Raw genomic sequence first — 121,896 nt, 5'->3', positions numbered from 1 at the left:
AGACTAGAATAGATATCAAAATCAGCCATATCCCTCATATTCTTTTTCAAACCAAGGAGCAGCACACTCCATTTTTCTCAGTACTTGATAGTATGATGAAAGCCAAAAAAAATATTTATTCTCATAAATTGTTTGGCAGAAATTTTTATAAATTCAACAAGTTTGAAATGAATATCTACGACATTTTTTGAGAAAATAATTCAAAATTTTGTTTAAAATGGGAGATACGGTAATTGAGAGGGTTATATAAGAAATTAATCTTAACAAAAAAGGTTATTCGGGGGGGGGGGGGGGGGGGGGGGGGGGGGGGGGGGGGGGGGGGGGGGGGGGGGGGGGGAAATCTTAGTAGATGGCATTTTGTGAACAATGCTATGCAACCGCATTACATTAAATACTTTTTTCTATACAATTGAACTTTGCAATAATGCAGTAGTGTCTAGTGAATTTAGGGGTCAAGGTCATATTTCAGCTTGTCACAGCTGTATTAAACTTTGAAATGCAGGTACAGTTACATTTTCTTAAATACTGAAATAAGCATTACCAATTTCTTAAAACATAAAAAACATTTACTATTTAAAACCATCATTATATAATGTGCTCAGATTGTTTCATTAAATATCCCTGCAAAGCTCACATCTCTCTTGCTAGAGTTCATGACCTCTGGTCATTTCATAAACATCCCTGAAAAGCAAACATTTCTCTTGCCAGAGGTCATGACCATTAGACTTACTTCCAGCTACTAAATCTTTTTATAGAGACATTGCATAACATGTATAAAAGAAATTCCATTATAAGTTGTTTCCCTTCAGACAAGAAGCTTTTTATGGTTTGTACATAATGAAAATCAAAGTCCCCACGAGGCGGGGATAATTTTGACCCCAAGTCTATAAAATGAACAATCTTGGTATAAGTGCAGTACACAATGTTTCATGCCAAATATCTAACCTCTAGCCTTTGTCCATTCAGAGAAGAAACTTTTTTTAAAGTTTTTACTATATACATACTATAACTCTGCGAGTTGGATGTGTCGCCTTGTGAAAAGTATAGCTGTCACTTAGGCATTTCTTCTTAAATATAGATTATTTATAAACACCGCTCTTACAATGTACATGTACCTTGAACTTTAGTGACAGTTAAACTGATTGTAACAATGTTACATCATGATTAAAAAAAGCTGTTATATTATCAAATATAAAAATAACATGGAAAAGTTTTACACTGACAGATCAAATGGAGGACTCTGTGATGGATTCATAACCACTGCACTTCAGGTCAATGAAAAAAGCTTACATACCAAATTTGGAGTCAATCAAACTTATAGTGACCAAGTTATGCTCTGGACAAGCCTATTAAGTAAGAAAATTAACAAAGGGCAATAACTCAAAAATCATGAAGTGCAGAGAACAAGTTCTTGTGCACTGTACTTCTTCTCAATGAGATCTATCATCCTATGAAGTTTCAAGTCAATAGCTTTTATTGTGTAGGAGAATTGGCCCAGACAAAAATAAAGTATTATAATTAACAAAGGGCAATAACTCTAAAATCATGAAGTACAGAGTACGGTTTCTTGTGCACTGCACTTCTTCTCAATGAGATCTATCATCCTATGAAGTTTCAAGTCCATAGCTTTCCCAGTTTAGGTGAAATTAACAAAGGGCAATAACTCTAAAATCATGAACTACCAGTTTTTCGCCACAGCACTTCATCTCAATGAGATCTATCATTCTATAAAGTTTCATGTTCATAGCTTTTATAGTTTATGAGAAATGGCCCGGACAAAAATGAAATATGAAAATTAATAAAGGCAATAACTAAAAAAAAAAAAAGTGCAGAGTACCACTTTTGTGCACTGCATTTCTTCTCAATAAGATCTTTCATCCTATAAAGTTTCAAGTCCATAGCTTTTATAGTTTATGAGAAATGGCCCGAACAAAAATAAAGTATGAAAATTAACAAAGGGCAATAACTCGAACAAGAGCCGGTTGAACCGGGTGATGCTCTCCCTTTTGAACACAGAAAAGTATATCTTTTGTAGTTTCAGAGTAAGTTCAAAGTGTGATAATTCCAAATTTAGGCAAGGCAGAGTATCTGTTCTTTCCACTGCATTTTTACTCAATGAGATCTATCTACCTACTTGCGCGCGACACATCGTCTCAAAATGGTGATCATTTCTGTGAAATAGTTGTAAAATCCGACTTCAAATAACAAAGTTATGGGCCGGACGCGATTTTGCTGCAAGGTCATGCTGTGACCTTGACCTTCAAGGTAGCGAGCAAAATGTTGCGCACGACATGTCGTTTCAATATGGTGATCATTTCTGTGAAATAGTTGTAAAATCCGACTTCAAATAACGAAGTTACGGGCAGGAGGCGATTTTGCTTCAAGGTCATGCTGTGACCTTGACCTTCAAGGTAGCGACCAAAATGTTGCACGTGACACATCGTCTTAATATGGTGATCATTTCTGTGAAATAGTTGTAAAAACCGACTTCAAATAACGAAGTTATTTGCCAGACCCAATTTTGCTTCAAGGTCATGCTGTGATCTTGACCTTCAAGGTAGCGACCCAAATGTTGCGCGACTAATAGTGACTGAGTTATGCTTCGGGCAAGGCTAATGGCCGCTACAAAAGTAACCCCTACATGTCTGCTTTTTTTAATGCAACACAATAAGGAAAGACCTATGATCCCCGGGGCGGGGGCAATTTCGACACTAGGGGCAAAATTTTAACAACTTTAGTAGAGGACCTATGGATGATATTATATACCAAATATTAAAGCTCCAAGCAAGCCTTGTACCTTCAGACAAGAAGATTTTTAAATTTGCATTATTGAAACTCCTTTTCTGGCCCTCATGACCTACTTATGCAACAGACTGGAACCATTTGAACAACTTTGTAAAGGGACCATCCAAGGATAATTCCTGTAAAGTTTGGTTTCTTCCCAGTCATTGGTTTTTACAATATATACATAATGAAAACCAGTGGTTGCTGAGGAGGGGCCAATTTCCACCCCTAGGGCTATAGTTTGAACAATCTTGGTAGAATTTCACTACACAATGTTTCATGCCGAAGATTTTTACTATGTACATATAAGAAAAACCTTAGACCACAGGGCCGAGCCAATTATGACACTAGTGGCAAAATTTGAACAACTTTGGTAGAGGACCTATAATGAAAATCAATGACACATATCTTTGTGTCTCCTTGTAAATGTCTTACATAGATGTTCCCATAATAAATGTGCTTTATAATATAACTTATTAAAATTTAAACGTAACTTTGTGTATTCAAAAAATTCTTTCAAAGCAAATATATATCCTAACTCTATGCTTTTTTGTAAATACCTTTTATGGTACATGTGTATTTATTTGATTATTAAAGAACATGTGTTGACCTAACTTTATTTTTCTTAGTTAATATCTATTAAAGCACATGTGTTGTGCTAATGTCTTTATTTTCTTGTAAATGTCTTTTATAGCACATGTGGTGTTGTGACTGTCAGGTAAGTGCACTTTTTAAAACATCAATACCCTCCTTAACTGAAGAATCTAATTCAACATCAGATGTACCATCCAATTTGATCAAGATTTCAGTGTTATTTGTTTTGTCACACGATTTGCATATGATTTCTTTCATTATTTGATCATTATTTTCTATATCGTAACTTTCCTTTATTGTTCCATCAATAGAAAACTTGTGTCCATTCGTAAAATGAATATCATCTTTTTCATATGGTAATGTCTCATCAATGTTTGGTCCAGTATTTTCAGGCATTTTAACATCACTGTCTATTTCACAAGAATCCAGTTTTGTTATATTTTCATTATTACCACCTTCCACTGAGTCTGAAACAATATCTGCTTTATTCTCATTGTTTTCTTCAATGTCAACTGAGCAACTATCCCTAATGTAAATGTTCTGTGCACACCTGTTTCCACGCTTTTCTTCACACACATCTTCCAAAGCCTCTGTGTTAATAGAAACACTCTCAGTGTCATTTCTGTTGGTATTTTCATCATTGGTCTCATCCTCAAGAATGACAGTAGTGTGATTAGGGAATGCTGTCTGCACTTTATCTTTTACTTTAAAATTTGTTTTTAAATTCTGAACGATTTCATCCTTTGTGTCTTCAGTTTTTGATGTTGGTGTATTTTCCTGTTTTATTGACCTCACATCACTTATAAGAATGTTAGATTTTGCACTATTTGTGTCGCGCTTTAGATTTTCTCCTGACTTTTTGCTTATTTCCTGATTGTCTCTTACATTACTGAGATTGTCAATTGTTTTATCTGTGATAATGGTTGCACCCTCTTTTGATAAAGCGTTCTCAATCTTTCTGTCAAGAGTCTTAACTTTAGCAATAGGTTCTAAAGGTTTTTTGAATTCTGTTTTGTCCTCGTCTAACTTAACAACACTGTGACTACTAGAATTTGATTTATGAAATCGTTTACTGTGAGGAAATAGAGATGCAAGGTTAAGTTTGGAAACACCTGCCATTCTTAAATCTTGTTCAAACTTTGTACCTTTCCAGTCATCTACACCCAAATCAATATTATCTTGTCTTAAAGCTGTTTCGGGTTTTGGAGCTGGTTCAATAATATTTATAACCTTTTCAGAATGTTTCTTCGAACAATGCATTTTAACTTTAACCCTTAAATCAGCTGAAAAGGGGCAATAGCCACACTTAAACTTTGAATCCTTGGCAGGATTTGATTTAATTGCTTCATTACTTTCAGGTGTAGTCATTTGTACAATTTCCATTGACACGCCTGGGCCTACTTCCGTATTAATGCTTTCAAGGCGAACCTGGCTAGGTCCACAATCATTTTTTGTCGCAGTATCACATTCCGTATGTATATCAACTTTTAGCTGTTTGCTGGCACATAAGTTTGAAAGCTGCTCAGTTGTGTATTCTACGTAACCTTGTTGATAATCACCTATTGACGAACCTTCACTAGACCAACACTCACTGCCTAAATCATCATCATCATCATCATCATCATCATCATCATCATCATGGTTGTCATCATCATCTTCTTCATCATCCAGGAATTGACTTGGATTGTAATTGGAAGTGCATGAACTTGCAACATCTGTCCCAAAAGCAGTTTCTATTAACATAAGAAGTAAAATTATAATTGGATGCATTAATAGTAACCTATATAATCTTAATTGGTCTGCATAATAAAGCTGTAAATTGAATGGACAATAATGGTAACAATACATTTTTGCATTAAATCAAGACTTAATCCTACACTATAATTATTTTTTTACGTATTTTGATTATCTCTACATTTCTGAATGAATAATAAATTTTGACTGTCACAACTTTTTATAAAGGACTGACTGAGCATATAAATATTTTACTCAGGGCATTGTTACATTCTAAGCAGGTAAATATAAATGACATAATGGAACCAAATAAGTCCTAGAATATTTCTTACCATTTCTTTCTTTGTAACCTTCCATAGCCTGAGCAAGATCTAGTTCTTGTGTTTTAAATTCATGATCCGCATGGCTCTTCTCCTTCCGGTGATGTTTCCTGACCTCTGACCGATAGAAGGCTCTGTAATCACACCAGTGACATTTGAAACGAGGCTGCATATGTTTCATTTTTATGTGATCTGTCATGCCTCCACTCTTTGTTCTATAACTACAGTAAGGACAGAGTAAATTCCCTTCTTCATCCCGCTCAAATATTGGTTGCTTTGAAGATTTTGTATTACCTTTCATATCCATTATAGCTCGATACTCATTAACTGGCACAGTAAAAAGACCTTTATTTAAGAAGCCCTCTATATGTTTTTCCAAATAATTATGCCGTTTATATTTAAATGACGTGTCTGCAACACCCGGATGTTCAGTTCTCACGTGATTCTTAATGTGGGATGATTGGCTTGCAGTCATGTCGCAAAAGTCACATGTCCAGGGCTTATATTCCACATGCATAAACAGATGCTGCTTCATTTTAGATTTGTCTTTTGAAATGTGGTTGCATGTCTCAGGATCAAAAACACACTTGTACATTGTTTTAAATGTTGTGCGATTTCTTTCAACAAAACGCAAAGCGTTGCTAGACACTGACATAGATAACAAAGGATTTGTTACCATTGCTGGGACTAATTCTGGAACATTGTCCTTCACATCTTTGTGCAGTATATTTGTTTGAGTGAGCTGCACAATAGAAGGTGACAACTGTGGAATGTTTGTAATAGTGGAGTTATCTGTTATTACATTCAGTACTGGGGATACTTGAAAATGTGGTTTGGTAACATTGAGGTGAGACACAGGTTTTGGTGCCGGCCACTTTGCAGGTATTTTAGTTGTAGAACTTTCCTCATCTTTTTTAACCTGAGAGGATGGTGTTGCATCTTGATGTGGATCTTTACGCTTAAGAGTGACGCACTGGCGAGGAGATCCTGAAATTATGTTTAACACAATTATGATAAAAATAATGCATGTGTTTCATACATGTTTAAAAATAAATACATCATGTACATGTATTTATAGCATGTAGTTGGTCAAAATCATATCAATTTACATTATTATAAGAGTAAAATATTCAGAATGTGAGCAATGATAGTTAATACTTAACATGCAATGCAATATCTTAAATTGCACAAAATTTATTAAGAGCAACTTGCTAAGCGGGTACCATGCACAACTTTTTCTTACTTCTAAGGTCAAAAACATTGAAGAAAGAATATTGCAGTAATACTCCTAGAAACATTATGTCTTGAGCAAAATATAATTCCAATTTCATATATGACCTTGACGGTCAAGGTCAATCAAAAGTCAAGGCCACATTTGAATTAATCATCACTGTCAGTTTTGTTTTATTAAGTGTTCTTTTGTCGAAGAATTAACCAAATCCATAAATAAATAACAAAGATATGGCCAATTGTTGCCAAATTCACTAAATTGCCCTTAAGTGTGAGGTCAAATTAAGGTCAATGTTAAGATCAATAATTAAGTATTCTTTTATGTCTTGTCCCATAGATTTATCTGCCCAAGTATGAAAACAATCCATTTAACATTAGCAAAGCTATAGCCTATTACAGCAAAAGAACTGAAATTACAATAATTTGACCTTCAAGGTCAAGGTCATTTACATGTCAATGTCCAATTGGGTTTGATCTGTTTTAAGACATTGCCCTTAAGGTAGATGTGCTCAAGTATGAAGACATTCCATTTTTTTAATAAAAAGTTATAACCCATTATAGCAAAAATCATGCAAAATTCAATGTGTCCTTTAAGGTCAATGTCAATGAGGAGTGAATCTTATAAAAAAATTGGGTTTTCATGAAAGTATTGTCCTTAAGATTGTTGTATTCAAGTTTGAAGACAATCCATTATTAAATAACAAACTTATAGCCAATCATAGAAAAAGCAAGCAAAACTCAATAATTTGATCTTCAAGGTCAAAGTCATTGATAAGTGAAGATTATAATTAATTGAGCCTTCATAAAGGCCTTTTCTAAGATTTATTGTGTCCAAGTTTGAAGGCAATCTATTCATAAATAAACATGAAACATGGCAATGCCATGAAACCAGGTTTTTAATTATCACCATTGTAGATAAATATGTTGTAGTTGAAATACAAATACAAGCAACAAACAATGTAACTATGAGCAATGTAAATCATGAATAATGTTGGAGGAATTGCGAACAGAAGAAGTGTTCACTAAACAAGAGGGCCATGATGGCCCTGAAGTCGCTCACCTGTATATAAGCCCCCGGAGCTGGGCCAGTTTAAACCCCAGGGCTTTTATTTGAACAAACTTGGTAGACACCCATTAGAAGATGTTTCATGCTAAACATCTAAGGTCTAGCTCGTTGGGTTTTTTAAAAGAAGATTTTTTCAAGTTTTTTCTTTACACATATAGTTAAAAACAATGACACACCTGGGGCAGGGCAAGTTTTGGCCCCAGGGCTTTTATTTGAACAAACTTGGTAGACACTCACTAGAAGATGTTTCATGCTTAGTATCTAAACTCTAGCTATTTGTTTATTTTTTTAAAAAAATATTTTTTAAGTTTTTGCTATACACATATAAGGAAAATCAATGACCCCCGGGCAGGGCCAATTTTGACCCCAGGGCTCTTATTTGAACAAACTTGGTAGACATCCATTAGAACATGTTTCATGCTAAATATCTTAGCTCTAGCTCTTTGGGTTCTTTAAAAGAAGATTTTTTAGGTTTTTACTATATGCATATAGGAAAAAATCAATGACCCCCTGGGGTGGGGCCAATTTTGACCCCAGGGCTTTTATTTGAACAAACTTGGTAGACACCTATTAGAAAATGTTTCATGCTAAATATCTTAGCTCTAGCTCTTTGGGTTCTTTAAAAGAAGATTTTTTAAGTTTTTACTATATGCATATAAGGAAAATCAATGATCCCCTGGGGCGGGGCCAATTTTGACCCCAGGGCTTTTATTTGAACAAACTTGGTAGACACCTTTTAGAAGATGTTTCATGCTAAATATCTTAGCTCTAGCTCTTTGGGTTCTTTAAAAGATTTTTTAAGTTTTTACTATATGCATATAGGGAAAATCAATGACCCCCTGGGGCGGGGCCAATTTTGACCCTATGGCATTTATTTGAACAAACTTGGTAGACACTCACTAGAAGATGTTTCATGCCAAATATCTAAGCTCTAGCTCTTTGGGTTTTTTAGAAGAAGATATTTAAAGTTTTTTCTTTTGGTTGCCATGGCAACCAGAGTTCTGCATGGAATGGAATTCTTTGAACAACTTTGTTAAGGCTTCACACAAGGAACATCCCTGTGAAGTTTCATTATGATCTGCCTTATGGTTTCAGAGGAGATGTCGTTTTAAAAGTGTGAACGGACAACGGACGACGTACGACGGACGACGGACAAAGAGTGATCCTAATAGCTCACCCTGAGCATATGCTCAGGTGAGCTAAAAAAACAAAGGGCCATAATTAGGTAAAAATTCTCAACAATCACAAAACCCCGAAAATATGCGCCAGGGCACTTGACGACAACTTAGCTTCTGTGAAAGTTTGAACAAAATCCGTTGAAATATTTAGGAGGAGTTCAGCACAGAAGAATTTGTTCACTATATAATAATAATAATAATAATAATAATATCTTTATTTAAAGAAGGTTACACATTAAGAACATACAATAACAATCATATATATCTTATTTCCAATGTGGCCTTCTGAAATAGAAAACAACAACAACAACAACAGGACATGCATAGGTAGAAAATTGAATGTATAATATGTAATATTTTGAATATTACAACTCATATACTTTCGACAGACACTCAACAATTTGTTTTAACATATACGTATATTGCATCATTCGTTCGTTCATTCGTTCGTTCGTTCATTTATTAATTAATTAATTCATTCATTCACTCATTCATTCATATGAACATCAAGATATGCTTTGTATTTTTCTTTAAAACATTTAAGGTTATTAACATTACGAATATTTAAAGGTATATTGTTCCAAATGTTCATGCCATAATAAGAAAATGTGTCTTTAATATAGTTTGTTTTAGGTCTTGTCCATAATACAATATCTTTTCGTGACCTAGATCTTAAGTTATATATTTTGTTGTCGGATAAAGTCATCAGTTCTGTCATATAAGTCGGTGCCATGTTATTTAAAGTTTTAAAAACAAGCACCGCCGTGTGGTATTTACATCTGTCAAGGAACGGTAACCAGTTAAGAGTTTCGAATAGATTTATTGACGGAGATCTTTGTGGTTGCTGTAAAATGATTTTAGCAATTCGTTTTTGTAATTTACAAACATTATTTATGTAGTTTGTGTTTCCTTTACCCCATATAATACAACAATAGTCCATAATGGGCAATATATATGCATTGTAAAACAATAATTTCATATCAAAGTGCAAAAAATATGATATCTTTTTCAATAAGGCAATTTTTCCGTTAAGTTTTTTACAAACATTGTCAATTTGCAAGTGCCATTTTAAGTTGTTATCTATACAGATACCCAAGACTTTGTGATCAGTTACATTTTCAAGAGCTATTTCATTTATCTTAAGATACAATTTTTTCATAATATTTACTTTTTGTCTTGTTCCTATTACCATACATTTTGATTTATCTGGATTTAAGGCCATATTATTTATTTTGCACCATTTGTCAATGTTATTTAAATGATCTTGAAGTTTTATTTCTACTTTTGATATATTTTCTCCGGACTCATAAAGGGTAGAATCGTCTGCGTATAAATCAATTTTTATATCATTACCAATGAAAGCTATGTCATTTATGTATATTAGAAATAATAAAGGTCCTAATATTGAGCCTTGTGGAACACCGGAAATTATTTTCATTGTCTGAGATTGAAGATTACCTATCTTAACCAGTTGTATTCTGTTAGAAAGATATGACTTAAAAAACTTAACGGCATTTTCAGAAAAATGATAAAGTTTAAGTTTATGCAAAAGTATTTCATGGTCAACCAAATCAAAGGCTTTCTTTAAGTCTAAGAATACAGTCCCGATAATTTTTCCACTGTCAACATCTTTTAACCAAGTATCTATTAAACTAATGAGTGCAGTATTACATGAATGATTTTTTACGAAATCCTGATTGTTTATTATGAATTATGTTCGTTTTTTCAAAGAATGAGTGTATTTGTTTGGCAATATGGCGCTCAAATATTTTGGATATAGTTGACAAAATTGATATCGGTCGATAGTTATTTGCTTCATTCTTATCCCCCGATTTAAAAATAGGTATAACTCTAGCTCTTTTTAAATCATCTGGGAAAATATTATATTTAATACTATTATTGATAATTGATGCAATTATTGGTGTAATATAATCTCCACAATATTTAATGATGTTTGGTCCAATTCCATCTAATCCTGTAGATTTTTTAATATTCAGTTTTTCAATAATAAGTTTTACTTCAAACGGTGTAATTAATTCAATATTAAATTCATGATATATTAGCTTTTGGTCTAAAGTTTCTTTCAAGTTTGAAAAATTTGTATTTGAAAACTTTGTTTTATGTATGACATTCGAGATATTGACAAAATACTTGTTTAATTCATTTATAATATTTACATTTCTGTAAATTTCTTTATTACCTGTCACTAGTCTGTCTGGCATTGTAATACAACCTTTTTTATTTAGATTTGAAACGTCCTTTAAATTTTTCCATAAAAATGCCGGGTCTTTGTTATTTTTAATAGCATTGTTAAAAAAATCTCTTTTACTTTTTTTAATCATTGATGATATTTTATTTCTGAGCATTTTGTATTGTTCATGTTTCCCTACTTTAAGATAGTAATCGCGTTCATGTATTAGATATTTTTATCTCATCAGTAAACCATTCCGGCCGGTGTTCACGTTTGATACGTTTTTCTTTTTTTTGGTGCATGCTTTTTCAATATTGTATTTAAAATGGAGTAAAATAAGCTAAGAGATTCATTCGGATTAATTATGTGCTCGACTAATTCAAGATCGGATAAAGCAAGGTCTACCTGAAAATCAATTTCATTGAAGTTTTTAAAACATCTATATTTAATCGAATTAGGTTCATTTATCAATCGGGTACATGCTTTCGTTGATCTTGAAATACATATCGGATAATGATCACTTAATGAGGTATCAGAAACAAACGATTCAATAATATATCTGCTACTGTTTGTATAAACATGATCTATAATTTTTTGGGTATGTTTTGTTTATCCTAGTAGGATCTGTGATAAGTTGTTTTCAAACCATATTTCGTTATCAAATCACCCCCATTTTGTATTGTCATACTTTTTCTTTTTATTCATTGGATAAAAGTTTATATTGACATCTCCTAGAATATGATATTCTATATTTGATATATCTATTATACTTAGTTGTTTTTCATAATCGTCAATCCAAGATTGGTGAACATTTGGTGGGCGATATATAAAATTTAAAAGAAAAGGTTTGCAATTTGGGTAAATAATTTCCAACCAAACAGATTCTAATTCGTCCGTTTCTATATCGTAACGGCGCCGATATGGCACCTTGTCAGCAATATATATTACAATTCCCCCGCCTTTATGACAACTTTTACGGTCCTTTCTTTCGTGTGTGAACTTGTTTATATTTAATTCATCATCTGTTGTATCTTCTATATTTATTCTGTATCAGAAAAAAACAAACAAAGGGCCATAATTAGGTAAAATATTATCCAATCATAAAACCCCGACAATATGCACCAGGACACTTGATGACAAAGATTCTGTGAAAGTTTAGTCAAAATCCGTTGAGAAATGTAGGAGGAGTTGCGCACAGAAGAAATTGTTTACGCCCGCCTGCCCGCCCGCCGACATACCTCAATCTAATAACCAGTTTTTTCCTTCGGAAAACCTGGTTAAAAATTTATAGCCAATTAAAGAAAAAGCAAGCAAAACCTGGAAGTGGAAGTTATATTAAATTGTGTCTTCATAAAGGTCTTACACAACAGATTGTTGTGTCATTATTAAAGACAAACCATGATTAATAAATAACAAATTTATAACCAATCATAGAAACAAAAGGGCTATGATGGCCCTGAAATTGCTAATCTGAATATGAAAACTCTCAATGACAATGAACAAGTATAATTGTAAACTATAAACAAAAGCAGATATAACATTTAAACCTTTATCTGAAAATTTAATAGTGTATGTGCAAAACATTACTGGTTTCTACTGCTAAGGGAAAACAACAGTTTCAAAAGATGTGTAAATATAGGGAAAATCAATGACCCCCTTGGGCGGGCCAATTTTGACTTTGATGTTTCATGCGAAATATCTAAGCTCTAGCTCTTTGGGTTTTAAAAAAGAAGATTTTTAAGTTTTTTTTCTGAGTTCTGCATTGGAATTAAATTCTTTAAACAATTTTTAAAGGTGACTACCAAAGGAATATTCTGTGAAGTTTGGATGGCATTGGATTAGCAGTTTATGAGGAGATGTCGTTTACAGTAAAAGTTTACGGACGGACAAATTACGATTACAAAATCTCACTTTGTCATTTTGTGACAGCTTTATTTTTCTTCAAAAAAGTTGAGATTAAGAGAATTGCTGATTGATTATATGCTTCAGTATGAACAGTTTTAAGCTTCTTTTTAACACCAAATAATATAAACAAGAGCCACAGCCGGGGGAGAAGCAATGCTCGACCTTTTTACTTTTTCTAAAAGCAAACACATAAAAAAGTTTTAAACAAATCTTTAAAAAGGTAGGTCAAGTCGATTTGTTGTTTTATCCGAGTAGCAATATTTTTAATAATGTTCCATGTTCAATTTTACATCTGAAACTGTGCACATGTTTCAAATTTCATAGATGTATATCAAAGGTCAAGAAAGAAGGTTACTTCTTAAATCTAGGTCAGCTGATATTAAAGCTAAATTTTGTGTTTATGTTCCTTTCAAATATGAAAAACTTCAGTCTATAAATAAAGGCTGTATAAGCTTATGTATAAAAAGCTATTTTTGGCACCCTTTATTGACTCTGACCCACTTGACCCCTTACTCAATCCAAAAACTATGCAAGATATCTTCGTATCAAATATTGAAAGACATCTGTCAATAAATAAAGGCTATATGGACAAAAGTGTAAAAATCTATTTTTAGCACTGGTGACCTTGACCCAACTGACTCCTAAATCCATCCAAAGGAAGAATACCCTGCAAGTTATCTTCCTACCAGATATGTAAAACATTTTTCAATAAATAAAGGCTATATGGGCAAAAGTGTAAAAAAAAATTATTTTTAGCACTGGTGACCTTTAGCACTGGTGACCTTGACCCACTGACCCCTACCTCCATCCGAAGAAAAAGACCCCAATTTTATGTTTCTACCAAATACAAGAGACATCTGTCAAAAGAATAAGGTTCAATTACTATATGGCCAGGGGTATAAAAATATGTCACTTCAATCTAGGTCAGCTGATATTACATCTAAAACTGTGCACACAGGGCATGGTCCAAATCTCATTGCTATAGGTGAAATAAGATAATTTTATTAATTTTACCTCAATAATCAAGGTCAATTAAAGGTCAAGGTCACATCTGAATTATTTAATATGTTTGTTTGATAGGAAGTCTTGTTTTGTCAAAGTACAAATCAAATATGTACATAAATAATAAAATTATGACAATTTAACCAAAATTCAATAATTTGACCTTGACAATCAAGATCATTTAAAGCTCAATGTCAAAGTAAGTTCAACCTCCTAGAAAGTCTTGTCCAAAATGCTGTTTTGTATGAAGTATGAAGACAATCCATTTATTAATTATAAATTTACAGTTATTGCAAAAATCAGTTACAATTCAATAATTTAATCTTCAAGGTCATTTAAAGTCATAAATGAGCCATTTTGAGTTGATAGTCCCTAGATGCATGACAGAGTTATGGTCGCACAATATTTTCTAATTGCTGACCTGTGACCTCTAAGTGTGACTTTAACAGGAGGGCTAGGGTCTAAATTTTGCACATAATATTACCATCTCATCATGCTTAACATTTGTGCCAAATCATTTAAAAATACCTTGAAGCATGAGGGAGTTATGTGCCAGACAATATTTAACTGCCGACCACTATGTGTGACTTTGACCTTAGAGCTAGGGTTCTATGTCTTTTGCATGACACATGGTCTGTTAATGTTCAGCATTTCTGTCAAAATTTTTCAAAAACTCTTAATGCACAACAGTTATGCACCATACAAAGTTTTCAAACACACATACTTATGCACAAATGGACAGACAGGGGTTACAAAATATGCCCCACTGACATTATCAAGGTTGGGAACATAAAAGTTATTGGAATTATTATTTTGTTTTTTAAATTTCTATGTACCATGAAATGTACAAGTTGACCTTACATTTAACATATACTGTATAACTGGTTATTTCTGCGGATAGCTAATTTCTGCCATATTTTGCGAGTCCCTTCCGACCGCAAAAATTAAATTCGCAAATATTTCATAGTTTTATATGTAATTTACCCCGTTTGTCACCTCAATTTACCTGTTAAATTAATCAATATACACACCAATCTGGATTTTACATGTAGTTTATTGTGTAATAAGTTGAGCAAGTTTGAAGGCTGTATACATGCTAAGTAGAAATTAAATTTATAAACGTTTTTAATGAAAAACTCAGAAATTAAATTCGCAAAAATTAATATACCCATTTTATGTCCCAAAACGCAAAAAATTGCACCCGCAGAATTAACGAGTTATATGGTAGTCAGTGCAATGTCGAACGACACATATGCCCCCCTTTCTAGCCATTGACTCACATTTTTGATAATTTTGTTATAGAAACTTGCCATAAATGGATACAAGTGTTCAATTATGGAAAAAAGAAAAATACTTTGAGACTTAGAGATAAATTATGAATTTAAAGATAATGAGACATTAAAGGCCCCTGTGACCTAGACTTTTGAACTAGTGACCATAAATCAATAGGGGTCATCTAATAGTTATGACCAATCAATATTAGAAATATGAAGACTTAGATAAATTGAGCTTGACCTTTGACCTAGGGACCCCAAAATCAATAGGGGTAACTTACTAGTTTATAATGACCAATCAGTATGTGAAATATGAAGACTTTGTGATAAATAGTTTTCAAGATAATAAGCGGAAACCATTGTGACATTTAAGGCCCCTGTGACCTTGACCTTTGATCTAGTGACCCCAAAAGCAATACGGATCATCTGTTGATTATGACCAATAACTCTGTGAAATATGAAGATTTTGTGATGATTATCTTTCCAGATAATGATCTGATATCATACTATCATTCAAAGACCCTGTGACCTTGACCTTTGACCTCAAAATCAATCGGGGTCATCTACTAGTTATGACCAAACAATATATGAAATATGAAAACTTTTAGATAAATAGTAACCAAGATAATAAGCAGAAATCATATGACCATTCAAGGCCCCTGTGACCTTGACACCTAGTGACCCCAAAATCATTAGGGGTCATCTTCTAGTTATGACCAATCAATATGTGATAAATGAAGACTTTCAGATGAACTGTAACCAAGATAATGAGCGGAAACCATTCTGACATTTGAGGCCCCTGTGACCTTGACCTTTGACCTATTGACCCCAAAATCAATAGGGGTCATCTACTAGTTATGATCAATCAATATGTGAAATATATAGACTTTGTGATGAATACTTTTCAAGATAATCAGCGGACACCCTTCTGACATTTATGGCCCTGTGACCTTGACCTTTGACCTAGTGAACCCAAAATCAATAGGGGTCATCAACTAGTTATGACAAATCAATATGTGAAATATGAAGACTTTGTGATGAATACTTTTCAAGATAATCAGGGGAAACCCTTCTGAGATTTAAGGCCCCTGTGACCTTGAGCTAGCAACCCCAAAATCAATAGGGGTCATCTACTAGTTATGACCAATCACTATGTGAAATAGGACAACTTTGTGATGAATACTTTTCAAAGTAATCAGCAGAAACCATTTTGACATTTAAGGCCCCTGTGACCTTGACCTTTAACCTAGTGATCCCAAAATCATTACAGGTCATCTACTAGTTATGACCAATCACTATGTGAAATATGAAGACTTTGTAATAAATAGTTTTCAAGATAATCAGCAGAAACCATGTGGTCTACCGACGGACAGACCAACATTAGCAAAACAATAGACCCCCAGCTCTTCTTCGAAGGGGGGCATAATAACTTTCTTTAACTACCTTGGTATACCATAAAATTGTCTTGGGAATCGAAATCTTAAAATATGATTTTACATAGTTTTAAATAAACGGTGTACAAACATTGATCTGTAAAACAGTTAAGTTACAGTACCTATAGGAGCATCTGTCATTTCTTGATCTATTGTTAACTCTGTTACTATAACAGGATGACCTTTGTGTACTTCTCTTATATGATTCTCAACAAATGATCTGAAATTAAAGGATATTTAAAGTGTTAGCAATAAAAATACTTGAATTTATCATTTTCAGCCTTTTTTATCATATCAAGCATACATATATAGAGGATATTGAATGAGTGTAGGTTTTATACTAAATTTATTGAATGAGTTGAATAAAATCATATTATTTGAGCCTCTGGCAAGCATAATATTGTTTTATTCAATGAGTTCAATAGCTTAAGTATTGAATCTACACTAATATAATATTCTATTAATCACATATTAAATCAGAACGGTAAACTGTCAAAAAGAGTTCAAGTCACACTGATGGATGATGGAGGCTGGACAAATTAGGATCACAATAGCTCACCTTAAGCACTATGTGCTCTGGTGAGCTAAAAAGTGGGGCATTCTTTAATATATTTTAAGCAGATTAAAATTTTGTATAATTCATTTCCAATATGAGCTGTTTGTCAATGACCATTACAGGCTGTCAAGTTGTCTCACACCAGAAAGTAGGAACATTTTTTGCCAAAAAGTAGGAAAATAGTAGAAAAGAGAGGAACACCACAAAAGTAAGAATATTTATTTAGCTGTCTTAGATCATTAAAGGGAGACACAGGCAAAATTTTCATTTCTTCGATTTAATTTTTCTTTCAATATTCTATAGATTTCCTCGAAATAAATGAATATCCTTTTGTTTAGGTTTATCTGCTATAAGGACAAATTGTTTCGGATTCAACGCTGTTTTGTAAAGCACGATAAGCAACTGAAACATTTTAACAACACAGATATGTGACAGAAACAAGACAAAGCCTGAAATTCCTGTAAACTTAAATCTTAATGCATTATATACTCTAAATAGTTGTAACGCAATATGTTTTAGTACCATTCTATACAAGAATTTATTTCTGGCCTCAATATTGTATGATTTCGTTTTACATGCATAATATATCCTAAAAACCAACATAATTGAAGATTCATTCTTATAATTGAGACAGAACTAGAAATTTGTAATTCTAGATTTCAGTTTCTAGTAATATAAAGTACAAAACTAGCAAATGCATTTATGTACAACAATGTCTAAATAAATGAACAAAAGTGCATACTTTTGAAAATTTGAAATAAATATCATTTGATAGTATTATTGATTTTGTTGATACTAATATCAAACAGACATATGTATTTACACACGTTGCCAGGCAACTTACCGCGTACATGGTTGAGCTGGGTTATGATTGTCGCCTACAGTGTTTGATTTTGGCGGGGATGTGCACGTGAAAAGTATGATACATTTACATGACTGTACTATAGGCAGGCCCCAACATTAGCAGTGGTCCGTTGGTCCGAGACCACTTGATTTTGGCAAGGACTACCTAATTTTAAAACCCACTGGTCCATCGGACCACATAAATTTTCTGGTTGATGCAAGACTCATTTGGGAGAATGGCGATTTGGTCAAAAAAATGTTATATAATTTTGTTTAAAATCATGTGTCTGATGTACATGGTTCATTAATCTCTGATTAGTTAAAGAAGTTCTTAAGTCATCAATAACTTTCATTTGAAGTCGCTAAAATTTTGTTTATGAAAGTTGAAAGAGTTGAGAATTTGTGATGTTAATTTAGGTATAAAATTCATTCAAATGGTGCTAGTACATTATGCATCGTCGGATACCCACAGCAGAACCATTAACATTTATGTTATGTTACAATTGTTAATCAACCGTGAGTATCCGATCATGGTAATTATATGATATCAGATAAACTTTAATTTCAGATACTTGAATAATGGCAGCAAACGAAAGGAACTGGAAAAAATACATCTAGTAGTTCTTTGCTATCTATCTTTATTTTAACTGTATAACGATAAGAGATCTATTTCTTCTAGAGTAAAAATAACTTTAAATGGTTAAAAATACTCAATGTCAAAAATGAATATCAACCAACAAGCAACAGGGAGGTAAAAATATCTGTGAGAAAAATAAACTAAACTATAGTTATATATAACATTGTTATTTTTTTAACAAGCAATTATCATAGTATTGCAAGCAATCCATAAGTCGGCCTACCGGTTAGAACCCCAGCAACATTCTGATGGGCCATTGGCCATTCAATTATACCATTGAATGAATGACTGACATGAATGAACTTAAATATTTTGAGTTCAAAGTTTGTCTATATCACAGTAATGTGTTAAGTTTCCCTGCCTAGTAAGGAAATTATGTTTATACAACCTTGTCATATTATTACGATGTGGGATTTTAAAGTAAATCCTATAAGGAATGAAGAAGTTGGAGTAAAAAATACCAATTTCTCAAAAAAATCTAAGTTCAAGGGGGACATAATTCTGGAAATAGTCTTGCTACAGTATTTAACCTTCTCAAAATTGTTGAGTGATAATAAGAAACATATATATGAAGTTTGAAGTAGATACATTAGGAAATAAAGAAGTTATTTAAAAAAGACAACTTTTATTTTTCATAAAAATTCTAAGTTCAAGGGAGGTAATACTGATAATTTTTGTGCTAGAGTTGTAAACCTTGTCACATATGATGTTGTTAATGACCAGAAACTTATATTTAAAGTTTGAAGTAAACACCTTAAGAAATAAAGAACTTATAGTGAAAAAGCTGAAAAATTTAAATCGGAAATCTTGAAATTTAGGCTATTTGTTGCCATAGCAACCAGAATTTTCAACATAGGAAGTAAAAAAAAAAATGTGCATAACCTCAAGACTGCCATCTACCCATATTTAAAGTTTCTTAATAATATTTTCAGTACTTTTTACGTTACAAACAAACAAATAACTCTACCATAGAATACCTACTGTCACTTGCTCTCCCTTTTCTGATTAGATGAAAAATATATAATCTAAAAATATCTGTTTTCTTTAATGGTTAATAATACATCTTTGTCATCAAGTTTAAACATTTTTTTCTACATCTGCAGTAAAATGATATAATAATGATAATTGACCACCTGACTTCTGGAAGGACCACTTAACTTTCAAATCTAGTGGTCAGGCGTACCACCTGCTAAAAAAGTTAGTGTCGAGGCATGAAAGGTGTGTAAAAAAATCATTTGAGGATTTGCTTATTGGCTGTTCAGACAAGTTTTATCTTAACTTTACATTATTTAGAAAATTACGGTAATTTATGTAGATTATAACGTCGTAAGATGCACTGTTTTTTCAATCAATGTGTAGAAATATAGTATTTAAAAAAACAAGAACCGGTTGAACCGAGTGATGATCCCTGAGAAGGTTTTGGACACAGGAAAGTATAAAAAAATGAACAAAGGGCAATAACTCAAAAAATAAGAAATGCAGAGTACCAGTTCTTGTGCACTGCACTTCTTTTTAATGAGATCTATCATCCTATGAAGTTTCAAGTCCATAGCTTTTATACATTAGGAGAAATGGCCCGGACAAAAATAAAGTATGAAAACTAACAAAGGGCAATAAATCAAAAATTAAGAAGTACAGAGTACCGGTTCTTGTGCACTGCACTTCGGGTCATTATAAGAAGTATGCATACCAAGTTTGAAGTCAATCCGACTTATAATGACTGACTTATGCTCTGGACAAGCTTATTAAGGGGATGCCGACAACGACACCGGCGACAAAAGTAACCCCTATATGTCGCCCTTTTTAAAGGCGACACAAAAACTAGAATCAGAAATCTTGAAGAGGTTAAAGACGTTTGTTAAGTATGACAGCTCTCAATATACTCCCTATAGTCAAGATTAAAATGATGTGTATAATTTCCATACTGCTATCTATCCATATTTTAAGTTTCATAAAATTTTTCAGCTCTTTTTGACTAATCACAAATATTGTTATATTTGCCATGTTTTAAGCCTTTGCCATGGCAACCAATTTTTTCAACAAAGGAACAAAAAAAAAAAGACATCCATAATCTCCATACTGCCATCTACTAATATTTCAAGTTTCATAAAAATTTTCAGTACTTTTTACATTATCACTAGATCCAGTTTATGTGTTAAATTTGCCATATTTTCAGTCTATTTGTTGCCATAGCAACCAGAATTTTCAACATAGGAAGAAAAGAAAAAGATGTGCATAATCTCCAGACTGCCATCTACCCATATATCAAAATTCATAAAAATATTTCCAGTATTTTATAAGGATGATTTTGTCTGTTTTGATTTCCCTCTTTCTTTGTTTGTTTAGAATCCAGTTGATAATTGAATTGCTATCTAAATATAGGGTAAACACACGTTTTGACGTGTTATAACATCTGCAGAGCCCTAAGGAAAGGTTGGTGCTTGAGCCCGGTAGGACGATGGCTCTAACAGTATCGACGGAATCTGCAGACTTTATAACACGTCAAAACGTCAAATATTGAAGCTCCACATCAAAGGACAAGAAAGTAGGTCACTTTATCAAACTATCTAAGTCAGCTGATATCAAAAATCAAAAGTAAGTCACTTTGTAAAAATCCAAGTCAGCTGTTATCAAATTTCAAAAGTCTACAAGTGTGGTCCAAATAGCATAGTTACATGGAGACAGGGGGGCGGGGCTCAGATTCTTGTCAGTAACAATATTTCAAAAAAAATTTACACATTCACTCAGTTAAGGACAGAAAATAGTGAAAAAAATATAAACACAGCTTTATATATTTGAAGTATGAAGATGATCCCTTAAGATATAAAGAAGTAACAGTAAAAAAACAAGCATTTGATAGTATTGCGGGCAATACAGTAGTCCCCTACCGGTCCCTCAAAAAGTTCTTTAATTGTCATACACTCCTGTTTATTGCCATTTATAATGAATTTGAGGATGAAGTCTGTATTTGAAAATATCAACCACAAAACATAATAAAATAAGTTTGTCTATATCACAGTAATGTGTTAAGTTTCCATGCTTAGTAAGGAAATTATGTTTATACAACCTTGTCATATTATTACGATGTGGGATTTTAAAGTAAATCCTATAAGGAATGAAGAAGTTGGAGTGAAAATACCAGTTTCTCGAAAAAAAATCTAAGTTCAAGGGGGACATAATTCTGGAAATAGTCTTGCTACAGTATTTAACCTTCTCAAAAATGTCGAGTGATAATAAGAAACATATATATGAAGTTTGAAGTAGATACATTAGGAAATAAAGAAGTTATTTAAAAAAGACAACATTTTTTCCCCTAAAAAAATCTAAGTTCAAGGAGGTAATACTGATATTTTTTGTGCTAGAGTTATAAGCCTTGTCACATATGATGTGGTTGATGACCAGAAACTTATATTTAAAGTTTGAAGTAAACACCTTAAGAAAATAAAGAACATATAGTGAAAAAGCTGAAAAATTTAAATCAGAAATCTTGAAATTCAGGCTATTTGTTGCCATAGCAACCAGAATTTTCAACATAGGAAGAAAAGAAAAAAGATGTGCATAATCTCCAGACTGCCATCTACCAATATTTTCAAGTTTCATAAAAATATTTTCAGTACTTTTTGAGTTATCACTGGATCCAGTTTATGTGTTAAATTTGCCATATTTTCAGACTATTTGTTGCCATAGCAACCAGAATTTTCAACATAGGAAGAAAAAAAAAGACGTGCATAATCTCCATACTGCCATCTATCCATATATCAAGTTTCATAAAAATATTTTCAGTACTTTTTGCGTTATCGCGGGATCCAGTTTTGTGGACTGACGGACTGACAGACTGACAGACAGACAGACAGACAGACAGACAGACAGACGGACAGACAGACAGACGGACGGAGGGTAAACCTAAAGTCCCCTCCGGTTAAACCGGTAGGGGACTAATAATATTTTTTAAGGAAAATTCTTTGTTCAAGGGGAGATAAATCTGAAAATATTAATGCTAGAGTTATGAACCTTGTCACCTAAGATGTGGTTGATGATAAGTAACATATATTTGAAGTATGAAGTTGATAACTTAAGAAATGAAAAAGGTATAGTTAAAAAATATTTTACTACACCAAAACTTTAATCTGAAATCTGGCTGCCGAGGACGGGTCAAGTAGGACAGCTCTACATATACTTTGTATACTCTAGCTAAAAATGTGACCTCTAGAGTGTTTTTCCATACTAGTATTGTGTGTGACCAGGTGACCCATATTCAAACTTTACCTAGAAATCATCAAAACAAACTTGCAGAACAATTTCCAGGATATTTGGACAACAACATAGCCACTAGAGAGTTCACATTTTTTTTCTATTTTTAGCTCCTGTGACCTAGTTTTTCATCAGAGATGACCCATGTTCGAACTCCTCCTAGCAATTAAGTAGACAAGCATCCTGACTAAGTTTGATGACAATTGAGTCAAAAATGTTACCATTAGAGTATTAACAAGGTTTCTCCATATTTGTGACTCAGTTTTTGACCCAAAGCAACCCATATACGAACTTGACCTAGAAATCATCAAAACAAACTTTCAGACCAATTTCCAGGATATTTGGATCAAAACAGTTGCCACTAGAGTGTTAAAGAGATTTTTCTATTTTTAACTCCTGTGACCTAGTTTTTGACCGGAGACGACTCATATTCAAACTTGATCATTCTAGAAATCATCAAAACAATTTTCCTGACAAATTTCAAGAATATTTGGATCAAAACAGCAACAACTAGAGTGTTAACAAGATTTTTCTATTTTTAGCTCCTGTTACCTAGTTTTTGACCGGAGATGACCTATATTTGATCTTGACCTAGAATCATCAAAACATTTTTCCTTCCTGATAAATTTCCAGGATGTTTGGATCAAAACTGCAGCCACTAAAGTGTTGACAAGATTTTTTCTATTTTTAGCTGCTGTGACCTAGTTTTTGACCACAAATGACCCATATTCAAACTTTGAGTTTGGTTGAAATCCCTCCAGCAGGTTGACCTGTGAAAGCTGGACAAGATTTTTCTATTTTCAGCTCTGGTGGCCATTTTGAGCAGTGAAGCGGAATGTGCTAAGGATATGCACTCCTGTAAAGTTTGGTTGAAATCCTAATAGCAGTTTGACATGTGAAAGCTGGACAAGTTTTTTTATTTTTAGCTCTGGCAGCCATTTTGTGCAGCAAGGTGGAACGTGCCTGTGATTTGCACATCTAAGGATGATACTGAACACACATGTGAAGTTTGGTTGAAATCCCACCAGCACTGTGAAAGCCATTAATCACTATTCTTGTTCTATTTTTAGCTCTGGCAGCCATTTTGTTTAGCCAAGCAGAATGTGTTGCTGATATGCACAACTAGGGATGGTACTGATCATTCCTGTAAAGTTTGGTTAAAATCCCACCAGCAGTTTAACATGTGAAAGCGGACAAGATTTTTCTATTTTTTAGCTCCGGCAGTCATTTTGTGTAGCGAAGCAGAACAAGCTGTCGATATGCACAACTAGTTTATAATGGAAATGATCACACCTTTGAACATTGGTTGAAATCCCACAAGACCTGTGAAAGCCCAACAAGCTTAATGCTGATGGACAACCAGAGGGACGAACATGCGACCAAATTGGGATAAAGGGCCATTTCTATAGTTATTTTCTTTTGTTTAATAAAGGGCCATTGGCTCCTTCCTCTGGTGTTACGAAATGAACTCTTTTGTTCTCTTTTGTTTGTTTACATTTAGATGGCCCTCTAACCCTATTCAGTAGTGCAGACAGACGTGCAGACAGACAGCAAAAGCAAACACATTATTTTGGAGACATAATTATAGCAACACATTATCAATTTAGTTTACAATTGATATGAAAAGTAAATATCTTGGAAAGATTGAGCCTTAGAATAAAAAGTAAAATAATATTACTAATTTGTTAGCCACACTATCAAAATTATGTCCACTAAGCAAGCAAACTCCCAGCAGTGATAACTTACTCTGATCAGTAAAGTAGCAAAATGGGAGACTTGATGCCTAGTTGTTTTTTAAAGTAGGCATATTTAAGAACTATTTTCAAATGTGTATGCTTCCATAAATGAGCATAGTTTTCCATTAGGTTACAACAAAATGCAAAACTGCAAAATGCTGCAAATAGGCCAAGACATGGTTTAGCAATAAATCGTTAGCCCAAAAACCTTTGAAGAGTAGAGTTATAATTCTTTTGTGTTGCACTCTTCCTTAATAGGATCCATCTACCTATGAAGTTTCAAGTTGATATCTCTAATACTTTTTGAGTTATGCACTGGACAAAATGTGGGACTTAATGTACGATTGACAGACAGAGACTATTACCATATCCCTGCGGCCTTTTCGTCGGGGGAATATAATCATACATAATTGCACCTACTTTGGAGACCTTCTATATCCACAGTACGGACATTGGTATCGCTGAGATTCGTGCCTGTACATATGGTTGTGTATAGTCTTGTAATTCTCTGTACCATAACCGCACTTGTTACAGATATACCTCGGACCTTGGCCATAGTTTACACGGTAATCTTTTAAACTTTTCTTCTTTTCAAAATTTTTTGCGTTCAGTTTTGGTGTACTTGTATTCTGATATTGCCCATTGATAAAAGATTCAATCAAAGGGGACGACATGTAATCGTTGCAGTTTGGACTGATGTCAGAGGATTGCATGAATAAATCATCATTTAGGTCTGCAGTCAGTACAGATCGCAAGTTTAACTTCTGTGCAAAATTTTTGAGTGCATTCACTTCTTCATTTTGTTCAGCATTCATGTCGTCTCCTGCGGCATTCTCCTTCTCTAAAACGTTTTGATTATGCACTTGAGCATCAGCTTCTTGGTTAAATGTTGACATGTGGGCTTCTGCAAAATAAGTTTCCATTATTGTTTACTACATTAATTTACTCTCAAAAAGTTTTATCATCACAGAAGATTAAAAGATAATTTTATTCAAGTTAGCTCCTTTAATTTGGACAGTTATCAATTAAGATAATTTCTGTCTATTAGGTAACATTCAATATCATTGTATCACCTTACCTCTACTCAAAATGTTTTAACACAAAAACATAATGTAGAACTTCAATCTTTAACTTCCTGATTATGGAGTAACACTGTGAGGCAGGTGAAAAAACCCCACAGAAATTATCCAATAGTAACTTAAGAATTTTAAAACTCAACGGCAGAAACAAGCACCAAGGTAAGTAAATGAACCAATAGAGTAGGGGTGTGGATCGTCGGATAAGTGACGATCCGATCCAGTCCACGATTCATCACTTACGATACACAAATCGAACCACAAATCTTTTGTTATCAAGACACCCATAAAAATATGTAATTATAAGTTTTGAAATCATGTTTATTTTTCTTTAAAAAATGCTAAACATTGAACATATATGCATATATAAACTAAATTTAAAGGTTGAAAAGGTGTCGCACCAATATAAAATGCCACCAGCAAAATTTAAATTACTTCCAATGTTTGGAAATACTTTGGTATTTCAATTGAAAATGAGAGAAAAACAGTTTGTTAAACATGCTACGGAGAATTGACTTATACCGGTGGTACAACAAACTTATCTAATCACATGAAAAGACAAATATTTCCAAACATTGGAAGTAAAATTATCTTCAGCACGACTTTTTTCAGCAATTGTTGCAGAGAGGATGTGTGAACATGTCACACTAACGTAATTATTAACTTGAGTTTCGCATATTTTGAATGATTAAAAATAAAATCGTCTTCGATACATGTCAGGTTATTATAAATCGAGATCTATATATAGCGACTAAAATATTTATTTTCCTTTAAAAGCATAGTGCTCAAAAAGACAAAGTTATTCCTTATTTCAAAACCAATGACTTCTTAGCTCAGCATCATGGTACTTGTTTAATTCCTGTCTTTAATCTCCATATTGTATTTAAGTAAACGTTGCATAATGCCCAATTCATACTCAAATTGTACTTATTTTTTTTCGCCTTTTAGAGTGTGAGAAACAACGAATATATAATAAACAAGATATGTTTGTAGAACATGTATGCCCCCTATCGGCAGCCAATTGAGTCATGTGATCAGGTTATTATGCATGACTAATCTGACCCAGTGAACAAACAATTAATAAGGGTTATCTAGTATCTACTGGTCATGACTAGTCACAAGGTAATAATTATTGTGACCACATAGGTTGTGTGCAGCAATTTAAGTTATTACAAATCTTACCAAATAATATATGCATAAATTTTATGAATCATGTAGGCCAGCCAACTTGTTATATTACATAAGACCTTCAAATGTGTATACCAAAAGCATTTTTAGTTTAATATAAAAATATCAACCAAGGCAACTTGAGTTTTTGAGTAATTGGTTAGAAACCGTCATTAAGTACAAGGTCAATATGACATTGACCCCTTGACCCCAAAAATCAATAGGGGTCATCTACTGATCATGACCAATCATCATACCAAGTTTGAAGCTCCTAGGCCTAAGCGTTCTTTAGTTATTTATCAGAAACAGTTTTTACCTACAAGGTCAATGTGACCTTGACCTTTGACCCCTTGACCCCAAAATCAATAGGGGTCATCTGCTGGTCATGACCAATCATCATACCAAATTTGAAGTTTCTAGGCCTAAGCGTTCTTGAGTTATTGATTTGAAACCATTTTCACCTACAATGTCAATGTGACCTTGACCTTTGACCCCAAAATCAATAGGGGTCATCTGCTGGTCATGACCAATCATCATACCAAGTTTGAAGTTTCTAGGCCTTAGCATTCTTTAGTTATTGATCTGAAACAGTTTTTACCTACAAGGTCAATGTGACCTTGACCTTTGACCCCTTGACCCAAAATCAATAGGGGTCATCTGCTGGTCATGACCAATTACCAATCCAAGTTTGAAGTTCCTAGGCCTAAGAGTTTTAGTTATTGATCGGAAACTGTTTTTACCTACACGGTCAATGTGACCTTGATCTTTGACCCCTTGACCCCAACATCAATAGGGGTCATCTGCTGGTCATGACCAATCACCATACCAAGTTTGAAGTTCCTAGGCCTAAGCGTTCTTTAGTTATCACTTGGAAACCATTTGGTCTATGGACCGAATGCAAAGCAATATACCCCATTTTCTTTGAAGTGGGGGCACAACAAATAAAATCGCAATCCACAATCTCTGGACTGACGAATATTCATACTCGATTTTTCATTTTGAGTCATGATTATCCAAGTTCTCGAATACTCGCCCCAGCCCTACAATAGAGGTGTGACAAATTTATTTATGTACGAAGCGCTTGTATAGCAATACAAGATTTTTGTCATTTTAACTTAATAGGCCATTTGCATCTACCTTTCTGGACAACAATTATTTATTAGTTGGTAAATTAAGTATTGTAAAATGTTTCTTTTTTTATGTTATATTTGTTTATTACTACCGTATGTTATATCTTTTTGGAAAGAGTCTATTGACATGATACATTTATAAAGGTAAGTTTAACAAGATATGTTTGTAAAACATGTACGCTCCCTATCGGCAGCCAATTGGTTGTGTGCAGCGATTTCATGACAAAGTTATTACAAATCTTACCAAATAATATATGCATAAATTTTATGAATCATGTAGGCCAGCCAACTTGTTATATTACATAAGACCTTCAAATGTGTATATCAAAAGCATTTTTAGTTTAATATAAAAATATCAACCAAGGCAACTTCAGTTTTTGAGTTGTTGGGTTACATTAAGGTCAATATGACATTGACCTTTGACCCTTAAATCAAGATGGGCTACTGGCCAAGACCAATGCACTTGTAAAGTTAAAAGGTAAGGGCCTATGAGTTGTTGGGATATTGATGAGAAAGCATTTTTACCTATAAGGTAAATGTGATCTAGAGCTCTGACCTCTTAACCCCAAAAATCCATTGAGGTCATCTTCTGACCAAAAGCAATGCATCTGTAAAACTTGAAAGTCAAGGGTCCATGGCTTGTCCAGTTATTGATAGAAAACCATTTTGAAATACAAGGTCAATGCAACCTTGACCTTTGATCCCCTGACCCCAAAATCAATAGGGGATGAACCTACAAAATTTGAGGGTCAACAGCCTAGAAGCTTGTAAAGTTATTGATCGAAAACAGTTTTTACCTACAAGGTCAATATGACCTTGATCTTTGACCCTTTGACCCCAAAATCAATAGAGGTCATCTACTAGTCAAGTCCAATGCACCTACGAAGTTTGAGGGCCAACAGCCCATGGGTTGTCAAGTTATTGATTGGAAACTGTTTTACCTACAAGGATAAATGTGACCATGACCTTTGATCCTTTGACCCCAAAATCAATAGGGGTCATCTGCTGGTCATGACTAATCATCATACCAAGTTTAAAGTTCCTAGGCCTAAGCTTTCTAAAGTTATTGATCGGAAACCGTTTTTTACCTTCAAGGTCAATGTCACCTTGACCTTTTACCCCATTACCCCAAAATCAATAGGGGTCATCTACTGGTCATGAAGAATCATCAAACCAAGTTTGAAGTTCCTAAGCCTAAGCGTTCTTTAGTTATTGATCGGAACCATTTGGTCTACGGACAAACAGACCGACAGACTGACCGACAGACAAATGCAAAGCAATATACCCAATATAAGGGGGGCATTATTAAGTATTACGTTATGTGTAGGAAAGGAGATTATTTAGCTCTGAATTAAGGAAAGTAATCCAGAAGATGGTGCTTCTCTTTTTCATTTCTAAGCAGGAGAAGTCACATTAGAAATCACTTTTCGGCTTGGAATCGAAGGTAACACTTCAAGATATCCAGGAAGATGAATTGTGGGCATAGTAGTCCTTGAATTAAATCCCTAGTTGCTGGGTGTCAACTATAGAAATACGTCCTATGCATCATAGAAACTCAGCTTCTCTGATATTGGATCATCAGTTGTATCAATTTTAATCTTTTTTTTAGCTTCACCAATTAGTTGAGCAACAATCACCAATAGATATAGCAGCCCAGCTTCTATGATGTTGACTGACTATAGGTTGTAAATATTGTGTGTGTTTCATCAAGCATTTTATTACATAATTTGTTTCTTTGATTTATTTGTGTACCATATAATCAGTAATAATTTCTTTGTCCAATCAATCAATGGTAAGGTAACCATAAGGAAAATTATATTTATATGATATATTGTAAATAATAGGTGAATCACATCTCAGTTTAATTGTCTTATTATCAAAACCACGCTCATAGATACATTACAGATTTGGTAGCAGCTGTTGGATAGTTGACAGAATAATTTCTGTCACTTACTCTAAACATTAAGTATGGCATATCCTAAAGAACAAGAAGAGTTCCAAGAATTACAAGAACAGCTGTTGGAAAAAAAAGATTTAGAGTTGAACGAGAAATATGCCAACTTGAGATGCAGATTTCTCAACTTCATCAGAGTTCAACACCCATTACAAGGTAATTTGACCTTGCTCTCAGATATCTAAGTGGCAATCCAAAGCTGACACACAGCAAGTTTGGTGTCAAAAGGTCAAAGCAACTCAAGTTATTATGTGAAAACTGAATTTCTTTTTTAAGCAACAGTTACCTTGACCTTGTTCACAGACACCTGGGTAGCAATCCCAATCTGCCTCTTAATATAAGCTACCCATGCACCAAGTTTGGTGTTAATAGGCCAAAGAAAACACAAGTAAATGAGCAGAAACTGAATTTCTATTTTTAGTAACAGTGACTTTGACCTTGATCACAAACACTTTAGTAGCAATCTCAAGCTGCTTCTTGATATAAGCTACCTACACACTAAGTTTGGGGTCAATAGGCCAAAGCAAATTAAAGAAATTGAGCTGAAACCAAAAGCTGACGCCCGCCCGTCCGCCAACTTAGGCATTACAATAACCAATTTTCGTTGAAAACCTGGTTAAAAATAAAACAAGAGCAATCTGTGATCACATGTGTAGCATCATGATAACCAACTGCATGTAGACACAAAAATCATTAACTGGGCAAAACGTATTTTTTATTCAAGGGCCACATATCAGCCCAAAATCATTCAACTGGAAAACCTGTGTAATATGCGCACATGCTTGAGCTACCAATCAATCCGGAAAAGTTTCACAGAAATTCCATCAGTGGTATGACAGGATGACAAGAGTTACCTAGAAAATCTTTAAAATAAACATCTTTAAAGGGCCATAACTCTGACAACAAGAGCTGTCCCAGGAGACAGTGCAGCTCGACTAATTAAATACTGGACACAGTAAGGAAGACAAAACTATGAAAGAAAAATCTATTATGATATAAATATACTTCTTCTTATGACTAGAAGTTGTAGTTGTTAACATAAATTCCAAGTTTAAGGGGAATAATTCTGAAAACAGTCACACTAGAGTTATAGAACTTGCAAAAAAAAGAGGAAAATTCAAGGGGAGATAAATCTGAAAATATTGGTGCTTGAGTTATGTACCTTGTCACATAAGATGTGGTTGATGATAAGGAGCATATTGTATGAAGTTGATCCCTTAAGAAATAAAGAAGTAACAGTAAAAAATAATATTTTTTATGGAAAATTCTAAGTTCAAGGGGGGATAAATCTAAACGCCGGGGAGAGTAGGACAGCACTCTATATACTTTGTCTAGTCAAGCTAAAAATCAGTGAACCTGAAAATGATATGCACAACAACACTTGGTATTGATCATATCTGTAGTCTGGATCAAATTGTACTAGTAGTTCAGAAAAGCTTAGAACTATGTAGCTGGCAACACACAAAAAAAACAAATAAATTATTAAATAATTAAAATAATTATTCAAATAGAAAACCTGTACAAAATTATTCAAATAGAAAACCTGTACAATATGTGCAAGTACTTCAGCTATCATTCAATCCTGTAAAGTTTCATTGAAATTGCAAAAGTGGTATAAGAGGACTAGTCCAGACAAACGTTATCAACACCTTATTTTTATTCAAAGGCCATAACTCGCCCAAAGTCATTCAGCAAGTAAACCCATGTAAATATGCAAGTATTTTAGCTACCGATCAATCCTGTACAATTTCATTCACATTATATTAGTGGTATAAGAGAAGTAGTCCGGAAGAACTTTAATAATCAAAATCATAAAAGGGCCATACCTCAACATAAATCACTGAACCGTAAAATGGTTGATGGTGATGAAGCGCGGACAAGTTTATTTTACTTAAAAATAGACAATTAACTGTGCCAAAAATAATTCAAGTGGAAAATCAAGAGAATATGCAACTAGACATGGTAACAAACAATCCTGTGAAGTTTCACTGAAATCCCCCAGCGTATTTTGTGATGAAGTGGGGACAAGCTTATTTTACTTGAAAATTGACCATTTAGGGGCTATAACTGTGCAAAAAAAATTCAAACGGAAAATCATGAAAGTATGCACAACTAGGATTGGTGACAAACAATCCTGTGAAGTTTCACTGAAATCCCCCCATCAGTTTTGGTCATAAAGCGCAGACAAGATTTTCGGAAAGTGCGATTACTATATGCCTCCCTTTGGGGGCATAAAAATAAACAAGAAATGTCGAACAACACATATGCCCCCCTTTCTAGCCCTTGACTCACATTATTGGTAATTTTGCTATAGAAACTTGCCATAAATGGGAACATGGAAGTGTTCAATTATGGAAAAAAGAAAAATAATGAAGACTTTGTGATAAATAGTTTTCAAGATAATGAGACATTTAAGGCCCCTGTGACCTTGACCTTTGAACTAGTGATCCAAAATCAATAAGGGTCATCTAATAGTTGTGACCAATCAAGATTAGAAACATGAAGACTTTGTGATGAATATTTTTCAAGATAATTAGCAGAAACCATTCTAACATTTAAGGCCCCTGTGACCTTGACCTTTGACATGGTGACCCCAAAGTCAATAGGGGTCATCTACTAGTTATGAGCAATCAATATGTGAAATATGAAGACTTTGTGATGAATTGTAACCAAGTTAATGAGCTGAGACCATTCTGACATTTAAGGCCCCTGTGACCTTGATTTTCGACCTATTGACCCTAAAATCAGTAGGGGTCATCTACTAGTTATGATCCATCAATATGTGAAATATAAAGACTTTGTGATAAATAGTAACCAAGATAATAAGCGGAGATCATATTACAATTCAAGGCCCCAGTGACCTTGACCTTTGATCTAGGGTCAGCAAAATCAATAGGGGTCATCTACTAGTTATGACCAATCAATATGTGAAATGTGAAGACTTTGTGATAAATTGTGACCAAGATAATGAGCGGAAATCATTCTGACATTTGAGGCCCCTGTGACCTTGACTTTTGACCTAGTGACCCTAAAATCAATAGGGGTCATCTACTAGTTATGACCAATCGATATGTGAAATATGACGACTTTTTGATGAATACTTTTCAAAATACTTAGCGGAAACCAAATTGACATTTAAGCCCGTGTGACCTTGACCTTTGACCTAGTGACCCCAAAATCAATAGGGGTCATCTACTAGTTATGACCAATCAATATGTGAAATATGTAGACTTTGTGATAAATACTTTTCAAGATAATCAGCGGAAACCATTCTGACATTTAAGGCCCTGTGACCTTGACCTTTGACCTAGTGACCCAAAATCAATAAGGGTCATCTACTAGCTATGACATATCACTATGTGAAATGTGAAGACTTTGTGATGAATACTTTTCAAGATGATCAGCGGAAACAATTCTGACATTAAAGGCCCTTGTGACCTTGACCTTTGACCTAGTGACCCCAAAATCAATAGAGGTCATCTACTAGTTATGACCAATCAGTATGTGAAATATGACGACTTTGTGATAAATTCTTTTCAAGCTAATCAGCGGAAACCATTTTGACATTTAAGGCCTCCGTGACATTGACCTTTGACCTAGTGAACCCAAAATCAATATGGGTCATCTACAAGTAATGGCCAATCACTATGTGAAATATGAAGACTTTGTGATAAATAGTTTTCAAGATAATCAGTGGAAACCATGTGGTCAACCGACGGACAGACCAACAGACAGACAGACCGACATTAGCACTCTTCTTTGAAGGGGGGCATATAAAAGGGCAATAACTCCAAAATTAGGGAAGGGAGGGTTACTGTTTTTATGCATTGCACTTTTACTCAGTGAGATCTTTCTACCTACAAAGTTTTAAGTTGGTACCTTTCATAATTCTTAAGTTATGTCCCGGACAAAGTTCAAAGTGTAAACAAGACATGCCAAAGGGCAGAATGTCGAGTCGCTCGTCTTATTTAAACCTGAACCTATAAGTTTCCGATCAAGGTTAGCTGTATGTATAGGTGAGATGTGCGCAACACATTCTCTTTATATCCAAAACAAAATCTTGACATTGCATCATCTTAGGTGACCTTGACCTCTGACCTGGTTACCAGGTTCATGTGCATGAAACAAAGCCTCATGATGAACATTTGGTCTAAAACAAGAGCTGTCACCCAAGTGACGATGCCCCCGAAAAGGTTTCTAAAGCATGCAGGTATTATGAAAAGAAAAGAGAAAATGAAAGAAACTAAATGCTTAATATTGTTCTTTGTATTATTGTACCTGTAATCTCTAATTGTGATAGCGTGAACCTTCAAAATATAAGTGTGACCTTGACCTTTGAAGAAGGGACGTGGTTCCTGGATGCAACAAAATGTTGTTATGAGATAGACATTTGTGCAAAGTTATTTCAAAATCCCTCAATGCATGACAAAGTTACAGTCTGGACATGATTGTTGTGTAAGTGGGGACACGGACAGACAGACGGACATGAACCTTAGTTGCGACAGATTGTCTTGATGTGGTAGACATTTGTGCCAAATTATTTTTAAATCCCTTCATGCATGACAAAGTTACAGTCCGACATGAATGTATATCTTCAAACTCTTCTCACCGAATGAGTACCTTCAAACTATAAGTGTGACCTTGACCTTAAAGGTAGGGACATAAACCTTAGTCGCGACATGTTGCCTTGATGTGGTAGACATTTGTGCCTTGTTATTTTAAAATCCTTTGATGCATGACAAAGTTACAGTCGGACACAAATGTGTGTACCTATAAACTCTAATTGTGTTAAAGTGAACTTCAAAATGGTAGTGTGACCTTGACCTTTGAGGAAGGGGCAAGATTATTGGACGCAACACATCGTCTTGATGTGGTAGACATTTATGCCAAGTTATTCTAAAATCCTTCCATGCATGACAAAGTTACAATCCGGACACGAATGTGTGTACCTATTAATTCTAATTGTGATAATGTGAAACATTGAAATGTTAGTGTGACGTTGAACTTTGAGGTACTTTCCTAGGATGATAATTTGGTCTCAACGGTACATGGGAAAGTCCAAAAACGGGGTTCCGATATCGTAAGAGTAAACACTTACATATACTATATAGCATTATTCTTACAGTATCGTTTGTGTATTACCGTTATGGCTCTGTCGGTAGAGCGAAATTATTGTAACTTTTAGTGTATTGTACTCAGGTTCGAACTCCACGTAGTGCCATTTGATAACCACAGTTTTTTCTTCTTGCTCTGTTTATTTTACCATTATAATTATTTATTTATTTTTCTTTCTCATTTTTGTTTTCTTCTTATAATATATATTGTATGGTATATATTAATTTATTTTTATTTCTATTCTTTTTTCTTTTTGTATTTTTTGATCGCAGTGTAATAAAATATTCAATCTCATATTCATGTATGTATATGAAAAAAACGGCCAAACTTGTTTTCTGAACAATTGACTGTTCAGAGGTTAAAAAAAATGTGTCGTACCAGTAGTCGAACTTCTGCCTGTACGGATAAAACACATTATTGACACGGTTGCTCTACCTACTGCGCTAACAAGACATATTATAACATGTAGTTTTATTTTCATTTTTATAGGTTGTGGCATTGATCTGCCTAACCTATTTTTCGCATTGTTATTGGTCTTTGTTATGTAAACAAAGGCTCAAGTAATCATCCTAGGACAGTAGGGCCGTAATTCTTGGACACGACAGATCGTCTTGATGTGGTAGACATTTACGCCTAGTTATTTTAAAATCATTTGATGCATGACAAAGTAACAGTCAGGAAACAAATGTGTGTACCTATATATATTTACTCAAATTGCGATAATGTGAAACTTCAAAATGATAATGTGACCTTGACCTTTGAAGAACGGACGTGGTTCTTGGACGCAACACATCGTCTTGATGTAGCTGATATTTGTGCCAAGTTATTTCAAAAACCCTCAATGTATGACAAAGTTACAATCTGGACACGAATGAAGTGGGGATGCACAGAGGGATGGACAGATGGACGGTGCGATTTTAATATGCCTCCCTTTTGGGGCATAAAAAACTCAATTCATGTTATTTGAAAATTCATCCTTGCACGAAGTTATGGCATGGACAAGTTTGGATGCACACACAAACACAAAACAGCCATTTTGTTAACTATGTGGAGCTCAGCGAAAGCAGACTCAACATCAAATCAAAGAAAGTGCTGAATTTGTTTAGGTCTCAGGATGTCAGAAAGGTGAAGGTTGTGAGATTATAAACCAATTTGTTTGTATAGTGTCACCAATGCTGTTTCCAGTGTTATAACTATAGTAAATTGACTATAAGACTAATTGCAACACTGCACTGATATTAAATTCAATGTTTATTTGGCTTAAAAAATAAAAAAAATAAAAAATCAGTTGCCTGAACTGGGATTTGAACTCCAGACCTCTCGCTTCCAAAGTGAGTGTGTAAACCCCTCGACCACGAGGAGTTATAAGATAACAGCCTGAAGAATACCATATTATTCTAAATTAGAGTTTGTAACCCTTATTTATTTCGATATATTTTGTTCACGGTAAACCTGTTGTTTAACACTGAAGTAAATAATCATGGAGCTGAATATAAGCATATAACAATAACACAATATTAGAAATCTTTGACCAATCGGGAACTATTTTTTCGTTACAAAAATTAATGCGCCTGTCATTTGACAATCTTTAAGCAGTGACCTCCCCTTAATTTTTCGGCTTTAATGTACATATGAAGGGAAGTAACCGCTTCGAGGAGTTTGGACTACTTTCGATATTTGCAAATAAGAACATCAGCGTCTGAAATTTTGCTACCATTATTATCCTCTGACCACTTAGCACAATACTTCAAAGCATAAGCAAGATACAGTGCAGAGAAACAAATTTTGATATTTTTATTTGACCTCTTGTGACCTTGCAAATTAATGTTTTATTTGACCTTTGACCCCTAAGTGTGACCTTCACCTTTGCCATTGACACCTGAATTTTTTTAAGATTCTCCGCCACACTATGGAGAATATTTGTCCCAAGTTGCATAAAAATCCCTCCATTCATGTAGAAGTTACACTCAGGACACAGGTTTTGCGCTAACCCCAAAGTGTGACTTTGACCTTTGAGTGGTAGACCTGGATTTTGTGTGCGACACACCATCCCATCATGGTGAATATTTGTACCAAATTATTTTGTAATCCTTCAAAGAATGAGCAAGATATAGACCGGACAGAATTTTACTATTTTTATTTGATCTTTGACCTCTCGTGACCTTGACCTTCTTTTTGCATGAGACAACTCAAAATGAAGAACATTTGTGCTAAGTTATATAAGTTATGTTATGTTTGAAATCCTTCAAAGAATGAGCAATATATAGACTGGACAAATCCGGATGCACGCACGTTCGCACATACATCAAACTTTACGACAAAAGTGGTGACTTAGTCAAGCTCACCACAAGCGGGCTTGACAAATATGAACAAAGGGCAATAACTATAAAATAAGGGAAGAGGGAAGGGGTGTGGTTCTTCTGCATGCACTTCTACTCATTCATTACAAAGTTGATACCTTTTATAATTCTAAAGTTATGTTCCAGACAAAGTTCAATGTGTACAAATAAACAAAGGGCAATAACTCCAAAATTAGGGAAGGGAGGGTTACTATTCTTATGCACTGCACTTCTATTCAGTGAGATTTATTTACTTATTAAGTTTGAACTTGGAAACTCTTATAATTCTCAAGTTATGTCCTGGACAAAGTTCAAAGTGTAACAAGAGCCACAAGAGGCAACACTAAACTTTTTTGCTTTTTCTAAAAGCAAACAAACAAATCGTTTAAATAAATCTTTACAAAGAAAATTAAAGAAAAAAAAAAGTTTTTCCGTTTATTAATTTTAATAGGTTTATATAGTCACACTTGTTGTTCTGTTTTCCATAAATAAATGACAAGAACAGAAGAATTATCTTAATTTGATCTTGACAGTTAAGGTCAAAGGTCAATTTATGGTCAAGGTCACATCTTAATTATTCAATATCTTTGTTTGGTAGTAAGTCTTGTTTTGTCCCAGTTTAAATCAAATCTGTACAAAATTCAATAACCAAAATTCAATAATTTGACCTTGACACTTGACAGTCAAGGTTATCTAAAGCTTAAGGTCGAGGTCAGTTCTTTCTTTTAAAAAATCTTGTCCAAAAGCTTGTTTTGTCAAAGTATGAAGATAATCCATTAATTAATTACAAAGTTACAGTCAATTATAGCAAAAATCAGTGAAAATTCAATGATTTAACCTTCAAGGTCAAAGTCATAAGAGAACCAAGGTCAAATTTTAAGTTTGATATACATATGGGTTCACCCTTAAGCATATTTTGTTATAATATGAAGTAAATTCATTCAATAATAACAAAGTTATAGCCAGTTACATTAAAACAAGAGGGCCATGATGGCCCTGAAGTCGCTCACCTGTATATAGGCCCCCCGGAGCGGGGCCAGTTTAAACCCCATGGCTTTTATTTGAACAAACTTGGTAGACACCCAATAGAAGAGGTTTCATGCTAAATATCTAAGCTCTAAGTCTTTGAGTCTTTTAAAAGAAGTTTTTTTTACTACAGTCATATAAAAGGAAAATTAAAGATTCTCCCCCCCCCCCAAGCAGGGCCAATTTTAACCCAAGGGCTTTTATTTGAACAAACTTGGTAGACACCCATTAGAAGATGTTACATGCTAAACATCTAAGCTCTAGCTCATTGGGTTTTTTAAAAGAAGATTTTTTTAAGTTTTCACTACACACATATAGTTAAAACAATGCCACCCCTGGGGCGGGGCCAGTTTTGACCCAAGGGCTTTGATTTGAACAAACTTTGTTGACACTCACTAGAAGATGTTTCATGCTTAATATCTTAACTCTAGCTATTTGGGTTTTTTCAAAGAAGATTTTTTAAGTTTTTGCTATACACTTATAAGGGAAATCAACAACCCCCGAGGCAGGGCCAATTTTGACCCCAGGGCTCTTATTTGAACAAACTTGGTAGAAACCCATTAGAACATGTTTCATGCTAAATATCTTAGCTCTATCTCTTTGGGTTCTTTAAAAGAAGATTTTCTAAGTTTTTACTATATGCATATAGGGAAAATTAATGAGCCCCTCGGGCGGGGCCAATTTTGACCCCAGGGCTTTTATTTGAACAAACTTGATAGACACTCAATAGAAGAAGTTTCATGCCAAATATCAAAGCTCTACCTCTTTGGGTTTTTTAAAAGAAGATATTTTAAGTTTTTTATTTCGGTTGCCATGGCAACCAGAGTTCTGCATGGAATTAAATTCTTTGAACAATTTTAAAAGGTGACCACCAAAGGAACATTTATGTGAAGTTTGGATGAAATTGGCTTAGTGGTTTATAAGGAGATGTCATTTAAAGTAAAACATTACAGACGCCAGACGAAAAGCGATCACAAAAGCTCACCCTGTCACTTTGTGACAGGTGAGCTAAAAATGAAAGTTTCAATAATTTGATCTTCAAGGTCAAGGTCATTTCTGAGTGGAGGTCAAGGTCTGCCTAGTTAACTTTAAGGTCTATCCTAAAAGATTTTTATGTTCACATTTGAAGACAATCCATTCAAAAATAACAAAGTTATAGGCACTTATAACAAACAAGAGGCAAAATTTAGAAATTTGACCTTGAAGGTCATGGTCATTTATGAATGAAGGTCAAGGTTAGTCTGGTGTACTAAAGGGTCATGTCCTAAGGGTTGTTGTGGCCAAGTATGAAGACAATACACCAAGATCTTAAAAAGTAATGATCAAGACGGCAACAGTAAATGCAGTGCCGACATAACTGTAACAATACCTCCATTTTCTTTTAAAAAACAAGATTGCATTTGAGAAAAATGCTATGCCACCGCATTAATACAACACTAAATGGTAGTGTAGGAACATATTTTTTTTTGTTTCTATACAATTGAAGATTGTCATAATGCATAGATCCCTGACCTATCTAATTCTTATTATCAGATTAGTGATTAAATCTATTGTTAATCAAATAAAAGATCAGAGCAGGAATATATCAATGCACTTGAGTCTAGTGAATTTGGTGGTGAAGGTCATATTTCATGCAGACTAAATTTCATGACTACATCAAAGGACAACACAGTAAGACACTTTGTCAAAATCTAGGTAAGCTGATATCAAAGTCCACTTTACATTTTAATCTGTGCACATGGTTCAAATTTCATAGCTGTAGATCAAAGCACAAGAAAGTAGGTCACATTATCAAAATCTAGGTCACCTGATATCAAAGTTCAATTTTACAACTAAAACTGTGCACATGGTCAAAATTTCATTGCTGTACATCAAAGGACAAGAAAGTAGGTCACTGTCCCATTGGTCAAGGCAAAATTTTGACCCAAGGGTTTAATCCAAAACAATCTTGATACAGGTCCACCAAACAACTAGATATACATAGTTTAAATCAATGACCCCCGGGGCAGAACCAATTTTGACCCCAGGGCTAAAATTTGAACAATCTTGGTAGAGGTTCACTTCGCAAAGTCTCATGCCATATATTTAAACTCTAGCCTTTGTCAATTCAGAGAAGAAGATTTTTCAAGTTTTTACTTTATACATATAAAGAAATCTAGCGCCTCTGGGGCAGGGCAATTTCAACACTAAGGGGCATAATTAAAACAACTTTAGTAGAGGACCCAAAGATAATATTATATACCAAATATCAAAGCTTTAAGCCTTGTACCTTCAGATAAGAAGATTTTTAAATTTTTTACTCTATGTTCATAGTGAAAATCAATGACCCCTAGGGGTGGGGCCAATTTTGACCCCAGGGCTATAATTTGAACAATCTTGCTAGAGCTTCACTACACAATGTTTCATGCAAAATATCTTACCTCTAGCATTTGTCAATTACTAGAAGATTTTTTTAAAGTTTTTACTGTAAGTTTTTACTATATACATATAAGGATAACCAATGACCCCCAGGGCAGGGTCGATTTTGACCCCAGGGCTATAATTTGAACAATCTGGGTAGAGGTCTACCAGACAATGCCTTATGTAAAATATCTAAGCTCTAGGCCTTTTGGGTCCTTATAAGAAGGTATTTTATGTTTTAACTATATGTACATATAGTGAAAATCAATGACCCCTGGGGCGGGGCCGATTTTGACCCCAGGGCTATAATTTGAACAATCTTGGTAAGGGTCTACCAGACAATGCCTTATGCAAAATATCTAAGCTCTAGCCCTTTTGGGTCTTTACAAGAAGGTATTTTAAGTTTTTACTATATGTACATACAGTGAAAATCAATGACCCCCGGGGCGAGGCCCATTTTGACCCCAGGGCTATAATTTGAACAATCTGGGTAGAGGTCTACCAGACAATGCCTTATGCAAAATATCTAAGCTCTATGCCTTTTGGGTCTTTACAAGAAGGTATTTTTAGTTTTTACTATATGTACATATAGTTAAAATTAATGACCCCTGGGGCGGGGCCGATTTTGACCCCAGGGCTATAATTTGAACAATCTTGGTAGAGGTCTACCAGACAAAGCCTTATGCAAAATATCTAAGCTCTAGGCCTTTTGGGTCTTTACAAGAAGATTTTTTAAATTTATTCTTACAATTCCTTACGGTTGCCATGGCAACCAGATTTCTGCATGGAATGAAATTCTTTGAACAACTTTGGAAGCCCTTCACCCAAGGATCAATCCTGCCAAGTTTGGTTTAAATTGGACTAGTGGTTTTTCACAAGAAGATTTTTTAAGTTCACTATATAATCTATATAACACACACACACACACACACACACACACACACACAAACAAACACACAGATGAATCGCTATATGCCACCTCATCGCAGATGCTGCGGTGGCATAAAAATCTAAAAAATATAAACAAAGGGCAAGGAAGTGTTATGGTTCTTATGCACTGCACTGCTCATTTAGATGTATCTACCTACTTAGTTTCAAGTTGATACCCTTTATAGTTCTCATGTTTTGTCCAGGACAAAGTTCAATGTGAAAACTAGAAATGTGTCATCATGCCACGGATGCCCCCGCATGCAGCCAAAATTTCAAATTTTATAATATTTAGTTCCAAATTTGTTTGCACAAATTATTTTTTTCATTCTAAGTTCAAAGCCCTTAAAACTTTTCAATATTAACACAAACCATTTTTATACAATGTTCAAGGCACTGAAATTATTCAGTCTTAACCTTTTGAAAATAGCATATTGCATATTTGTAGCCAAAATAATGGCTATATACATTTCCACAAAAGAATGAGTGCTGAAACTGAAAGTTCAAAATTTTTCCAACATTCAGGATAGATAAGTTTGTCCAAAATCATTGAACCACGACCAAATTCAAACTTAAACTGCTTATTCCTAAGATGTATCTATATTATTCTCAAAATGAAAGGGACATAACTCTGCCAAAAATAATCGAACCATGACCAAATTCCAACTTGACCTGCGCATTCCTTTGACATATCCATATGTCAATTTTGAGTTGAATATGTAACACTGTTGGGTTTATAATGAACAGAAACTGTAAATTTCATATCATTTTCAAAGTGAAAGGGGCATTACTCTGCCAAAAATGAACCATGACCAAATTCGAACTTGGCCTGCGCATTCCAAAAACATATCCATATGTCAAATTTGAGTTCAATGTGTAATACTGTTGGGGAGATAATAAAGGGAAACAGAAAATTTCATATTATTTTTAAAGTGAAAGGGGCATAACTCTGCCAAAAATCATCGAACCATGACCAAATTTGAACTTGACCTATGCATTCCTTTGACGTATCCATATGTCAAATTTGAGTTGAATGTGTAATACTGTTGGGGAGATAATAAACGGAAACTGAAAATTTCATATTACTTTCAAAGTAAAAGGGGCATAACTCTGCCAAAAATCATCAAACCATGACCAAATTTGATCTTGACTTGTATAATCTCATGACATATCCATATGTCAAGTTTGAGTTGAATGTGTTGTACCATTGGGGAGATAATGAACGGAAACTGAAAATTTCATCTTATTTTCAAAGTGAAAGGGGCATAACTCTGCCAAAAATCATCGAACCATGACCAAATTTGAACTTGACCTGCACATTCCTTTGACGTATCCATATGTCAGGTTTGAGTTGAATATGTTGTACCATTGGGGAGTTAATGATCGGAAACTGAAAATTTCATATTATTTTCAAAGTAAAAGGGGCATAACTCTGCCAAAAATCATCTAACCATGACCAAATTTGAACTTGACCTGTATTTTCTCATGACATATCCATATGTCAAGTTTGAGTTGAATGTGTTGTACTGTTGGGGAGATAATGAGCGGAAACTGAAAATTTCATATTATTTTCAAAGTAAAAGGGGCATAACTCTGCCAAAAATCATCGAACCATGACCAATTTTGAACTTGACCTGTATTTTCTCATGACATATCTATATGTCAAATTTGAGTTCAATATGTGCAACTGTTATCAAGATAATGAACGGAAACTGATGATGACAGAAGGACGGAATGACGGAACAGGGTAACACTATATGCCCTTGCCATTATATGGCGGGGGCATAAAAATGAACTAAGGGCAATAACTTCAAATTTAGGGAAGGGAGGGTTACAGCTTTAAGCACTGAATTTCTGCTCAGTGAGGTCTATCTATCTACAAAGCTTTAAATTGATACCTTTTATAGTTCTCAAGTTATGTCCCGTACAAAGTTCAAAGTGTAACAAGGGGGCCATTGGCACCAAAGCATTTACCTGAGGACTGACTGTTATTTGAGTGAAAGCAGTGAAAGTTGGTGTTTATTACAATGTTGGTCACTAGACTATATTTCATGCAAATGTATGTTTTTAATTATACTATATACATGGTCTGTACATGAAAAACAAGAAAGTAGGTCAATATTAAGGTCATTTGATATAAAATTTCAGTTCTACACCTGAAATTATGCACATGGTCAAAATGTGATAGCTGTAAATAAACAAGGAGGCCATTGGCCCCAAAGCTCTCACCTGAAGACATACTGTTATTTGTGTAAGGGCCAATTTTTTCAAAAAGGGCAAACGTTGAACAACAGTTGGTAGAGGACCTATAGATGACATTATATACCAATTATCTAAGCTCTAAGCCTTGAACCTTCAGACAACAAGTTCTTAATGTATACATAAAAGTTTTTACTTTATACATATAAGGAAAAGCTATGACTTCAGGGTGGGGCCAATTTTGACCCCAAGGCTATAATTTGAACAACCTTGATAGAGTTCCACTACACAATGCTCCATGCCAAATATCTAACCTCTAGCCTTTGTCAATCCAGAGGAGAAGATTTTTAAATGTTTACTATATATGTACATATGAGGAAAACCTATGACCGTGGGGTGGGGTCTATTTTGACACTAGGGGCAAAATTTGAACAAATTTCATTGAGGACCTATAAATGATATGATATATTATACCAAATATGTAAGCCTTGTCACCTAAGACGAGAATATTTTTTAAGTTTTTACTATACACATGCATATAAGGAAAAGCTATGACCCCAGGTGGGGGTCAACTTTGACCCCAGGGCTATAATTTGAATAAATTTGGTAGAGTTTTACTACACATTGCTTCATGCCAAATATCTAACCTCTAGCCTCTGTCAATTCGAAGGAGAAGACTCTATACATGTATATACATTTTAAGAAAACCTATGACCCCTGGTTGGGGCTTATTTTGACACTTGTGGCAAAATTTCAACAACTTTCGTAGGGGACCTATAGATGATATTCTAAGCTGTAAGCCTTGTACCTTCAGAGAAGATTTTTTATGTTTTAACTCTATACATATAAGAAAAACAATTAGACTGGGCCAATTTTGACCCAAGGGCTTTTATTTGAACAAACTTGAAAGACACCCATTAAAAGATATTTCTCGCTTAATATCTTAGCTCTAGCTCTGTGAGTTTTTAAAGAGAAGATATTTTGAAGTTTCACTATACATATAAGGAAAATCAATGATGCCCGGGGCGGGGCCAATTTTGACTCCAGGGCTTTTATTTGAACAAACTTGAAAGACACCCTGATTAGAAAATGTGTCATGCTAATATCTAAGCTCTAGCTCTTTGACTTTCTTTAAAAGAAGATTTTTTTTTGTTCTCAATAGATACATTAAAATCAATGTCCCCCAGGGCGGGGCCAATTGTGACCCCAGGGATTAATTTTCAACAAATTGGTACACCCTGATTAGAAAATGTTTCATGCTAAATAACTAAGCTCTAGCTCTTTGACTTTTTTTAAAAGAAGATTCTTTTTGTTCTCACTAGATACATTAAAATCAATGACCCCCAAGGCGGGGCCAATTGTGACCCCAGGGCTTTATTTCAACAAATTGGTAGACCCCGATTAGAAAATGTTTCATGCTAATATCTAAGCTCTAGCTCTTTGACTTTTTTTTAAAAGAAGATTTTTTTGTTCTCACAAGATACATTAAAATCAATGTCCCCCAGGGCGGGGCCAATTGTGACCCCAGGGCTTTATTTTAAACAAATTGGTAGACCCTGATTAGAAAATGTTTCATGCTAAATATCTAAGCTCTAGCTCTTTGACTTTTTTAAAAGAAGATTTTTTTTGTTCTCACTAGATACATTAAAATCAATGACCCCCAGGGCGGGGCCAATTGTGACCCCAGGGCTTTATTTCAACAAATTGGTAGACCCTGATTAGAAAATGTTTCATGCTAATATCTAAGCTCTAGCTCTTTGACTTTTTTTAAAAGAAGATTTTTTTGTTCTCACTAGATACATTAAAATCAACGATGCCCGGAGTGAGGCCAATTGTGACCCCAGGACTTTATTAATTTTCAACAAATTGGTAGACCCTGCTTAGAAAATGTTACATGCTAAATATCTAAGCTCTAGCTCTTTGACTTTTTTTAAAAGAAGATTTTTTTTGTTCTCACTAGATACATTAAAATCAATGACCCCCAGGGCGGGGCCAATTGTGACCCCAGGGCTTTATTTCAAAAAACTTGGTAGACACCCACTAGAAGATGTTCCATGCTAAATATCTAAGCTCTAGCTTTTTGGTTTTTTAAAAAGAAGATTTGTTTTTGTTTTTACTATATACATATAAGGGAAATCAATAATCCCTTGGGGCGGGGCCAATTTTGACCCCAGGGCTTTTATTTGAACAAACTTGATAGACACTCATTAGAAGATGTTTCGTGCCAAATATCTGCTAGCTCTTTAGGTTTTTTAAAAGAAGATTTTTAAAGATTTTTCTTTCGGTTCCATGGCAAACAGAGTTCTGCGTGGAATTAAATTCTTTGAACTGATGTATTCTTTAAGGTGACCACCAAAGGAACATTCCTGTGAAGTTTGAATGACATTGACTTAGCTGTTTATAAGAAGATGTTGCTTAAAGTAAAAGTTTACGGACGACGTCGGACGAATTGTGATCACAAAATGAACAAAAGGCAATAACTCCAAAATTAGGGAAGAGAGGGTTACAGTTCTTATGCACTGCATTTCTTCTCTATATCTACAAAATTTGAAGTTGATATCTCTTGTACATTCTGAGTAAATTATATCCCGGACAAGAAACCTGCATTTGAGTGACTGACCAATCAACCGACCCTTCCACGACCCACCCACCCACTGACTTCAGTATACCCCCCTAAAACTTTATGGTTGGGGGTATAATTACATATTTATTTTTTAAATTCAGTATAAGTGATACATTTGCCAAACTTCCTTTGTCATATAACACTGGAATTAGCAGGTAAAATGTGAGTGAGAGAATTTTTACAAAGTCCTGATTTCGTAAATGATGCAGTGAAGCAGTGAAGTGATCATAATTAATTTGCTTCCTTTTATTATCACAAATGTTAAGGTATATCGAATATCGAAACAATAAGATGTTAAATATGTTATTGTATTTCATCAAAACACAAAAATGCCTTCAAACGATAGTTTCATAAATTATCTGAAAGTGAACTGCAACATATTCCTTGAAATATTTCTAATGCTGGTAAAAGTAAGTCAAAGCAGCCAAATGCCTGTATTTGTTTCTTTTGCACAATTCCTACATTACTGGATATACAGATTGAGTACTGAGTAGCTAGAAGCATACAGTAGAGTCTACTCAGACATTAAAGTGCGTGTTGGTCTGGCTCTATTCTGGTGGATTGTCATATTATTATCACTGCAAACGATGAAACTGTTCAAAAAGACATAATTACCATTTGTATCAAGGGATCCAGTTGTGTCATCTAAAGTGTCGTCTGTAACTATATCGTTCATGTATTCTGGAATATCCTCTGGTTCATTTCCCTTGGAAAGGTCGATCACTCTCACTGGCTTATTACGATGAGTGTCTCGTACATGCCTGACTACATACGACCTACAATTAAAAAATTTCCAAACCTTCAGAAACATTTCAGTATCATTTACAGAGTTATAAACATTTGAAACAATTGATTTACATAAACTCAACATAAACAGGCTAAAACTGAATAGAAATTCTGAATGGTTTCGACTTTCAAAAATGTTAAAACTTGAAGGATAGTAAAGTACCCATATTTCGACACCTTAATATAAATTTTCATTACAATTTAACATTTATATGTATTTCCTAATTTAAACACCGCAATTTACAGTATCCAACATTTTTGCACGCTTTTCAAACACTACTTCTAAGGTAGCATCTAAGGTTTTCCATGTAATAATAGTATAAGCTTTGTCCGTAGAGAGTCCGGTATTTCGACATGGTGATCCTAAATTCGACACCCTAATTAAGGTTTAAGAAATACATTAAAAGTTCAAATAATATAAAAGTAAAATGAATTCCAATACTATTAATAACACTTTAATACCCAACCATAATTATGAAAGAATATTGCATTAAAAAGCACGATCAGTTCATCTAATCAGTAAAAATGTGCATGTGTAGATATATTTTTTGTATGTCTTACACACATAATTTAATTATAGAAAAAAAATGTTAATTATTAATCTTTGAAGCGGGGATTTCAAATTAAATTGCACCAGCAGTGCACATTATGTACCACGGACAGGCTGTATAGCGGAAACATTTCTTTTTTAGATTAGTTTTTGCTAGTTTAAATCATAGGCCTACTCTAAATATTTAATTGGTGGAGTTCATACTTGTCATTGATTATAATTAATTATGTATCTCTAATGGCCCAAAGTCAAAGCAAGTCTGCCACTTAACTAAGGGAGCCGGTGTAGCGTGTAGCTAGGGCTGGGGCGAGTATCCGAGTACTCGGATAATCATGATTCAAAAAGAAAAATCGAGTACGAATATTCTTCAGTCCAGAGATCGCGGATTGCGATCTTATTTGTTTATATACATTCACTGTTTCTCACACTCTAAAAGTCAAAAAAAAAAAATTTGATTATGAATTATGCGACGTTTACCTACATACATTTGCCGATGGTGGTACAACAAACTTGTTGTAAGATACTCATGCAAGGAATAAAAACATAAACCTAGTTCATATTTACATATCTGTTTAATGTTATGTATTGTTTAAAGAAAGAAAATATGTTTTCAAAACTTATGTTTATAATTTTATGGGTGTCTTGATAACAAAAGATTCCTGGTTTAATTTGTGAATCCTAAGTGCTGAATCGTGGATCAAATCGGATCGTCACTTATCCAACAATCCACACCCCTACGTGTAGCCTACCGGTATTAACAATTAACCTCATATATACGCGAAACAACGCACTTTTGAACCCCCCCCCTTTTAAGGCCTGAAATAGTGAAAAAATGTCCTTTTTGGGCCCCAAACACACGTTTGAGAAGTGTTGCTTAAAAAAGTGAGCACTTTTTCGGTGCCGCCCCCCCCCCCCCCATCCAAAAGATACATCAGGGGGTTGCCAGAAGGGGCATGTGCCCTCTTCTGTTTGGGGGGTTTGAAGGAGTCCCCCTCATCGCCAAGAAAATTTTGGACTTGTGAGAGGCTTAAAATGACCCCAGGTCAAACATACGGTAAAGTGTAACCAACACTGAAAAGCCTTTGACTCTATCTCAATCCCTTGAGAAGTTGCAGCACTTTGAAATAAATTTTGAGGGAAAAAATCGAGGCAAAATAGTGATTTTTGGCAATTTTGAGATGTCCCCTTGTTGCCATGGTAACAGGAAATTTAAGACTGAGCATGTCGTTACGAAGGCAATGGTCCAGTCAACATTTGTGCCAAGTTTAACTAGAACTATCACTAAATGTGATTAATACCCCCACAAGTCTGCTTCGGAAATGAGGATGTAACAGAATACCTTGTAATAGAATTGAAACATAGAGTTATGGTTGTGGGCAATTAAAGATAATTGTGGTTCATGTATGTTGCATTTCCTTTCAATGTGGTTGGCCATTGATGAAGTTTAATTGAATTACTCCGTAAAAAGTCCAGAAAGACAAAGAAAAAGAACAAAGGGCAATAACTCTATAAATACTGAAGATAGAGTTATAGTTCTTGTGCACTGCACTTCCTCTTATTGTGCTTGACCACTGTATGAAGTTGTTTTGAATTCCAACCAGTACGTTTTAAGTTATGCTCCGGACAAGGAAAAGTATCAAAGGGCAGTAACTCTGTATTTTGTCAAAATGGAGTTATGGCTCTTGTGCACTGCACTTCCTTTTAATGTCCTTGACAACTGTATGAAGTTGTACTGAATTCCAAACAGTAGTTTTCAAGTTATGCTCTGGTCAAGGAAAAGTAACAAAGGGCAATAACTCTGTAATTAGTCAAGATGGAGTTATGGTTCTGCACTGCACTTCCCCTTATTGTGCTTGGCCATTGTATGAAGTTGTTTTGAATTCCAACCAGTAGTTTTAAAGTCATGCTCTGGACAAGGAAAAGAAACAAAAGGACAGTAACTCTGTAATAAGTCAAAATGGAGTTATGGTTCTTGTGCACTGCACTTCCTCTCAATGTGCTGGACCATTGTATGGAGTTATAATGAATTGCAACAATTAGTCTTCAAGTTATGGTCCGGACAAAAGAAAGCAATGGAAAAGTAATAAAGGGCAATAACTCTGTAATAACTTTAGATAGAGTTATGGTTCTTATGCACTGCACTTCCTCTCAATGTGCTTGACCATTGCATGTAGTTATATTGAATTCCAACCATTAGTCTTCAAGTTATGGTCCGGACAAAAAAAAGAAGGCAATGGAAAAGCAACAAAGGGCAATAACTCTGTAATTACTTTAGATAGAGTTATGGTTCTTGTGCACTGCACTTCCCCTTATTGTGTTTGACAATTGTATGAAGTTGTTTCGAATTCCAACCAGTAGTTTTCAAGTTATGCCACGGACAAGGAAAAGTAACAAAGGGCAATAACTCTGTAATTAGTCAAGATAGAGTTATGTTTTTTACGCACTGCACTTCCTCTCAATGTGCTTGACCATTGTATGTAGTTATATTGAATTCCAACCATTAGTCTTCAAGTTATGCTCCGGACAAGGAAAATGCAACGGACAAAAAAAAAAGCAATGGAAAAGCAACAAAGGGCAATAACTCTGTAATTACTTTAGATAGAGTTATGGTTCTTGTGCACTGCACTTCCCCTAATTGTGTTTGACAATTGTATGAAGTTGTTTTGAATTCCAACCAGTAGTTTTCAAGTTATGCCCCGGACAAGGAAAAGTAACAAAGGGCAATAACTCTGTAATTAGTCAAGAGAGTTATGGTTCTTGTGCACTGCACTTCCTCTCAATGTGCTTGACCATTGTATGTAGTTATATTGAATTCCAACCATTAGTTTTCAAGTTATGCTCCGGACAAGGAAAATGCAACGGACGTCTGGACCGACCGACCGACCGACCGACCGACCGCCCGACCGACCAACCGACCGACCGACCGACCACCGGGTGACTCCTATATACCCCCCCAAACTTCGTTTTTGGGGGTATAATTAGTATCGAATCATTTTGCAGTTTGAACTTGTAACAGGAGGCTTTTCAGTGAAAACGGCCATTTTTCACAATATGCTCATGAGGGAAAGGGTTAAAATAACTGATAGCGGCAAATGTTTTTTTCAGATAAATTGTCTTCTAAAAGTGTTTTTCTTCCATACATAATGATCTAAGACTTGTTAATTTTTACTTCATAACAGATAAGCAGGTAACATGTAGTGTTGCAGTCAGCATGCACTGTTTTGGACTGTTTGTGCATTTCCATTAAGCTTATCAGTCAGGGCTCCCCTTGCCGTCGGTATGCCAAATAACATTGCCGTTTTTATCTTCTTCGATATTACACCACTTTGAACATAGAAATAGCATTGATCAACTTGGATGGCTTACATCATTCTGCAATATTTCTTTTCATTAGCTTCACTTGACAATGTTGACATGTATACACAATTTAACACTGATATACCTATTGCTGAAGTTCATTTTAATCAAATACATTGTATACCTGCTTTTCAAAATAAACAACATCACGAAACATTACCATTGCATGTTATTAATGAATTTTTTTTTTTTCAAATGAGAATTTATTAGCAACATCTGATATCTCAATAACGAACATCGTTAACAGAGTAACATTTATAAACTCTAATTAATACTTATTTGTCCGCTGCCAAATACATGGAATGTCATATTTGGTCAGTTTGACTTAAGTTACATGTAGTTCTAAATTGGTTTGATTCTATCACATTTGTCGAAATAACGAACCTCCTTTTAAATTTGGTTCCTAAGTTCGACACTCATGCCTTGGCGGGAAATTTAACTCTAGACAAGCTGTTGAAGGTCCAGTTTGAAGAACAACTTCAATAAGTGTGTTTAAAAAGTTAACAATAGCATAACTTGACAAAAATTAAGTAGTATTTTTACTGTTACAGAGGTCAACCTCTTACACATTTCCCTAAGAAGCGACTTTTTTATGTTCAAATTTTCGAGCCACTTTTTCGTACTGACCAATGTCAGCGAAATCTATGTGGTCTGAATTTTTTTCATGACATCATCAAATGAATGATGGACATAAATATTGATCAAAATATCAGTTAAAATGCTTAATTTTGAGATTTTATGATGTTTGTAAAACAAGATGGCCATGATGGCCCTGAAATCGCTCACCTGTATATAGGCCCTTGGGACGGGGCTAATTTTAACCCAGGGGCTTTTTTTAACCAACTTGGTAGACACCCATTAGAAGATGTTTCATGATAAATATCTAAGCTCTAGCTCTTTGGGGTGTTTAAAAGAATATTTTTTAAGTCTTTACTATGGATATATAAGGAAAATCAGAACCCCTGGGCGGGGCCAATTTAAGCCTCGGGCATTTATCTGAACAAATTTGGTAGACACTCACTAGAATATGTTTCATGCTAAATATCTAAGCTCTAACTCAATATGTTATTTAAAAGAAGATTTTTAGTTTTTACTATAGACATATAAGGAAAATCAGTACCCCCTGGGCAGGGTCAATTTTGATCCCAGGGCTAAACAAACTAAGTAGACACTCACCAGAAGATGTTTCATGCTTTATATCTAAGCTTTAACTCTTTGGGTTTTTTAAAAGAGGATTTTTTAAGTTTTTACTATATACATATAAGGAAAATTAATGACCCCGGGGCGTGGCCAATTTTGACCCCAGGGCTTTTATTTGAACAAACTTGATAGACACTCATCAGACAATGTTTCATGCCAAATATTTAAGCTCTAGTTCTTTTGGTTTTTTAAAAGAAGATTTTTTAAGTTTTTACTATATACATATAAGGAAAATCAATGACCCCTGGGGTGGGGCTTATTTTGACCCCAGGGCTTTTATTTGAACAAACTTGATAGTCACTCACTAGAAGATGTTTCATGCCAAATATTTTACCTCTAGCTCTTTCGGTTTTTTAAAAGAATATTTTTTTAAGTTTTTACTATATACATTTTAGGAAAATCAATGACCCCCAGGGGCGGGCCAATTTTGACCCCAGGGCTCTTATTTGAACAAACTTCGTAGACACTCATCAGACAATGTTTCATGCCAAATATTTAAGCTCTAGCTCTTTCGGTTTTTTAAAAGAAGATTTTTTAAGTTTTTACTATATACATATAAGGAAAAGCAATGACCCCCTGGGGCGGGGCCAATTTTGACCCCAGGGCTTTTATTTGAACAAACTTGATAGACACTCACTAGAAGATGTTTCATGCCAAATATCTAAGCTCTACCTCTTTGGGTTTTTTAAAAGAAGATATTTTAAGTTTTTTCTTTCGGTTGCCATGGCAACCAGAGTTCTGCATGGAATTAAATTCTTTGAACAATTTTTAAAGGTGACCACCAAAGGACCATTCCTGTGAAGTTTGGATGAAATTGGCTCAGTGGTTTATGAGGAGATGTTGTTTAAAGTAAAAGTTTACGGACGACGGACGAAAAGTGATCACAAAGGCTCACCATGTCACTTTGTGACAGGTGAGCTAAATAGGTGTCAAATTAATGGGAATGTCGAATTAAGGTGCTACTGTTCTACACTATTGTTGTTTTCACTGGCATCTGTTGAAATAATACATCAATTTAAAGTTATGTTTCATTTCACTTTCAACAATTTATAGTTTATTTCATAATGAATAATTATACCATGGTCAGCGGGCCACACAGTGAGCCTGTGTCATTTTATCACATATCTTTACTCAAGCCTGAAGCATCAACCCTAAAATGTGTAACCAAAACTCACTTTAGGTAACAAGTACCAGTAGTTTAGTGTTTGAAGAAATATTAAGTTTAACAAGGCAGTCTGAGGGACAGCAGCGGACATGTATCTTTAACAAACCATGACCTTGATAGTAATTATTTGTGCCAAGTTATTTAAAATCTTCCATAAAGTCAAAAAGTTATGGAAAACCTTTAATCTTGACCTTGTGGGTAGCAACCTGGATGTTGGGTTCTGCACATCATGTCATAAATGTGATGATTTCTGCCAATTCATCTTAAAAACATTGCAGCGTTTCAAATGTTTTAGAGCGGACACAAAATGTAGACTTTTAAGCACTTGACCTTGGAGGTAGCAACCCAATTATTAGGCTCTGCACATCGTCTTATAATGGTGATCATTTGTGCCAAGTTATTTTTTTAAACATTCAACGGTTAAAAGTTATGGAGTGGACATGAAATGTAGACTTCTTAACACGTGAACTTAAAGTGAGACCTTGACCTTGGGGTAGAAACCCAATTATTGGGCTCTGCACATCGTCTTATAATGGTGATCATTAATTTTGTGCAAAGTTATTTTAAAAAATTTCTGCGGTTTAAAAGTCATGGAGCGGACATGAAATGTACACTTTTAACACTTGACCTTCAAGTGTGACCTTCACCCTAGGGGTAGAAACACGATTATTGCGCTTTGCACATCATCTCATAATGGTGATCACTTGTGCCAAGTTATTTCAAAAACATTCAGCGGTTTAAAATTTATGGAGCAGACACGAAATGTAGACTTTTTAACCCGTGATGTTGACATTAAAGGTAGCAACCCAATTATTGCGCTCTGCACATATTCTCATAATGGTGATAATTTGTGCCAAGTTATTTCAAATAAATTTCAGCAGCTTAAAAGTTATGGAGCAGACACAAAATGTTCACTTTAACACTTGATCTTTAAGTATGACCTTGACCTTTGGGGTAGCAACCCAATTATTGCGTTCTGCACATCGTCTCATAATGGTGATAATTTGTGCCAAGTTATTTCAAATAATTTTCAGCGGTTTAAAAGTTATGGAGCGGACACAAAAGTGTTACAAATGACGGACGTCCATATGAAATGAAATAAGGGGCCATTTCTTTTGTTATTTTCTTTTGTTTAATAGTGTGCGAATGGCCCCTTTCTCTATTGTTAAGGAATGAACTCTATTGTTCTCTTTTGTTCTGTTTACAGTTAGATGGCCCCTTATCCCTATTTGGTCATGAGAACTGACAGACAAAAAGAGGGGCGAACGGAATGACAGACGGAGGCCATTCCTATAATCCTCTTCCCGCTATGCTGAAGGGGATTAAGCAAATATAATATAAATACCTGGGGTATTTCCTGTGGTCACAATATGGACATTTGTATTTCTGTGGCCGATGTCTGTACAGATGATGCTTCATTTTAGGATGAGTGTCACATGCATACGAACACATTGCACACATAAATTTAGGAGAACCAGTCGGGTTTACTCGGTACAACTTGTTCAATGAAAGTTTGTACTCTTCTGCTTGTATGGTTTCAGCCTCCAGTTTTGGACGCTTAATTTCGGCTGAGCTTCGACTTGAGTCATAAGAAACGGAAGTGATAGACCTCTTGTATTGTGGGACCTTGATTATCATCTGATGATGATTAGTTGATATTTCATTTGAAACTTTTGATGCCATATTAATGTTGTCTAGTTCTTGGTAATTGTCCAGATCTAGGTTATCGTCTGTTGGTTCTGATTTAACTACAATATTTGCACTAGGTTGACCTGAATTAATAACAAAAGAATACTAATCAAGTGTCATAAAATATACAAGTGAGCTAAATTCAAACAAGAGCTAGTCACAGACAGTTTTATATTGTCTGATTCCCTACATGGACACATTATTGAGTAGGAATCATGCTGGACCTTTAAACTGACATATTTGAAACAAAGGAAGCATCTCAGTAATTTTTGCTATTTCCACAACCATGCACACTAAATCTTTTCCTCTGATGAAAAATTAAAATGAGCTACATAATCACTATTTGCTCCTCTATCAACTAATCATGAACCATCAACCTTAAGCTACAGTCTCACTTACATCCCCTTAGCTCTGCTGGGAACGACCAGGGTTACACCGGAGAAGCACCGTAGCTCTGCAGGCACAAACCCGGGATGATCCGGGGTATGATATAGCCGGTAGAGCTACAGAAGAGCCCCAGTGAATGCCAGCAGAGCCCCAAAGAATGATGGCAGAGCCCTGGAGGATGACGATGGAGCTATGGTTGATCCCGGTAGAGCCCTGGCAAAGCCCGGTTCATTTCAAAAGAATCACGATTATTTGCGATGATTGCACTTGTTTGTATTAAAACCCTTCCTCATTTCCCTTCTGTCCACTCTTGCATAAGGATTATTCAGAAAATCATCATGAATTACTGCTCTGGAACAATAGATATTATATTAAATGAAAATTATGTATCAACGTAATCATTTTTGCGTGTTTTCAATCCACCAGGGTTCTAACAGGATCGACCTGAGCTCTGCCAGTGCTCTGCCTGGATCATCCAGGAATGACAGGGGAAGCACTGGCATGAACCGTAGCTCCACCTGGGCTCTGCCTGGATGGTCCGGAGTGCATCCTGGGTGGTAAGTAGGGAATTACCGCAGTGTTCAAGGGTAAGTGTGACAACAACAATAATTTCACCCTGGAACATTTCGGATCATCCCAGTAACTTACTGGGGTGGTCCTGGGCTCTGCTGGGAGTGAGCCCGCAGCTTTACTTTTGCACTTTTGTGTTATGACAGGAACAGATTTGTAACTGTAACTGTAGAAAATCCTATGAAAACAAGATCACCACATGCAGTGATAACACTTGTCTGTAAAAGGCAACCACTATCAACAGGCGGGGATACAGAAGTCTTTTTAAAAGTCATCTTTTTAGTGGCAATGTACTTCTAATATATTACTTATACTACTTTTTTGTCTTTAGTTGTATGAACATTGATAAGAATGGAATGAAGAAAAAATATATGTGATTAGGTGGGTGTGACTGAGAACATTTTGAAATCTGAGGTTGAAACTGGTGTTATTTTCTTGACTTTTTAGTGCGCTTTATGGTATCTTTTGGCTGATTCAACATAACATTGTAGTTTGTATAGTGTTCAACTTTGTTAGTAAGCGTTTACATAATTTAATTGGTCCAAACGGCACACTTACAAATGTAGAGTTTGAAATTATTTCTATTATCAAACTCTGATTAATAATTGACATTATAGCATAAAATCGGCTATTTTTCCCTCTTTTGCCCATGTTATAACGGGACCAAAACCATGTGTTAACATAGTCACGCGCTCTTGTTATAGCCCGGTTTCACCTATGCGCAATACATACAGGGCCCAGTAAACAAACAAACAAAAAATGACGATTTGGCCTGTTTGCCGAAGAGTCATGCGCTCTTGTTATATTGAAATTTATTGATTCGAGGGCCTCAGTCGCATATTCAAGTAACTATGCCGGAAAAACGGCGTATAGACATCGGTGCTTATCTTGGTTGTCGCCCTTGCTAAGAAACGGACAGTTGTCAATGTAAACAAGGAAAGATACAGTAGAATCTTCCTGTCATTCATAACACTCCGATTAACTTACAAAACTAGATAACACAAAATTAATATGAGAAAATGTTTTTTATTTATGTTAATGTTGATAAATGCTCTTTATATTTCTTTGAGAGAATAATGCTTAGTGCCTGATTTTTTTATAAACTTGTTTGCTTGAAAAAAAAAAACCGATTCTGATGTCACTGATCTTTTATCTACCGTCAATCTGAAATCATTCTAAGAATTTCTGAGGGTCATGTTTTGTCTTGGGTAGAGGGTAGAGTAATATTACGTTTTTTTTTCTTGAGATAATAAATCTCCAAAGGCCAAGCTTTGTTAAATCAATTAAAATTCAAAATTACGTCCGGTTCCGAGAATTTTCCAAGTTGTTGGCCCCGGAAAAATGAAACGCATACGTAAAACATAGAATTGGATAAATACCGTCCAAGCACAAGACTTTAATGTAATTGTGTTTTGTATAAACTATACATCACGAATCTGTTTGAAAATTTTATGCTATAATAGCGTCAACGCACGTTTATTTCGTGTTATAAAGTCTGCAGAGTCCCTCGGAACTGTTGGAGCCCTCGCCCTACCGGGCTCGGGCACCAACCGTTCCTCGGGACTCTGCAGACGTTATAACACGGAAAAACGTGCGTTAACCCTATATTATGCCTGAGAAGGGATCGCTCCGCCCACTGATTCATGTGACCCGGTCAGTAAGAACCTAAGACAAAATACAGTACCGATGTTTTAGCAAAACTGTTATACCACTTTTGTTACCAATGAGTTTACCTTATATAATTTTTGTATATATAAAATTTTGATGCTTTTAATGGTTTTATGGTATAGTATTATTCAATGTTTAAATGTATTATGTAAAAAGTAAAAAAATTATCTGCATTCATGTATTAATAACGAATGAAATATTTTTCAAAAATGGTGTTATTTCTTGTTGACTTTAATGAAAATCTAAAACTGACAAAATATCATAATATCATACAAATTCAAAGAGAGATTATATGTAGAAAAGTATATGATTATGTTATGATCGTTTAATTTTGAAATTGAAGTAGCAACTTACTCGATCTGCCAAAATGTCAGTTTATTTGGTAACTTAAATGATATAGCTTTAAATTAACAGAAAAGTAAAATAATTTCAATCTAAATTACTTCTGCACCATACATGTGAACTTTTTTCGATGATCAAATGGGAGGTTTTTCTTCAACAAGAGGGCCATGATGGCCCTGAAGTCGCTCACCTGTATACAGGCCCCCCAGAGCGGGGCCAGTTTAAATCCCAGGGCTTTTATTTGAACAAACTTGGTAGACACCCATTAGAAGATGTTTCATGCTAAACATCTAAGGTCTAGCTGGTTGGGTTTTTTAAAAGAAGATTTTTTAAGTTTTTTCTTTACACATATATTTAAAAACAATGACACCCCTAGGGCAGGGCCAGTTTTGACCCACGGGCTTTTATTTGAACAATCTTTGTAGACACTTACTAGAAGATGTTTCATGCTTAATATCTAAACTCTAGCTATTCGGGTTTTTTCGAAGAAGATTTTTAAGTTTTTGCTATACACATATAAGGAAAATCAATGTCCCCCGGGGCGGGGCCAATTTTGACCCCAGGGCTCTTATTTGAACAAACTTGGTAGACATCAATAAGAACATGTTTCATGCTAAATATCTTAGCTCTAGCTCTTTGGGTTCTTAAAAAGAAGATCTTTAAGTTTTTACTATATCCATATAGGGAATATCAATGACCCCCTGGCCAATTTTGACCCTAGGGCTCCTATTTGAACAAACTTGGTAGACATCCATTAGGACATAATTTATGCTAAATATCTTAGGGGCTCTAGCTCTTAAGGTTCTTCAAAAGAAGATTTTTAAGTTTTTACTATATGCATATAGGAAAAATCAATCATCCCAGGGCTTTTATTTGAACAAACTTGGTAGACACCCATTAGAAGATGTTTCATGCTTAATATCTTATTTCTAGCTCTTTGGGTTCTTTAAAAGAAGATTTTTTAAGTTTTTACTATATACATATAGGGAAAATCAATGACCACCTGGGGCGGGGCCAATTTTGACCCCAGGGCTTTTATTTGAACAATCTTGGTAGACACGCATTAGAAGATGTTTCATGCTTAATATCTTAGCTCTAGCTCTTTGGGTTCTTTAAAAGAAGATTTTTTTAAGTTTTTACTATATGGATATAGGGAAAATCAATGACCCCCTGGGGCAGGCCAATTTTGACCCCAGGGATCTTATTTGAACAATCTTGGTAGACACTCACTAGAAGATGTTTCATGCCAAATATCTAAGCTCTAGCTCTTTGGGTTTTTTAGAAGAAGATGTTTAAAGTTTTTTCTTTTGGTTGCCATGGCAACCAGAGTTCTGCATGGAATGGAATTCTTTGAACAACTTTGTTAAGGCTTTTCACACAAGGAACATCCCTGTGAAGTTTCATTATGATCTGCCTTATGGTTTCAGAGGAGATGTCGTTTGAAAAGTGTGAACAGACAACGTACGACGGACGACGGACGACGTACGACGGACGACGGACGAAGAGTGATCCTAATAGCTCACCCTGAGCATATGCTCAGGTGAGCTAAAAAGCAAGCGACCAATGAAATGATAAAAAAATCTTAGTAAAAAGGTTTTTCAAACACAATTCTTCAATATTATCTTTATAAAACTTGCCACCTTTTTAGCTCACCTGAGCATTGCTCAGGGTGAGCTATTGTGATCGCCCTGTGTCCGTCGTCCGTCGTCAACTTTTAACATAAACAACATCTCCTCTGAAACCAATGACTGCACATCAACCAAACTTTACAGAAATGATCCTTGGGTGGTCCCCTTTCAAAGTTGTTCAAATGGTTCCGGTCTGTTGCATATGTAGGTCACAGGGCCAGAAAAGGATTTCAAAAAACACAAAATTAAAAAATTTTCTTGTCTGAAAGTACATGGGCCAGAGCGTTGATTTTTGGTATATGGTATCATCTATGGGTCCTCTACCAAAGTTGTTCAAATTTTGTCCCTAGTGTCAAAATTGGCCCCGCCCCGGGGGGTCATAGGTTTTTCCTTATATATCTATAGGTAAATCTAAAAAAATCTTCTTCTCTGAATTGGCAAAGGCTACAGGTAAGATATTTGGCATGAAACATTGTGTGGTAGACCTCTACCAAGATTGTTCAAATAATGGCCCTCGGGTCAAAATTGGCCCCGCCCTCGGGAGGTCATTGATTTTCATTATATACATATAGTGAAAACTTGAAAAATCTTCTGGTCTGAAAGTAAATGGCCTAGAGCTTTGATATTTGGTCTATGGTATCATCTATAGGTCCAAAACCAAAGTTGTTCAAATTTTGTTCCTAGAATTCCGCCCTGGGGGTCATTGATTTTCCCTATATGTATATAGTAAAAACTTAAAAAATCTTCTTTTAAAGAACCCAAAGAGCTAGAGCTAAGATATTTAGCATGAAACATCTTCTAATGGGTGTCTACCAAGTTTGTTCAAATAAAAGCCCTGGGGTCAAAATTGGCCCCGCCCCAGGGGGTCATTGATTTTTCCCTATATGCATATAGTAAAAACTTAAAAAATTTTCTTTTAAAGAATGCAAAGAGCTAGAGCTAAGATATTTAGCATGAAACATTTTCTAATGGATGTCTACCATGTTCGTTCAAATAAGAGCCCTGGGGTCAAAATTGGCCCCGCCCCGGGGGTCATTCATTAGCTCGACTTTTTTTTTTTTAGATGTATACATATTATATATATACATACATATATATATATATATACATATTATATATATATATATGTATATATATATATATATATATATATGTATATATATATACATATATATATATATACATATATATATATATATATATATATATATATATATATATATATATATATATATATATATATATATATATATATTGCATTTATTGGTGTGTGTATATATGTAATATATATATTTATATATATTTATTTCATATATACACACACACCAAAAAATGCAATATATATATATATATATATATGTATGTATGTATGTATGTATGTATATTGTATATATATAATATATATATATAAATTACATATATATATATATATATATATATATATATATATATATATATAGAAATGAGAAAATATATACACACATACCACCACATCGATATTGCTAGTCCAATTACGGCACAGCGCCTAGCAGGACAGTCATGAAAGCATAGCCACTGCTCATCCACCATCACAAAAATGGTTTCAGAACAGCTTTATATACAGTCACAAACTGCACTACACATTGAAACAAGCTCAACATTCGCATATATAGAGTTTGTTCTCTGTTATCATGTCTCACAAATCAACGATGACATTTTTATTGTCTTCTTCACTGATTGGGACCAGAGAACTATATATCTATTTCCGAAAGTCAACTGGATCCCGTAAGATCAGGTAGATCCGTAGAATACAATGAATTTAGACAGATAAAGTATATATAAAGGGAGATAATTAAATTCAATACAGTTATACTTTCCCCTGCGTGGGATCACTTAAGATACAAGTGTGCAGATAAATTGTTATAGAAATGAGAGAATAAATACACACATACCACCACATAGATATTGCTAGTCCAATTACGGCACAGCGCCTAGCAGGACAGTCATTTAATAATTACTAATCAATATTAGAAATATGAAGACTTTGTGATAAATAGTTTTCAAGATAATAAGTGGAAACCATACTAACATTCAAGAACCCTATGAACTTTACCTTTGACCTAGTCACCCAAAAAATAAATAGGGTCACTTACTTGTGATAAAAATCTTCCAGATAATATGCGGAAACAATTCTGACACTTAAGTCCCCTGTGACCTTGACCTTTAATCTAGTGACCCCAAAAGCAATACCGATCATCTGTTGGTTATGACCAATCACTTTGTGAAATATGAAGACTTTGTGATTATTAATCTTTCAAGATAATGAGCTGAAACCATTCTACCATTCAAAGACCCTGTGACCTTGACCTTTGACCTGGTGACCAAAAAATTAATAGGGGTCATCTACTAGTTATGACCAATCAATATGTGAAATATTAGACTTTGTGATAAATAGTAACCAAGATAATAAGCGGAAATCATATTACTATTCAAGGCCCCTGTGACCTTGACCTTTGACCTAGTGACCCCAAAATCAATAGGGGTCATCTACTAGTTTTGACCAATCAATATGTGAAATATGAAGACTTTGCAATGAATTGTAACCAAGATAATGAGCAGAAACCATTCTGACATTTGAGGCCCCTGTGACCTTGACCTTTGACCTTGTGACCCCAAAATCAATAGGGGTCATCTACTAGTTATGACCAAACAATATGTGAAATATGAAGACTTTGTGATAAATGGTAACCAAGATAATAAGCGGAAATCATATTACCATTCAAGGACCCTGTGACCTTGACCTTTAACCTTATGACCCCAAAATCAATAGGCTCCATCTACTACTTATGAACAATCAATACATGAAATATGAAGACTTTGTGATTAATACTTTTCAAGATAATCAGCGGAAACTATTTTGACATTTAAAGCCCCTGTGACCTTGACCCCAAAATCAATAGGGATAATTAATCAATATGTGAAATATGACAACTTTGTGATGAGTACTTTTCAAGATAATCAGCCGAAACCGTTCTGACATTTAAGGCCCCTGTGACCTGGACCTTTGACATAGTGCCCCAAAAGCAATGGGGTCATCATTCTACTAGTTATGACCAATCACTATGTGAAATATCAAGACTTTGTAATGAATACTTTTCAAGATAATCAGCTGAAACCATTTTCACATTTAAGGCCCCTGTGACCTTGACCTTTGACCTAGTGACCCAAAAACCAATAGTGGTCATCTACTAGTTATGACCAATCACTATGTGAAATATGATTACTTTGTAATAAATACTTTTCAAGATAATCAGCGGAAACCATTTTGACATTTAAAGCCCATGTGATCTTGACCTTTGACCTAGTGACCCCAAAATCAATAGGGGTCATCTATTAGTTATGGATAATCACTGTGTGAAATATGAAGACTTTGTGATGAATACTTTTCAAGATAATCAGCGGAAACAATTTTGACATTAAAGGCCCCTGTGACCTTTGACCTAGTGTCCCCAAAATCAATAGGGGTCATCTACTTTTTATGGCCAATTACTATGTGAAATATGAAGACTTTGTAATAAATAGTTTTCAAGATAATCAGCGGAAACCATGTGGTATACCGACAGACAGACCGACCTTAGCAAAACAATATATCCCCTCTTCTTCGAAGGGGGGCATAAAAAAGCGTAAAAACTAGAATGAGAAATCTTGAAATTCAGTATATTTGTTGCCATAGCAACCAGAATTTTCAACATAGCAGGGCTGCCAACAGCAAATTGCAAAATCCGAGGAAAATATGCCGGGGCTCAAGGGGGCTGCGCAAGCCCCCTTTGCAGGTCCAGGGCAGAGCCTTGGTGGGGGCCCAGGGGGCAAAGCCCCCGTGAAGCTCCTGGATTCTGATGATTTGGTATGCCCTAAAATCAATTTCCTGGACTCTAAATTTGACTTCCTTATCCGACATTTTGACGCATTTTGACAACAGACAAGAGCGACAATGTAAACTGTAATTTTATTGGTTATTCTAAAATAGAATGCCGGAAAAGACTTGATTTGACCAATGAGAAAAGCGCTTACAGACATACCATAGGCGGCTAGCATAACGATAAAAGCCGAAGCGTGCCGGTTTTTGGGTACTGTATAAAATATGACGAATGAATTTATTGTCTTTGTCGAATTTACATCGATCTCAAAAATGACCCAGGAGCTCACGAAATCCGCGGATTTCTGCGAATCCGCGGAAAATCGGCAGCCCTGACATAGGAAGAAAAGAAAAAAATGAGCATAATCTCCAGACTGTCATCTACCCATATTTCAAGTTTCATAAAAATAGTTTCAGTACCTTTTGCTTTATCACTGGATCCAGTTTATTTGTTAAATTTGCCATATTTTCAGTCTATTTATTGCCATAGCAACCAGAATTTTCAACATAGGAAGAAAAGAAAAACGATGTGCATAATCTCCATACTGCCATTAATCCATATATCAAGGTTCATAAAAATATTTTCAGTACTTTTTGAGTAATCGCGGGATCCAGTTTTGTGGATGGACAGACTGACGGACTGACAGACAGATAGACGGAAGTACTCACAGAATGGTACTTATGTGACTTTTCCTTTGATCTTTTTGGCAATTTTCGTCACACAAGGCTTACAAAAGACACACAAGTAAAAACGGAATGAATAGGATCAAAGAGAATTTACTGTTACCCATTGTTCTCCAAGTCACACAAGTACCTCTGGGTTCGTACGTACAGACAGACAGACGGACGGAGAGTAGACATAAAGTCCCCTCCGATTAAACCGGTAGGGGACTAATAACAACTTTTTATGGTGCTAACAATATCACTTGAAATAGGAATATTTAGAATGGAAGCAATTAATTAGTGTTTATCTTGCTCTTTCTTATATATTATAACACAAAGAGAAAATCTGACGACACTTTTATCAAAACAAAAGTACCAGTACCACTTTTTAAGACAGTAATGCAGTACCAGTACTGGCAACATTTTGTACTAGTAATACAGTATCAGTACCAGTACATGTACTTGCAAAATTACTCCAGTATGTACTGCAGTACCATAACCAGTATTAAATGTAGCTCTGACTTAGACTTTTAGAAAATAAATTTCTAATTACCTACCTTTATTAACATGAAAAGTAAATTCGGTAATATCTTTATAACAAGAGCGATCAGTGATCACATGTGTCGCCTCATGATGACCAATTTCATGTTGGGACAAATTTTGTGACAGACGGACAGACAGACGGACGGACAGTGCACAACTAGACTTGGTACTGATCATTCCTGTAAAGTTTGGATAAAATTGCAGCAGTAGTTTATGAGGAGTAGTCCGGACAAGCTTTTGCGTATCTGGCAACACACAGAAAAAAACACCTTTTTATCAAAGGGCCATAACTTGGCCAAAAATCATTCAACCAGAAAACCCGTGCAATATGCGCAAGGACTTGAGCTACAGATCAATCCTGTAAAGTTTCATTGAAATTGCATTAGTGGTATAAGAGAAGTCAGTGTGGCCATACCACGTGACATTGACGTCATTTTCGGCATCATTTCCAAGACAAATGTTGCTCGATTCGGAAAAGAAAATAGCCGTAAATATTTTATTTCTGTACCAATTTCTTTGGGATATGCACCAGTCTACGGGGAAAAATATAAGCTTTCCACAGAATATTGGATCTTCGTCAGTTTATAAGCCGTTTTATCAAACACTTTGCATAACCTTGGAAGTTGCTTGTATTAGAGCGGGCTTCAGTTGCAAGCTATTTCGTTTTCTGGCGTTATCTGGTCTACGTCATGATTAAAAAGTCAGGTTTACATCAACCGGGAGTACGGAAGGCAAAACTCTACCTAAATATGTTCATATTTTTATTATGAATGACATAAATCTTAAATTTTTCTTCAATTGTCAATTCTGGCACCAGTTCCAAGTCGAAAAATAGGACTACAGTTTAAAGCAGATTTTAGAATCCGTTCCAAATGCAAAGCAACATGCCTACCGTTCTCTTTCTATAATTATGTTAACCATGAAAAACATTTTATTTACTATACGATTTACATAAACACAAATGAATATCTAAATAATTTTTTCTCGCTGCGCTATAAGTGATTTTAAAAGTCGTAAACTTGTTGTCTGTATTTGTAAAGAAATTGATTTGCTCTTTAATCATTGTTCTTTCACGGTAGTGATTATGAAAAATCTATTTGTGTCATGTAGCAATATTAAACGTGGAATTGAAAACAGAAACCCTAAATATTGCCCAAAACGGCAAAATTGAAAATATTGCAGGCTCGGATTGACTTAGCTAGCCTGTCCAATGAACGTGCACATTCAGGATCACTTCGATTTGTATACTGTGAAAAGGGTTACGCCTCAACGCGGCAATTTTAAAGTCAAAGGTTTTTCTTTTGTAAAGAGTTATTTATACGTATAACCACACATATATATAAAGAACCTGTAGCAATGTTTTGGTATGATAGATTCAGCTTTGTAACACAGTGGCACTCGTTGATAAAAAATATTTTTACATCCTGTTTTCATACCCACGGTAACCGTTTTTCGTGAACTGGATATAACTTCGTTCACTTAAGAACACTATTAAACACACTTTTAAACACTATCTATTTTGTAATTGCATTTATTTCTGTTGATAAACTGCATATCTGACAAATTTAGTTAATTATATCAGTCAACTCAGCTTTATCAGAGAGCTCACCAATATACATTGTAAAGAGAGGAAGGGAACGGAATATTTATGGTTTGAAAACATTTAAATCGAGGAGAACTTTTTAACAATAATGTCTCTTTCAACTGAATAAAAACGATAGGGCTATTTGGGACTATTTCTTATCGATGTAGTCATTGGCTGTAAATGCATGGATTATTGCACACGGCATGACTGCAGATGTCCTCAACAGGCTTTTTGTGGCATTTTAAGATTTAAAAAAGGACCACACATTAAAATCTAAAAAATGACAAACATGACGCATATACTAAATAAGTGAATTATCAAATATGTAAATAAAGAAGTAAGTCATTTGACAGTTGAAGGATAGAAATTGAATATATTCTTCAAATGTAATCGTAATTTTACTAAGCTTATGTTAGCTATCAATTATTCAATTGACGCATCAGTGGCATATGGACCCCAGTCGTAGATCTTGCCGATGTTGCTATTACAGATGTTAATGTAAATTTAAATTATTATTGATAATCATTGTTATTTCCGTCTTTTTGAATGTTTTGTTTCAAGAAATTTGACTGTGATCGGTGGCTGTTGGTTTGTAAAATCATTTATCTGTTTACTATTTTCTACTTTGTTTACTCCACATGGCGTCCATTATCGTTCTTATTCATGGCTATTTTAGGTCTTTTTTATAAATAGAGAATCACAAGTAATGCAACTTCCAAGTTCAAATTGTGATTTCGTTTATCAAACTCTAGAAATTTATTATACAACAATTCCAGAAAAATACATACCTTTTAAAAGTCTCTCTTTTGAAGACAGAAGAACCTATTCGTCACATTCACGAGTGTCAGTGTTTGTCAGTTACTCTTTACAAAAATAAACTGAAAAAATACCTTTAGCTTTACAACACTCGCGTTAAAGTGTAACCCTTTCCATAGCATACAAAAGTGTTTTTTTTTATTTTAACTCTTTCTCTCACTGAGAGCACATATATTTCTTATCAATTTCGCCATTGTGAAATAGAATAAAACACATTTTACTACATAGGATAAAATGAGCAATACTTTAAACATCTTCAAAACGAAACCAAAATATTATTTTCCGACAGGACTATATCTACGTGATTTGACGTGCACTTTTGCGATACAAGTAAGTGTTATTGCTTTTAGGAACAATCAGTTTTTTCACCATCTCTCTGTGAAAGATCAACAATGAAAAACTAAATTTTAGAAAGAGAACGGTAGGCATGTTGCTTTGCATTTGGAACGGATTCTAAAATCTGCTTTAAACTGTAGTCCTTTTTTTTCGACTTGGAACTGGTGCCAGAATTGACAATTGAAGAAAAATTTAAGATTTATGTCATTCATAATAAAAATATGAACATATTTAGGTAGAGTTTTGCCTTCCGTACTCCCGGTTGATGTAAACCTGACTTTTTAATCATGACGTAGACCAGATAACGCCAGAAAACGAAATAGCTTGCAACTGAAGCCCGCTCTAATACAAGCAACTTCCAAGGTTATGCAAAGTGTTTGATAAAACGGCTTATAAACTGACAAAGATCCAATATTCTGTGGAAAGCTTATATTTTTCCCCGTAGACTGGTGCATATCTCAAAGAAATTGGTACAGAAATAAAATATTTACGGCTATTTTCTTTTCCGAATCGAGCGTAATTTGTCTTGGAAATGATGCTGAAAATGACGTCAATGTCACGTGGTATGGCCACACTGGAAGTAGTCCGGACAAACTTTAAAAATAAAAATTATTAAAGGGCCATAACTCTGACAAAAATCATTGAACCGGAAAATGCTGACAATATGCACAACTAGACTTGGTACTGATCATTCCTGTAAAGTTTGGGTGAAATTGCACCTGTAGTTTATGAGGAGTAGTCCGGACAAGCTTTTGTGTATCTGGCAACACACAGAAAAAAAACACATTTTTATCAAAGGGCCATAACTCGGCCAAAAATCATTCAACCGGAAAACCCGTGCAATATGCGCAAGGACTTGAGCTACAGATCAATCCTGTAGAGTTTCATTGAAATTGCATTAGTGGTATAAGAGAAGTAGTCAGGACAAACTTTATAAATAACAAGATCCACCGCCGGGCGGGGGCAACGCTTGACTTTTTACTTTTTCTAAAAGCAAACATAGAAAGGCTTGAACATATCTTAACGTTTCCTTTTTATAAATTTAGTTGGTCTGTCTTGTCACATGAATAGAAACACGCAATTCTATAAATAGAAACTCACAATTCTATAAATAGAAACACGCAATTCAATAAATAGAAAGACGCAATTCTATAAATAGAAACACACAATTCAATAAATAGAAAGACGCAATTCTATAAATAGAAACACACAATTCTATAAATAGTAACATGCAATTCTATAAATAGTAACATGCGATTCTATAAATAAAAGCACTCAATTCTAAAAATAGAAACATGCAATATACGTTGTTGTTGTTGATGTTGATGATGATGATGATGATGATGATGATGATGATGATAGATTATGTATGTATATATATTTATACACACACACACACACCAATAAATATATAATTATGGTCATTTAATGCACAAATCTAAGAAAATTCAGTAATTTAACCTTCAAGGCCAAGGTCATTAAAGAGCCCAAGCAAATTTGGGTTTTTAAAACAACAAGGTCTGGTCCTTAAGAATGTTCTATTACAATATGAAGTTGATTCATTCAATAATAGCAAAGTTACAGTCAGTTACAGCCAAAACAATGAAAATTTCAATAATTTGACCTTCAAAGACAATGCCATTAATGAGTGAAGGTCAAGGTCTGTTGGGTTATTTATAAGAGTTATCCTTGAAGATTATTATGTTCAAGTTTCAAGACAATCCATTCAAAAATAACAAAGTTACAGCCAATAATAGCCAAAAAAATGAAAATTTCAATAATTTGACCTTCAAAGTCAAGGTCATTTATGAGTGAAGGTCAACATCTGTCTGGTTATTTTTAAGGGATATCCTTGAAGATTATTATGTTTAAGTTTGAAGACAATCCATTCAAAAATAACAAAGTTACAGCCATTAACAGCATGAACAAGCAAAATTTGGACTTTTAACCTTGAAGGTCAAGGTCATTTATGGATGAAGGTCAAGGTTAGTGTGGTCTACTGAAAGGTCTTGTCCCAAGGGTTGTTGTGGCCAAGTATGAAGACAATACACCAAGAAATAAAAAAGTTATGATCCAGGTACAAGTTTGCGGACGGCAACAGCAACGCCGACCCGACTATAACAATACCTCTACTTTTTTTTTTTCAAAAAAAAAAAAGTCGAGCTAAAAATTATTAAAGGGCCATAACTCTGACAAAAATCACTAAACCGGAAAATGCTGACAATATGCACAACTAGACTTGCTGTAAAGTTTGGATGAAATTGCATCAGTAGTTTATGAGGAGTAGTCCGGACAAGTTTTGTGACGGACGGACTGACGGACAGACAGACGGACAGACAGACGACGGAGAAGTGATCCCTATATGTGGCCACTACTCTGTAGAGGCGACACAAAAATGCTTTTTGGAACTTACAATATTGATAAATCTTCATTTGAGCATTATATTTATGATATAAAACCATATAAAAATTGAGTTACAGAATCTTTGATTATAGGGCTTTCCCAAAGAAAATTGAAAAAAAAAGATAGTAAAATACATGTATATTGTACTATGTAACATACCTATTCTTTACTATTTGTGATTTTCATTACGTTTGGAAAGTAATAAGCCTTTCAAATATGCCCTATCAATATTTAAGTCATTCAAACATGACTTGATAGATAAAGATCTCTGCCAAACCCCCTGGCAGGAGATTAACAAATGGATAACAGCATAAAATGTTTTGATAAGGAAGTACTCTTTAACAAATAATGTATGAAAATGACTTCCAGCCCAGCATGTAAACAGATCTTTAGGCTAAGCTGGAGGATGTTGGGGCTGCAATCCTGACAAGGTTTTTGACAACGAACAGACAGATGTTCAGACAGATGTTCTAACAAAACAGTACTTATTTGGCAACCCATTGTTCCCTTTTTTGTTCTTTTAAGTCACATAAAGGAAAATTGCCACATAAAAGCTTATAGAATGAATGACATCAAAGGAAAAGTACAGACACCTATTGTTCCTGTAGAAATATCATTATCCTCTTGTTAGTGCGGACAGACAGACAAGGAGAAATGACCCTGTTGCTGCTACTCTGTTGCAGGCAACACAAAAAAACAAGGGGGCCATTGGCCCCAAATTGCTCACCTGAAGACATAAGAGCCAATTTTGACACAAGGGGCAAACTTTGAACAACGTTGATAGAGGATTTATAGATAATAATAAATACCAAATATCTAAGCTCTAAGCCTTGTACCTTCAGAAAAGAAGAAATTTTAAGTTATTACTATAAGTACAAAATGAAAATTTATGGCCCCCCCCCCCCCCCATTTTGACCCCAGGGCTAGAATTTGAACAATCTTGGTAGAAATCCACTACAATATGTTTCATGCCAAATATCTAACCTCTAGCCTTTGCCAATTCAGAGAAGAAGGTTTTTAAGTTTTTACTATGTATAAGGAAAACCTATGACCCGGGGACATGGCTAATTTCAACACTAGCGGCAACACTTGAACAACTTTGGTAGAGGACCTATAGATGACATTATATACATGTACCTATTATCTAAGCTCTAAGCCTTGTTCCTTCAGAGATTAAGATTTTTTAACTTTTTACTATATACATATAAGGAAAACCTATGACAATTGCGACAACATTTGAACAACTTTGGTAGAGCACCTACAGATGATATCATATATACCAAAAATCAAAGCTCTGGGACTAATACTTTCAGACAAGATGATTTTTGCATTTTTGAAAACTCCTTTTCTGGCCCCGTGACCTACTTATGCAACAGACAGAAACCATTTGAACAATTTTGGCAGGGGACCACCCAAGGATTATTCCTACTGTGCAGTCATTGGTTTCTTTAAAGTAATTTGACAACGCATGCAACGGACAGTAGGGGATCACAATAGCTCAACATGAGCATGTTGTTCTCAGATGAGCTAAAACACGAAAAAGCTGCATTCATACTGCAATCAATGTGCATTCGTACATTATAAGTAGAAGACAATAAAGAGAATGTTAGCTAATAAATGTCCAGCAGAGGTAGCGAGAAAAAAGTTGCAAAAACAAAATATGTCTGTTCTATTATTAAAAACTGTTTTCATCAAGCTGATAGTCAACCTTTCACTTACTCATATTCTTAAGTTTAGCAGGTCCGATCTCTTCATCTTGAGGAAATTCCTTCACATCTAAGGGATAATGTTCTTCAATATCGTTCTCTACCACATTTACAGGTGACCCTTTGTGCTTCACTCGACAATGATGAACAACGTTCGACCTTGTTGAGAAAAAAGTGTGACAAAAAAAAAAGAAATGTACCATTTACGTAAAATTTGAAGTTCTTTTGATCACGAGTTCATGTTGACTTGACATTTTTAACAAAGGTGCGAGTATTTTTATAAGTTTTCTTTATTGTGAAAGGTGTGCCAAATAGTGTTTAGGCCTAACAAAAAAGAATGTTTGTTTCCAGTGACATAATAGGGTAGGTAGGTAGGTAGGCATTTTTTTTTTTTTAATATTTTTTTTATATCAAGTGTATGTGAAGGAAATGTGAAAATGCGGCGCAAAGTAGTTATGCAGTGTTAAACAAAAAATGTGGCCTGTTTTCCCTCAAAAAGTTTAGGGTCGGTGGCCAAACTAGAACTGCCACTGTCATGGCATGAATAACCCTGCATACCACTTTGTAGAATCAACAGTGGCCATTAAAATCTCAAGGACAACTCAGGGGGGGGGGGGAGGGAATCACATGACTTTGAAATAGTAATACCCACTGCTGAGCCCCGGTTAGTACCTTATTATGTTAAATTAAGGTGACAAACGTTTCTTAAATCAAAACAATACCTAGTGTATCATATGCGTGGTAATTTTCTTCAAATGACAATACAAAGTGCATTATCCTACGTTTTGTGGTTTTTGAGAACATTGTTTGAATTGTGTGAAAATTGCACATGCAGCGATAGTAGCAATATAATTTGGTACCAAAATAAATGAAAATAAGCTTTCTTTTTGCTCTTAAGACACTAAATCAATCATTTTATTGACATTTGTTTTTGTATAATTCCATATAAAATTCTGTTTGAAAATCTATAGCCTACAATTTGATGTTCTTTGCAAGTGTTTAGTAATTTAAAGGACAGACAGACAGGGATTGCACGCACAGATTGCAATAGCTTACTTTCATAATACATGTATTCATATTCATATAATTTCATAAAAGATTACTTAACTTAAAAAAAAAATAAATGAGACATTGACATTGATACTCAACAATATACGTTCCACATGGCCCTTTTTCACGTTAGACCGGACCCACATCCGTCATCTGTAGAACTTAAGATATATAAAGAAATAACTGTGCAGAAGGAAATATTACAACACTATCATTTACTTTTCAGTATCTGCAATTTGGACCAAAAACGCAAAGGAGAAGACATTTGCCATATCAAATTGATATTTAATGCCATCATAGAAGTGGTATACAAAGTTTTTATTGAATTTATTCTTTTATACACTGGCAGATTTTATAAATATACCCAAGAAGTTTTGTTAAAACCTTATGTATTACTATACACTTATTTTCTTACCATGTGCAAATGTGTTGCGCCGTAAACTTTTACTTTTTGTTTGTGATAGAGTAATTTAATAAGATATTCAGGGCATCCATGGCCGAGTGGTTAAAGTCCCTGATTTTTATACATATGCTTCTCACCGCTATGGATTCTAGTCCCACCAGCATCCTTGAATTCTTTCATCAAACTAGCTAACAAAACGTCGGTGCTTTAACTCAGGTGTTGTGACAGTGACGGTGTGATCTGAAAGCCAGCATCTAGGATTGTTTTATTTTAATAATATGTTTTACTCCACTTGTCTTCACTTTAAAAAGTACAAATATCTTTGTACATTTAATGTAAAATATCGTTTTTCTTTAAAGGCCCATTATACCTTTGAAATGCTATTATTTATATTTAAAAAAAACAACAACTCTGTTTATTGTTGGTATCTTGTTACACTTTCCGAAAACATACTCATTTGCTAGATACTCAAACTATGTCTTGCATCTAAGTTCTGTTGGCAATTTGTATACCTTTAGTAAATAAGTATTTTGTATGGAAGTCAAAATACTACTTTGTTTATATTTCGCTACCTTTACGACAAATCACGCTACCTTTTTCAGTTGTAATAAATACTATGATGCGTTTTATCCATTATTTTAACATTATGAAACACATGTTTGACATTTCTAAAGAATTAAAACAATATGGATTTCTGAGGCACATTGTGCCTTTAATCATAACTTCAATCACTGTATCATTGTTTGTTTTTGTTGTTGTTGTTGTTTGTTTTGTTTTTTTGTTGTTGTTTTTTTTGTAAGAAGTTATTTTGTTCTTGCGAATTCTTTAATATTTTCATAAATTAAGTAACATAGTGACAAAATGTCACAAACACCGCCACATAAAAACATCAGTATTCAGTTTATTAACATCACCATACCAAATAACAAGCAATCATATATTTGTTCATCTTTTTTCTAATTACAGTAAAATGAGGGCCAAGACACACCTGATACTGCAGAGGTCAAAGAACTACTATTGTAGAAGAAAAATAACACTGAGCCGTATGATATCAAATCCCATCAAAAGTTCATTTGAAATATTATAAAAACAACCAACTAAGCATTTGTCCTATGGACAAAAAGTGAAATATTTGATCTTGAATAATTGAAATAAGTATTGTCTATCTCTTTACATATGAATTTTAACTTTCATTTAATGTATGTATGCTATTGGAAAATGTGCGTGAAACTTACGATTTTGTTTTCGTGCGACTTAATATCCAGAAATTGTTCATTTTACTTACTATATACATGTACTTGCAAGAACATTTGTGGGCTACAGACCTTCGAAAATATATTTTATATGGACTTCTACGATAACAGATGTCAATAAAATGATTGAATTGGTGTCTTAAGTGCAGAAAGAAAGCTTATTTTCATTTATTTTGGTACCAAATTATATCGCTTCGTGCGAATTACTATCGCTGCATGTGCAATTTTCACACAATTCAAACAATGTTCTCAAAAACCACAAAACGTAGGATAATGCACTTTGTATTGTCATTTGAAAAAAATTATCGTGCAAATGATACGCTAGGTTTTGTTTTGATTTAAGAAACGTTTGTCACCTTAATTAAACATAATAAGGTACTTACCAGGGCTCAGCAGTCGCCATTTTCTCGTGGGTATTACTATACAAAGTCACGTGTTTTCCCCCGGTGCCAATGGTCATGATCAACCTCCATGCCAAATATGAAGACAGTGGGTCAAAGGTTTCTTAAGTTATTGGGCGAACAAACTTTTTGAAGTCAAGGTCCCTGTGACATTGACCTTTGACCCAGTGACCTGAAAAACAATAGGGGTCATCAACTTATTATGACTAACCTCAATGCCAAATACATGTATGAAGACTTCTGGTCAAAGGAATCTTAAGTTATTGGGCGAACAAGCTTTTTTAGTCTAAGCCCCCGTGACCTTGATCTTTAAGCCCAGTGACCTCAAAATCAATAGGGGTCATCTATTAATCATGCCTTACCTCCATGCCAAATATGAAGACTGTGGGTCAAAGGAATCTTAAGTTAACAGGCTTTTTCTGTCAAAACCCTGTGAACTTGACCTTTGACCTACTGACCTCAAAATCAATAGGGAGTATCTACTTATCATGACCTATCTAAATACCAAATATGAAGACTGTGGGTCAAAGGAATCTTAAGTTATTGGGCGGACAAGCTTTTAAAAGTCAAGGCCCCTGTGACCTTGACCTTTGACCAGGTGACCTAAAAATCAAAAGGGATCATCTACTAATCATGATCAATCTAAATACCAAATATGAAGACTGTGGGTCAAAGGAATCTTAAGTTATTGGGCGAACAAGCTTTTTGAAGTCAAGGCCCCTGTGACATTGACCTTTGACCCAGTGACCTCAAAATCAATAGGGATCATCTACTTATCATGACCAATCTAAATACCAAATATGAAGACTGTGGGTCAAAGGAATCTTAAGTTATTGGGCGGACAAGTTTTTTTAGTCAAGGCCCCTGTGACCTTGACCTTTGACCCAGTGACCTCAAAATCAATAGGGATCATCTACTAATCATGACCAATCTCAATACCAAATATGAAGACTGTGGGTCAAAGAAATCTTAAATAATTGGACGGACAAGCTGATTCCAGTATACGGTATATTCCCTACCTTACAACTTCGTTGTGCGGGTGTATAAAAATAGGGTAGGTAGGGACATCGGAAACAAACAATTTATTTTTAGGCCTTATTGACAAGGGAGAGCATCCGAGAACCTACCATGAAAAGTTTTACAGTTGTGTGTAAAATTATCTTGTGGATGACCGTCAATAGATGTAATGAGATTTTGTAAGGTATCTAATTTTTCTCATAAACTTCTTGAACTTTGATCAGGGCTACCTACATGTGTATATATAATGAATACAGACACATTTATATTGTCGGTGTTCCTTCCCACATTGTAACTTACAAATTAAGAATTGTTACCTGGGTGCAGAAGTAAAATCACAATAGCCACATCTGTACGACTTTTCTTCGTGTCTGTACTTGTGTGTATATATAGTTGCTCGAACCGGAGTTTGAAACGTGCACAGGTTACAACTGTACAAATACACCCCGTTTTCGATACGAATACTGTAGTAGTCGGTCTTCGACGTCTGACATTTAGGCGGTTTAAAAACTCTGTCGTCTGCCTGACAAATAGAGGTATCATTTTCGTCTGTTGATGTAGGATAACTCTCTTCCGAATTAAAATCCTCATCGTCAATAATTTCGCTTCCAGTTCCCATATCGTCTGCTGGTTTAATGTTGACTGCTTTGGTTTTATTCAACGTGCTTGGCGTAGTCATTTTGCATAGCCTCTTTAACTGGCTTATAGTTCGGTCACGTGATTCTTTCGATAACTGAATCACATTCAAATTTTTAGTTTTGTGAAACTTTATACCATGCTGCGTGATTTGATGTGGAAAAGCTGCTTTATAGTCACAAAGTGAACATTTCACGAAGTGAATCTTGTGAATGCCCGATAAATGAACTCGTATTGTATTCTTAGACGTCTTATATTCACAAAATGGACAACAACGACGACCAAATTCGTCAGTGTGGTGATAAACTTCTAATTTGTCATAATATTTAGAATCTTTCACGCGAACTTGCGCTGTTCCGCTGATAGTCTGTGTCCGTATTATGTCAGGTGGTATGTCGTTTGGAAAATCTGACGAATCGATTTCTGTTTCACCACTGGGCTCCAGCAAAGGCGGAGATCTTTCACTCGATAATTCCCTTGAAGTATTTGAGGAACTTTTCTTTAAACTTAGTTTTATTTTTAAACCCGACGGTTTGGAGACATAAGTCGGCGTCTCTTCGTCGGTATCAATTTCAACTTCTTCAAGGTCATCGTCGTCATTGTCATCGTAATATTCATCTTCGACATAACACTTTTTCTGTGTTAATTTTGTGTTTTCCTCTCCACCCGAATACCTCGGGAGTTTTGCAATATTGTTTAAAGATTCATTAACAGAAGCCCGTGTTCGCATGCTTATGTTTGGTTTCAAGTACGGTGGTTTTGAAATAGAAAAAGCACCATCAACTTTAGGTGGCGTTTTTTCAGCTGAAGCCTCACAAGAATTGTCAACAACACTGGGTGATATTGACGGAGATTTAAGGCTTTTTGAATCACTACCAAGTTTTGCACACTTATTAATGACTTTCTCAATTCGGGACACACACGTATATGTAAATGGTTGCTGTTGGTGATGCACGTGTAAATGTCTTTCAATTTCTGAGTCAAGTTCAAACATAGAGGAACAATATTCACACTCGTAGTCCTCTTTACGTTCATTGTGAGTTCTAACAAGGTGCGTGTAGATAGCTTTACGTTTGTCCGTTTTAAATGAGCACGGCGCATGTACGCACATGAAGGACTTATGTTCCCGCTTAGACATCTTCGAAACACTGGTCAAGCTAGGAATCTCAATCTGAAATGAAAATAAATGCTCACTCTGAAATGAAAATAAATGATATCAGCTCAAAAGAACCATAAATTAACATATAAACAATTTAAGCTTAAACAATTAACAGTTTAGATATAAATGTACATGGTATACAAGGTTACGGTTTTAAAAAATATAACTGAAGCGAAATAGAAAACCTAGCTAAACGCCGTTTTCCGGTACTTTCTGTACATAGCTCTGGGGATTTCACCTATAGACTCGGTGTTTTTGGTCTTCTTTTAAAGTGAAATAAAACAGTTATTACTTTGTAAGAAAACAATTAAATATCATTGTATGAATAATTCCAAAAAAAAATACACACGTTTACGCAGAAAATATCTCTTATTAATTATGGAAGATTCCACCATAAGACTGTTTTAATTTAATTGATTTTCATCATAAACATTTTTTTTAATTTGCAATAGATCTTAAAGAAATATTGATAATTTTCAACCACATCAAGTTTTTTTTTCACCTTAAACATCAAATTAATAATAGATAAATAGAAATATTATGTAGTAGTGTTATGTTTACTTCATTTGGTGTAATTCCCCAGAGTTAAATCCGTAACGTACCGGAAAACGGTGTTTAACTAGATTTTCGAAAAGGTCAATTAGAGATACATTTGTACGTCATATATATGTACATTTATATCTAAACTGATAGTAAATTGTTATACATTATGTTTAAGCTTAAATCTTTTATGAGTTAATTCATGGTTCTGCTGAGCCAAGCATACACCTCAGTTAGACTTTACTTCTCAGCCATTCTCAGTAAATCACGACACATATTCAGCACTGAAAAATGAACTTTTCAATACTAAATTCTTTTGCATTTCAAATTTAACAGTATCTTTAGTACGTTTTTTTCCTATAAAAGGTTTTCTAGAACCAAAAATAAATTTCGTCAAGACAATGACTACCTCAGTTTATGCACGTGCCTGTAAAAAAACATTTCACGTAACAGAGGCTTCACCTGAGTGTATCTTTCACAAGAAAATGACTAAAACATTAGTGTTTGTATATTGCACATCGGATGATAGGGCGTAGGAAACACGCTAGATTCCCAGAATATTCGTATTGCAATATTTTCTCATAAACTTAGTCGCGCGCGAAGTTGCAGACGAAGTTTCCAAGCGTTTCACCGACACTTCAACATGAAGGTCATAGAACGCCTTTCCAGACGCCAGAGTTTCACAGTTGGAGAGTATTTTCAGTGCAGGGTATTACTAGACAAAATGATTCTTTAAGACATAACCAATCCAGTATTTCCTCGTCTGCTTGAAATCTTGGAAATATCGGTTGAAGTAAAATATCTCAACATTATCATTTTATAAAGAAGGAGTATTTTAAGCTTTGATGTGATATTTTGTGGTTAAGAATATTTTAAACAATATTTGAGCCGTGTCATGACAAAACCAACATTATGGGTTTGAGACCAGCATGGATCGAGACCAGCCTGAGCATCCGCGCAGTCTGATCAGGATCCATCCTGTTCGCTATCAGTTTCTCTACTTGTAATAGAGTTGGTTAGCGAACAGCATGGATCCTGATCAGACTGCGCGGATGCGCAGGCTGGTCTGGATCCATGCTGGTCGCAAACCCATTATGTTGGTTTTGTCGTGACGTGGCTCATTTAGTTTCTCATATTTGCAAGTATCTATATCGGATCAATAGCAGCTCCATACCAGTCGTCTGTTTAACTTCCTGCAATACAACAACAAAAAGACTTTTACCAGAAAAAAATGCTAAATGACTTTTTAAATACCATCAAACCTTTATGTGATTAAATGATAATTACTTTATTATACTTTAATATATATTATTAATATCAGGTTAAAATACTGCAGTTAAAAAATCAAGGTAAGTCTGAAGTCAGACACTTTGGTGGCAAGCACTTGTGTCCCAAACCTTCATTTTCGCGTTTGAGTTAAAACTACTGAGCCACCATATTGTGAATACAAATTGATTCATATAAATAAATTACATTTGTAAATTTAATACTTTATCACTCCATGTAGAGTTTATGAATTGTAAAAATACAAAGCATATTAAAGAACCATATTTGTTGTTGGTCAGTTTAAATTAATTTTTTGTCTACAATTAAAAACGTTTAAGAGAGTACTAATCAATCTGCACAATTGTATTACTAACAATTGAGTTTGATATACATGAAGGTCTTATCCTGCAGAATTTTATGTCTTGATATGAAGTCAATCCATATATAAATAATAAAGTTATAGCCAGTCACACCAAACAAAAATGAACATTTAATTTATTTGACCTTCAAGGTTAAGGTCATTTATGAATGAAGGTCAAGGTTTGTCTGTATAAGTTGAAGGTTTTACCAAGAATATTGCGGTGTACAAGTTTGAAGATATTACATTCAAAAATAACAAAGTTATAGCCACTTAAAGCAAGAAACAAGTAAAATTTGGACATCTGAAGGTCAATGTCATTTATGAATGAAGGTCAAGTTTAGTCTGATCTTCTTAAAGGTCTTGTCCCAAGGTTTGCTGTGGCCAAGTATGAAGACAATACAATAAGAACTCAAAAAGTTATGATGTCGACATGACTGTAACAATACCTCTATTCTTCGAGATAAAAATGACACAGAGAATCAGAACCTACTGCTTCTAATGTAGTAGGACATAGAACCAAATAACCTAAAAATAAAGAGCATAATTATCATAATGTACATCCGGCCAAAGTTTTCGACACTATCACTTTGAAGATACTCGCGTTACTGTAATACTAGCTTCGCAAACAGGGCCGGGATTCCTCGACAATCTCAATTTTAATTGGTTTAGGGCAGTCAGAACGGCGACAATAAATAGGATTTACGTTGAATGTAGGTACTGAAATGTAGTCGAATATCCGATATGACGTAATCTCAACTTGTTCTGCGGAGCCATTCTTCGTAACACACATTGCCGATGATTTACAGACACACTTCACCTCCCAGACACTCCCAAGACACTTCATCCCTCGCCGATATACCTGGTCCGAAAAGTTTGCAAAGCGACGTTAGCAGTACTTAAACCCCTGTCACACTAGGGCGGCGTTCTCACGGCGTCCAAAGAAAATTCAGAACGCCGAGGTGAGCGCAGAAAGATCGCAAACATCGCCGTAGCATCGCCGCAGCATCGCAGTGGCATCGAATAGAACGCCGACCGACAGCGCGCATTTTGAGCCTGCTCATAACAAACGCCGTCACTCGGCGTTCTGATAAGTACGGAATGCCGTTAGGGCCATCGCCAATGAATGTATTGATCTTAAACGCGATAGTCAATAGTACGATGGTGAAAACGCGAAATCACGAAACTACGATGGTGAAAACGCGAAAGTACGATGATGAAAACGCGATAGTACGATGATGAAAACGCGACAGTACGATACTACGATGATGAAAACGCGATAAACTATCGTGTTTTCACCATCGTACTGTCGCGTTTTCATCATCGTAGTTTCGTGATTTCGCGTTTTCATCATCGTACTGTCGAGTATCGCGTTTCAGATCAAACCATTGATAGGCGATGGCCCTAACGGCAATCCGGAATGCCGTTAGAGCCATCGCCTATGAATGTGTTAATCTGAAACGCGATAGTCGATAGTACGATGGTGAAAGCACGAAATCACGAAACTACGATGGTGAAAACACGATAGTACGATGATGAAAACGCGATAGTACGATGATGAAAACGCGATAGTACGATGATGAAAACACGACAGTACGATGGTGAAAACGCGATAGTACGATGATGAAAACACGACAGTACGATGATGAAAACGCGATAGTACGATGGTGAAAACGCGATAGTACGATGATGAAAACACGACAGTACGATGATGAAAACGCGAAATCACGAAACTACGATGGTGAAAACGCGACAGTAAGATGGTGAAAACACGATAATTTATCGCGTTTTCATCATCGTAGTATCGTACTGTCGCGTTTTCATCATCGAACTATCGCGTTTTCATCATCGTACTTTCGCGTTTTCACCATCGTAGTTTCGTGATTTCGCGTTTTCACCATCGTACTATCGACTATCGCGTTTCAGATCAACACATTCATAGGCAATGGCCCTAACGGCATTCCGTAGATAAGAGCGCAGTGGGATCGCAGTAAGGACGCCGTAGCAACTCAGTAGCATCTCCTACAACGCAACAGGAGCGCCGTGAAAGCGAATGAACACGATGGTTAGCCACGGCGCTTGTACGGAGATTGTGCGTATACGGCGCTTGTACGGAGCTTTATTTTTCTCAAACGCTCTTACTGCGACTTTACAGAACTGTCACGGCGACCATTGCGCTCTCAAGGCGATTCTACTGCGTTCATCTGATATTGCAGAATACAGTACAGTAGAATCCCTACATAAGACCACTCCGGAATTAAGATCACCCCTGTATTAAGACAATCTTTAAAGCACGATATTTTCTGTTATTTATGTTAATGGTAGCTTGGTCCACAGTTAAGACCACACCACTTATCCACTTTTACGACCACCAGTTTCAGTTCCAATTCATTGTTTTATTTAGTTTAAACATGTTTACACATAAAAAATTCAAATAGATTGGTCATGAAATACATATGCCTTGATAATTATAGCCATAATTAAGACCACCCGCAATTAAGATCACTGTGACTTTAGTCCAGTCCTTTTGGTGGTCTTAATAGAGGGTTTCCACTGTATATATCAAACATGTTTGCAAGTAAATGTCCTCTGATGCACGGCAGCAAGCTGAAATATTGCTTGCTTGCATGCAGTTGCAGCAGGTACACGACTATTCAGAATCAGTAATCGCTGGTATAAGAAGCACGATATAAGGGCAGTGTAAACAATTTAACAACGCCGTGCAAACGCAGCAGAAGCGCAGTCTAGTGAAACAGCGCCTTTACGGACATAATGTAAACTATGTCCTAGCTTCAACAAAGTTTAACTATCCTATTTCTTTTGTAAAGTCAATATAACTTAACACAAATAATTCAGAATCAGCGTTTTCTCAGGACATTTAAAGTTGGTTTCGGAGCTATTTTACTGTGCAAATTACAAATCTGAGTAAAAAAAAAGTTCCGGAAGATGATAACGACGAATCTGTATTATGTACAATAATTATACTGACAAAGTATTAGCATAGGTGAACTATATTCAGTGAAAAACATTGTCCTTAAAATTAAAGTATGTCCTATTAATGACGATACATGTTATGATGTATTTTTATTTTTAGAAAGTGGCCCAAAATAGTAATTCGAACCCGAGTCTTACTTTTTATAGGCCTGTATCAGTGTATATGCCCACTGCCACATTTGGCCGCCTTATCTTAATGTATAATATATAATAAACTGCATCGTGTAATTGGTCGAGTCACCTGATAAAAATACATGCATTTATTTCTATTTTCTGTACCTGCAACAATAAACACATTAATTTTTACCTGTGTTTTGTTTGTTTGTTTTCCTTCTGTTTTATTTTTTCTTATGACGATGTTTTATGCGGGAAAAGAAAAGATGCTTTTATTTAATCGAATCTATTAAAACCATTTCATTGGATGAAAACATCTGAATGCAGCAACTAACAAATAAGAATTTTTTTCTTTTGAGAATGAGACAATTTTTAATGTTATACCTATTTCAGAATTGTAAACTTATCTGCAAATATATTTTATGTAAATTTGACTAAAAATCACGCTTCTTCGTAAATGAAATACTAGTTAACATAGTTATAAATAAATAAATATTAACATTAACAGCATGCTCTAGCGTTTATCAAATCAATATGTTTAAATTTGGTAACAGTAAAGGGAGACATGTCGTAAACTCACTGTGTAAGAAGTTATAAAATCTTGTATGTCCATTTCTAACTTCTCCTTAAATGAAGAACAGTCCCGGTTCCCACCTCAACTAATCCATTTTAATGTACAATAGACAGCGCACATAGTCAAGAAATCATTCATACCTGAAACTTATTAAAAAATAGGTAACAAGTAATCGTATTTCACACACTCTAAAACAGACCTTGCTGTAACTTCGATACTTCACAAAATATGCTAATCTGATATGAAACGTTCCCAGACCGCCCTGATCTAGAAATCTTCCCCACTATCAGTCGCCATGGAAACGGAATACTTCTTTTTGATGTCTTTGGCATAATACTCAAGCGAGTGTGTAAGACTGAGAACTATTATTGATGTCTGGCAAACAGTGCAGGATTTCTGCTTCTAACGAAAAGAAGATTTTTCCCAGTTGCCAATACTAGAGACAGGAATGGTCGAGCATTAATCTCACTGTTTTCCAAAACATTAGGTTAAACAAGAATGAATCGAGCGCACGCCATCATGAATTATTTACTGTACAGGACATAAACTTGGAGGAACTTATAAGTGTGCCACCGAATAAAACATATTTCTCTGAACTGTGCTGGTAGAATAAAAATGAACTTATATATTTCGTACAAATTTGTTGACTTTTAAGATATTCAAATGCATTAGACCATAATGAAATATAAAAATAACATAAAATACGGCTTATCCTTTTGTCTGTAACAGTTTAAGAAAATACAGTTAGCATCTGGTATTTGCACCATCTGCATTTATAACGGAATTCATTGACAACACATAATTTTAATAAGAAATATTTATTATTCCTCCTCTAGGGTCTGTAGATTTTGTGGAAGTGGTTCATTGGTTGCAGCTCCGCCAAAAATTAAGAAAATTTTGTTGTGCATACCAAATTGCGCGATAAACAAGCTGGCTGGTCATCTTGTGTGTTTTTGTTGTATTTGTGTGAGTGTGTGTTGTTGCAGTTTTTGTTGTTTTGTTCATTTTAATGCACATTTGTTTGAATCATTCAAATATGCGCGTGATTTCATTGAGTTTGTTATAGCACAAACTATGCATTTTAGTTGATTTTGAATTATCTTCTCTTGCGCACGTTGTTTGTTTTTTTCAATTAAAGAATAGTAAAACAATCGGTAAGAACGCCAAATATCTTCCACTGAAATAAAACAAGAGCCGGTTTGAACCGGGGTGATGCTCCCCGAATAGGTTTTAGATACAGAAAAGTACGTCTCTTTTTTGTCCATGGGCCCGGATTTTATCAATTAATCCCTTGATTTACAGCTAAAACAAGAACTCCTTCCGATTTCTATTATATTGGTTTCCCCTCCGGTGATTAGCAGCATGTCATATTAATGAATGAGAACTGGAAAGCAGTACTGAATTCGAAAGCTATAAATAGCGAGATGATTAACATTGTGAAAGTCCGAAAATCTATTTATAGAAGTAGTTTTAGTCTAAACGAAATGGTCATTCGTGTCGCTCTATGGTAATAAATAACAACTTATCGAAAAAAATTAAGTAGGCCATTTTTTAGAAACGTTATATTAAAGTATTATCATTTTGAAATTGTCTCCGTTTTTTATGTAAGATGTTGATTCTATTTGGTTTGAAGGCATTTTAACAACATAAACTTTGGTCTGCAGTTTGAACATGAGGTGTAATGGGGTTTTTTATGACGCAAAGTTCTCAGTGTAATATTGAAAAGGGCAATAACTCCAAAAATGGACATTGCAGAGTATCTACACAATGAGATCTATGTACCTACAAAGTTTTATGTAAATATCTCTTCTACTTTCAGAGTTATGTCCCGGACAAAGTTCAAAGTGTAAAATGAACAAAGGGCAATAACTTCAAAATTAGGGAAGGCCGAATTATGGTTCTTCGTGAACTGCACTTCTACCCAATGAGATCTATCTACGTACAAGGTTTCATGTTGATATCCCTTATAGCATATGAGTTATGTCCGGGACAAAGTTCAAAGTGAACGTTATAAAAGTGCGGGAAACGTAAAAATACGACGTTGCGCTGCAAATGAAATTTTCTTTTACTCTCTCTATAAGAAGTATTGAATTGCTACAAAAATACATAGGGTAAATATTCTATAAAGGGAGGCAATAAATATATATTTATTGGTGTGTATGTATAATAATAATAATATATGGTCATTTAATTAATGCATACATTACGTCGCTTGAAAACTGTAATGTTCTATCTCCAAATTTTCCAAAAACGAGTTAAATACACAATTTTGTCCGTAATGGATAGTAATGGATAATAATGCAGGGCAGTTCATCATTTTTGTGTGCTGCATTCCTCCTCAATGAGATCTATCCACCTATGAAGTTTCAAGTTGATACCGTTAACACTTTTTAAGATAAGCTTTTAAGATAAAAAGTATGAAAAATAACAAAGGGCAATAAGTAAAAATTATAAATGGTAAAGTTATCATTCTTGCGCACAGCATTCCTCCTCAATAAGATAAATCCACCTATGAAATTTCCATGTTGACATCTCAAAGACTTTTTGAGTTATGCTCCACTCAGGTGAAAAATAAAGTATGAAACATAACAAAGGACAATAACTCAAAAATTATGAAGGGTAGAGTTATCATTCTTGTGCACTGCATACCTCCTGAGTGAGATCTATCCACCTATGAAGTTTCATATTGATATCTCAAAGGTTTTTTTGAGTTATGCTCTGGACAAAAATTAAGTTTGAAAAATAACAAAGGGCAATAACTGAAAAATTATGCAGGGTAGAGTTATCATTCTTATGCACTGCACTTCTCCTCAATATGATCTATCAACCTATGAAGTTTCAAGTTGATACCTCAAATACTTTTTGAGATATGCTCCGGGCAAAAATATCAACCGCCGAAAGGCGGCGGGGAAATAGCAATAGTCTCTCGGACTATTGCTCTCGGACGGAAGGACGGACGGAGACTATTTCTATTTCCCCGCCGCCTTTCGGCGGAGGATAAAAAACAAAGTTGCAGCCAGTTACAGCCAAAAAAAATGAAAATTTCAATAATTTGACCTTCAACGTTAAAGTCATTTATGAGTGAAGGTCAAGGTCTGTCTGGTTATTTTTAAGGGATATCCTTGAAGATTTTTATGTTCAAATTTGAAGACAATCCATTCAAAAATAACAAAGTTACAATCAATAATAGCAAGAACAAGCACAATTTGGACTTTTGACCTTGAAGGTCAGTCAACGTCATTTATGGATGAAGGTCAAGGTTGGTGTGGTCTACTGAAAGGTCTTGTCCCAAGGGTTGTTGTGGCCAAGTATGAAAACAATACACCAATAACTAAACAAAAGGGCCATGATGGCCCTGGATCGCTCCCCTGACCCATCAACAGCATCCAAACAATGTCTTAGACAAGCATCCTGGCCAAGTTTGATGACAATTGAGTCAAAAATGTGACCTCTAGTGTGTTAAAAAGGTTTTCCATCTTTGGGCAATGCGACCTAATTTTTGACTGGAGACGACCAATATTCGAACTTGACCTAGAAATCATCAAAACAACCTTTCTGACAAATTTCCTGAATATTTGGATCAAAACTGGAGCCACTACAGTGTTATAAAGATTTTTCTATTTTTAGCTCCTGTGACCTAGTTTTTGACCGGAGATGACCCATCTTCGAACTTGACCTAGAAATCATCAAAACCACCTTCCTGACAAATTTCCAGAATATTTGGATCAAAACTGCAGCCAGTAGAGTGTTAACAAGCTTTTTCTATTTTTAGCCCCTGTGACCTAGTTTTTGACCGGAGATGACCCATCTTCGAACTTGACCTAGAAATCATCAAAACAACCTTCCTGACAAATTTCCAGAATATTTGGATCAAAACTTCAGCCACTAGAGTGTTAACAAGCTTTTTCTATTTTTAGCTCCTGTGACCTAGTTTTTGACCGGAGATGACCCATCTTCGAACTTGACCTAGAAATCATCAAAACAACCTTCCTGACAAATTTCCAGAATATTTGGATCAAAACTTCAGCCACTAGAGTGTTAACAAGCTTTTTCTATTTTTAGCTCCTGTGACCTAGTTTTTGACCGGAGATGACCCATCTTCCAACTTGACCTAGAAATCATCAAAACAACCTTCCTGACAAATTTCCAGAATATTTGGATCAAAACTGCACCCAGTAGAGTGTTAACAAGCTTTATCTATTTTTATCTCCTGTGACCTAGTTTTTGACCGAAGATGACCCATCTTCGAACTCGATCTGTATTTCATTGAGACATACATTCTGACAAAGTTTGACAATGATCCAATCAAAACTGTGACTGCTTGACTGTTAACAACCCAATTGTTGACAACGAACGACGCACGACGCACAACGCACGACGACGGACGCTTCGTGGTCAGGTGAGCTAAAAAGTTATGATCCAGGTACAAGTTTGCGGACGGCAACGGCAACGCCGCCAGGACTATAACAATACCTCTACTCTTTTTTTTTTTAAAAAGTCGAGCTAAAAATCATTGACTCCCTCAAAAATCATTGAACTAGAAAAAGCCGAAGATATGCACAACATTAGTGCCAGGTGTGTGTTTTTATCATCTCGAAATTTCGGGTTAGTAAGTCGAAATTTCGAGTTACGTATCTCGAAATTTCGACTTACTAACCGGAAATTTTGACTTATTAACCCGAACTCTCGACTTATTAACTCGAAATTTCGACTTACTAACCCGAAATTTCGACTTATTAACTCGAAATTTCGACTAATTACATTATACTAAAATGGCCAAAAACTTATGAGTTACCAAGAATTTAGATAATAAAAAATATTGTAGTGAGTGCGGTTGTACGATGGAGATGGAGAACCGGGTGCCTGGACAATCGATTAAAGTTAACCTTAAACTTATTAGTGTGGTCAACTTTGACAATCGCATGTACACGCCCGACCTCAAAAACACAAGGCTTCCTTTAATTTGTACGTTCAGGCGTTCTTCAGACGTTGTATTGTAACCTATCTGTTCGAACTTATCTTTTCACTAATCATATTCTTCTCATGCCTGTGAATAAAACAATCCTATACTTCACGTTTGGGACATATAAGTAAAGTATCGCGGAGTGGCCAAAATAGGGCGTGCTGAGGCCTTTGTCAAATTTGTTGGGCCTACTATACGAGAATTTTTCCGTTTCTTGTAAAATCCGATGCTTTAATATTATTCCCAACAAGTATCAAACAACATGTCCCACTTTTATCAACTTTTATCAACACAATGTGAATCTAAGTCTGAGTAAACAAGCAATTATCATAGTATTGCAAGCAATCCATAAGTCCCCTACCGGTTAGAACCCCAGCAACATTCTGATGGGCCATTGGCCATTCAATTTTACCAGTGAATGAATGACATGAATGAACTTATATCTTTTGAGTTCTAAGTTTGTCTATATCACAGTAATGTGTTAAGTTTCCCTGCCTAGTAAGGAAATTATGTTTATACAACCTTGTCATATTATTACAATGTGGGATTTTAAAGTATATCCTATAAGGAATGAAGAAGGTGGAGTGAAAAATACCAATTTCTCGAAAAAAATCTAAGTTCAAGGGGAACATAATTCTGGAAATAGTCTTGCTAGAGTATTTAACCTTCTCAAAAATGTTGAGTGATAATAAGAAACATATATATGAAGTTTGAAGTAGAAACGTTAGAAAATAAAGAAGTAATTTAAAAAAGACAACTTTTTTTTTTCATAAAAATTCTAAGTTCAAGGGAGGTAATACTGACAATTTTTGTGCTAAAGCTGTAAACCTTGTCACATATGATGTGGTTGATGACCAGAAACTTATATTTAAAGTTTGAAGTAAACACCTTAAGAAATAAAGAACTTACAGTGAAAAAGCTGAGAAATTTAAATCAGAAATCTTGAAATTCAGGCTATTTGTTGCCATAGCAACCAGAATTTTCAACATAGGAAGAAAAGAAAAAGATGTGCATAATCTCCAGACTGCCATCTACCCATATCTTAAGTTTCATAAAAATATTTTCAGTACTTTTTAAGTTATCACTGGATCCAGTTTATGTGTTAAATTTGCCATATTTTCAGACTATTTGTTGCCATAGCAACCAGAATTTTCAACATAGAAAGAAAAAAAAAAGACGTGCATAATCTCCATACTGCCATCTATCTATATATCAAGTTTCATAAAAAATATTTTCAGTACTTTTTGCGTTATCGCGGGATCCAGTTTTGTGGACGGACGGACTGACAGACAGATGGACAGACGGAAGTTCTCACAGGACAGTAATTATGTGGCTACTCTATTGTTCTCTCTATTGTTCATTTTAGCCACACAAAAGAAAATAGCCACATAAAAGCATTACGGAATGAATGACATCAAAGAGAAAGAACAGTTACCTATTGTCCCTCTAGCCACATAATTACTGTCCTGTGAGTGCGGACGGACAGACAGACGGACGGAGGGTAAACCTAAAGTCCCCTCCGGTTAAACCGGTAGGGGACTAATAAAAGAATATAGAATATTGACAAACATCTTTTAACACATGTTACAATCAAAGCACAGAAGGCGCTGAATTTGTTTGGGTCAAAGATGAAGGTTGTGAGATTATAAACCAATTTGTTTTTATTTGTTTGGGTCGTCAGACCAAACAAATAATGGTAGCGAAATTTCAGAGTCTAATGTTCTTAATTGCAAATGCCGAAAGTAGTCCACTTTTTTGAAGCGGTTACTTCCCTTTTGTATGTACACTAAAGCCGAAAAATTCAGGGGAGATCACTGCGTAAAGATGGTCAAAGACAGGCGCATCAATTTTCAAGCAAAGTAATTCCCGAATGGTCGAAGATTTCTAATATTGTTTTCTGGTATTTTCTGATCGAAAATAACTAAATACAAAGCGGACATTCAATCTCTGACACAGAAGTTTATGACAAACCTAACAACAAGTAGTTCTCAAAACAGCTTAAAACTAGCGATTTAAAAGAAAGAAATATTTTATTTTGTTACAAGTATCCAACAAATTACAACGCATTTAAAGTTAAACAATAGCGTTGGCTTGTAGAATTGTCAATAAATGCACAATCACAAATTACGCGGATGAATATGATTTTATCAATGAAAATACTATTTTTAGCCATGTAGATTACCGAATACTACACAAACCGAGTAGTGGAATATATAGATTCTACATATCGGACTGTTTGGGCGAGAGGATTTTCGCTAAAATATTTACTACAATTTTAAACAACAGGTTTACCCTGAACAAAATACCTCGAAATTAATAAGGATTACAAACCTGAATGCAATGGAAGTTCTAAATTTAGAATGACTTGATATTATTCAGACATTCTGTGTATAACTTCTCCGTGGTACAGTGGTAACGCGCTCGCTTAGTGAATGAGAGGTCTTGAGTTCGAATCCCAGTCGAGGAATTTTTTTTTTTTGTTAAATTCTTTTTTTAATTGTTTTTGTTAAGGAAGTAGCCATGATTTACAAGGATAAAGTGTGGCTGTCGTAAAAAAAGTACATAAATGATTTTTTGATGCAACTCTAGTTATGCAGAATTCCGTATGTGCCTTACAAAATGAATTATAATACATAAAAATAAACTTATACAGGAAAATGCATACAGATATACAGTACGATTTAGATTGCAAAGATCAGAAAATACCAAAGAACTTGAAGCCCTTTGATTCTTTATAAAAATACATGCTTATAGTAAGCTTCAGGATTATTTACATCTGTGTTAAACAACAGTTAAAAGTCGTTACAAGCCCTAATTTAGAATAATATGGTTTTCTTCAGGCCGTTCACATATAAATTTAACCGTGGCTGAAGGGTTTTCGGGCTCGCTTAGGAAGCGAGAGGTCTGGAGTTCAAATCCCAGTAAAGGTAACTCATTTTTTTAAATTGTTAAAGTCAAATAAACATTGGATTGAATATCAGTGTTGCAATTAGTCTTATAGCCAATTTACTACAATTAAAACGCTGGAAAGCATTGGTGGCACTAAACATATAATCTCACAACCTGCACCTTTCTTACATTCTGAGACCCAAACAAATTCAGCGCCTTCTGTGCTTTGATTGTATAGTGCCACCAGTGCTTTCCAGTGTTTTAACTGTAGTAAATTGGCTATAAGACTAATTGCAACACTGATATTCAATTCAATGTTTATTTGACTTAAACAATTAAAAAAATGAGTTCCTTTAACTGGGATTTGAACTCCAGACATCTCGATTCCTAAGCGAGCGTGCAAACCCATCGGCCACGGTGAAGTTTTATGTTAACGACTTGGAGAAAACCATATTATTCTAAATTAGGGTTTGTAGCTCTTATTAATTCGACGCTAAACCTGTTGTTGAACACAGATGTAAATAATCATGGAGCTTACTATAAGCATGTATATCTATAAAGAATAAAACAATATTAGAAACCTTCAACCATTCGGGAACTATTTTGCTTGAAAATTAATGCGCCTGTCATTTGACAATCTTTACGCAGTGATCTCCCCTGAATTTTTCGGCGTTAGTGTACATATAAAGGGAAGTAACCGCTTCAAAAAAGCGGACTAATTTCGGCATTTGCAATTTACAGCACCAGGGTCTGAAATTTCGCTACCATTATTTGTTTGGTCTGACGACCCAAACAAATAAAAATGATATTAGTACGAAGAAACAGACTAAATGGCGTATACGCCACTTAAAGATCCTGTAACACAATTTTTTTATGGTTTTATATCATAAATATGATGCTCAAATTAAGATTTATCAATTTTGTAAATTCCAAAAAGCATTATTTATAAAGATATTACCGAATTTAACAGTTTATGTAAATAAAGGGAGGTAATAAAAAATTATTTTCTATAAAGTCTATGTCAAATTTTTCAATAAGAAATGAATGCATAGATTTTAAGAATTCAATCCTTGCACCGGCAACCAATGTAAGTCGTTCAATGTAAGTCGTAACTTCGAGTTACTAACTCGAAATTTCGAGTTAATAAGTCGAAATTTCGAGTTACTATGTCGAAATTTTGAGTTAAAAAATCGAAATTTCAAGTTAGTAAGTCGAAATTTCAATATAATTTACTCGAAGTTTCGAGTTAGTTCCTCGAAATTTCAAGTTAGTAAGTCGAAATTTCGAGATAAGTAACTCGAAATTTCGAATTAATGAAAACACACACCTGGTAACAACTTGACTTAGCTATAAAGTTTGGGTGAAATTGCACGAGTAGTTTTTGCGGACAAAGACGACGGAAAAATGATTCCTTTATGTCGCCGCGACACAAAAATCCCAGCACTAACATCTTCCATTTTTGCAAAAATGTACTCTCCTGTGCGTCGGCTGAATGGTCCACTACCGTTCACTTTCGGCAATGTGTTCAATTAGCTGCTAAGGGAGCGAGAATGATGTGAAAGTTCTGTAAAAGTACTTATATATAGCACTGTTCCACGACTGTTATTTTCTGGGAAATGCAGAATCGTGTATTATAAAACGGCACCCGAAAATGCATCAGAAGCTATCATTTAATATTCAAATAAAGACTGATATTTAACGCTGTTGCATGCCCTTAAGATTGTTTTCTGGAAAATTGTAGTAAAATGAATTTAAAAATGCATCAGAAACCTCCATTTTGTTTGAAAATTTAAAACCCTTACATGTTTTTAAGTCTGTACATTTGTAAAACATCCGGCCCTGTACACTGTTGTTTATTTGATTGAATTTTATGTCGCATGACAGTTTTTCAAAGTATGGAACGTATTTTGTTTGTATCATATTATTAACATTTATAACTATGTGCTATATTTATTTGTAGAAGGACATTATCGTCTGTTGCGACATAGAACAAGGATAATTAACTGAACATGTGTAGCGCCACTTGACAAGTATTGGCTGATTGCCCACCGGTTATTGTACACAGATGGTCCTTCATTTGTATCATAAAGAGCTTTATCAAATACATGACAAGGAAGACATCGGTAAGAGCGTTCGCGGGACCGGAACCAACCACTTGGTTAACATAAAATTCTTTATGTGGTATGTGCATGATAGATAGATTGCACATATGAGTAAATTTAAGATATATTACTCTGTTATGGATATTTCTAGCATCTGTTATTTGAAATTGATAAAATACAAAGTCATGTACAATCAAAATAATAAAAAAAGAAACATTATTATCGTGGTGTCTAAAAACTGCAAATGAAAATAAACGCCATAAGGTAGGCCTTTCCACTATAAGAATGTCTTCTATATTTTCATAATACGAATTCCCTTCATAAGTAAAGTAATCAGTACGTATTTCTTACACACATGTAACGGCCATATCCGGCGTATAATAAATATCAGACTGTTTTGTATGAATTAAGTCATGGGATTTAAGTAGTATTAAATATAATATATAATGGACACAAGATATAGGCTGTTTCGTTTCAATTTACTTTGATTAATGGTGAAATAATGTAAAAAGTTTCTATATAGCTTTGTTGTAAGATCCAGTCAAATGCACTGAACACAAAACAAATAATACAAATAGACCAATACGAAGAGTGGTGAGTTATCTTGACGTCAAATACCACTTACAAATTCAGTAACAAATGGCCAAGCCTCCACTGATCCTGATAGCGAAACCACACATTCAATATCGCAAAGACCTTTCATGTTGAACGTTGAATTCTTTATTCTTCAATCAATAATTCAGACGACAAATAAAGAGACTGGTTTAGTGAATCGATAACTGAATTCGCGTTCAGTGACGAAGTTGTCCTGAAAGATCCCCACGGCGCAAAACTGGGCACTTGTTCGTTGGTATTAATATCATTCCAAAATCAACTTGTGTTTTGTTGAACTTTCCAAAAACATAGGCTTAAAATATGCTATCAACTTAAGAAGAGCCACGCTCGGCTTTGTCTTATTTCTTCTACAGTCAAGCAAATCGGGAGAGGAATATTGTAGTAAAAATGCTCTATATATATATTGTCGGCACTTTTTATCACCAAAGTTCTCAAGTACAGCATCCTCGGCTATTATTCATAATAATAATATTTATCCGGAGACTGACGGAAAGGGGCCGAAAAGTTGCGATTTGCAAAGGCTATGGACAGTCAAAATATGCTATTTTGAAACTGGATTAATAAAAACATTATGTTTATATGTAGCTAACCGTGTGAAATACGAATACCTAATAAAAAGACAATAATTCAAAAAGTTTCAGAAGGCCGTCATTTTAATTTCCTTAATCAAAAAATATGCATCAAATTTTATTTGGAATGATACTTTTCTCATCTATTGTCCATCCTTTATTGTTATCCCGGTCCCATCTCAGGGTAGCGGAGAAATGACGCCTAAAAGACCACAACCAAGTATCAGCATTGAGATTTTACTATCTGACTGCCCCCGCAGCGTGAATGTATTAAGTTGATATTTAACTACCCGATAGTCCCTGCAGCGTGGAGGTATCAAGTTGAGATTTTTACTATCTGACTGCCCCTGCAGCGTGAAGGTATTAAATTTTTAAATTAATATTTTACTATCTGACTTCCCCTGCAGCGTGAAGGTATTTAGTTGATATTTTACTATTGGACTGCCCCAGCAGCGTAAAGGTTTTTAGTTGATATTTTACTATCTGACTGCCCCCGCGGCGTCAAGGTATTTAGTTGATATTTTACTAATGGACTGTCCCAACAGCGTAAAGGTTTTTAGTTGATATTTTTACTATCTGACTGCCCCCGCAGCGTGAAGGTATTTAGTTGATATTTTACTATTGGACTGCCCCAGCAGCGTAAAGGTTTTTAGTTGATATTTTTACTATCTGACTGCCCCTGCAGCGTGAAGGTATTTAGTTAATATTTTACTATTGGACTGCCCCAGCAGCGTAAAGGTTTTTAGTTGATATTTTTACTATCTGACTGCCCCCGCAGCGTGAAGGTATTTAGTTGATATTTTACTACTGGACTGCCCCCCGCAACGTGAAGGTATTTAGTTGATATTTTACTATCTGACTGCCCCCGCAGCGTGAAGGTATTTAGTTGATATTTTACTATCTGACTGCCCCCGCAACGTGAAGATATTTAGTTGATATTTTACTTTTGGACTGCCCCCACAACGTGAAGGTATTTAGTTGATATTTTACTACTGGACTGCCCCCGCAGCGTGAAGGTATTTAGTTGATATTTTACTATCTGACTGCCCCCGCAGCGTGAAGGTATATAGTTGATATTTTACTATCTGACTGCCCCCGCAGCGTGATGGTATTTAGTTGATATTTTTACTATTGGACTGCCCCCGCAGCGTGAAGGTATTTAGTTGATATTTTACTATCTGACTGCCCCGCAGCGTGAGGGTATTTAGTTGATATTTTAATATCTGACTGCCCCCGCAGCGTGAGGGTATTTAGTTGATATTTTACTATCTGACTGCCCCGCAGCGTGAAGGTATTTAGTTGATAATTTACTATTGGACTGCCCCCGCAGCGTGGAGGTATTTAGTTGATATTTTACTATCTGACTGCCCCGCAGCGTGGAGGTATTTAGTTGATATTTTACTATTGGACTGCCCCCGCAGCGTGAAGGTATTTAGTTGATATTTTACTATCTGACTGCCCCCGCAGCGTGAAGGTATTTAGTTGATATTTTACTATCTGACTGCCCCCGCAGCGTGAAGGCATTTAGTTGATATTTTACTATTGGACTGCCCCCGCAGCGTGGAGGTATTTTAGTTGATATTTTACTATCTGACTGCCCCGCAACGTGAAGGTATTTAGTTGATATTTTACTATTGGACTGCCACCGCAGCGTGAAGGTATTTAGTTGATATTTTACTATCTGACTGCCCCCGGAGCGTGGAGGTATTTAGTTGATATTTTACTATCTGACTGCCCCCGCAACGTGGAGGTATTTAGTTGATATTTTACTATTGGACTGCCCCCGCAGCATGGAGGTATTTAGTTGATATTTTACTATCTGACTGCCCCGCAACGTGAAGGTATTTAGTTGATATTTTACTATTGGACTGCCACCGCAGCGTGAAGGTATTTAGTTGATATTTTACTATCTGACTGCCCCCGCAGCGTGGAGGTATTTAGTTGATATTTTACTATCTGACTGCCCCCGCAGCGTGAAGGTATTTAGTTAATATTTTTACTATCTGACTGCCCCCGCAACGTGAAGGTATTTAGTTGATATTTTACTATTGGACTTCCACCGCAGCGTGAATTATTTAGTTGATATTTTACTATCTGACTGCCCCCGCAGCGTGGAGGTATTTAGTTGATATTTTAATATATGACTGCCCCCGCAGCGTGGAGGCATTTAGTTGATATTTAACTATTGGACTGCCCCCGCAACGTGAAGGCATTTAGTTGATATTTTACTATCTGACTGCCCCCGCAGCGTGAAGGTATTTAGTTGATATTTTACAATATGACTGCACCCGAAACGTGAAGATATTAAGTTGATATTTTACTATTGGACTGCCCCCTATAGTGTGAATAGTGTGTATAGTATTAACTTTATATTTTACTACCTGATTGTTCCTTGCAACGCAGCGTGAATTATTTAGTTGATATTTTACTATCTGACTGCCCCGCAGCGTAAAGATATTTAGTTGATATTTTACTATTGGACTCCCACCGCAGCGTGAAGGTATTAAGATGATATTTTACTATCCGACTGTCCCCTGCAACGCAGTGTGAATAATTTAGTTGATATTTTACTATCTGACTGCCCCCGCAGCGTGAAGGTATTTAGTTGATATGTTACTATTGAACTGCCCCCGCAGCGTGAAGGTATTTTGTTGATATTTTACTATCTGACTGCTCCCGCAACGTGAACGTATTTAGTTGAGATTTTACTTTTGGACTGCCCCATCCCCCTTTCCCCCAGCAACGTGAATTTATTTGGTTGAGATTTTTACTATCTGACTGCCCCGCAGCGTGAATGTATAATTCAAAAAGTCAGAGTCCCCGTTATTCCCCAAGGGGGACTGTTTTGAATGTAAATTATACCATTAGTTTGTAAATAAAGGATATATTGAAGACTTGCACAAATTGAACAACTTATGCAACGCAATTATGTTGTACAACCTTATGTTAGATCTCAATTTTCCAAAAACACATTTCAGTAATAATACTGAGCGTGGAATAACATTCCTGTAAATTTCGCAATTCTCAAAAATGACTTTATTTCGAATACAAGTTACTAAGCAGCCTTCACATAATAACATGTTTTGTTCAAAACTTTTGTCATGTATTATATTATCTTCTGAATATATTTTTGTTGCTAGTTTGATGTTTGATTTAATTTTGTTTTAAGTTGTTTTAAGTACTTATTTGTAAAAATATATATGTAAATGATTATTTACGGCCTCCAGGAAGATAGGATTATCCTATCGTGTTTCCTTCGTTAAATAAAGTAATTTATTACGGTATATGCATTACTTGTAAATGAATTACATGTGTATATAGAAATATTGGTGAAATAAAATGCGTATTTTAATTTCCGTATTTTCACTGTAAAAAATATTTCACTGCACAAAATTAAAGTGGAAGACTTTCGAATCGTAAGGTCAAAAAAAGAGAACAAGTATATAATAAACAGAAAATTCATGTTTTTTCTATAAATACGGTATTTATATTATCTCATGGTATGTGCTACAGCCACTTATTACATATCTATTTTCATACCACTCGATGAAAATATATCATGTATTTACAGAAAATCTTGAATAAGCTCTATTTTTCTTTGTTTTATTTTATTATATCATAATTTATTATATTTTATTCTATTTCCTTTTATTGTCTCGTGTGCCAGAATTTCATTGAGGAAAGTTTGAAAAATACAAATAAAGTTAACTAAACCATTTTTCAAGGATATAAACTCTTGTTAAAATATTATTAAATAAAATCTTATATATTAGGAGGGTGCGGAGCGATTGATTACGAAAGAACATCGCCTTTAAACTAAACTTCATTTCGGAAAAAAATAATTTCAATGAAAATCGCGCATACACGCACGCACGCATACACGCACGCACACACATATACATACGGGAACAATTCTAATGTGCTGGCGCATAGGGGAGATGAAAGAGAAATGATTCTCTAGAATATAATTATACGACATATTCCAAATAGCATATGGAGGTTTCAAACGCATTTCATTTGTGACTGGTATAAAGGCACGATTTAATTTTTACTATTTGTTTCATCGTCTTTACCACATTATTTTGTATTATAAATAAGTTGCCTAATCAATCTATATTTTTATTTATAATTTTTGTCAACTGTTAACGTTTGTGGGGGAGTTCCGGAGCATATCTTTTAATATAATGTTTTCCCCGAACCACTCCGTTTATTTGTATATTTATCTTAGTTTCATAACATTGAAAATATTATTTCTGATAAAAAAAATTACGAGGTTCGAAAATGCATATGTTGTAAATATTCCGTTCTGTTCTATATAAAATTAAACAAGTCAATACTTTACACGTGAACAAAAGATCATTCAGGTGTATTAAGTTTCAAAAGAAACAGATGCGGGATATTGATCGTATATTTTACTGGATGTTCAAATTTTCCTATTAAGATAGAAAATCATGTGACATTAGAGAATATATAAAAAAAAACTCAAACTGTTCTTTTTATTAATAATGCAAACCCCGAACAACACATCGTAATATACCAACTAGTAAGCAACTAACGCCTACAGTCAGAGACATAGTTATCTATGTCTCTGCTACAGTATATCAAAATAAAATAAACAAGAATGTAACGAATCTTTTTAAGCATGCAGCGGCAAGTCTCTGCTGAAGTCCCCGCATTACTACAATAAATCCTGAATCATTCATACCATGTGGACAAAGATACAACATGGTAAGTTTTTTTTTAATCACTAGATATTTTAACACGTCATCTTTATCAATATTAAATCGTTATATTAATACTCTGAACTATTTCTATACCTGTCAAGAACGTCTTGTGTTAAAATGTCACCATACTAAAATCTATAATCTTACCAGGAGAAATGCTCCATATAACAACCATCCACCGTGTATATCAACAGCAGACGACGCTGTTTCAAGCACGTCCTTGATTCTCCAAATGAAGTTTTCATGCAGATAAAACACTATGGTCGATAGAAGTCAACTTAATGCTGGCCTATAAACCAACTAAAGATCCTCTCGACGAGTACACGCGGTAGTTATCCCATAAGTAATCGCCTGTGTATTAAACTTCAACACAGCAGGCGGAATGAGGATATACATCGGCAAGCTGTTCCCATTTATCTAACAAAGTCACTTATATTCAACACATCTGCGTACAGGCCTTACCAACCTTCTATAAATGAGCTGCAAAATGCCGCCAGAAGAAAACTGATACGAAGCAGACGATAGATTAAGTCACGTGACCGCGCGAACTGGCATGGTCTGCCGATACAAGCAGATGAAAACCGAACCAGGTGCGTTGCTAAGCAACTGTGACACGAGGTGCTGGGTTGTTAATTTCAATCCGGACTTCGTGTGTATCGGAAGAAAAATATCCAATACAACATCTGTCAGCAAACGAGGTCTATTGGCAAGGAGTCAATATTCAGTATCAACACCAGCAACAATATTCAACATGGTTATATGCAATGGATTCTCCGTGGTTTATCTTTTTGTACTAGGTTAACAATCAATACATAGTTAAATGTTCTTCGTCCAGACAAGAAGTATATGTAACTATAATGTTAAATAACACAAGGACAACATTCAAATAACCTGATGATACCAGTGGACTTGAATTGGTGAATTGAAGAAAATACATTAATTTTGTTTTTTGGAAAGCAGATTTACAACAGTTTTTATAAATAAATGTTACTTCCACAAATTTACCTTCATGTATTTTACCTTGGACCAATATCTAATGGTGTTAATATTTGAATAACCATAGGTCTGTCAATAAATAAAAAACTTGCATTATACCTGATAGAGACAAAGCTTATAAGTTATAGCTTAGATTCCATCTAGATCATCAACATACATTGATCTATTATATTTATTCAACAACAGATCCAGGTTAGATTTAACTTAAATAGTTCATATACATTGCGCGTGCATCTGACAGGTAAATTGAGTTATTTGTAACTAATCGTTGAAAAATATAATGAAATGTTGTACATAAGAAACGTCCCGGAAAGCGTGAACCAATCACGGCGTCACTAGCGGTTGAAAACCACTAAATACCTTATTTCTATCAGAAACATTATTATGTACAGTACTCAGATATATTAACACAGGCTGCCTTTTAGGAAAATAATTCTTGATAGCATAATAAAGTAAGCTTTTATGCAAGAAATTCATAAAACAGACATACATCTGAAAGCGCCGTGATTTAACTAACTTACAATAATAGCGGGTTAGATACATGTATGTAAAATGTTTAGTGATGGGACAGAGAAATAGAGGATATTGAATGTGTAAGTTCAAGTAATAGAGAGAGAGTCGAAACACGAGGCTATCTGATTTGTAAGAGGGGGGGGGGTAGTTCTTTCTCTTTTGTATCATAGTCAAACATAAAAACACGTTCCTTGTTGTCCCAGAAAAAAGTGACCGAGCATCTGAATATGATATTTCTTTCGCTTTCCCTTTCTCTGTCGTCACAATAAGTAAACTTCAGCAAAGAAGAGCCCTGTAACACCGCACTTTGGGGTCAAACGCACTTTGGGGTCCGACCCCAAAGTGCGGTGCGAAGTTTAACGCACTTTGGGGTCAAAATCGAGAAATTGACCCCAAAGTGCGTTAATATGCTACATATCAACGCACTTTGGGTTCCAGAGGTCTAAAGGTGTAATCTGAGTTCTGCTTAAATACTGAGAACTGACTTATTTTCGATCTTCGATATTGAAATATTTGAGGTGGAATTCAAGATGGCGGTCAATACTTTGATGATGCTAAAGTGATAAAAGTTTCATTAATTTTACCACTTAAAATATCCAATAATAATAATAATTTGTTCATATAACAAAATTACGGTGGCATAAAAGTGACATTTGCATTTATTTTTATTCAAGTTTTGCATACATATTTTTATTTAAGTTTTGCAAACATATTTTTTTTCAGTTTTGCATTCATATTTTTTTTTGAGCTTTGCATTCATATTTTATTAAAGTTTTTCGTACATTTTTAATTTTGGTTTTTCGTACATATTTTAGCCAATCAAAACAGCCTTTACATCTCATAACAGCCCATAGTTGAGTATAAAACTAGCACAGTAGTTTGGTCACATTTCGGCCCATTTTTTGGAATCGGCCCAGTCGTTTTTGGCCGCGCAAGTCTGGTTTCGGCCGACCTTTTACGGCCCATTTTTTAAATCATATGTATTTTATATTATTAGTGTATTTTTTTTTAAGATTAATATCTACTATTATATTAGTGTCTATTTGGAAAGGGCTGTTGATTGGTGAATGAATATGCACCACTCAACCCCACCCCCTGAGTATAGCGGGGGAGGTGCATTGACTTTAAACCAAGCCGACCACTGGTAAAATCTTCGCCCTGCGGGGGATATTCAGATAATAACATTCCTGCCTTATGCCCCGGAACAGCGCAGACATCACACGATTCTTTTTTTAACCCGCACTCCCCCGGGGGCAAGGGAAGTGGTTACAAATGACTGGTGTATTACAATAATGCACAATAAAAGATCTAAATAGGTCCTTATATTCCACTGATTTAGAAAAAAAAATATATATATATACATGTATATACATGTACATGTATATATCAGAGACATAGATAATATCTATGTCTCTGTATATATACATGTATATACTAAAAAGTGTTATCTCCAAAAATGAAAATGTTGGTATTTACAAATGGCGTTTGCAAATGGGGTACTGTAAATTACAGACGGCGAAGTGTTTGAAAATGGTGTTTTACAAATGGCGTAATTATCCAAACCTCTACTTTGCCAATGGCGTCATGTAAAATTATGAACGAAAAAAGTAAAAAACAAAGCAAAATAAAATATGTACCAAAAACTCAAATAAAATATGTATGCAAAACTAAAAAAAAATATGTATGCAAAACTTAAAAAGAATATGTATGCAAAACTAAAAAAAAGTATGTATTCAAAACTAAAAATAAATGTATGACAAACAAAAAAAAAAAAAAAAAAAAAAAAAAAAAAAAAAAAAAATGCAAATGTCACTTTTTTGCCACCGTTCAAAATATTTTAGTACAGAAATCGTCTATTCCTAAAGTTTAAAGATGCTGCGAAAAATATCCCGTTCTGTCAGTCATTTACTTGAAAACTTTTGGTGCCATGTTGAGCTCCATTTTAGATATGTAAGGAATGAAATGAAATGCAGTATATATTTTTTCCCCTCCGTAACAACCGTTCGCCAGATACTTTTTTAATGGGAAATCTTACATACTTCTTTAGAAAGATGAATTTTTATAATGTTAAAATAATGGTATCAGAGACATGTAAGATGCTTGTTACCTGAACAAAGTAGCGATAAATGTGAAATTATTTGTCATAAAAGTAGTCAAAACAATGTAGTATTTGACTTCCATAATTATAAAACATGTAAACTACTTATCACTATAACAGTACTGTACTCATCATTGTCAAAAAGCAACAGATGAAAAAGATGGTTCAGGTAATTGGCCAATGTGTATTATTTTTTTTGATAATATAAAAGAACATCAAAATAAAAAAGCTGAAGAAAAACAAATAAAAGCATAATGGGCCTTTAAAATGTTATTTTTAAACCTCGGGGAGATCGAGACCCCACATATCCCCTCTATACCCCCAGTGAGAATTTTACATTATTCTGAAGCTCGCTCTTAATGTGCGACTACTTAAATAGTTGATATTTTTGACTGCCTGTACGGACTACTACTTAAAGCCGCATCTTCACCTAGTCAAGTTTCTAATGTGTCACATTTAGCTAAATGTTTGGCTATTTTAAAATATTATCAAGCAAATTTTTTAATGAAATGTCTTACTAAGATTACCCAGAATTTATACCTTTGTCTATGCAAAGGCTATCATATTTCTGTAAAATGTGTAAATAACAAACGGGAAAATGATGCATTTAGCTAAAAACAATGGAGTATATATGATGCATTTAGCTAAAAACAATGGAGAATGAAAGGTGTACATTATTTTAAAATAAATGGAAAAATTTAGAAAAAACATATCTTAAGCTTAATGCTGCATGCCTCCAGATGAGTCAAAATATTTCAATAAAATCAAACTTGAGAAATATGTACTACGATTATAGGAAATGTAAAATGATTCAAGATTCAAGTAATATTTTACATGTTATGTGCGGTTTCAATATTTACAACTATATTCCTACTGCGTTACTAACGCATTAAGGGCTATTTATGCATATATTGACAACTTTTTGGTAATTTACGTAAGTTATAAATGCCATTGATAATGTGAAAATTGCTTCCTTTTGGTTATTCCACAATATTATACATTCAAATGAATTTTCAAAATTTTCATGAAAATTAGCGTGAATCTGGAGGCGTGCTGCATTGATACAAATTCTTTTTTTGGTGATTTATTTTGTGAAAGTTCTTCACTTACTAATCAAGACCATTTAAATCCCTATTGATTCAGGGCACATGTTTTGTGTCTATTTAATACCTTGATTTTTGTTTACCATTGGCTTTGACTACACTATATAATTTAAAACATAATGAACATAAATTTTCTCTGACCCCAAAGTGCGGTCGTTTGCCTGATGTTGAAAAATGCATATGTACCTGTTTAACGCACTTTGGGGTCGAAATTGGACCCCAAAGTGCGTAACGCACTATGGGGTCCGACCCCAAAGTGCGTAACGCACTTTGGGGTTCGACCCCAAAGTGCGTTTGACCCCAAAGTGCGGTGTTACAGAGCCCATCAGTGGGCATGCTCTGGAGTGCAGGTAACTAATACCTGCACTCCAGTTAACGCACTGAGCATTTATATGTATTCGATTTAACTCTTACTTGAACGCAATACATGGATTTCTCGTTTGAAAGCAGTACATGGATTTCTCGTTTGAAAGCAGTACATGGATTTCTCGTTTGAAAGCAGTACATGGATTTCTCGTTTGAACACAGTACATGAATTTCTCGTTTGAACACAGTACATAGATTTAAAAACAAAGTACATGGATTTCTCGTTTGAGGCAGTACATGGATTTCTCGTTTGAACGCAGTATATATAGAAATCAGATCACGTGCAAATCTACGAATGTTGTGTATGCAGTTTATTGTAAGCGTTGCGAACGTTATATTTATGTTGGAGAAACAGGGGATACGTTGTACCAAAGACACCTTCTAAATTTATCCAGAATACGAACCAAGTACAACGATCCGTTAGCGGCGCATTTTTACACGAACGACCACACAGTTAATGATTTTTCAATAATGGGGTTGGAAAAGCTATACGGGAATGACCAATACAGAAAAACAATAGAAAATTTGTGGAAAAATAAATTAAGAACCTATAGACCATATGGAGTTAATACCAAAGAATAACGCGGCAGACGGCAAACAACGCCACGGCGGGCGTCGTTCATTGACGTTACGTCACTTCCATTGTTTTGTTGTGATATATTTGTATGTAAAATAAATGCTGCTGAAGAAGCCCACAAGGCCGAAAGCTACGGCAAATTTAAATTAGCGTTTTTGCTTTTATATATATATATATATTTATATATATATATAGTCAACTATCGTTATCTCGACATCGCTTTTCTCGATATTTCGTTATCTCGATGAAATTTTGAAAGTCCCGCTTTTCTTCCTTCTTTATCTATATTGGATATATTTCTTTATCTCGATATTTTTATTTCGATATTTTCAGTATCTCGATGTAAAATTTCAGCCCCAAAGTTTTCACACTTTTATCCTTTGTTTATCTCGACTAAAAGAACAAGGGGGTCATACCATGCGCGCGCATCACCAAAGTTCTGACATCGCGAACACTTTATCAACCGGTATTTTGAACAAAAACGAGTCATGTAAAACAATCAGAATAGATTTGAATTTAATTTCTTTTGCAAAGAAGATGTCTTTACTTCTAGTTTTTGAATTTCAAATGCCTTGACACAACGCTTCCCTTTCTCGTCAGTATTTCGCGTTGAATGCGATTTTGATTCTGGATACTGCGTACACCCGACGTTGAAATGTTACAGAAATTGAGAAATTGTCGATTAAACTTAAAGTTTCAGAGACTGGAAGTTAGTTTATTGTAGAATCTATTTCAAAAACATATTTTCAATCTTTGTTCTTTTTTCTGTGTACGAAAAAATGACATAAATGCACTATTTAAAAAAACGACATATGGTGCCGCGTACACTCTCAAAAAAATCATGATAATGCGTACACTTTCTGATTTAAACATATCTTATTGCCAAAAATAAGACAAATACATACATGTAGACAGTTACAATACAATGACATGACATATTTGGCAAAAGGGTTGACCCACAAGTTCTCTCAACATTAGCAACGGGTCTTCCCTGATGCAATAAATTACAATAACATATTTTACAAGAATGACTATCAGTTAGATAGAAGTAACAGAACTCACACATTTATAGTACTTGGCTTTAAAAATGATTTTAGGTAAGAAAGAACAATAAAAATGATTGGGTGTACATATTTTCTAGCTTGAATAGCATTTAACGATTTTTCTGATTTTTATATAATTTGCGTTACAATGACTTAGAAAACATGTAGATCTACATTTGCCAAATATAACAAAAAGAAACAGAATGCAAATAGATTTTGAGAAAATGAAAGAGGAAGAAGAAGGGAAAGAATCTTGTCTGTTGTTTTGCAAAAATGAAAGAAAAATACATTAATATTTACACTTTCTCCGAAGAAGTCTGTACAAAGCAGGTTCCACGGGCGAACTAAGAAAACAAAATCTTGTGTGACCTCTCGGAAATAATTGTTAAAAAATCTACATCCTAGATAAAAAGAAAATGTATAGACCGGAATTTAATATTTTTCATACAATTTGTTTAAAACTTATGTAGTCAGATGGCTATTTCATCACAAAAGACATATTGTGACATGACTATGATACAAAAGAGAAAGGACATCAAAACACGAGGCAATCTCAAAATTTCAAGTTTTGCAAAGGATATAATCATGTTGCATGGAAGTCAAAATACTACATTTTTTACATTTTTACCATCAATCATAAGATATTACTATACGTTAAAGTGACATTATGCTCATTTTTTTTTTCATTCTCAAGTTGAGCTGAATTGATTATATATTTCATATACGATTGTCTGTTGTAATGGTGATTAAACAGCAGTGATATTGGAAAATGTTTAGGATGAAATATAAATTTCACTCTTTTAATAGATTGAACGTTACAGGTAACTTTCGATGGATATTTTTTTAGAAATTTCCTTGGCCATATGGGTTATCAATTGTTTATGCAAAGTGAATTATAATATTGAAAGAAACTATGTCAAAATGTAAACTAATTTTGACTTTCACCCTTTTACACACTATATACCCTTAGATAAAGTCACTTTAAGTGCAACTTTAAATAGTTTTTTAATTATTTTTTCTGAAGAATTAAAATAGAGAGGCATAACGTGCCTTTAACAAGACTTTTTTTATTTAAATCTTTGTCGTTTGTATTTGCAAATATAGAATCTTAATCTTTTTAATTTCTTGAATCAAATTTAATGATTTTGTACATTATCCCCCCCCCCCAAAAAAAAAATCAACAACAAAAACAAACAAACAAGCACATCAACCCTGTTTGATTGTGATGCTGGAATACCTAACGACTGAAGCGATAAATCATTATACAGTTGTTATTAAAGTAACAAACTGGATCTTAGTAATGACACCATACTCGTTTAATGTTCGTGAAGTTGGCAGCCTAGCAGCCCGGCAGCCTGACGTTGGCAGCCTAGCAGCCTGGCAGCCTAACAGCCTAAAGAAAACGAAGAATAGTACAAACATGAAATCGTCGGATATGAATCGGAAGCACATACTTAGACCATTGCACGTCTTATTTCAGTATCGCGATCTTTATTTTTTAAAATATTGAACTTTGTTTTTTGATGCTTTGAAATTTGTGAAGTTAGCAGCCTAGCAGCCTGGCAGCCTAAAGAAAACTAAGGAAAATACAAACATGTAAACCGTCGGAAATGAGTCGATAGCACATACTTAGACTATTCTACGTCTTTTTTCAGTATCGCGAACTTTATTTTTTTAAATATTGAACTTTGTTTGTTTTTTTGTTTTTTTTTTACACTTCGAAATTTGTGAAGTTAGCAGCCTAGCAGCCTAGCAGCCTAGCAGCCTGGCAGTCTAGCAGCCTAAAGAAAACTAAGGACAATACCAACATGTAAACCGTCGGAAATGAGTCGGTAGCACATACTTAGACTATTCCACGTCTTTTTTCAGTATCGCGAACTTTATTTTTTTTTAATATTGAACTTTGTTTTTTTTTACTTTTCCAAATTTGTGAAGTTAGCAGCCTAGCAGCCTGTCAGCCTAGCAGCCTAAAGAAAACTAAGGATAATACAAACGAAATGAGTCGGTAGCACATACTTAGACCATTCCACGTTTTATTTCAGTATCGCGATCTTTATTTTTTTAAATATTGAATTTTATTTTATTTTTCATTCTGACGCTTCGAAATTTGGGGATTAAACAAGTTTTCGAATAACGTAGGAAGTAGTTATAATCTTAACTTATTTCCTAATTCGCTACGCTCAAACGTAAATAAATTATTTATCCCATAATAAAGGCAATCGAAGGAAGAAAGAACAACAAATACATAAATTCACATTTAGGATTTGTTATCTGCATTGCCGTATATTTACATTACTAATACATGTTCTTAGAAACAGCATACATGACATTAACATCTCAACGTTTCATAAATCTATGTAATCTAAAAGGACTTTCTTTACAATAATCTCATAATATTATCTTTATTGTGAACATTAACATGGAAAACACACAGTTATGAACGTACTTTCCCTGTCAGTAATGCTGCGAGTCGGCTGCGCAACCCTACTCCATCGTGGGAGGGGGACGTAGTAGGAAACCAAAACTCAAGACCAGCCACCTTCCGTAAGTGCTCTGACATAATTTAATGAGAAAATCCATAAAAATAACCCACTTAATATGTAAAATGTAATTAAAAGCCGAATATGTACGCTCATTAACTGCACGCTTTCCACCTATAAGTTCAGAACATTTACAAAAACGTATAAAATATGGAATCTCTTCTTATATACAGACTATAAAAATTGAAATCAGAAAAGTTCAAGGTGTCGTATTTCACTAACTAAAGAATCGTTCTCCAAAATAACGAACATCCCGGAAAAGGAGTACATCTTTTTCTTGGAACAAAATCTGAAAAATATAAACTAAATTAATGAACAATATTTTTAGTTAAATTCAAATCGTAACCAAAACTTAAAAAACTTGACTGAATTAATCTAAAAATGCATCTTTATAATACCATACTTCATTTACCATTAATACATTTATGTATTTATAAATCAATTATAAACCTTGCAAAATTATTCTGCAGTTGTAAGAATATGCTTGTCCTTTTTAATTAGCGTGTCGATTTAAACGATTAAAACGATTTATCAAGAAGAAAAAAATGGACCAAGAAAAATCATTGTTACTGTACAGATTAACTATGACTGCGTGAACTTTTCGGGAGGGTGGGAGGGTATCAGTGCACGATAGAGTAAAATAAACGTGTGTAGCAATGCAGAAAACCTCGAATGATATACACATCTATCCGACTTTATTATATATTACTGACGCACGAGAAAATCGTGCGTATCATATTCAATGATTTTCAATACAGTAAAACTTCGATTACCTTAACCTAGGATAAATATATATTTTCGCGGCTAATAATGTCGCTGTCTATGGACAATAAGCGACGTCATGTGACTTATTTATGATATGCTATTTTGTATGTATATGCTTATAATAAAGTTGACGATGTTCAACGCATATTTATTTTAGGTCTGTAAAGATAAATCGGTTGAAATGTAAAGAGATATACAATGCATATGTTTAAACGAACACATTAATGAACATAAAGATTATCTGAACTTAAGAACAATACCCATTTGATCAATAGCCGCGATACTGAAAAAAGACGTGGAATAGTCTAAGTATGTGCTTCTGACTAATTCCGACGGTTTTCATGTTTGTATTATCCTTTGGTTTTCTTTAGGCTGCTAGGCTGCTAGGCTGCCAGGCTGCTAGGCTGCTAACTTCACAAATTTCGAAGAGTAAAAAAAACAAAGTTCAATATTAAAAAAAAATAAAGTTCGCGATACTGAAAAAAGACGTAGAATAGTCTAAGAATGTGTTACCGACTCATTTCCGACTTTTACATGTTTGTATTGTCCTAAGTTTTCTTTAGGCTGCTAGGCTGCCAGGCTGCTAGGCTGCTAACTTCACAAATTTCGAAGTGTAAAAAAAACCCAAAAAAAACAAACAAAGTTCAATATTTAAAAAAAATAAAGTTCGCGATACTGAAAAAAGACGTGGAATAGTCTAAGTATGTTTGGTAGCTCATTTCCGACGGTTTACATGTTTGTATTTTCCTTAGTTTTCTTTAGGCTGCTAGGCTGCTAGGCTGCCAGGCTACTAGGCTGCTAGGCTGCTAAAATCACAAATTTCGAAGCGTCAAAATAAAAAAAAATAAATAAAAAGTTCAATATTTAAAAAAATAAAGATCGCGATACTGAAATAAGACGTGCAATGGTCTAAGTATGTGCTTCCGATTCATACCGACGATTTCATGTTTGTACTATTCTTAGTTTTCTTTAGGCTGCTAGACTGCCAGGCTGCTAGGCTGCCAGGCTGCTAGGCTGCCAACTTCAGGCTGCTGGGCTGCTAGGCTGCTAACTTCACGAACATACTCGTTTAGTAAAGTGTATTTTACATAAATCATGCTTAACAAATGTTCAAGATATTGTTTTACTAATTTGTTTTTGATTTTCTTTTTTAATTTAATTACTCAGACGTCATCAACATTTAACTTTATGCCGTGGTTATTCATACCGCCTTGAAAGCTTTTTCTGTCATGGTTCCTTTGAAATATCTTTAAAGATATTGATTGCCCAAAATCTAACTGTTATTTTTAGCTCGACTGTTCGATAAGAATAAATAGAGAATATTTCAAGTTTTTTCTATAAATACATGATTTATTTTCATCGAGTGGTATGAAAATAAATATTTCATGAGTGGCGGTAGCCACGAGTGAAATATCGTAATTTTCATGCCACAAGATGAAAATAAATCATGTATATATTTATAGAAAAAACTTGACATTTTCTGTTTATTATATACATTTTTCTCGTTCTGGACATTAAAATTTGAAAGACTTTCCCTTAAATGTTGAGTACTGGCAGAATTTAAAAGAAAGTAGTCCGGCAAGACACCAGAGAAAATACGGAAAATATGTTTCACTGCAGTGAAAAATAAATTTTTACAGTGAAAATACGAAAAAGAAAATACATATTTTATTTCATCAATATTTCATTTAAAAGAATATAATAAATAGAGCTATTGTAGTCACCCGAGCGTCGGCGTCCGCGTAACCACTTATGTTCTAGTTTTTGTAATACCTCAAATATTTTCAAAGTCCATTGACATATGGCTTTGAAACTTTGCACACTTGTTCACCATAATGACCCCAACCTGTAGACAGGAGGAGGTAACTGTATCAAGCATTTTGACAGAATTTTACCTCTTTTTCGACTTAGAATTTACGTTAAAGTTTTTGTAATACCTAAACTATTTTCAAAGTCCATTGACATATGGCTTTGAAACTTTGCACACTTGTTCACCATTATAACCCCAACATGTAGACAGGAGGAGGTAACTGTATCACACATTTTGACAGAATTATGCCCCTTTTTCAACTTAGAATTTACATTTAGGTTTGCATACCACCTCAGATATTTTCATATTGTATTGAAGGAAGTTGAAATTTTATACTCTTCTTTGAGAGCATAATAGGACTCTCTTCAAGGCCTATAACTGTAACATGGATTTTAAGGAAAAATGTGTCCTTTTGTTATTAACTCAGAAAATTTTACTATTATCAAGGCTCTTTTACTGATCACTAAGAATAGTCGAGCAATGCTGTCCTACCGACAGCTCTTGTTAATATTTCATAAACAAAACAATAAAAACTTATAAGTAAATGGCATTTATTGAAAACATAAATATTTACATAGGCCTATATTTAGACGCATACGACAAATCATCCGAGGACTTGGGTCCAGAATCATCGACAGTCACATTGACAAACACAGGAACAGCTGTTTTTATGCAAGAAATTTCCAACTTGAAATCGTATGAATTCTTTTCTTTTTGGCATAATAACTGGTATTAATGGGATCATCTCGATCACTTTTCAGCATTTATTTCCTCTAAAAATACTGTCAGTTCGCGTATAAATGTATTTATGGGACGAAATTAATTCAAAATCAATACTCAAAACTAAGTGGTATACAGTATGGACACCTCAAGGTAGCCCCCTCCTAATCTATATGACATCTATATTATGTTATTCGTGTGAGATATGGGGGTTTAATAATGCAGAATGTCTTGAGAGACTTCATAGAAAATTCCTAAAGAGACTGTTAAATGTTAAAATGTCAACTTGTAATTTATGTTGAAACAGGCCGATTTCCATTGCATGTAAACTGGAAAATGCGTATTGTAAAATACTGGTTAAAATAGTAAAAAGTGAAAATTGTATTTTAGAGAACATATATAAGAAACTGTTGTGGGATTGTGAAAATGGTGAAAAAATGGTAATATAATGTTAAAATGTTACTGTCACAGCTAGGGTTAGCTGAGGTTTGGCTATTTCCAACATCTGTTAATATGAATGTATTTTTACACGTACTGAAAACTAGACTGATTGACAATTTTATTACAGAATGTAGAATTCGAATGGATAATAGCCCAAGTTTGACTTTGTTTAGAGAATTGAAAGAGGGTCTAGAGTTATCTGTGTATCTTATGAAAATAAATAATTTTAAACATAGGCAAAAATAAGAAAGTCGTCGCATTGTCTTAATATCGAATATGGAAGACACAGGAATATTGAGAGGCGAAATAGACTATGTGAATTGTGTGATTAGCTAACAATTGAGGATGAATTTCATTTTGTTCTGGAATGTAACATATTTAAAGACATACGTATGAAATATATTCCAAGATATTATAGGAAGAGACCTAGTATGATGAAATTTGTTGAACTTATGAAAACAGAGAACAAACGTTTACTTAATAACATCGCATTATATTTGTTAAAACGGCAAGAGTTGCTTAACCGTGATTAAAATACAACACTCTCGAAAATATGATAAAATGTGTATTTATATAAGAATATTATTGCCATGTTTGTATATATTTTTTGTATATGTCTATATGCTGTATCATGCATACGACTAAATAAACCTTCTGTTCTGTTCTGTTCCTAATCTTACAGATTCTCAACTTTCCTGAGTTCACTCGACACTTACTTTATAATCTGAATACCACTTTACTGAAAGGTTGAGGACTGTCTTGACCGTAAGACAATAATTGGCGCCCGCGCCGAAGCGCGGCGCCTCTTATGGAATGAAATCAGATTTTGTGAAAGGGCGACAGCAACTTTTCGAGCCTTTTAGTCGGACATAATAAAAGCCGATCACTCCGATCGGTATGAGGGTGCTTGATTATTAATTAAAAAAGGAAATGTTGCTATATATACAATGAATAGCGAACTGGAGAATTTCGCAATGCAAACATTTTCAAATGAAATAACCTTTTCCGTCAATAAATCGCGCTCTTCGGGGGTATTTTTACTTATCATTTTGTAGTTATTATGCTATGTTATTATTGTACATGTATCCGAAAGCTGAATAAAATGATGACTTGATGACCTAAATATTCCGAAAATCTATTTATAGAGGGATGTACTCCTTTCCGTAATTCCCGGTCTCTCCTGGTCTATTTTGACCGGGATTTACTAGTGACCGGCGAATAGTACCACACGTTTATTGTCCGGCCTCTCCCGGTTTTGGAGTAGTTGATATCGTTACAGAACAGAACAAATATTTTACAGATAAATAAGCTTTTTTCAAAATGAATGTTTGTCACTTAGTTTGGTTACAGTAATTTATAAACAAAGATCAACTCTCAAATTTATTGATTATTATTATACATAAACATACAATTCGAAAAAAAAACCAACAACAACAATAGAATGTTTTATTTTATCTATATGAGATAAAAACAATAAATATGTACAATAATTGAGAAAAAAGGTACATTTTTATGGTATTAATATGACACTATCAACTTTGAAACATTTTATTTAATTTGTTATTCGTGTTTAGTAAAGATGCCGAGGAATTATTCAAAGTTACAAATTAGATTTTATGAAGTATTCAATTGATTGATAATTTAAAAAATGATAAAGAAAAATACAAATGTACATGTATATGGTTTAACAATAAACAATATTATATATTGAAAGATTAACCATAATTTACTGACTTTTTCCAGTTAAGTTTTGACTTAAAATCGTCGGTCAAGATCACAAGTGAATTCTTAAAATAGTAGTAAACGTAAAAACTCAGTATTAAAGGGACTCCACTGGGGTTTAAAAGTCTAAAAACATAACATTTGAATTTCTTACATAAATGAGCTGGGGCACTTTAAACAGTAATATATGCAAAGATAGTTAAGAAATATACTTTGAAATGAATTGAAAATTGTATTTTTATGCTTTTCTTAGCCTAATTTGAGTGAAAAGCGTTTTAACGTTTTTCAGTTTGGGTCAGTTTTTTACAATTTGAATAATTATTCTGGAAAAACGGTGTGCGCGAATGATCTGAAATTTTGCACAAAGATTAGTGGTCTAAACCTACATCAAATCAGGTATATATATTAACGTTAATATACGTACCTGATCAAATGGTACAATTATCTGGAAAAATATTTTCAGTCCCATCATGTCAAAAAACCTCATTCGAGTCCCTTTAAAATAGCACATAAAACACAAAAAAGAAAAGAAACCAATATTCATAAACTCTGTTTTTTTTTTATTAAAAAAGATATTACAATTATTGTATAATAAACAATTATGCTCAACATGATCAACATGGTCAGACAGACAGACAGACAGACAGACAGACAGACAGACAGACAGACAGATACCTTTATTGATCATCAGGTTACACGTGTCACATATAACAACATGATGTGAAAATACAAACATACATATTTTACCAAACTGGTGGCAAACAGGGAATGGTAATATAACCAGTGTCATATTGTGAGTAAGTGTGCGAGGGGTCGCTTAATGCGATATACGTAATGAGGGATAATTCACAACGTGTTGGTTGTTGACAATCGGCGTGTATCAGCATAATTGATGGATTATTTAATGATTGTGTACATTCATAGATTGTATATTCGTTGCTATTTAATGAAGACAGATCATAAAGAGAAATGAGAAAGTAATTAAATATGTTATGCATCGATATGCCCTACAAAGGTTAGTGATGAACAATTTCTTTCCGTAAAACACGGATCATTAATCCTAAGTTGAATATAACAGATTTCTGGTAAAAACCAAATATCCATTGAAGTGTTATAAGAAAATATATATATATTACTGTTCATCTTCACAGAATGCTGCATTTCTAAACTGCTTGGAGCCTTTGATTTGGATATAAATGCTGTTCTTGTTTAGTATGGGATTTCTCAAATGAGTGTGAAAAGTGTAATTAATAGCATAATGGGAATGAAAATAGGTAGGTTTTGTTTTCAGTTTCTATTGTGCACTTGGATTATAAAAAATGTGGAATAATTTCTGCATATTAAACATCAAAATACTGCGAATTAAATGGAACTCAAAAATTTGTTATAGTATAAGTGTTATATATATATATATATCATTTCCCATGTTTGTTTTCAAAGTAATATGAAGATTGTACAGACCTTAATGAATATATATACGATGTACGAATACGAATACATGTACGAATACATGTACACAAATAACGCCTCCGTGGTCGAGGGGTTAGAGTCGATGACTTCTAATCCAGTTACCTCTCTGGCGTGGGTTCGATCCCCGGGAGATGCTTTGGTAGTTTAGCACGGAGGAAGTAGTCTAGTACTGGTGTAACTCTCCAGGAACGATGGTTAGGAAACTACCCGCCTATATGATTGAAATACTGTTGGGAAAAGGCGTTAAAAATGAAACAAACAAAACAAAAAAACAAAACATGTACACAAATTGTTTCACTATAATTTAGTTGTCACGAAATACTCGTGCACTGCACATGTGCTATGACTACTGCATACTACACACTACACGGGATAAAAGATATTATTACCGGTATATTTAAATTATTAGATATTATAACAAAACTACCTTTATTGGTTTTGATTTTGCCAATTGATTTGCATCTTTAGTAAAATTGAAAACGATAGGAAAACAAAAAAAGTTAGACAACTTGTGAGGCTCGAACTCGTTTAATACCTGAAGTTAGTGGAGCGTTGAATGTAATTTTGATCTAGTAGCAAAATGTAAAACAAAAGATAATTTTTCACTTCCACACAAATTCTAATTCCGCTATTCTGTATTTATATATACATAAAATTTACAAGGAAGCAATATTGGTCACAGTATGGTCAATTGAGAACAGTTTTGAGAGACTCGTATACCGAGAATATAAACAGAATTGTTAATAAACATTTAAATATATAAATAATAATTAGAGCTCTCCATATTTGATTTTCCTGACTTTCAATTACGTTTGAATTGGATGCGTAAAACGGTAGTTTGTATGTTTGTTTTTTGTGCGGAAGTAAATAGAAATTAGTTGAAAAATACTTGGTTAACAAAAAAATAAAGTTATAATTAAATTTGATAAACACAGGGAAAATATTTTAGATGCTGTGCGACTTAGTATCCTTTGTAAATAAACGATAATCGTGGAAGTGTAAAAAAAATCATCTACCAAACACAATTTATCATCTTTATCTTAGTACTAAAGGCGTATTATTGGAGCAATTAAAAATTTTGGTTTCTTGGTAATCACTACTTGCACTGAATGAAGTAGGGGCTTTTGGATTCGCAGTCCCTTTTGTTATGACAGTTTATTAAATTTGAAACGGTTCAATAGATATTATCATAATGTGCTTTTTCAAAGTAAGAAGCAGGCTAAACAAGTCTCACGGATAAATGACTGTGTAATTATAATTATAGACTAGTATAATTTCGTGATATGTCTCTCACGGTTTGCTTTTTCGGTCAAATGTTATCTATCTTCCTACAGCTTGTAATTTATTGAAGAGGACTCATTTTTGTTTCAAGTGTTTAACACACCAAATAACCATATTAGTTATTCAAAGTACTTGCTTTCAGAATTGAGTTATCCCATTGTATGTATTCTGTCAAATGTCCAGATTTTGTAAAAGTACCCCAACTACCTTTAGAAACGTATTATTGTAATATTAAGATCGAGTACTACCAACTGTTATCAACTGACTCCTGGTGTTTTTCGTTTTTTGCATTTTATTACGGTTAAGCATGATCGCTGAATCCGATTTTTTTGTTTAGTAGAACCACAAATTTTTTTGTGTTCTGTTCGATGCCACGTTTTCCGGGATGTCTGATTGTTGAAATTTCTAGACATTCGGTTATCGTTTTGAAAACGGTTGGGATGTCTCGAATGATAATTGTGAGTTACCTAATGTTTGTGGGGCAGGGTCCCTGGGTCGAGCCGAGTGTGCGGCGGGCTCTGGTGTTAGGACTGTCAACATCTACTGGCAAACACCATTTTGGATTTAACGACATTTGCGAGTTTTGACGTTCTATTCAAGAATTACCTAACATTTAAAACTTAATAGTTGATTTAATTCCTAATAATCTGCCGTCTATGTTAGGATAATGCTCCTCTAGATTTGTGAATCCTAAGATTTATTATTGTGTCTTCTCGGAGGCGTCAGAGTGCGCTCCTTCAGAAATTTAAGAGTTCAGTACGAGTAGAAGAAAAGTAATAATCTGGAGTTATTTTTTTTAATTTCTCGGAAAACTGCAGAGTAAGAGACTACCAACATATCTTTTTTGTATGTTGTAGAGCGCACAATAAACCGAGATTTAATAACATTTATAGTTATTATCGGCGTCCATACAATAAAATTGAATTCTAAGTTGTGTCATGTAACAGAGGGCTCATCTCTGGTTAAAAGACGTGTGTCTTTACTGTGACTATGGAAGTGACAATTATTTTAGATAGAATTCGGTTGCACTATCTGGGAATTATTGAATTATTTATTGTTTTCCATATCTGAGATAAATAATTAAATAATCATATGATAGAAAGCATACCCAAAGACTCAAATTAGGCTTAAAAACTGAATCAAGGTATTATAGACCCGTCAACCTGTGCTGATTCTCAGACTAGGATTGCTATAGGGTGTTTTTAATTTTGAGAGGTGGAGAGATTTAGTGTGAGGTGAAAGTCAGGTTTTGTCCCTCAGGTTGGGAAATGATTATTTCGATTTACTTTAAAGCTAAAGTCAAGTGGTTTCTTTGTCAATCACCAGGGGCGAGAGAAGCTTACACAAACGATTTGCCAATCTGCTTAGATCGTGATTGCAAATACATGTTTTAACAACAAACAATTGCCTTGTATTACGAAAAATACAATATCTTATGGTTTGTTTTTCCTTAATTTTCCTGATTCTTTTTTTCAATATAATGTATTCGTATTTTCAACAAAACAAACAATGCTTAAAATAAGAAAACCGAGCAATAAACTAACCATATTGGCTATGTAAAATTAGTTTTTAAGTCATATTAAGCAAAAAAATAGAAAATACAATTACAAATATTCAATAATTGTTTATTTAGACATTGATTCAAGTCTACAAAATTAATAAAGTATTTTGCGAGATTCAGATGCCATACCGCAGGAATAATTGTACCTAGCTTTATACATCCATGTAAGTACTCTTTTAATAATCTTTGGCGCAATTATTCTTTATCTTTATCTAATTGGCAATAAATGAAAATTCGTGATAGAATGCCCTCAGAAATTAAGATATGTGTTTCAGGATACATTGGTAATAGTCGGGTCAGGAAAGTGTGTCTTATATATCAACATTTGTGGCTATTCATTCTTTGACTACCATTTGTTGCTGAAGTTTGACCAACATTCCACTGTTTTTTACCATTTTTTACAAGTTATAAGATAAATGACATCTGAAGATATACATGAAAAATCACGTTTTATAGCAAATTCTTTAGGTATAGTAGTACTTGAAAAATTATTAGTTTTTCAACAATATTATTACAATGAGTACAACGAGGTCGACAGCATTTAGATACTGAACCAACCATGAGTTTGGCATTTAAATGAGTATGAACTAAATTGTCTTGTAAATTTCTCGGTCTCTTATAAGCAACAATTGGTTTGTATTTGTATAATTTACGTACACTTTCATTTGGAGAAAATTTCAATAGGTTCCAATATTGGTTAATTATTTTACCTATATTAGGTAAAGATGGATTATATGTACACACATTTTTTTTTCCTGTAAACAAAGTATACCTGATGAAGACTTTTGAGTCGAAACGTTGTTATTTCAAATAAAATAATTACATTTTTAATATTGAAACTGGAAGTTGAATTTTCTATTATTCAAACTGTATATTATGTATTGTCCACAGGAATAATGTGTGTATCAGGAACACTCAGACTAAACATCTTTGATAGGATAATTTCTAATATAAGTATTTAAGTGAAATCGATATCGTTGAAGACCTGTTTCAAGTAATAAAAATGCTAGCCTAAAAAGACGTTCTCACGGGCTGAAAGTGGTTTCGAAGTCAACAGTATGTTAAGTGTTGTTTACCAACCTGAAAACCTAATTAAAACTAAATGCACAACTAGACGTGGTTTTCCCTAGAAAGTAGCGTGCTGCTATTTATGCTGGTCTCTGAAACTTTTTAAAAATGTCAGGTGTACGAGTAAGATTATACAACAATATAAATACATTGCGTATTATGTTATATATTAACAGAAATTAATCATATTTAGAAAAGAAAGCTTATAATAATTTAGGTCATAGAAATTTTAATGTATGAAGCATTTATTGTAAATTGTTACTTAAATGTATTTTATAATATTTGGAAATGAATTATCCAACTTTCTTGTTCCGACCTCCAGTCCACGCTTCCGGGTATTTTTCAGTTTGTCCTTTCCCCGTGGAGCCCCAATTGTGTGTCTTTTTCACAGAGGTCCATCCGGCTTCATTGTTCATGTCTGCGATGTCTCTGCTTGTTTGTATTGCTTTTTATTTACCTTTTTTCATCTTTTACAGTGCACTGGTAACATATTTGTTAAAAATGGCTGGATTTATCGTGTTGTCCTAATTTTGTTAAGCTAAATTGATTATCAGGCATTCTTATTAAAACTCGCTGATAATTGGATGACACGATTGATATAGTGCGGGAATAACGTCCTTGAAAATATTCCTTCGAATAATTTAGTACTAGTAATTGTATATGAATTGTATCAAAATTGTATTTTTTCGTCGGTATTTAAGTTATTAAACTGTTTATTGCAGTGTGAATCTGATATAATCCATCAGGAAGAACATTTTTGAAGTAATTTCAATATTTATTATCTCCTTATTTGCTCAAAGCTATCTTAAGTTGCTGTTTTTGTTTAAAGTATAATAAATGAGAGTGAATGTACTCTTTTTACATGCAGATAAGTTCCCTGAGACATCTCATTTACAGTTTTCCTGGTTTAATTTGCAAAAGGAAAATTAGATTTTGTTTGTAGCGAACTGTCACAATTGCATTTAACCCAATTTAAGCAGTTTTCTAATTTTGTGAAGCCGTTTTATCCACGATCATAATGCTTTCCGTAAACCCCGGAGAGAATAACTTTAAAGTTGAGTTTTAAATATGCGCTTTAGATTAATGATCACGTCATGGAAAAGACACATGTTGGAACAAATAACCGGGGGTTTGTAAAAATTAGAAAAGGGAATAATTTGACAATTTTTTCAAAGTTCAAAGCATATAAAGAGCAATATTTTTCCTAAGTTCGAACTAAACAGCAGTTCTTAAAGATATTGTTCATCACGGCCTTTAAGTGAAAGATCTCTTTAAGAACTTCGTTTTTATCCGAATTAGGAAGATAGTATTTCTGTATGTTCTTGTTTGGATGAAAAAATGTGTCAATATTATCGCCTTTTCTATTTTCAACCCCGCCGTTTATTGTAAAAAGAGTGTCTATGTTGTGTAATGTACGGTGTACTTTTTGCAAGTGTTACGCCCATTTTTAGTGAACAATGTGAATGTTTATCCCTTTTGTGCACCGGTCGAATGTTACACTACCGACGTTCCTTTTCTCGTGACCATGCAGTAAGCAACGTAGCGGGTTATTAAGGGCATACATTTGGTTTATGCCTGACCGATTTTATGCCGCAAGAAAACGCTAGTTTACTAATAGTTAATTTAGACTGGAACCCATACAGCTGAGAGCCGATTCCAAACGAAGACACCAAATACAGCATATTTTTCTAGTAGATTTTGAGAATATAATTTCATTTACAATATATATTTCAGCTCCCCGTGACTTTTTATGAAACATCAGATCGAAATATTATAGTCAATTATTTAGAGGACAACGCATAAGTGACAATATATTTTAATCATAACTTTTTACTGCGGAGGGTAAATGAACGACATGAAACTTTTACAGATATTATTGAAATCTTTAACTGAAGACAAAAGTTAATGCTATCTTTTACATTTATTTTACAAGTAACAAGATAATTTTATATCTTTTAGTTATTTTAAATGGATACTTGAATGACAAAAATATTAAATTGATCTTATTTTCTCAAATCATGCTAAAATGGCATTTTTAAAAGCCCAAGCATAAATTTCTGTAAAAATACTACATGTATATATTTTTGTTTTGAAGCGTAATTATATGTTTATATATTGAACGAAATATGACGCGGACACAGTCACCGAGTAGTATAACAATAACAAATATTGTGGATATTGTTAGAGTGAAATAAGTCCTAATCATTTATTTAACA

At 34.5% G+C, this 121,896-nt stretch overlaps 1 protein-coding gene across 3 annotated transcripts; it reads right to left on the bottom strand.

Moving 5' to 3' along the window:
- Window positions 1-362: 362 nt before the first annotated feature.
- LOC132724912 (uncharacterized) lies at window positions 363-99,894 on the bottom strand. 3 transcript variants are annotated; one of them, XR_009624978.1, is made up of 10 exons: window positions 83,751-83,988; window positions 76,421-77,910; window positions 71,993-72,138; window positions 55,094-55,520; window positions 47,306-47,466; window positions 25,155-25,638; window positions 16,834-16,931; window positions 5,445-6,419; window positions 727-5,111; window positions 363-658 (listed from the first exon to the last, which is right to left on the bottom strand). XR_009624978.1 is itself a non-coding variant. In XM_060709898.1 (9 exons), exons 2-9 carry the CDS (start codon window positions 77,875-77,877, stop codon window positions 3,499-3,501), a joined length of 5,361 nt encoding a protein of 1,786 aa, XP_060565881.1. In that variant the 5' UTR covers window positions 77,878-77,910; window positions 99,754-99,894; the 3' UTR covers window positions 363-3,498. The 3 variants fall into 3 exon arrangements, 2 of the variants coding, with proteins under 2 accessions (XP_060565881.1, XP_060565880.1); XM_060709898.1 differs by lacking the exon at window positions 83,751-83,988 and adding an exon at window positions 99,754-99,894 and having other exon boundaries at window positions 363-5,111; XM_060709897.1 differs by having other exon boundaries at window positions 363-5,111.
- Between the last annotated feature and the right edge of the window lie 22,002 nt (window positions 99,895-121,896).

This window comes from Ruditapes philippinarum, unplaced genomic scaffold (assembly GCF_026571515.1).
Source record: "Ruditapes philippinarum isolate M1 unplaced genomic scaffold, ASM2657151v2 ctg15_1_1_1_1, whole genome shotgun sequence".
In the NCBI taxonomy this organism is placed as follows: domain Eukaryota; kingdom Metazoa; phylum Mollusca; class Bivalvia; order Venerida; family Veneridae; genus Ruditapes; species Ruditapes philippinarum.
Note: the sequence above shows the minus strand (reverse complement) of the source record. Positions and strands in the feature narration are given on the sequence as shown.

Bases quoted from the DNA above. Each gene is read 5' to 3' on its own strand.
- LOC132724912 (XM_060709897.1), bottom strand. From the start codon at position 83,783: ATGGACATACAAGATTTTATAACTTCTTACACA. The intron at 25,639-47,305 runs GTAATTATGTCT...CTTATTTTGCAG, and splicing joins TGGATCCCTTGATACAAATG to AAGCCCACATGTCAACATTT. The intron at 5,112-5,444 runs GTAAGAAATATT...TTATGTTAATAG, and splicing joins AGGTTACAAAGAAAGAAATG to AAACTGCTTTTGGGACAGAT.